The sequence below is a fragment of the Coregonus clupeaformis genome, chromosome 16, assembly GCF_020615455.1.
Source record: "Coregonus clupeaformis isolate EN_2021a chromosome 16, ASM2061545v1, whole genome shotgun sequence".
NCBI lineage: Eukaryota > Metazoa > Chordata > Actinopteri > Salmoniformes > Salmonidae > Coregonus > Coregonus clupeaformis.
Genome location: NC_059207.1, coordinates 43875833 through 43994854, shown reverse-complemented (window position 1 = coordinate 43994854; position 119022 = coordinate 43875833). Strand labels below are relative to the sequence as shown.

The 119022-nt window shown below is 43.8% G+C and overlaps 3 protein-coding genes, 2 long non-coding RNA genes and 1 pseudogene across 8 annotated transcripts; 5 read left to right on the top strand and 1 right to left on the bottom strand.

Annotated features, from left to right (window-relative positions):
* Positions 1 to 16213: 16213 nt before the first annotated feature.
* Positions 16214 to 18139, bottom strand: LOC121584197 (claudin-4-like). The gene has a single exon (XM_041900032.2). It carries the CDS (start codon positions 17787 to 17789, stop codon positions 17136 to 17138), a length of 654 nt encoding a protein of 217 aa, XP_041755966.1. The 5' UTR covers positions 17790 to 18139; the 3' UTR covers positions 16214 to 17135.
* An 803-nt stretch (positions 18140 to 18942) lies between these two features.
* Positions 18943 to 79428, top strand: LOC121584968 (septin-2). The gene is made up of 12 exons (XM_041901250.2): positions 18943 to 19215; positions 27972 to 28023; positions 28375 to 28474; positions 30322 to 30408; positions 31004 to 31127; positions 37284 to 37418; positions 37605 to 37722; positions 63685 to 63786; positions 70112 to 70257; positions 70557 to 70640; positions 70770 to 70827; positions 78960 to 79428. The coding sequence occupies exons 2-12, from the start codon at positions 27997 to 27999 to the stop codon at positions 79023 to 79025; spliced, it is 1047 nt and encodes a 348-aa protein (XP_041757184.1). The 5' UTR covers positions 18943 to 19215; positions 27972 to 27996; the 3' UTR covers positions 79026 to 79428.
* LOC123492727 lies at positions 64015 to 64344 on the top strand. Its single transcript, XR_006661861.1, has 2 exons — positions 64015 to 64047; positions 64146 to 64344. It is a non-coding gene; the product is annotated as an uncharacterized LOC123492727 (long non-coding RNA).
* Positions 68990 to 69320, top strand: LOC123492726. The gene is made up of 2 exons (XR_006661860.1): positions 68990 to 69030; positions 69129 to 69320. It is a non-coding gene; the product is annotated as an uncharacterized LOC123492726 (long non-coding RNA).
* Positions 79429 to 82014: 2586 nt separating the features above from the next.
* LOC121584967 (septin-5) lies at positions 82015 to 98891 on the top strand. Of its 4 annotated transcripts, none has more exons than XM_041901247.1 (12): positions 82015 to 82176; positions 82346 to 82359; positions 92503 to 92593; positions 94683 to 94769; positions 94852 to 95020; positions 95791 to 95925; positions 96189 to 96306; positions 96498 to 96599; positions 96713 to 96809; positions 97131 to 97266; positions 97454 to 97556; positions 97682 to 98891. In XM_041901247.1, the coding sequence occupies exons 1-12, from the start codon at positions 82131 to 82133 to the stop codon at positions 97742 to 97744; spliced, it is 1161 nt and encodes a 386-aa protein (XP_041757181.1). In that variant the 5' UTR covers positions 82015 to 82130; the 3' UTR covers positions 97745 to 98891. The 4 variants fall into 4 exon arrangements, with proteins under 4 accessions (XP_041757181.1, XP_041757183.1, XP_041757180.1 ...); XM_041901249.2 differs by having other exon boundaries at positions 82019 to 82176; positions 94897 to 95020; XM_041901246.1 differs by lacking the exons at positions 82015 to 82176; positions 82346 to 82359 and adding an exon at positions 90642 to 91006.
* A 664-nt stretch (positions 98892 to 99555) lies between these two features.
* LOC121583993 lies at positions 99556 to 115970 on the top strand (annotated as a pseudogene).
* Positions 115971 to 119022: the final 3052 nt, after the last annotated feature.

The window sequence follows — 119022 nt, the reverse complement described above, 5'->3', positions numbered from 1 at the left end:
GTTCTCCCACTTAAAAAGATGAGAGAGGCCTGTAATTTTCATCATAGGTACACGTCAACTATGACAGACAAATTGAGAAAAAAAATCCAGAAAATCACATTGTAGGATTTTTATTGAATTTATTTGCAAATTATGGTGGAAAATAAGTATTTGGTCACCTACAAACAAGCAAGATTTCTGGCTCTCACAGACCTGTAACTTCTTCTTTAAGAGGCTCCTCTGTCCTCCACTCGTTACCTGTATTAATGGCACCTGTTTGAACTTGTTATCAGTATAAAAGACACCTGTCCACAACCTCAAACAGTCACACTCCAAACTCCACTATGGCCAAGACCAAAGAGCTGTCAAAGGACACCAGAAACAAAATTGTAGACCTGCACCAGGCTGGGAAGACTGAATCTGCAATAGGTAAGCAGCTTGGTTTGAAGAAATCAACTGTGGGAGCAATTATTAGGAAATGGAAGACATACAAGACCACTGATAATCTCCCTCGATCTGGGGCTCCACGCAAGATCTCACCCCGTGGGGTCAAAATGATCACAAGAACGGTGAGCAAAAATCCCAGAACCACATGGGGGGACCTAGTGAATGACCTGCAGAGAGCTGGGACCAAAGTAACAAAGCCTACCATCAGTAACACACTACGCCGCCAGGGACTCAAATCCTGCAGTGCCAGACGTGTCCCCCTGCTTAAGCCAGTACATGTCCAGGCCCGTCTGAAGTTTGCTAAAGTGCATTTGGATGACCCAGAAGAAGATTGGGAGAATGTCATATGGTCAAATGAAACCAAAATATAACTTTTTGGTAAAAACTCAACTCGTCGTGTTTGGAGGACAAAGAATGCTGAGTTGCATCCAAAGAACACCATACCTACTGTGAAGCATGGGGGTGGAAACATCATGCTTTGGGGCTGTTTTTCTGCAAAGGGACCAGGACGACTGATCCGTGTAAAGGAAAGAATGAATGGGGCCATGTATCGTGAGATTTTGAGTGAAAACCTCCTTCCATCAGCAAGGGCATTGAAGATGAAACGTGGCTGGGTCTTTCAGCATGACAATGATCCCAAACACACCGCCCGGGCAACGAAGGAGTGGCTTCGTAAGAAGCATTTCAAGGTCCTGGAGTGGCCTAGCCAGTCTCCAGATCTCAACCCCATAGAAAATCTTTGGAGGGAGTTGAAAGTCTGTGTTGCCCAGCGACAGCCCCAAAACATCACTGCTCTAGAGGAGATCTGCATGGAGGAATGGGCCAAAATACCAGCAACAGTGTGTGAAAACCTTGTGAAGACTTACAGAAAACGTTTGACCTGTGTCATTGCCAACAAAGGGTATATAACAAAGTATTGAGAAACTTTTGTTATTGACCAAATACTTATTTTCCACCATAATTTGCAAATAAATTCATTAAAAATCCTACAATGTGATTTTCTGGATTTTTTTTTCTCATTTTGTCTGTCATAGTTGACATGTACCTATGATGAAAATTACAGGCTTCTCTGATCTTTTTAAGTGGGAGAACTTGCACAATTGGTGGCTGACTAAATACTTTTTTCCCCCACTGTATGTGGTGTGTGTACTGTGTAAGTCATGTTATTTTATTGCCTTGAGCAACAAGTGTGTGTGACAATCTGTCCTCCTGCTGATGGAATGTTTGGATGTACATGGTCATGTATGGTATTTTTATTTTATTTATTTCACCTTTATTTAACCAGGTAAGCCAGTTGAGAACAAGTTCTCATTTACAACTGCGACCTGGCCAAGATAAAGCAAAGCAGTGCGATTAAAAACAACAACACAGAGTTACATATGGGATAAACAAAATGTACAGTCAATAACACAATAGAAAATCTATATATAGTGTGCAAATGTAGTAAGTTATGGAGGTAAGGCAATAAATAGGCCATAGTGCAAAATAATTACAATTTAGTATTAACACTGGAGTGATAGATGTGCAAATAGAGATACTGGGGTGCAAATGAGCAAAAATAAATAATATGGGGATGAGTATGCTTTACTAACAGGAAAAAGGTCGGGGGGGGTTGCAACTCAATGTTAGAAAGGTGTTCCTTATTTTTGGTATACTCGGTGTATAGTTATGTTGTTTACCATTTAATTTCCTCTAAACACGTATACACACACAACACACCCCACCAATTACTGTGTTGAACCTGTTTATTTTCTAGTTATGTTATTACCTAAAGTGAGCTGACAGAGAGACAAATCATTGTTTACTTCTACGTAGGGAGGAGATCATCTCTTGAACTTGGCCACTGTGATTTGGAACTTTGCAGCCATGACATCCCTGGTCTGGTTATGCTATTCCACTATACCTTTACATCAGGGTTCTTCAATTCTGGTCCTGGAGGGCCGAAACACTTCTGTTTTTTATTTCTACCTGGTAGTTAATTGCACTCACCTGGTGTCCCAGGTCTGAATTAGCCCCTGATTAGAAGGAGAGGATGAAAAACAGAGGTGTCTCGGCCCTCCAGGACCGGAATTGAAGAACCCTGCTTTACATAGTGAACTTGATCCTTATCAAGGAATGTTTTGGCGGTTTTCCTGTCTGCCTTTTCACCAAATCACAGCATGTTTGTGCCCCATCTCAACACCCTATATCACCCTTTTACCCTCTCAAAGCCTCACCAAATCTATACAGAGGTCACATCTCTCAGATGCCAGTGAAACGTGGAGACGTGAATTCCATCCAGTCAATTATGGTATCCCCCCCCACTGGCCATTCTTCGGGGGAGACACGTCACTCATGGTCTCTGTTGCAAAAAGAAAGGAATGAACAGAATTCTGTGTGAAGACAAAGCTTCTACCCTGGTGAGCTTCCCCTGACATCTGACCAGGGACCAGTAGTGCACTTTATAGGGTGTCATGTGGGATGCAACCTCAATTGTACCTCTCCAGTCCTTACCCATCTTTACTTAATCTCCAAACAATCTCCATCTCTCCATCCATTTCACTCCACCTCTAAACCAAATCACCTCACTCCTCAAACCCCACCATATTTATTGATTCCACCCTTCCAACCCCCAGTGATGTGGGCCCACCGGTCTTTCCGCTGCTCTGCTCCAGAGGAATGTGACACTCTCCCCTGGTCGTGTCGCCACGACACACACGTGGCAAGAGAGGGGTAGTGTGTGGGACAGAGGGTATTAGAGGGCCTTACACAGTCTCACACACTCACGTTGCCTTTACTCCTTGGGGTTTAGCTACTCTGTTCACAGAAGGAGCCTAGTGACTACTTTATCCAAGAGCACTGTGTGTGAGTGTGTGTCACTGTGTCACTACCGGTACATCTCTTTACCTCTTTATTCATACAGTATTATATATTTGTTTCTTGGTTAGAAAGATTTAAATAGATGTTTGAAAGTTCTAGGGAAAACATTTTCAAACTTTTAAAATGTTCCTTAATGATTAACATCTTCTCAAACAAACCCACTTTCAGAGTGAAGGAAATCAGTTGTGATCTCTTCAGCAGGTCACTTTAATTTAAAAGTTTTACAGTGGCTGTGAAGCATTCGGGCACATACATACATGCATACAGCATGTCTCAATCACTTCTCACACATAACCCTCTTTCCATCTAAAGCCATTTCACTTGTTTTCTTCCTCTCTTTCTTTCTTAATTTATTTTTCGAACTAACAATCCCAGATTCCTGATGGGATTAGCCAGACTGGACGACCAGGGACAGAAGCCCACAGCTGACTCCCACTCCCTGTCGCCGGTCTCACCGGGTCACACTGCTGAGGAGGGTGAGTGGGTTACACACACATACACAAGTTGCCCTCCTCAGTCCTGGATTTACTGTGCCATCGTCACTAGCTCCCCAAAACATCAGCTGGGGTCTACAGCTGCCCTTTCCACTTTGACCCTTAATCCCAATGACCTTTAACCTCTGTGACCTCTCACAGTTATAGGTTCAGCCTCGGAAGCTGGCATCACTGCCCTCTTTCTAAACGCACTCTTGAAATAGAGATTTTCTGAGTATAAATGTTGATGTGCATTTTTTAAAATATTTTTTGGTAGTGTAGCAATAAACCTGACTACAGTGCATGCATTTGTTCTTTATTCTTTCCTTCTTAAAATTGAGATGCCATCGAACTACAGACCACGTTGGGAACAAAAGACCTACCACTGCCACTGCTTTCTGAACGTCTAACCACCTACCCACCGTCATGGATCTGTGACTATACCGAATGCTTAGGCACACACACACACAGCGTGGAGAGACCAGTGTCTCAGATGAGTGGGCAGCCTCACAGAAGGCCAGACCTGAGGCCAATTAAAGCCTTTCATGAGAAGGGACACTGCAGTTCCTGGAAACCTCACAGAGAGGGAAGGACATTCTTTACACTACTCTAGTCCTCTTGAACACCTGAGAGACAGTGTGCCCAGTCCTGAGGGTGTTCAGAAAAGAGTCCACTGGGCAAAAACTGGTTGAATCAAAAATTAAATGTGATGACGTTGAATAAATGTGGAAAACTGATTGGATTTTTTAAAAGTCACCCAATCTATAACCTAAATCCAATGACATGGTGAATTGTTTTGTAGATTTCACATTAGTTGACAACTCAGCCAAACGTAAATCAAAACTAGACATCTGTGCCCAGTGGGAGGGCTCAGAACCATACTGTTTCTGCTTTTAACATTTAAGTCATTTAGCAGACACTCTTATCCAGAGCGACTTACAGTTAGTGAGTGCATACATTTAATTTTTTTATTTTTTTTTTCATACTGGCCCCCCGTGGGAATCGAATCCACAACCCTGGCGTTGCAAACGCCATGCTCTACCAACTGAACTACATCCCTGCCGGCCATTCCCTCCCCTACCCTGGACAACGCTGGGCCAATTGTGCGCCGGCTACGACAGAGCCTGGATTCGAACCAGGATCTCTAGTGGCACAGCTAGCACTGCGATGCAGTGCCTTAGACCACTACGCCACTCGGGAGGTTATTTTAGTACCAAGATACATTTTGATAGGGGCTCACACTCATAGGAATTATCTAAACACTAATTTAATCCTAAACAAGTATTTTGATGTTTAGTTTTCCCAAGCTGTGCTGTCGTGAGCATCAGTCAACAGAGAAAATCCACAGCAGTGCCTCGAATAGCAATACTGAGTTTCCTGCAAGACGCAATTAGTGTCAAAACAATGCTCTCCTCTGGATCCTGTGTGTGTGTGTTGTAACTTGTTTGTTTATTTACCCTTGTACTGATTGCCATTTCCCATGTAAATCTGTGGGCCAACAGGCCCAGCTGATGCTAAAACCAGCCTCGTCCATTAATTACAAAGACCTTGAGTTGACTAGACAGAGTAGATAGAGGACCGCTGGCATGGCACGCACTCACACCTTAGGGGTTAGGAGCAGCTTTCCTTAGGTAATTCCTGGGTTATAGTTTGGTTAATTTGATTGGTCAATACAATTCCCCCCCAAAATGTGGGTTCTTAGCTGAAAAGGTTAAGACAGACATACAAGAAGAGAGATTGACGACACATTGTTTTCATTGAGCCATAATACTTATGATAAATCAGGAAATGTCTCCTGAGCCGTCTCTGACATTCCACAACCTGCAGGCCCTCTCCTTCATCTCAGCAGAGAGCTGTCAGGCCTTTGTCTGGCCCGGCCTGCGTGTTTTATACACGCTTTGGGGTTTCTTGGATGTGTTGTCTGTTCTGTGACATGTTTGTTTCAGTATTTAAGGGTGTTGCTTTTTGTGTTGTGGTCTGATGTTGTTGTATTGGTGTACTATACAGTAGGCAGACTGGTGTTGTATTGGTGTACTATACAGTAGGCAAAGTGGTGTTTTGAATCTGTTCATCTATTCTGGACGATTGGTGGGGTGGAAAATGGGAGAAAACTCCCATTCTCAAAATCTCTTCACTCTATGTTAATGTTTTGTAATGCAATTGATAGCCTCCTCACTGGAAACTCGATTCCTCATTCTAGTGTAAAGGAACAACATGTTGTTTCATCTAGATGACAAAAGCAGGAATGTCTTGGGTGGGATGTCAGAGTGAGTAGCCTCTGTTTTTTTTGCTGACAAGTAAAAAACATCTCCAACACAACTACTTTAGGACGGTGTGGTGCGGGGTAGATGAGATTAATTATTTGGAATGAGTGACTTTGTCAGGCCTTTGTCTGGCCCAGGTTTGTGTGTGTGAATGTGTGTGTGTTTGTGCTTGAGGGCTAGTGGTGTGAGTCAACAACTAGAGAGCCCATAACAAGGAGAGTTTCACATGTGTGATGGAGCAGTGTGTAAGCCCCCTCTCTCCCACACCCCACATGTTCATTCCTGTTCCGCTGTCCGACAGGAAGTCTGATCGTGCTACTGGGCTACTAGGCTGGCTTAAGCCTCAGGGGTCCACCACTATCTTGCCCTGAATTATGCCACTTACCACTTCTTCTAACAAATAGCTTATGTACTTGCTCATCAGTTAAGACGATAAACTCCCATTTGTCCTTTTACTGTAAGCATGGGAATGGAGTGACTGAAACTCTCTGTGTTTTTTTGGAGACTCTTTATCTGGGTGTACCTGCTTTGTCTGAGTCATCTATTACTATGTCTCTCTTCGTCTGAATCACCTTGTTAAAGTAAATCACCTAACCTTTTATTTATCAAAGATCTGACGAAGAGAGAAAGTATGCTCCTACCAGACTCCTGTTATAGGAACTTCCTAACTGGGATTTAGAGGCTTGATATGAAAAAAAGTACAGTATTTTGTTATTCAGAATGTGAGTGCTCTTTATCTTTCTTTCTCTCCCTCTCCCCCTGTATCTCTCGGTCTGTCTGTCTGGCTTTCTGTCTATTTTTCACTGTAAGGTGTGCAGTGACCATCTGACCGTAATGCTGTGAGTGCTCCAGCAGGTGTGAGGTGTCAGAGGGTTTGTGACCTTAGTGATGTGGGGGATTATAGAGAGATGAGCTCATGCGTGGTCAATAGGGAAGTGACTTATGACCATAGGCCAAGGTTAGAGGAGAAAGGTCAGGTCATGAGAAACAACAACCCAGCCAAACTGCTAACCACTGCACTGGGTTAATGTTACCTTTAAGCACAGATTTTGGATCAGCTTACCCTCCCCAAATCCTAACCTTAACCATTAGGGGGGAGAAAGCAAAAAGAACCAGAGGAATATTTAGCTCCCTGTGCTCACCCCTCCTCTTCATGTCCCAATCTCTCTCCCTCAACTAGGTCAAGTTTACTGGTCACCAAAATGGCTTCTCTATGTGTCAGAAACCATGGTGTTCCTAATGCTATTGAGATTATTATAGGTGTATTGTATCGTTGTATTACATTGGTCACCTGGTTGAGAATAATATAATATATATAATATATAATATAATAATAATAATATAAGGTTGAGAATGAAATGTTTTGAGATGGAGTAGAATATTGGTAAGGCATAAGTTAATAAACATTATTTATCCCTACTCCCTACTATGTTTTTATTGTCAACATTTTGGATCAGTTTGGGTTGTTTTTTCTGTGAAGACTCTCCGAAAACCTTTTCAGAGAGAAACCATTTGTGATAGTTCATAAACACAGAAAGAAACATTCTTACACTTGTACACATAGTTAATCATGCTTTGTTCATTGCTGAATCACTGGCTGTTCGTAAATCCCTTCTCCCTGTCCCAGACAGGGGAGTGATGAGTGTGTGTGTGTCTTGGAATGTCCACAGGCTGGGCCTTTATTAGGCTCATCCATACCACCACATTATAGATCCTGTAGCTAGGCAACTGCAGGTCCTAAACCGTTACATGGCAAGGGCCCATTGAGTGACATTGCTTGCCCTGTTTGCCTCTTTTCTCTCTGGAATGGGGGTATTTTTAAAGGTGCACCCCCATCTCTACACACACACACACACACACACACACACACCCTGGCTTCGTCGCCCTCTGTGAGGTGGCTGGAGGAGTGGAACCAACAGTCCCACAATAACAGCCCAGAGAGCCAGCCCATTTCCAACAGACCAGGGACTGCTTCTTTGTGCCCAAACACCAAATACAAACCACAGTCTGAATGCCAATAGAGGGGGTTAGAGGAAGGGATGCAATACCTAGCTTGTCGTCATAGCGAAACATGTAAGTTGTGGATGGTCATCTGAAAGTTTATCAATGCACACATTCACAATGGAGTTCTATCAAGTGGGCTCTTGGCCACATTTGGCTAAAATGTCAATGACATACATGCAGTTGTTGGACCTACTTTTTCTCTACTAATAGTTGTGTTTTTTCACCAAAAGATAATCAGCCCAACTCACACTGTTCTTGTGAATGGCTTTTACATTCCCTAGTTATAAGTGGGCATATGACCCAGTAAGGGCTCTATTTTAACAAACCTAACGCATTGGTAAATCTAAGCGCTGGCGGTATTGCTATAGGTCTGGGGTAGGGTTTAATATTTTCCCTGCATCCTGGTAACCCGGTATTTACTGCCAAAACCAGAAGTGTCATTCAAAAGCATTATAACGCATATAAATAGGCCTATGTCTGGATTTGATTCGAGCTTTAATTTTAAATAATTCAAGCCTGATGAGCCATACATTAAATAAATGTTATGAGCCCTACATTAAAGACATTTAATGAGCCCAAGACCAAAGAAGCCCAAATGATTGTGCCTTATCCAATACATACATGATATAGGCTGTACATTATGCACGACAGAAAAACATAAAAGCCCATAGATGTAGCTAGCTATATCCTCTCTTGGGTAAATAAATGAAACTAGCTCCAGTAGGCTAATATTTTTGAGTGTGGACTGTATTACATTATATGAGTGGAATTACGCACATTGTTCATACCATGATAAAGCAGGGAGAGAACATGTGATTCTGGTGCTGCACATGCAGCCTACATTTACATTTTAGTAATTTAGCAGACGCTCGTATCCAGAGCGACTTACAATTAGTGAGTGCATACATTTTCTTTTTCATACTGGCCCCCCGTGGGAATCGAACCCACAACCCTGGCGTTGCAAGCGCCATGATCTACCAACTGAGCTACATTGGACCACACGAAATTACAAGTATAGGCTAGTGAATTTGATTTTAATTTTGAAATATAATAGGGCCTGTTTGTATAATTAGTAGGCTGACGCATAATACCTTTCATAATATTTCCCCTAATGTTTTAAGCCTACCTCCTCTTTCTCCATTGTTGCTTCATTCCTTCCTCGCTTTCAACAGGTCAATTAATTAAGTTTCGTTGTCCTTATCTTCATCATGCTAATGACATCCTTGAATAATATAGGACTAGAATTAGATGCAGAAGGCTTTTCACTTCTATTCAGGAAGATTGAATGGTTATGGGTCTGAATAAACAACTTCTATAGCCTACCGCCATTGCGCGTTTGCTCTTCGTTCAAACTACCAGTGAGTTCAATTGGCTGCTATATTTAACATTCAGCAAACAAGAGCTTGCGTCCCTCTTCGAATAGTCTATTGGTATAAGAAATGTTTTAAAAAAGTATGTCCAGCAAGCTATTCTAGTATAGCTTTTCATGCATAGGACTCCAAGAGCTAAAGATAGTGTTTTTTAAGGAGAGAGGCCAGCGTAGCACAGGTGCGTGCATATTGCGCAACAGACAGCGGCTATAAGTTAGAAGCTTATCATGCATAACCCATTAATCATTAGAGGTCCTCTGTAGCTCTGTTGCTCATACGTAAAAATGTATGCACACGTGACTGTAAGTCGCTTTGGATAAAAGCGTCTGCTAAATGGCATATTATAATGAGCTAAATACAAGGCTAATACTGCATTTAATGTATTACCTGAAAGAGGTAGGCTAGGACATCTTCATAAACTCAGCAAAAAAAGAAACGTCCCTTTTTCAGGACCCTGTCTTTCAAAGATAATTTGTAAAAATCAAAATAACTTCACAGATCTTCATTGTAAAGTGTTTCCCATGCTTGTTCAATTAACCATAAACAATTAATGAACATGCACCTGTGGAATGGTCCTTAAGACACTAACAGCTTCGGTAGGCAATTAAGGTCACAGTTATGAAAACTTAGGACACTAAAGAGGCCTTTCTACTGACTCTGAAAAACACCAAAAGAAAGATGCCCAGGGTCCCTGCTCATCTGTGTGAACATGCCTTAGGCATGCTGCAAGGAGGCAAGAGGACTGCAAATGTGGCCAGGGCAATAAATTGCAATGTCCGTACTGTGAGACGCCTAAGACAGCACTACAGGGAGACAGGACGGACAGCTGATCGTCCTCGCAGTGGCAGACCACGTGTAACAACCCATGCACAGGATCGGTACATCTGAACATCACACCTGCGGGACAGGTACAGGATGGCAACAACAACTGCCCGAGTTACACCAGGAACGCACAATCCCTCCATCACTGCTCAGACTGTCCGCAATAGGCTGAGAGAGGCTGGACTGAGGGCTTGTAGGCCTGTTGTAAGGCAGGTCCTCACCCGACATCACCGGCAACAACGTCGCCTATGGGCACAAACCCACCGTCACTGGACCAGACAGGACTGGCAAAAAGTGCTCTTCACTGACGAGTCGCGGTTTTGTCTCACCAGGGGTGATGGTCGGATTCACGTTTATCGTCGAAGGAATGAGCGGGATCGATTTGGAGGTGGAGGGTCCGTCATGGTCTGGGGCAGTGTGTCACAGCATCATCGGACTGAGATTGTTGTCATTGCAGGCAATCTCAACGTTGTGCGTTACAGGGAAGACATCCTCCTCCCTCATGTGGTACCCTTCCTGCAGGCTCATCCTGACATGACCCTCCAGCATGACAATGCCACCAGCCATACTGCTTGTTCCGTGCGTGATTTCCTGCAAGACAGGAATGTCAGTGTTCTGCCATGGCCAGCGAAGAGCCCGGATCTCAATCCCATTGAGCGCGTCTGGGACCTGTTGGATCGTAGGGTGAGGGCTACGGCCATTCCCCCCAGAAATGTCCGGGAACTTGCAGGTGCCTTGGTGGAAGAGTGGGGTAACATCTCACAGCAAGAACTGGCAAATCTGGTGCAGTCCATGAGGAGGAGATGCACTGCAGTACTTAATGCAGCTGGTGGCCACACCAGATACTGACTGTTACTTTAGATTTTGACCCCCCCTTTGTTCAGGGCCACATTATTCAATTTCTGTTAGTCACATGTCTGTGGAACGGCATTCGGTCTCTAAATTACTTTTGCATAGGCTATGCTGCAGCAAATGCAGGCCTATCTGTCACAAGAAAAAAGTGACCATGATAAGGTGATAGATCTACATGCATTGTGATCTGCGCTCCAATCAGAGATGGGCTGTCTTGGTAGCTGGGTTCTCGCCATTCAACCCTATTGGAAACATATGTTTACATTGCCAAAGCAAGTGAAATAGATAATAAACAAAAGTGAAATAAACAATAAAAATGAACAGTAAACATTAGACTCACAAAAGTTTCCAAGGAATAGAGAAATGTAAAATGTCATATTATGGCTATGCTACAATGTTGTAACAATGTGCAAATAGTTAAAGTACAAAGGGAAAATAAATCAACATAAATATGGGTTGTATTTACAATGGTGTTTGTTCTTCACTGGTTGCCCTTTTCTTGTGGCTACAGGTCACACATATTGCTGCTGTGATTGCACACTGTGGTATTTCTCCTAATAGATATGGGAGTTTATGAAAATGTGATTTGTTTTCAAATTCTTTGTGGGTCTGTGTAATCTGGGAGAAATATGTGTCTCTATGGTCATACGTTTGGCAGGAGGTTAGGAAGTGCAGCTCAGTTTCCACCTCATTTTGTGGGCAGTGTGCACATAGCCTGTCTTCTCATGAGAGCCAGGTCTGCCTACAGCAGCCTCTCAATAGCAAGGCAATGCTCACTGAGTCTGTACATACTCAAAGCATTCCTTAATTTTGGGTCAGTCACATTGGTCAGGTATTCTGCCACTGTGTACTCTCTGTTTAGGGCCAAATAGCATTTCAGTTTTCTCTGTTTTTTTGTTAATTCTTTCCAATGTGTCAAGTAATTCTCTTTTTGTTTTCTCATGATTTGTTTGGGTCTAATTGTGTTGCTGTCCTGGGGCTCTGTGGGGTCTGTTTGTGTGTGAACAGAGCCCCAGGACCAGCTTGCTTAGGGGACTCTTCTCTAGGTTAATCTCTCTGTAGGTGATGGCTTTGTTATGGAAAGTTTGGGAACCGCTTCCTTTTAGGTGGTTGTAAAATGTAATGGCTCTTTTCTGGATTTTGGTAGTTAGCGGGTATCATCCTAATTCTGCTCTGCATGCATTATTTGGTGTTTTATATTGTACACAGAGGATCTTTTTGCAGACGTCTGCATGCAGAGTCTCAATTTGGTGTTTGTCCCATTTTGTGAATTATTGGCTGGTGAGCGGACCTCAGACCTCACAACCATAAAGGGCAATGGTTTCTATAACTGATTCAGGTTTTTTTGCCAGGTCCTAATTGGGATGTCGAACTTTTGATGGCGTAGAAGGCCCTTCTTGCCTTGTCTCTCAGATTGTTCACAGATTTGTGGAAGTTACCTGTGGTGCTGATGTTTAGGCCGAGGTATGTATCGTTTTTTTGTGTGCTCTAGGGCATTGGTGTCTAGATGGAATTTGTATTTGTGGTCCTGGCAACTGGACCTTTTTTGGAACACCATTATTTTGTCTTACTAAGATTTACTGTCAAGGCCAGGTCTGACAGAATATGTGCAGAAGATCTAGATGCTGCTGTATGTCCTCCTTGGTTGGGGACAGAAGCACCAGATCATCAGCAAACAGTAGACATTTGACTTCAGATTCTAGTAGGGTGAGGCCGGGTACCAGCGCCAATTCGTTGATATACAGTGAGGGAAAAAAGTATTTAGTCAGCCACCAATTGTGCAAGTTCTCCCACTTAAAAAGATGAGAGAGGCCTGTAATTTTCATCATAGGTACACGTCAACTATGACAGACAAATTGAGGAAAAAAAATCCAGAAAATCACATTGTAGGATTTTTAATGAATTTATTTGCAAATGATGGTGGAAAATAAGTATTTGGTCACCTACAAACAAGCAAGATTTCTGGCTCTCACCGACCTGTAACTTCTTCTTTAAGAGGCTCCTCTGTCCTCCACTCATTACCTGTATTAATGGCACCTGTTTGAACTTGTTATCAGTATAAAAGACACCTGTCCACAACCTCAAACAGTCACACTCCAAACTCCACTATGGCCAAGACCAAAGAGCTGTCAAAGGACACCAGAAACAAAATTGTAGACCTGCACCAGGCTGGGAAGACTGAATCTGCAATAGGTAAGCAGCTTGGTTTGAAGAAATCAACTGTGGGAGCAATTATTAGGAAATGGAAGACATACAAGACCACTGATAATCTCCCTCGATCTGGGGCTCCACACAAGATCTCACCCCGTGGGGTCAAAATGATCACAAGAACGGTGAGCAAAAATCCCAGAACCACACGGGGGGACCTAGTGAATGACCTGCAGAGAGCTGGGACCAAAGTAACAAAGCCTACCATCAGTAACACACTACGCCGCCAGGGACTCAAATCCTGCAGTGCCAGACGTGTCCCCCTGCTTAAGCCAGTACATGTCCAGGCCCGTCTGAAGTTTGCTAGAGTGCATTTGGATGATCCAGAAGAGGATTGGGAGAATGTCATATGGTCAGATGAAACCAAAATATAACCTTTTGGTAAAAACTCAACTCGTTGTGTTTGGAGGACAAAGAATGCTGAGTTGCATCCAAAGAACACCATACCTACTGTGAAGCATGGGGTTGGAAACATCATGCTTTGGGGCTGTTTTTCTGCAAAGGGACCAGGACGACTGATCCGTTTAAAGGAAAGAATGAATGGGGCCATGTATCGTGAGATTTTGAGTGAAAACCTCCTTCCATCAGCAAGGGAATTGAAGATGAAACGTGGCTGGGTCTTTCAGCATGACAATGATCCCAAACACACCGCCCGGGCAACGAAGGAGTGGCTTCGTAAGAAGCATTTCAAGGTCCTGGAGTGGCCTAGCCAGTCTCCAGATCTCAACCCCATAGAAAATCTTTGGAGGGAGTTGAAAGTCTGTGTTGCCCAGCGACAGCCCCAAAACATCACTGCTCTAGAGGAGATCTGCATGGAGGAATGGGCCAAAATACCAGCAACAGTGTGTGAAAACCTTGTGAAGACTTACAGAAAACGTTTGACCTGTGTCATTGCCAACAAAGCGTACATAAGAAAGTATTGAGAAACTTTTGTTATTGACCAAATACTTATTTTCCACCATCATTTGCAAATAAATTCATTAAAAATCCTACAATGTGATTTTCTGGATTTTCTTTCTCTCATTTTGTCTGTCATAGTTGACGTGTACCTATGATGAAAATTACAGGCCTCTCTCATCTTTTTAAGTGGGAGAACTTGCACAATCGGTGGCTGACTAAATACTTTTTTTCCCCACTGTATATGTTGAAGAGGGTGGGTCTCAATCTGCAACCCTGTCTCACCTCACGGCCCTGTGGAAAGAAATTTTAACCGCACACTTGTTTTTTGTGTACATGGATCTTATAATGTTGTATTTTTTTCCCTCAACACCGCTTTTTATCAATTTGTATAGTAGAACCTCATGCCAAATTGAGTCAAGCTTTTTTGAAATCAACAAAGCATGAGAAGACTTTGCCTTTGTTTTGGTTTGTTTAATTTTCAATTAGGGTGTGCAGGGTGAATATGTGGTCTGTTGTATGGTAATTTGTAAAAAGCCAATTTTACATTTGCTCAGTACATTGTTTTCACTGAGGAAATGTATGAGTCTGCTGTTAATGATAATGCAGAGGATTTTCCCAAGGTTGCTGTTGACACATATCCCACGGTAGTTATTGGGGTCAAATTTGTCTCCACTTTTGTGGATTGGGGTGATCAGTCCTTGGTTCCAAAAATTGGGAAAATGTCAGAGCTGAGGATGATGGTCTGAGGATGAAGTTTAAGTATAGCCAATTGGAATTTGTGGTCTGTATATTTTATAATTTCATTGAGGATACCATTAACACCACAGGCCTTTTTGGGTTGGGTTTGTATTTTGTCCTGTAGTTCATTCAATGTAATTGGAGAATCCAGTGGGTTCTGGTAGCCTTTAATAACTGATTCTAAGATTTGTAGTTGATCATGTATATGTTTTTGCTGTTTGTTCTTTGTTTAGAGCCAAAAAGATTGGAGAAGAACATCTCTGTTTTGGATAGATAACTCTTTGTGTTGTTTGTTTAGTGTGTTCCAATTTTCCCAGAAGTGGTTAGATTCTATGGATTCTTCAATTATATTGAGCTGATTTCTGACGTGCTGTTCCTTCTTTTTCCGTAGTGTATTTCTGTATTGTTTTAGTGATTCACCATAGTGAAGGCGCAGGCTCAGGTTTTCTGGGTCTCTATGTTTTTTGTTGGATAGGTTTCTCAATTTCTTCCTTAGGTTTTTGCATTCTTCATCAAACCATTTGTCATTGTTGTTAATTTTCTTCGGTTTTCTGTTTGACATTTTTTGATTTGATAGGGAAGCTGAAAGGTCAAATATACTGTTTAGGCTTAAGTTTACACCTTCACTATTACAGTGACATTTTTTGTCCAGGAAGTTGTCTAAAAGGGATTGAATTTGTCTGCTCTATACCGAATTAACATACCCCCTGAGTCTCTTCCCTGATTCACACCTGGTAGTTTAGTGGATTGGACTACCAGCTCTCTGTAACCTAGAGGGCAACCAGTGGGTCCATCTCCTCTATACCATGTTTCTTGTAGGATGGCAAGTTGTTTTGCCACCCCAATCAGCCACTCTTAAACCACGTAATCACAATAACACAAAGGCCTACATAACCAAACCCACCCATTGGCGGGAACGAGCGATAGTGGTGGAAAGACAGACATGCGGGAAGACGTTTCCAGCACTTTACACGCCTGCTAAACAGCGCGGTGGGGAGAGGGAGAGCTGGCGGAAAGGGGGATGGGGTCGGGGAGTATTGTGCGCTGAACAGCAGAGCCCCACTCTAGCTGAATAGGTATTGTCATCTGGATTTCTATAGTTCACCAAAATAATGTATCCTGCTGTGGCGGCCAGGCTGGGGTTTGGGGAACCACGGTGGGAACTCGACGCATTGCGTGCAGGCCCAACCAGAAATAATATTAAGGACTTACAAACTACATGTTCTGATGTTTTGGTACCTTAATGTATTAATTCAACTACATTTCGATTAGTTTAAATGAAACACTTTCAAACAAATAATTTAAACAATATCAGTTTAATGTCAGTGTAACAACAGAAAGAAAAATATTGCATCAAATACATAATGGATCTTTACATCAAACATCTACAAAACCATTCAATAAAACAGCAGTTTATCATCAAAACCAGTCAGTAAAACAGCAGTGTATTCCTAAAATTCCGTGACAAGAAACACATCCAGCACAATATGTACAGATATAAAACACAAGTTAGCAAATATTTTAACGTTTTATTTTAAAATAATTTAGATTCCAGAATAGGTGTTGTGGACATCCTATATTTGACATCTAAATCTATGGTCCTAATTTGTGTAAAATATATGATTTTCCGCTGTTATAGACAAATGTAAGGATGCCTGAGTTGTGTTTTGGCTTGAAAATAGGCCAACATGTTTTTGTCGATCTTCCCACATGCAGCAAAAATCCATTGTCCAAAAACCTTTTAAGTGGTTTGGAGTGCAACCACTCTGAAGTCACTGTAGCCTACACTGAAGTAAAAAGACAGTGGATATATTCAGTCCTAAAAACTTCCTTTAGAAAAACAATTTCATTTCTCAATGCAAAGGATTATGAACAATTATAGAAAATATAGCCTAGGACATTTAAAAAAATACTGTACCTAAAACAAAGACGCTCCTTTTTGTCATTGGCCATCACTTTAGGCTATATCCAGAAGGATACGCATAGTCTCCAAAAGTTTATTTTCTTCTGTTTGCAAAAAAGGATGAATGAATATGTTTTCCAATATTGTGTTTAGTTTGAAGTCAGTGTTACAAAAGGGAATGATGCTTTCATTGATTTCAAAGTTCAGAGTAAACTGCAGGTGCAAAAAAATACGTTTTTCAAAATAGTTTTTCAAAAAACCACAGACCACATTTAAGCACAGCCTAGCCACCCCATCCTGAGGGTGAGACGCACGGCTACACGTAATTCCTTTTGTCATAGTCCCCGGTCCCGTTCGGTGTGGCCCGTTTGGTCGGGGCATATTTGGCCGAATAACCAGAATTCCCGTCAGAAGGACAGGAGCAGCAGAGCAGCGCGCCCCCGATCAGCAGGAGCGCCGTGGCCGCCCAACCGATGTAGAGCGCCGCCCCGATCTCCCTCTTCTTGGACGGGGGCACCTGTGGGTTGTAGAAGTCCGAGATTATGTTGTTGGCCATCCAGCAGAGAGGGACTAAAACAAACAAGCCACTGATGATGTAGATAACCCCTCCGGCGTTCACCACCCGGGCTTTGACGTTCTCGTCACGGATGCAGTTGGTGCACTGCGCCCCTGCGATCACCACCATTAGCCCCAGCACGCCAAACACACATGAGATGACGGTGAGGGCTCGGGCCGCCTGCAGGTCGTGGCCGAGCGCAAGGACCGAGTCGTGCACCTTGCACTGCATCTGGCCCGTGCTCTGCACCACACATGACATCCAGAGCCCATCCCAGATGGTCTGAGCCACCACAATGTTGGCCTCGATGAACGCCGTCACCTTCCACATGGGCAGCCCGCAAACGACCATCACCAGGAGCGAGCCAATTACGCACAGTCCCAGCCCAATGATCTCCAGTCCAGCGGACACCATCTTCGCTCCTTTTTAACGGATTGTTGTTATAATATTTGTCCTCCTCTGTGCGTAAACAACGCGTATCAATCGGGATGCTGCGCTTTAGGATATATAATCTTGAGTTAAGAACAGCGTCGATTTGTTTGAGACTCTGCACATCACTCGCTACAAATAGTCTACAAAAGTATGTCGTTTTAGTCAGAATGTTACTGACTGGCTGTAAAAACAACTGGTAGCATAGAGCTGCTGGACCACGGATATATTTTGAGTGGGTGTGGGCGACTACAGAAGCGCTAAAGCCAGAGGAAAAACTTTCACCCAATCAGAAGACAACGCATCCTCTTAGCCCCAATGAGGAGGCAGGGAAGTTGGATGAGAATGAACAAAGCCAGAGGAGCGCTTTGTGTGTGTTTACAGTTATTCCGAAGATGGTTTAGTATGTTATTCGGTTAAATATAGGGTTGGGAACAAACGTAAAGGGCACTTGTAAGACCAATTGACCGTAGTCTATAATAAAACAGATGTTCTAACCAAATTGATTATTACTGGAATAGCCTTGTCTAGGCCTACACAATAATTAAATTGTATAATTTCGAACCAAACATATAATTGTTGGGCTCTTATCTCCAATTCAGTAGAATTTAAGCACATAAAATGAATTGGTTGTACCCAGAGGCGACTGTATATAGCTCTATCCAGACCTGCAACATTTATAGCCTATTAAAATGACATTCAATGTAATTTTCTATTTTGTAGAATATTGTAACATTGTAATTTATTGGCTACAGAGTTGTAAGCCGGAGTAACGTTAGTTACGTTACAAATGTGTTTTTCTTATGGTAGGTTAGGTTCAGTGCATAATAAAGTCTATAGGCTATACAATACATCTAGGCTATCATAGAACATTTCTTGAAATATATTTTCTTGAAAAAAATGCATCCACCCCATGCACTCTCTCCCCAACTCAATGTTTTATTTTTTACTAAGTTTGCAATGACATCAAAACAATGTTGCCATTTAGGCTACTTTGCGTACAGTAGACAAGGCTTGTTACATTGTTACTGTTGCGATGCATGCTAAATGGAGTAGGCTAGGAGAAGGAACGTGTCCTCCTCCCTAACGACCAAAGCGTGTCAAGACATCAATCTGACGTCATCATCCATCAACAACCATAACCGCCTTGTGTAGAAACTGAGAAGCATGGCTGCCATCTTGGACGTTAAACTACCTATAGGCTACCTATTGTTGCGCTTCCACCCTAGCTTGAGCCGCAATGGACCCAGTGGCACTGACTCCCACCCGTGAAAACAGACAAACGGGCATCATGGGGCGGAACAATTGAGCAGTTTCCGAAATCTCTTTCCTAGCCTGGGATAGAAAGAAGAGGGGAAAATACTTCAGTTTATTTACTTCAGTTTATTTCCATTTCATAAATTACACACAGGTAAGGTCTCAAACGCTCGTATATTAATGTTTGTCTACCGAATGAGTCTGATTAAAAGAGAAAAGGGATTGAGCGTCTTGAGCGAGATCACCGATAGTTGAAACTTGGCAACATGACACCACTCACTGGAGGATAAACTGTTGCATGCTAAAGTTTGACATGAAACAAATAGTTTCATAGTGCTTCGCAAGTTGAATTGATAGGCCTGTTTCCTATTTAAGATCAGATACAATGTTTCCATATACAGTATATGCAATTATGCCTAACATATTCCTATTCATTTGAGCGTTAAATTCTTCATAGAGTCTCGTGTGTTTGCAAAATGTCAATCTTTCCCAAACTGGGTGTGGACGTCAAAACTCAAGGCCAAAACATTTCCGCTACATTACAAATATCCTAACTTGTCATTCAAGGAAGGAACATTGAAAACACAAAATCATAATACAAAATGATAAACCACAAATTTTACTTATGACAATATTGACATTGACAATAACAGTGATTCTGAGAGTCAGATTTTTCACTTTAAAGGGTAGGTAACATAAATGTACCACATGTAACAAATGGATTTGCATTAGAATACACATCAAAAGTCCCAATGCAAAGTTACACCTCACTTTTCTATTTTTTGAGTTATTACATAAAACTGATCAGAATTCCGAAGAATGAAGAAGTCATGCAGGAAAAACATTTGCGGGGTTTGACATAATATGGAGGACCTGACGAGCCAGCCTATTTCCTATCATTCTAAACTCCAACATAAATAACTTAATGTAAAATGTGTATATCAAACCAAATCGTTTTCACCCATGACTACTGGTTTCAATTACATTTTCAGCAAACTTACAAGCAAATACTTTATGAAATTATTGTTACAAATCAGCTTGCAAGGTTGCTAGCTAACTAGCCTGCTAACGTTAGCCCTACCAGACTGCTAACGTTACGTTAGCGCTACATGAGTCAGCCAGTGCATTCAACACCTTGCTTACAGCTACATTAAAGTAAACCAAAGTTTGGAAATACATAACGCCATCTAACCAGTTATCAAATAATGTTACTGGTATATGCAGTTATCTTAGCCAGCAAGCCAGCCAGCTAAAGTTAATTATTTTTGGCATGCTAGCTAGCCTAGCCAGCTAACTACCCTAGCTAGCCAACTACCACGGTCGACATAGCTAAGCAGTAAGCCAGAGAATAACTTGGCTAGCACAGGCAGGAACCCACAGAATACAACAACAAAAAGCCAGCAGATATCCAGTGTAGAGAGCGGAGACTTGCCGATTGACGGCTGAGTTAGTTACCAAAGTCAAAGAAGAGCCAAGGAGAGGCCTTCAGAGAGAGAGGCTGTTTCACCAGCCGAGGGAGAGTCAGTTAATCCAATAGTGAGCTAAATCCACATTGAATTTATCCGGTTTATCTCCATCACTGCTGAAACTCGCAATGTAACGACCGGTAGGCCGGTAGGAAATGGAGGTTGCAGGCTTCACGTTCAAGCTTGGCACAGCACCTGGTTTCAGTCAGTCTCACTCCAAATCCTGGCTTCCACTAAGCCATCAAAGTCCTCCGGGGTGAAATGAGCACCGCATACAGTAGACGTGCGCACTGTTCCCATACTCCAATCCGCTTACTTCAACTGGACAAACCAGTCCCACTTCAAAGCTAGCTTCTTGTTTTTGGGCCACAAATGAGTCGTAACCCTGTCCTTGTGGGTATTACTGCACTAGCTACGAACGACAGAAAACTACTACAACCAAACGCACAGGAGAATAGGAGATGCAGTTTTTTGGATGAATTCATATGGTTTCTTCTTCGTGGATGTACATAGTAGCTCACAAGTGCCAATACTTGGTTTGGAATGTAATTACATGCTAGCATGGCTGGTAGCTAACGTTAGCCAGCTGGAACATAGCTAGGTAGCACCGGTTCTCCATATGACGTTGAGAAATAGTGCATTGTGGGTAGTTCAGAAGATATCTAGAAATAAGTTAATAAATATGTAAAAATGCTAAAACATAACTACATAATTTAACATAATAATCGTAACATAATAATCATAACATAATCGTGACTACAACTACAGTGCTATGAAAAAGTATTTGCCCCCTTTCTAATTTTCTCTACTTTTGCATATTTGTGATACTGAATGTTATCAGATCTTCAACCAAAACCTAATATTAGATAAAGGGAACATAAGTGAACAAATAACACAACAATTACATATTTATTTCATTTATTTCATAAACAAAGTTATGCAACACCCAATTCCCCTGTGTGAAAAAGTAATTGCCCCCTTACACTCAATAACTGGTTGTGCCACCTTTAGCTGCAATGACTCCAACCAAATGCTTCCTGTAGTTGTTGATCAGTCTCTCACGTCGCTGTGGAGGAATTTTGGCCCACTCTTCCATGCAGAACTGCTTTAACTCAGTGACATGTGGGTTTTCAAGCATGAACTGCTCGTTTCAAGTCCTGCCACAACATCTCAATTGGGATTAGGTCTGCACTTTGACTAGGCCATTCCAAAACTTCCAATTTGTTGCTTTTTAGCAATTTTCATGTAGACTTGATTGTGTGTTTTGGATCATTGTCTTGCTGCATGACCCAGCTGCGCTTCAGCTTCAGACGGATGGTCTGACATTCTCCTGTAGAATTCTCTGATACAGAGCAGAATTCATGGTTCCTTCTATTAAGGCAAGTCGTCCAGGTCCTGAGGCAGCAAAGCATCCCCAAACCATCACAACACCACCACCATGCTTGACCTTTGGTATGATGTTCTTACTGTGGAATGCAGAGTTTGGTTTTCGCCAGGCATTACTGGAACCATGTCGTCCAAAAAGTTATACTTTTGAATCATCTGTCCATAGAACGTTCTTCCAAGAGTCTTGATGATCATCCAGGTGCTTTTGGCAAACTTGAGTCAACTTTTTGGACGAGATGGGTCCCATTATGCCTGGCGAAAACCAAACACTGCATTCCACAGTAAGAACATGTAAGACCATCCGTCTGTGAGCTGATGCTGAAGCGCAGCTGGGTCATGCAGCAAGACAATGATCCAAAACACACAATCAAGTCTACATGAAAATTGCTAAAAAGCAACAAATTTGAAGTTTTGGAATGGCCTAGTCAAAGTCCAGACCTAATCCCAATTGAGATGTTGTTGCAGTTCATGCTTGAAAACTTGAAAACCCACACGTCACTGAGTTAAAGCAGTTCTGCATGGAAGAGTGGGCCAAAATTCCTCCACAGCGATGTGAGAGACTGATCAACAACTACAGGAAGCATTTGGTTGGAGTCATTGCAGCTAAAGGTGGCACAACCAGTTATTGAGTGTAAGGGGGCAATTACTTTTTCACACAGGGGAATTGGGTGTTGCAATGTGATTTTCTGGATTTTAGATTCCGTCTCTCACAGTTGAAGTGTACCTATGATAAAAATTAGAGACCTCTACATGCTTTGTAAGTAGGAAAACCTGCAAAATCGGCAGTGTATCAAATACTTGTTCTCCCCACTGTATGTAATTGTTGTGTTATTTGTTCACTTATGTTCCCTTTATCTAATATTAGGTTTTGGTTGAAGATCTGATAACATTCAGTATCACAAATATGCAAAAGTAGAGAAAATTAGAAAGGGGGCAAATACTTTTTCATAGCACTGTAAGTTACTAAGTCTTGACCACACTGTGTTGTTACTTTGGTGAGTAAAAACTCATGCATCCTACCCTTTCTTTAAAATATACAGTACCAGTCAAAAGTTTGGACACACCTACTCATTCAAGGGTTTTTCTTTATTTTTACTATTTTCTACATTGTAGAATAATAGTGAAGACATCAACTCTATGAAATAACACATGGAATCATGTAGTAACCAGAAAAGTGTTAAACAAATCAAAATATATTTTATATTTGAAATTCTTCAAATAGCCACCCTTTGCCTTGATGACAGCTTTGCACACACTTGGCATTCTCTCAACCAGCTTCACCTGGAATGCTTTTCCAACAGTCTTGAAGGAGTTCCCACATGCTTAGCACTTGTTGGCTGCTTTTCCTTCACTCTGCCGTCCGACTCATCTTAAACCATCTCAATTGGGTTGAGGTCAGGGGATTGTGGAGGCCAGGTCATCTGATGCAGCACTCCATCACTTGCCTTCTTGGTAAAATAGCCTTTACACAGCCTGGAGGTGTGCTGGGTCATTGTCCTGTTGAAAAACAAATGATAGTCCGACTAAGCCCAAACCAGATGGGATGGCGTATCGCTGCAGAATGCTGCGGTAGACATGCTGGTTAAGTGTGCCTTGAATTCTAAATAAATCATAGACGGTGTCACCAGAAAAACACCCCCACACACCATAACACCTCCATGCTTTACGGTGGGAACTACACATGCAGAGATCATTCGTTCACCAACACCGCGTCTCACAAAGACACGGCGGTTGGAACAAAAAATCTCCAATTTGGACTCCAGACCAAAGGACACATTTCCACCGGTCTAATGTCCATTGCTCGTGTTTCTTGGCCCAAGCAGGTCTCTTCTTCTTATTGGTGTTCTTTAGTAGTGGTTTATTTGCAGCAATTCGACCATGAAGGCCTGATTCACACAGTCCCCTCTGAACAGTTGATGTTGAGATGTGTCTGTGACTTGAACTCTGAAGCATTTATTTGGGCTGCAATTTCTGAGGCTGGTAACTCTAATGAACTTATCCTCTGCAGCAGAGCTAACTCTGGGTCTTTCATTCCTGTGGTGGTCCTCATGAGAGCCAGTTTCATCATAGCGCTTGATGGTTTTGCGACTGAAATTTTCCGTTTTGACTGACCTTCATGTCTTAAAGTAATGGTGGACTGTCATTTCTCTTTTCTTATTTGAGCTGTTCTTGCCATAATATGGTCTTGGTCTTTTAACAAATAGGGCTATCTTCTGTATACACCTTGTCACAACATAACTGATTGGCTCAAACGCATTAAGATGGAAAGAAATTCCACAAATTAACTTTTAAGAAGGCACACCTGTTAATTGACAATCATTCCAGGTGACTACCTCATGAAGCTGGTTGAGAGAATGCCAAGAGTGTGCAAAGCTGTCATCAAGGCAAAGGGTGGCTATTTGAAGAATCTCAAATATATTTAACACTTTTCTGGTTACTACATGATTCCATGTGTTATTTCATAGTGTTGATGTCTTCACTATTATTCTACAGTGTATAAAATAGTACAAATAAAGAAAAACCCTTGAATGAGTAGGTGTGTCCAAACTTTTGACTGGTAGTGTATGTCAAACAAAAACCAATGATTGCAAAAATAAACAAACCATACAACTACTTTGAACAATTTCCACAGGAAATTTGACAAAAACACATTTACTTGAAGAACAGTGCAGATGCAAAGTTTGGTAAGAGAATGGCGGCACAAACAGCACACATCGTCATTCTGTTACCAAACTTTGCATCTGCACTGTTTTTCAAATGTGTTTTTGTCAAAATTTCTGTGGAAATTGTTATAAGTAGTCCTTTTGCATAGAGTTGTATGGTTTGTTTAAATTTGCAATCATTGGTTTTTGTTTGACATACATGTGTATACATTGTAGGTGTGCATAGCTTTATGATGTCACAGCATGAAAAGATAGTAAAACGTGACATTGTATTGATAATGCTCTGCCATTTAACCATGTGATCATCCCATGCTAGTCATACAGTAGCTAGGCCTTTGTGAATAGTGAAGCGTAACGTTATGATAACGTTTTCTTGCCTTGCCGTTAGGGCTGGGAATTGCCAGGGACCTCACGATATTATATTATCACGATACCTAGATGCCAATACGATATGTATTGCGATTTGATACTGTGATTTTATTGCGATTCGATGTTCCAAACATATTGCTCACCATGTCTGCTGCAGAGGGACAAGAGATAGCCATGAGTTTTGATCAGTCATAGAAATAAGTGCTAAAAACAAATTGGCTCCCTATTTAAAAAGAAGATGGAGAACAAGCTATGAAGGAAAAATACTGGAGTTTTGGTGCAGGTACAGCCAACTAGCGCAAAAAATAATATAGTGATATTGTCAAAATGGTATGATACCATATATCGTCAAAAATAATATTCCAATAAGTAACTGTATCGATTTCTTCCCCCATCACTACCTGCCATCCAACATTTATGTTGCTTGGCTATTTCTCGTTCTGTCCCCATCATCATAAAAGGGCCATCCTGTGCTTTTTCTAAATGGTGTATTAGGAGTAGCTTTGCTGGTTTTTGTCTGCTTGAAAGGCCTTCTCATTCTGCCCATTTGTTGTGGTTTTTCTACTTATGGCTCAGACTGTAGAGAGCTCCTGAAACAGAGTATCAGCTTTATTATTGTTGCCCACCATCACCTCCCAACCCCCAAAGGACCACTTTATTACAGTTGAGCCTCAAACTCCCCTCTGTGTATGTGTATAGGTATTGGTATGTGTATACGTGTGTCTGCCAACTTTCTCTTTTATCATGGTATTTCAGTTTATCCGTTCACTACTGTCATAGAATAGCTCAGATCAGGGTGGACTTTAGCTGCCGTTTCTTGAAGAGGTTCTTAACCAAGAGACCCAGTTAAGCTTAATAGAATTCAAAATAATAATAACAAATATATATTTGCTTATAGGTCTAAATAATTCTGTATGGTGTAAATGCTTTGTTTTAAGTTTCTGTGTGGCAGAGGTGAAGTGAATAGCTTCACTCCCACCACAGCCTTTCATGGCTTTAATCCAGCTAATAAATCAAGTGTAGACCTCACATGCCAGGACTTTGGCTTAACTAAGGTGGCATTTTTCCTTCTTTTCCAAACCGTTTAATCTCCCTCAGATCGGGCCTTCTGATTGTGTGTGGGTGTATGTGTGTGTTCGTAACAGCTTACAGAAGCCGGTCAGGTAGCCTAGCGGTTAAGAGCGTTAGGCCATTAACCGAAAGGTCTGCCCTTGAGCAAGGCAGTTAACCCCCAGCAACAACTGCTCCCCGGGCGCCGATGACGTGGACATCGATTAAGGCAGCCCCCCGCACCTCTCTGATTCAGAGGGGTTGGGTTAAATGCGGAAGACACATTTAGGTTGAAAGCATTGTTGTGCAACTGACTACATATCCCCCCCTTTCCCTTTGCCTTATTAAGTGGGTATTATTGCTGCCTGCCTCCTGCCTGTATCCCCCGTAGTATTGCCTTTGTGTTATTACCAAAGTGATAATGGAACAGCTTAATTAATCTACTGCTGGTTCCCACAGAGACCGCCCAGGAATAACACATTTCTCGGTTTGTGTGTGTGTGTAGGGGAAACTTATTTAGTTGCGGATAAAATAGCTTGTTTAAATACAGACATAAAACATATCACAAAAATTGCTTTCGAATATTCAATAATTGTGTTGTAACATGTACAGTATGAAGGCCCCAGAATGTAGAGCTAGGTAACAGATTAATAATAATAATACTGCTGTGAATTAAATGTAGGATATCACTCGGATGCATAATTCCCACTCAGACTATCTCACCCCGCGCTAGCCTGCTTTGTCCTGCTTGCTAAGGTCCATATCGCAAGCTAACCACCTCTGTGCTTCAGCTCCTGATAGTGTGTGTGATTGCAGGCCAGCAGGACCGTGGTCGGGACCGCGGGCCGGCGCTTGTTTCCTCTCCTACTCCAGCGGAGTGGTGATCCAAAAGGCCTCGGGAATGTGGAAAGATGAAAGGCCTCAGGAACCTGGGTGCTAAACAGCCATTGTTCTCTTGAGAGCTCGATGAAACAGAGAGGGATATCTGGCCATGCCGCCTGCTGCGGAGATAGGTCCTGGCACCATGTAGAATAAATCAATCTTCATCACTCTTTAATGGTTGCCAGACAATATTAAAGTGGCAGATACGGGACACTCCTCAAAATTATTTTGTTAAGTTTCTTTTGTTTGTTTTTCTAATAAGGTTACATAACAGGGTTCAGTCGTCTCTGGCTGCGCTCACCATCTCTCCCCGATTCGCCTTATCACACACGACCTGTCAGTCAGTGCCCAGTGCATTAGTGATCAAATGGAGGGGTATTTTTACGCAGCGCAGGGCACCAGTTGGTGGCCATTATGTGAACATTTTTCATTCAGGCTCATTGCTCTGTCATTGAGTAGTACCATAGGGTAGGACAGCAGGAGTCTAACTAAACAAACCAGGCCCTTACTGTATCATGGACGTCTGGGAACCAACTTGATGCCCGCCCTGTTTCTGCTCCATCCACTGACTGTGATACAGAGTTAATGGGGATTGCAGTGAGTGAGTGACTGGATGTGAGTGCAGGCTTAGAGTGCCCTAGTGTGGATGCTGTCAGTGTCATTAGTCAGAAAGCTGTTGAGTGACTACTGCAAGTTAATGGTAGTACTGTAGTAAGAGTTTTGACTGTAGGCCTGGTGCTAAGTGTAGGCCTGGTGCTACGTGATTATATAGTTGTCCATCTATGAGATGGTGAGACAGCCTGGATGCCAGTCTACTGCTTACAACATTTTTACATTTTAGTCATTTAGCAGACGCTCTTATCCAGAGCGACTTACAGTTAGTGAGTGCATACATTTTCATATTGGCCCCCTGTGGGAAACGAACCCACAACCCTGGCGTTGCAAGTGCCATGCTCTACCAACTGAGCTACAGGGGACTTAATGCTACATTGTTGCCATTCCAACAAGACAACAAGTTGAGTAAAGCAGAAACAGACTAGCACCCAGGTTTATGTTACAGTGTGACTTATCTAATGTCTTGTTTCTGGTTGCAGGTTTAGGTGACCAGCAACAGTGACCATGTCTCAGTCTGGAGAGAAAGGGAAGGCGAGTGTGCCCTTACCACTTCAGTACACACACACACACACACACACACACACACACACACACACACACACACACACACATACACACAGAGCACACACCCTAGCCCAGACACTCAGAGAGGACATCCTGTATAAACGCTGCCGTTTCATCGGCAGCCTTATTGCTTTTGGGATTTTCTTCTCAATTTAATCTCAATTACCACAAGCCATTTGGCACACACATCTCCTAAACACTGGAGATGAAGAATGTCAGGGCGGAGAGAGGGAGGGAAAGAAACTATTCAAGACCCCTCTTCCAATGCTAATCCTATTGAGTACATTACCTCTATAACTATGTGTTTGTGTTTGTCAGTTCCCTGAGGCGGCGGGATATGTGGGTTTTGCCAACCTGCCCAACCAGGTACACAGGAAGTCTGTGAAGAAGGGATTTGAGTTCACCCTCATGGTCGTTGGTGAGTATGACTTATTATACAACTATTTTGATTCAATTCAAGAGAAGCTTACCTACACCTACACAGTAGTTATTTTGTGCCAGAATGCTGTCTAGTTGAGGGCTGAGTCCCAAATGGCACCCTATTCCCTACAGTGGGGAGAACAAGTATTTGATACACTGCCGATTTTACAGGTTTTCCTACTTACAAAGCATGTAGAGGTCTGTAATTTTTATCATAGGTACACTTCAACTGTGAGAGACGGAATCTAAAACAAAAATCCAGAAAATCACATTGTATGATTTTTAAGTAATTAATTTGCATTTTATTGCATGACATAAGTATTTGATACATCAGAAAAACAGAACTTAATATTTGGTACAGAAAACTTTGTTTGCAATTACAGAGATCATACATTTCCTGTAGGTCTTGACCAGGTTTGCACACACTGCAGCAGGTATTTTGGCCCACTCCTCCATACAGACCTTCTCCAGATCCTTCAGGTTTCGGGGCTGTCGCTGGGCAATACGGACTTTCAAGATTTTCTATTGGGTTCAGGTCTGGAGACTGGCTAGGCCACTCCAGGACCTTGAGATGCTTCTTACAGAGCCACTCCTTAGTTGCCCTGGCTGTGTGTTTCGGGTCGTTGTCATGCTGGAAGACCCAGCCACGACCCATCTTCAATGCTCTTACTGAGGGAAGGAGGTTGTTGGCCAAGATCTCGCGATACATGGCCCCATCCATCCTCCCCTCAATACGGTGCAGTCGTCCTGTCCCCTTTGCAGAAAAGCATCCCCAAAGAATGATGTTTCCACCTCCATGCTTCACGGTTGGGATGGTGTTCTTGGGGTTGTACTCATCCTTCTTCTTCCTCCAAACACGGCGAGTGGAGTTTAGACCAAAAAGCTATATTTTTGTCTCATCAGACCACATGACCTTCTCCCATTCCTCCTCTGGATCATCCAGATGGTCATTGGCAAACTTCAGACGGGCCTGGACATGCGCTGGCTTGAGCAGGGGGACCTTGCGTGCGCTGCAGGATTTTAATCCATGACGGCGTAGTGTGTTACTAATGGTTTTCTTTGAGACTGTGGTCCCAGCTCTCTTCAGGTCATTGACCAGGTCCTGCCGTGTAGTTCTGGACTGATCCCTCACCTTCCTCATGATCATTGATGCCCCACAAGGTGAGATCTTGCATGGAGCCCCAGACCGAGGGTGATTGACCGTCATCTTGAACTTCTTCCATTTTCTAATAATTGCGCCAACAGTTGTTGCCTTCTCACCAAGCTGCTTGCCTATTGTCCTGTAGCCCATCCCAGCCTTGTGCAGGTCTACAATTTTATCCCTGATGTCCTTACACAGCTCTCTGGTCTTGGCCATTGTGGAGAGGTTGGAGTCTGTTTGATTGAGTGTGTGGACAGATGTCTTTTATACAGGTAACGAGTTCAAACAGGTGCAGTTAATACAGGTAATGAGTGGAGAATAGTAGGGCCTCTTAAAGAAAAACGAACATATCTGTGAGAGACGGAATTCTTATTGGTTGGTAGGTGATCAAATACTTATGTCATGCAATAAAATGCAAATTAATTACTTAAAAATCATACAATGTGATTTTCTGGATTTTTGTTTTAGGTTCCGTCTCTCACAGTTGAAGTGTACCTATGATAAAAATTACAGACCTCTACATGCTTTGTAAGTAGGAAAACCTGCAAAATCGGCAGTGTATCAAATATTTGTTCTCCCCACTGTATATAGAGCTCTACTTTTGACCAAAGCCCTGGGCCCTGGCCAAAAGTAGTGCACTACAGTAACCTTGTAGATATGCATAGATCCTAGAGTACTAGGCCTTGTCTGTATTCCTCCTGCAGGAGAGTCTGGTTTGGGCAAGTCTACGCTGATCAACAGCCTGTTTCTGACAGACCTCTACCCAGAGAGATACATCCCTGGGGCCGCAGGTAAACACAAACGCACTCTCACACACACACAGACACACACCCACACACAGGAAATAAGCAAGGAAGAATGAGTTCTGCTCTCAGACCAGACAGTGCGCACACACACACACACACACACACACACACACTGTAATAATAGAGAAATGTCTGTTCCGCTGTCTCCAGCATAGTATTGCCTGGGGTGGAATGTTAAGAATGTTTATTTTGTATTAGTCTTTAAAAGGCCCATCCCCTCCTTATGACTTAGATTATTGGCCAGTCTGAAAAACAACCTCCAGCTCCTACCACTTTTGTGTTTGTAGTTCTGAAGGGATGGGATAGGTGTAAGCAATATGGGGATAACTTATAGTACCAACTTCTGCCATACTGCTTACACCTGTCCAGTGCCTGAAGATCTGCATAAGGATATTGTGTCCAGAGGCTTGGCTTAGGCAGACTTTGTTATTTAAGCTCTAGAGTCACAAGGAACAGAAACTTTGATGTGAAAAGTAATGAAACTACATATTAATAAACCGTGTCCCCGGGATCCCTCTAAGCTTAACCTGGTGTGTTACACACAATAAAAAAGTATTTCCTTTTGTCTCCTCCTCTGTAGAGAAGATTGAGCGGACGGTGCAGATAGAAGCCAGTACGGTGGAGATTGAAGAGAGAGGAGTGAAGCTCCGTCTTACTGTGGTCGACACCCCCGGATACGGAGATGCCATCAACAGCCAGGACTGGTGTGTGTGTGTGTGTGTGTGTGTATTTACAATGGTTGGTGATGGCAGGAGCAGTTATTCTTCCTGTGCCCTTGCCCCAATCAGCTGCTGTGTGGGCTCTCTCCCTCTCTCCATCCCCCTCCTCCCTCTCAGCTCTGTTTCCTTTTGATTTTCCTGACATATCTGTGTTGGGGCCTGCTGGTTTGACCTGCAACTCAGGGTTGGTGACAACAGGCAGTGGTCTAAGGGCTAGGCTGAGTGCAATAGAGCAGGTTAGAAGCTCAGTGGTGTTGGTGACAACGAAGGGGCAACAGTACATTTACAGTTGACATTTTAGCCATTTAGCAGACACTCTTATCCAGAGCAACTTACAGGAGCAATTAGGGTTACGTTTCTTGCTTAAGGGCACATCAACAGATTTTTTTACCTAGTCAGCTCGGGGATTCGAACCAGCGACCTTTCGGTTACACTGTTAACAGCTAGGCTACCTGCCGCCCCAGTAGCAGGTGTTAAGGATATGCTTACATCCAGAGTTGGGATCATTCCATTTCAATTCCATTCCTCTCAGAATTAGACAAGGCATTTTTTCACAGTAGTGGCCGGAGTTATCTGGAGTTGTTATGGAATGGACCCCAACACTACCTGGGTCCAATAGGGTTAGGTGAATTTATGTCAGAGGTAAACTGCATCCCAAATGGCACCCTATTTCCTATATACAGTTGAAGTCGGAAGTTTACATTTACATTTACATCATTTAGCAGACACTCTTATCCAGAGCGACTTACAAATTGGTGCATTCAACTTATGATAGCCAGTGGGACAACCACCTTTTTTTTATATGGGGGGTGGGGGAAGAAGGATTACTTTATACTATTCCAGGTATTCCTTAAAGAGGTAGGGTTTCAAGTGTCTCCGGAAGGTGGTCAGTGACTCCGCTGTCCTGGCGTCGTAGGGGAGCTTGTTCCACCATTGGGGTGCCAGAGCAGCGAATAGCTTTTACTTGGCTGAACGGGAACTGTGCTTCCGTAGAGGTAGGGGGGCTAGCAGGCCAGAGGTGGATGAACGTAGTGCCCTCGTTTGGGTGTAGGGTCTGATCAGAACCTGAAGGTAAGGAGGTGCCGTCCCACTCACAGCTCCGTAGGCAAGCACCATGGTCTTGTAGTAGATGTGAGCCTCAACTGGAAGCCAGTGGAGTGTGCGGAGGAGCGGGGTGACATGAGAGAACTTGGGAAGGTTGAACATCAGACGAGCTGCAGCGTTCTGGATAAGTTATAGGGGTTTAATGGCATGCCTACTCTCCGCCCTGACAATGGCAGGGAGCCCAGCCAACAGCGAGTTGCAGTAATCCAGACGGGAGATGACAAGTGCCTGGATTAGGACCTGTGCCGCTTTCTGTGTAAGGTAGGGTCGTACTCTGCGAATGTTGTAGAGCATGAACCTGCAGGATCGGGTCACCGGTTTGATGTTAGCGGAGAACGACAGGGTGTTGTCCAGGGTCACGCCAAGGTTCTTTGCACTCTGGGAGGAGGACACAATGGAGTTGTCAACCGTGATGGCGAGATCATGAAGCGGGCAGTCCTTCCCGGGAGGAAGAGCAGCTCCGTCTTGCCGAGGTTCAGCTTGAGGTGGTGATCCGACATCCACACTGATATGTCTGCCAGACATGCAGAGATGCGATTCGCCACCTGGTTATCAGAAGGGGGAAAGGAGAAAATTAATTGTGTGTCGTCTGCATAGCAATGATAGGAGAGACCATGTGAGGATATGACAGAGCCAAGTGACTTGGTGTATAGAGAGAATAGGAGAGGGCCTAGAACTGAGCCCTGGGGGACACCAGTGGTGAGAGCACGTGATGCGGAGACAGATTCTCGCCACGCCACCTGGTAGGAGCGACCTGTCAGGTAGGACGCAATCCAAGAGTGAGCAGCGCCGGAGATGCCCAACTCGGAGAGGGTGGAGAGGAGGATCTGATGGTTCACAGTATCAAAGGCAACGGATAGGTCTAGAAGGATAAGAGCAGAGGAGAGAGAGTTAGCTTTAGCAGTGTGGAGAGCCTCCGTGACACAGAGAAGAGCAGTCTCAGTTGAATGACCAGTCTTGAAACCTGACTGGTTTGGATCAAGAAGGTCATTCTGAGAGAGATAGCAGGAGAGTTGGCTAGAGACGGCACGCTCAAGAGTTTTGGAGAGAAAAGAAAGGGATACTGGTCTGTAGTTGTTGACATCGGCGGGATCGAGTGTAGGTTTTTTGAGGAGGGGTGCAACTCTCGCTCTCTTGAAGACGGAAGGGACATGGCCAGCGGTCAAGGATGAGTTGATGAGCGAGGTAAGGGAGAAGGTCTCCAGAAATGGTCTGGAGAAGAGAGGAGGGGATAGGGTCAAGCGGGCAGGTTGTTGGGCGGCCGGCCGTCGCAAGATTTCATCTGGAGAGAGAGGGGAGAAAGAAGTCAAAGCATAGGGTAGGGCAGTGTGAGCAGGACCAACGGTGTCATTTGACTTAATAAATGAGGATCGGATGTCGTCAACCTTCTTTTCAAAATGGTTGACGAAGTCATCCACAGAGAGGGAGGAGGGAGGGGAGGAGGAGGAGGATTCCGCAGGGAGGAGAAGGTGGCAAAGTGCTTCCTAGGGTTAGAGGCAGAGGCTTGAAATTTAGAGTGGTAGAATGTGGCTTTAGCAGCGGAAACAGAGGAAGATAATGTAGAGAGGAGGGAGTGAATAGATGACAGGTCCGCAGGGAGTCTAGTTTTCCTCCATTTCCGCTCGGCTGCCCGGAGCCCTCTTCTGTGAGCTCGCAATGAGTCGTCAAGCCACGGAGCAGGAGGGGAGGACCGAGCCGGCCGGGAGGATAGGGGACATAGAGAGTCAAAAGATGCAGAAAGGGAGGAGAGGAGGGTTGAGGAGGCAGAATCAGGAGATCGGAGGGAGAAGGATTTAGCAGAGGGAAGAGATGATAGGATGGAAGAGGAGAGAGTAGCGGGAGAGAGAGAGCGAAGGTTGCGACGGCACATTACCATCTGAGTAGGGGCAGAGTGAGTAGTGTTGGAGGAGAGCGAGAGAGAAAAGGATACAAAGTAGTGGTCGGAGACTTGGAGGGGAGTTGCAGTGAGATTAGTAGAAGAACAGCATCTAGTAAAGATGAGGTCAAGCGTATTGCCTGCCTTGTGAGTAGGGGGGACGGTGAGAGGGTGAGGTCAAAAGAGGAAAGGAGTGGAAAGAAGGAGGCAGAGAGAAATGAGTCAAAGGCAGATGTAGGGAGGTTAAAGTCACCCAGAACTGTGAGGGGTGAGCCGGGAACTTATCAAGGCGTCAAGCTCATTGATGAACTCTCCAAGGGAACCTGGAGGGCGATAAATGACAAGGATGTTAAGCTTGAATGGGCTAGTGACTGTGACAGCATGGAATTCCAATGAGGAGATAGACAGATGGGTCAGGGGAAAAAGAGAGAATGTCCACTTGGGAGAGATGAGGATTCCTGTGCCACCGCCGCGCTGACCAGATGCTCTCGGGGTATGCGAGAACACATGGTCAGACGAGGAAAGAGCAGTAGGAGTAGCAGTGTTTTCTGTGGTAATCCATGTTTCCGTCAGCGCCAAAAAGTCGAGGGACTGGAGGGTAACATAGGCTGAGATGAACTCTGCCTTGTTGGCCGCAGAACGGCAGTTCCAGAGGCTGCCGGAGACCTGGAACTCCACGTGGGTCGTGCAAGCAGGGACCACCAGATTAGAGTGGCAGCAGCCACGCGGTGTGAAGCGTTTGTATGGCCTGTGCAGAGTGGAGAGAACAGGGATAGACAGACACATAGTTGACAGGCTACAGAAAAAGTCTACAATAATGCAAAGGAGATCGGAATCAAATGAACTAAACATCTGGGAAAGCGAGAGAGCGGGGCCTCCCTCACTTAAGTTTCACTGAAACACTCAAATATAACTCTCCCAACTTTCACTTTAGAAATTATAATTGTTGTAAACTACAGCGGTTCAATGTTTTCTAGGAATAGACTCTAACTTAGTTTATTCAGCTAGCATACACTTAAAACTCGTTTTTCAACCACTCCACACATTTCTTGTTAACAAACTATAGTTTTGGGAAGTTGGTTAGGACATCTACTTTGTGCATGACACAAGTAATTTTTCCAACAATTGTTTATAGACAGATTATTTCACTTATAATTCACTGTATCACAATTCCAGTGGGTCAGACGTTTACATACACTAAGTTGACGGTGCCTTTAAACAGCTTGGACATAAATCGAGTCAATTGGAGGTGTACCTGTGGATGTATTTCAAGGCCTACCTTCAAACTCAGTGCCTCTTTGCTTGACATCATGGGAAAATCAAAAGAAATCAGCCAAGATCTCAGAAAAGAAATTGTAGACTTCCACAAGTCTGGTTCATCCTTGGGAGTAATTTCCAAACGCCTGAAGGTACCACGTTCATCTGTACAAACGATAGTACGCAAGTAGAAACACCATGGGACCACGCAGCCGTCATACCGCTCAGGAAGGAGACGCGTTCTGTCTCCTAGAGATGAACGTACTTTGGTGCGAAAAGTGTAAATCAATCCCAGAACAACAGCAAAGGACCTTGTGAAGATGCTGGAGGAAACAGGTACAAAAGTATCTATATCCACAGTTAAACGAGTCCTATATCGACATAACCTGAAAGGCCGCTCAGCAAGGAAGAAGCCACTGCTCCAAAACCGCCATAAAAAAGACAGATTACGGTTTGCATCTGCACATGGGGACAAAGATCGTACTTTTTGGAGAAATGTCCTCTGGTCTGACAAAACAAAATATAACTGTTTGGCCATAATGACCATCGTTATGTTTGGAGGAAAAAGGGGGATGCTTGCAAGCCAAAGAACACCATCCCAACCGTGAAGCACGGGGTGGCAGCATCATGCTGTGGGGGTGCTTTGCTGCAGGAGGGACTGGTGCACTTCACAAAATAGATGGCATCATGAGGAAGGAAAATTATGTGGATATATTGAAGAAACATCTCAAGACATCAGTCAGGAACTTACAGATTGGTCGCAAATGGATCTTCCAAATGGATAATGACCCGAAGCATACTTCCAAAGTTGTGGCAAAATGGCTTAAGGACAACAAAGTCAAGGTATTGGAGTGGCCATCACAAAGCCCTGACCTCAATCCTATAGAAAATGTGTGGGCAGAACTGAAAAAGTGTGTGCGAGCAAGGAGACCTACAAACATGACTCAGTTACACCAGCTCTGTCAGGAGGAATGGGCCAAAATTCAAGCTTGTGGAAGGCTACCCGAAATGTTTGACCCAAGCTAAACAATTTAAAGGCAATGCTACCAAATACTAATTGAGTGTATGTAAACTTCTGACCCACTGGGAATGTGATGAAAGAAATAAAAGCTGAAAGAAATAATTCTCTCTACTATTATTCTGACATTTCACATTCTTAAAATAAAGTGGTGAACCTAACTGACCTAAGACAGGGAATTTTTTACTAGGATTAAATGTCAAGAATTGTGAAAAACTGAGTTTAAATGTATTTGGCTAAGGTGTATGTAAACTTCTGACTTCAACTGTAGTGCACTAATATTGACCAGAATAGCGCACTAAACACGGAATAGGGTGCCATTTGGGATGCAGACTTTGTGTTAATGTTAGTTCTGGCTGGGAGGGAAGCTGTAGGCGCCCTGCTAATGACCATGTTACCATGCCTACTGGCCCTGCAGGAAGTCATCAGAGAAAGCAGGTCAGATGGCAGAGATGATAGGCTGCATCTCAATACTCTGATACGGCTTCCTTTTCTGGTCTCTTTTACGCCATGTTGGTCTCTCAGAGATGATAGGCTGCATCTCAATACTCTGTAACAGCTTCCTTTTCTGGTCTCCTTTTCTCCATGTTGGACTCTCAGAGATGATAGGCTGCATTTCAATACTCTGAAACGGCTTCCTTTTCTGGTCTTTTTGTTCTCTTATCCCTGGTTTTCAAATCAGTGCAGATGAGGTAGAAGATGTGAGGAGATATAGCCAGTTTATGCTTTTGAGATGCACCCCTTCGTGAAAATATATACAGTACATATACTCACAAGGCTCCAAAAACCCACAATCTATTTCTGGAGGTGGTCTTCTAGTGCAGACTATGTCTCTGGTTGTTTTTTGTTTGATATGTGTGTGTGTTTCTGTCCTGTGTGTCCTCAGCTTTAAGACCATCATCCAGTACATTGATAACCAGTTTGAGCGTTACCTTCATGACGAGAGTGGCCTGAACCGCAGACACATCGTAGACAACCGAGTCCACTGCTGCTTCTACTTTATCTCTCCCTTTGGACACGGGTAAGAACACACACACATGCGCAAGCACACACACACACACACACACACACACACACACACACACACACTCTCACTGCTACTTCTAGTTCATACCACCATTTAGGCTAGGTAGGGGGAACATAATCACTTTATATTTTTTATTTAGCTACTATTATTTATCTATCTATTGTATTTCTACCTGTCCAGTCTGAAGCCTCTGGATGTGGAGTTTATGAAGGCCATCCACAGCAAGGTCAACATTGTACCTGTCATCGCTAAAGCTGACACACTCACACTGAAAGAGAGAGATCGCCTTAAGAGGAGGGTGAGTGGGGCACGTGCATACACAAGCATGCGACAAGCATGTCAGACATTCAAGAGTTTTCCCTCATTCCCCTAGGTATTTATTTTTAAACACAGGTGTAAAAACATAGCATTGCCCCTTACTGAGATCAATGGAATTTGTGATGAGGTAGTTGCCAGAATGTTGAGGGCTGCATTATCATCAGTAGCTGTTCTGTGTTGTTTGTGTCCTGAGCCATATGGTACTGTCATTAGAAAGTAGATTATATAATAATAATAATAATAATAATAGAGAAATTGGATTCTTATCAGCACAGTGGCACGCTGGCTCAGAGGCAACTATGCAAGTCGAACATCCGTGATTGTGTGTGAATACGCACACGTTTGCCTATGTGTGGCTGTGTGTGTGTATGTGTGTACATTTTTAATGATGCTGGACAATAGCAGGCTTATTTAGAAGTGCAGAGAGAAAAAAGAGGGAGAGAGAGCATACACATATCTTGGTCAGTGTCCCCTCCTTCCAGATGCTTCCTATTGGAGCAGACCTGCATGCTCCTGGTTTCCTGATGTCTGGTCTGATGTCACACACACACACACCATGAGAGGTTTGTTAAGCTGAAATAGCCCACGCTAGGCAGAGGAGAATGAGGCTGTGTAAATAAGATTTCCTGCATCCCCCCTACTTATCTCCTCTACTCCCTCCCTCCACCCACCCAGCCCACCCAACAATGGCTCCACTGCCTGATAATATAGATGTTTTGGTTTCTGCTACTTTTGATTCTTGTGTTTGAGTCAGTTTGTTTCAATTGTTTCAACAGTGCCTTTTTCTCTGTGGTGAGAGGGATAGCAACCAGATCCGGACAGGGCTGGCGTGTGTGTGCGTGCACTTGTGTGTGTGTGTAACATCCATCCAGTATAATAATTTGTGAATATCTTATTGTCTAACTCCTGCCCACAACCCACTTCGCAAAGCATCCCCAAACCATCACACCACCACAACCATGCTTGACCTTTGGTATGATGTTCTTACTGTGGAATGCAGGCATAATGGGACCCATCTCGTCCAAAAAGTTGACTCAAGTTTGCCAAAAAGCACCTGGATGATCATCAAGACTCTTGGAAGAACGTTCTATGGACAGATTATTTAAAAGTATACATTTTTGGACGACATGGTTCCAGTAATGCCTCGTGAAAACCAAACTCTGCATTCCACAGTAAGAACATCATACCAAAGGTGGTGGTGGTGTGATGGTTTGGGGATGCTTTGCTGCCTCAGGATCTGGACGACTTGCCTTAATAGAAGGAACCATGAATTCTGCTCTGTATCAGAGAATTATACAGGAGAATGTCAGACCATCCGTCTGTGAGCTGAAGCTGAAGCGCAGCTGGGTCATGCAGCAAGACAATAATCCAAAACACACAATCAAGTCTACATGAAAATAGCTAAAAAGCAACAAATTGGAAGTTTTGGAATGGCCTAGTCAAAGTCCAGACCTAATCCCAATTGTGATGTTGTGGCAGGACTTGAAACGAGCAGTTCATGCTTGAAAACCCACACTTCACTGAGTTAAAGCAGTTCTGCATGGAAGAGTGGGCCAAAATTCCTCCACAGCGACGTGAGGGACTGATCAACAACTACAGGAAGCATTTGGTTGGAGTCATTGCAGCTAAAGGTGGCACAACCAGTTATTGAGTGTAAGGGGGCAATTACTTTTTCACACAGGGGAATTGGGTGTTGCATAACTTTGTTTTTGAAATAAATTAAATTAATATGTAATTGTTGTGTTATTTGTTCACTTATGTTCCCTTTATCTAATATTAGGTTTTGGTTGAAGATCTGATAACATTCAGTATCACAAATATGCAAAAGTAGAGAAAATTAGAAAGGGGGCAAATACTTTTTCATAGCACTGTATTCATCTACAGTATAAGAGAAAGTATACAATCTGATGATTTACTCATCTTGGGTTTACTTGTTGTCCTTTGCACTAGGTTTCTTTCCCAGTTTAATCAGATAAGTAATTAGATATACAGTACGTGCTTCCGTGGGCCCTGCCGAGCACCTTAGTTGAGTACCAGTCCCCTGCCAAACTAGGGTAGTTGGGTGCCCCTCCCCTGGTCAATTCCACAATAACTTTTAACAATTTCCACAAACATTTATACAAAAACACATTTACTTGAAGAACAGTGCAGATGCAAAGTTTGGTAACGTTATGCTGTTTATGGCGTCATTCTGTTACCAAACTTTCCATCTGCACTGTTCTTCAAGTACATTTATTTTTGTCACATTTTCTGTGGAAATTGTTAAAGTAGTCCTTGTGCAGAGATGTATGGTTTGTTGAACTTTGCAATCATTGGTTTTTGTTTGACATACATTTTAAAGTGAAAAATCGGAGTCTGTGTCACTCCGTGGAATTGCCCCCTGCCAGACTAGGGTAGTTGGGTGCCCCGCCCCTGTTAGACTAGGGTAGTAGGATACTCATCCCCTGTTAGACTGGGATAGTACAATACCCCTCCCCTGTTAGACTAGGGTAGTAGAATACCCCTCTCCTGCCATACTAGGGTAGTTGAGTACCAGTCTTTCTATTGAGGTCAGAGAGGCAGCAGCCAAGAAGCTACCAGAAAAAGACTTCGGCTGTAGAATGATTAATGACTAGTGTTTTCCCCCAGATATTTATTTGTTTATTTGTTTTTCACTGGCCACTTTCTCACCATTTTTACGTTGTTTGTCCATCAGCTAAATGTGTTGCCCTCCCTTCATCCCCAGTCCTACTCTCTCTGTATTATTAGGGGGAAACAGCTTGTAGAGAACAATATACGTTTCCTGCAATCTCAAGACTATTCCGCCGACAAGACGCAGCCTGCCACCCTGCGCAATATAACCTTATCAACCTTTGAACAAACCTCGCTCTCGCCCTCGCTCACCATCCCTCTCTTTTGTTCTCTCCTTCTCTCCCCTCAGACTTTGTTCCTTTGGTCTCCCCGCTTTCTCTCTCCCTATCCCCCTTCTCTCTCCACCCCCCTTCTTTATTCTTTGTAATGCCAGTTCTATTTATAATACTCTTTCGATGTGTCACTTATGGGATATGCCTTATGGAGGGTCACAAGCTCGAAGAATCCAATCACACAGTGTCTGTTGGAGACAGACAAGTCGGGTGGCGAATGAGGTGAGCCCCTCTCCTCAATAAAGGGAACCATCCGCCCGCCAACTGGTCATTCTCGCCTTTCTTCCTTGCGGTAGTAACTGTGCTCACTAAAAGCTCTCATCAGCACGAATAGATTCATGTCTTGCAACTGAACTGTTCTCAGGCGAACCGTGAGGTTAACACTGCCGAACATAGGACCTCAGCTCCTGTCGTTTACATTTCTATTTTAGTAATTTAGCAGACGCTCTTATCCAGAGCAACTTACAGTTAGTGCATTCATCTTAAGATACTGTAGCTAGGTGGGACAACCACATATCTGTCATAGTAAGTACATTTTTCCTCACTAAAGTAGCTATCAGCAAAGTCTGTTTAGCTAACGTCACATGGCTAGTTATCGAGACTTGGTTAGCCCTCGCCTCAAGGCTTTATCTAACTTGGCTAGCTAGCTACAAGGCTAGTTAACCACACAAAGGGCTAGCTGTCGCCGCAAGGCTTAGCTAACCCGTGTAACTCGCCGCAAGTCTAGCTACACTAAACTAGCTTTTCTACCAGGAAAGGGTAGAATTGCTGGCTTTCCTCTCACGTTTAGCACAACACACTCACGGACCGTGTTGACTGGACTGACCGCCCTAGCTTCACAGCTCGACGGTCGAGAGACACGCATGGTTCGCCGAAAGACAAAGATAGCATGCTCGTTCTCTGGCTAGCAGTGTGCTAACTAGCTAGGCTGTTAACCATGAGGTGAATGCTAGCTAGCTCACACTTTGCTTGAGGAATAGTATTTATTGCATCCATGGAGCCTACTACCCCTACACAGGGAGAACCTAGCAGGCCTCCTGCCCCAGCACCGGCACACCCATGCCCATGCGGCGCGATGATAGCAGGCAGGGATACACACCCCATACAGTGAGGGGAAAAAAGAATTTGACCCCCTGCTGATTTTGTACATTTTCCCACTGACAAATAAATGATCAGTCTATAATTTTAATGGTAGGTTTATTTGAACAATGAGAGACAGAATAACAACAAAAGAATCCAGAAAAACACATGTAAAAAATTTTATAAATTGATTTGCATTTTAATGAGGGAAATAAGTATTTGACCCCCTCTCAATCAGAAAGATTTCTGGCTCCCAGGTGTCTTTTATACAGGTAACAAGCTGAGATTAGGAGCACACTCAAAGGGAGTGCTCCTAATCTCAGCTTGTTACCTGTATAAAAGACACCTGGGAGCCAGAAATCTTTCTTTTTTGTTGTTGTTGTTGTTATTCTGTCTCTCACTGTTCAAATAAACCTACCATTAAAATGATAGACTGATCATTTCTTTGTCAGTGGGCAAATGTACAAAATCAGCAGGGGATCAAATACTTTTTTCCCTCACTGTATGTATCGCCTGCTTAGGTTTTGAGCACGCTACGGCATCACTCGCTAACCCTGAGTTCTGCTTGCATTGTAGGGCACTGCCTGCAAACTGCCTTCATCAGCAAGTGCGCAGAGCAACCTCCAAACAAGACTCGTCGCCCTCACAGCCTTCGGGCAATGAGGCTAACCCACAAACCCTTCCCTCCTTGGAGGAGGTTCATTAAATACGGGGCCCTCATATCACTGTATCAAAACGAAACAGCGGGCGAGGAGGATGAGAAACTCGATGTCGATGAAGAAGAAATACTCCAAATCGTTGAGGAGAAGAAAACTCAAGCCCACGGCTCTGCCCTCAGTGCAGCATCAGCACCCAATGAAAATGTTGGGCTTATCGACGTCTAAAGAGGCAGCGACCAGGCTCGGTATCGACTGGTCCACACCTGTGGGGGGTTGCTGCGCTGAAAGGGACTGGTTAGACGGGAGGAAACTCCCCTCTCGCACCATCCCGGGGAAACGACGACTCCTAACGGTTCCAGCATGCGTGGCGGAAGCCAAACTTAACTGGGACAAGCCCCTGTCCAGCAAGGCCCAAACCAAATCAAGCTTTATTTATACAGCACATTTCAGACATGGAATGCCATACAATGTACTTTACAGGAAAAAACAAATAAATAACAATGAAAATAAAAGCTGAAATATTTACTACACAACAAACATAAGATAAAAAACTAAAGAATGACACAAACTGAACTAAAAAGCACCCTAAGGAAAAGCAAAGCAGGTTATTCCAGAGGCTAGGGGCATAGTAACTAAAGGCTGCCTCTCCATTCCTCTTTGTCCTAGGCTTTGGGATAGTTAAAAGGCCAGTGCCAGAGGACCTGAGGAACCTACTGGGTACATAACTTAAAAGCATGTCTGACATGTATTGGGGTGCACGATCGTGGATTGATTTAAAAACCAATAGAATAATCTTAAAATGTATTCTAAAACTCACAGGCAGCCAGTACAGAGACCTTAAAACCGGTGGAATGTGTGCTTGCTCTCTGTCTGGTCTTGGTCAGTACCTGTGCTGCAGCATTCTATAAGTATGGCTTTCTTTGGTAGACCAGACAGGAGAGCATTACAGTAGTCAAGCCTGCTTGTAATAAAAGTATGGATGAGTCTCTCTGTATCAGCCTGAGAGAGAAACGGCCGCACCTTGGCAATGTTCCTCAGGTGGTAAAAAGCTATTTTGGTCACATTCCTAATGTGTGATTCGAAATTTTGTTCAGAATATATAAAATAACACCTAGGTTTTTTACCTGGTGTTTTATCTTTATTGCCCGTGATTCTCTCTGTGCTTTGGGTCCAACAATAAGTACCTCGGTCTTGTCTTGATTTAGCTGGAAGAAGTTGTGAGCCATCCAAGTATTTAAATCACTAATACAGTCTAATAATTTATCCATGGAGCTAAAATCCTCTGGTGACACAGAAATGTAAAGTTGTGTAACGTCTGCGTAGCAGTGAAAATCAATGCTGTGCTTTCTGATAACGCTGCCAAGGGGTAACATACAGTGGGGAGAACAAGTATTTGATACACTGCCGATTTTGCCAGGTTTTCCTACTTACAAAGCATGTAGAGGTCTGTAATTTTTATCATAGGTACACTTCAACTGTGAGAGACGGAATCTAAAACAAAAATCCAGAAAATCACATTGTATGATTTTTAAGTAATTAATTTGCATTTTATTGCAAGACATAAGTATTTGATCACCTACCAACCAATAAGAATTCCGGCTCTCACAGACCTGTTAGTTTTTCTTTAAGAAGCCCTCCTGTTCTCCACTCATTACCTGTATTAACTGCACCTGTTTGAACTCGTTACCTGTATAAAAGACACCTGTCCACACACTCAATCAAACAGACTCCAACCTCTCCACAATGGCCAAGACCAGAGAGCTGTGTAAGAACATCAGGGATAAAATTGTAGACCTGCACAAGGCTGGGATGGGCTACAGGACAATAGGCAAGCAGCTTGGTGAGAAGGCAACAACTGTTGGCGCAATTATTAGAAAATGGAAGAAGTTCAAGATGACGGTCAATCACCCTCGGTCTGGGGCTCCATGCAAGATCTCACCTCGTGGGGCATCAATGATCATGAGGAAGGTGAGGGATCAGCCCAGAACTCCCCCTGCTCAAGCCAGCGCATGTCCAGGCCCGTCTGAAGTTTGCCAAAGACCATCTGGATGATCCAGAGGAGGAATGGGAGAAGGTCATGTGGTCTGATGAGACAAAAATAGAGCTTTTTGGTCTAAACTCCACTCGCCGTGTTTGGAGGAAGAAGAAGGATGAGTACAACCCCAAGAACATCATCCCAACGTGAAGCATGGAGGTGGAATCATCATTCTTTGGGGATGCTTTTCTGCAAAGGGGACAGGACGACTGCACCGTATTGAGGGGAGGATGGATGGGGCCATGTATCGCGAGATCTTGGCCAACAACCTCCTTCCCTCAGTAAGAGCATTGAAGATGGGTCGTGGCTGAGTCTTCCAGCATGACAACGACCCGAAACACACAGCCAGGGCAACTAAGGAGTGGCTCCGTAAGAAGCATCTCAAGGTCCTGGAGTGGCCTAGCCAGTCTCCAGACCTGAACCCAATAGAAAATCTTTGGAGGGAGCTGAAGGTCCGTATTGCCCAGCGACAGCTCCGAAACCTGAAGGATCTGGAGAAGGTCTGTATGGAGGAGTGGGCCAAAATCCCTGCTGCAGTGTGTGCAAACCTGGTCAAGACCTACAGGAAACGCATTATCTCTGTAATTGCAAACAAAGGTTTCTGTACTAAATATTAAGTTCTGCTTTTCTGATGTATCAAATACTTATGTCATGCAATAAAATGCAAATTAATTACTTAAAAATCATACAATGTGATTTTCTGGATTTTTGTTTTAGATTCCGTCTCTCACAGTTGAAGTGTACCTATGATAAGAATTACAAACCTCTACATGCTTTGTAAGTAGGAAAACCTGCAAAATCGGCAGTGTATCAAATACTTGTTCTCCCCACTGTAAGTATTCAGATCCTTTACTCAGTACTTTCTTGAAGCAGCGATTACAGACTTGAGTCTTCTTGGGTATGACGCTACAAACTTGGCACACCTGTGTTTTGGGGAGTTTCTCCCATTTTTCTCTGCAGATCCTCTCAAGCTCTGTCAGGTTGGATGGGGAGCGTCGCTGCACAGCTATTTTCAGGTCTCTCCAGAGATGTTAGATCGGGTTCAAGTGGTATTGACCAGGTGATGAGCGGTGCCTGGTTTCTCTCCAGACGTGACGCTTGGCATTCAGGCCAAAGAGTTCAATCTTGGTTTCATCAGACCAGAGAATCTTGTTTTTCATGGTCTGAGAGTCCTTTAGGTGCCTTTTGGCAAACTGTCATGTGCCTTTTACTGAGGAGAGGCTTCCGTCTGGCCACTCTACCATAAAGGCCTGATTGGTGGAGTGCTGCAGAGATGGTTGTCCTTCTGGAAGGTTCTCCCATCTCCACAGAGGAACTCTAGAGCTCTGTCAGAGTGACCATCGGGTTCTAGGTCACCTCCCTGACCAAGGCCTTTCTCCCCCGATTGCTCAGTTTGGCTGGGCGGCCAGCTCTAGGAAGAGTCTTGGTGGTTCCAAACTTCTTCAATTTAATAACGATGGAGGCCACTGTGTTCTTGGGGACCTTCAATGCTGCAACACATTTTTTGGTACCCTTCCCAGATCTGTGCCTCGACACAATCCTGTCTTGGAGCTCTAAGGACAATTCCTTCGACCTCATGGCTTGGTTTTTGCTCTGACATGCACTGTCAACTGTAGGACCTTACATAGACAGGTGTGTGCCTTTCCAAATCATGTCCAATCAATTTAATTTATCACAGGTGGACTCCAGTCAAGTTGTAGAAACATCTCAAGGATGATCAATGGAAACAGGACGCACCTGAGCTCAATTTCGAGTCTCATAGCAAAGGGTTTGAATACTTATGTAAATAATTTCTGTTTATTTTATTTTATAAATTAGCAAAAATGTCTAAACCTGTTTTCGCTTTGTCATTATGGGGTATTGTGTGTAAATTGATGAGGAAAAATGTATTTAATTCATTTTAGAATAAGGCTGTAACGTAACAAAGTGGAAAAAGGGAAGGGGTCGGAATACTTTCCGAATGCACTGAATATGGGGTGGCAGGTAGCCTAGCGGAGCAGGGGTTTACAGCCCCCGGAGGGCCTGAAGGCTCATTCCACCAGTGGTATGGCTACCTCTTGGGCACTGTTCAAAGGCATCTCTTTACAAGAGATTTGCGAGGCGGCATGTTGGGCCATCCCTCATACATTTGAGGTTTTGACTGGATGTCACTGCACCTTTATTGGCGCATACTGTCCTCGGTATTGGAGCCTCTGAGGGGTGATGCTGTTGGAACTACCCTTGCTTCGGTAAACATGTCTGCGTTACGGGAGTTGGCCATATCCCATATATGACACATCAAAACGAGTATTAGAAATATAGGGTCTATGAGAATATGAGTGAGATGTGTCACTGCTTTTCCCTGCTCGCAAGAGCACAAAGAAGAGAGAGGCATGCTTGAGAATGACCAGTTGGCAGGCGAGTGGCTCCCTTTATTGAGGAAAGGAGCTCACCTCATTCGCAACTCGACCTGTCTGTCTCCAACAGACTCTGTGTGTTTGGATTCTTCAAGCTTGTGACCCGCCCTAAGGCGTATCCCATAAGTGACATATTTCACTCATATTCTCATAGAACCGGGGTTAAGCAAGTAACCCTACGTTTCCCTGGCTGAGGGCACAGTGGTCTGTAACTCCTAAGTAGCCCTGAGCAGGATATATTGGAGAGTTTATCCTTTGTGTCTTTGACACTGCAACTCAGTGGCCTTGTGGTTAGTGTCCGCCCTCAGATTGGAAGGTTGTGAGTTCAATCCCTGGCCGAGTCATACCAAAGGCTGTAAAAATGGGACGTGATGCGTCTCCTCTTGGCACTCAGCATTAGAGAGATCGATTGGGGGTAAGGCCCTGTGATAGACTAGCATCCTGTCCAGGGGGTGTACTTGTACATCAAGCTGCCTCACGCTACAGAAACAGGAGATAGGCTCCTGCCCTATGAGCCGTTCCGGCTCGCTCATGCAAGGCTACTTACTTACTGTGACCCTGCAGTCATATCCTGTGTGGGGCTTTACTCATAAACCACCTCACTACTGCTTCTCTATCTGATCAGACTTTATACAGGAACTGGTTTAGACTGGATCCTGTCAAGGACAATGGTACTGAAATAAGATGAGAAAACAGAATTCTGGCATATCCTGCATCAGCTATAATGGACATTTAGTATTTCTAGCATTTTATAGAGTATTGTATACAGGGTGTATACTGGTTGGGCTGCTGGTGGGGGCTGTGTCCTTATGTAAGATCAGTTTGGTTTTGTATAGGGTTGAACGGCGGGAACCCGGTTACCGAAATTTACTGGGATATACCACCCACAACCACTCCCTTTTCCCGGGATAAATAACTGCGAGAAACGGGTAAATTATTTATATGAACAGCATGGCGTGAATTGGTACTGTTAAATTTTTATTTAACCTTTATTTAACTAGGCAAGTCAGTTAAGAACACCAGCCAAACCCGGACGACGCTGGGCCAATTGTGCGCCGCCCGATGGGACTCCCAATCACGGCCGGTTGTGATACAGCCTGGAATCGAACCAGGGAGTCTGCAGTGACGCCTCAAACACTGAGATGCAGTGCCTTAGACTGCTGCGCCACTCGGGAGCCTGAGTTTATTCAACAATGGGTTTTAAATGATCTTGATGAGGGAGGGCATGTAGTGCTAGTACACTGTACTGTATGTACCCACTAACCTGCTCTATCGGTATAGTAGCACTTGAGTTGGGTATTTTACTGCAATTGCTACTAGTAGTTTAGTAATCTGAGACAGTACATGGCCACTGTAGTTTGAAGGGAGGCAGAGGTCAGAGAGGGCTAGAGAGCTCAGGAGGAGTTCTATTCTCGTGCCGAGCCGGGGGACAACCAATTGTTCAGCCCTCTCCCCTTCTCTCTCCCCCGTCCACTCCTGTTCTCACGGAAGGCAGTTTGGCCATGCAGCTGCCATATTTCACCCAGGCCACGGCCTGCGGTGCTGTCACAGCTTTCCCGTCATTGTCTCGCTCCTGTCGACTCCCCCAGGAATCCTCAGTCCTGCTGCTACTGTGTGAACTAGCTCGACTATAGCCCCACAGGGCCGCCGTTGTGTTGAAGCGCTGTCCCCATGGAAATGTTTAAGATTAACTTTTCTCAGCAGCATACATATTTGATGCAAAGAGGATAGGACTAAAGTGACTAAGGGGGCAGTTGAAATTGGCGAGGTGGCACAATTTTGGGTTGTTCTTCCATTGGAATCATGTTGAATTCTGCTTATCATGCTATACCACAATAAACAAAGTTCAAATTCCGAGACCATTGAGTGCTTTTGAAGTGACAGGTTGGCGCAAAATCTTTCATTCGAATGCGATCGAATGAATGTGAACAGAACAAAACAGCGGTAGGCTTACTAGGCTTATAAACAAAATATCAGATCAATAAAGGCATGACACAATCTAGGCTAATTACATAAACAGTAAACAAATGGTGAATGCAAATAACTCAAACATAGCCTACATTCTTTTTTTTTTTTACATTTTAGTCATTTAGCAGACGCTCTTATACAGAGCGACTTACAGTTAGTGCATACATTTTTTTTTTTTCATACTGGTCCCCCGTGGGAATCGAACCCACAACCCTGGCGTTGCAAACGCCATGCTCTACCAACTGAGCTACACGGGACTACAGCCTACAGCCTACTACATTGAGATGCAACAAGCTGTCTTGCCAAATAAACAGGCTTATAGGCCCGCTTCAAACATGGAAAATCATTCAGCTCATGAGTTCAGCAACACGTTGCGATATGGCACAATACACTTCTGTGGATCAAATTCGACTCGCCCAAATATTCAATTAAGTAATGCCGGCCTACCATAAACACTTTTCCAATACGTACAGTTCCATTTACAACCAAGAAAAGCAATAAGCTACCAAGAGCCTACATTCTATTTCTATGGTTATTTACTTCTACAGTGAGGGAAAAAAGTATTTGATCCCCTGCTGATTTTGTACGTTTGCCCACTGACAAAGAAATGATCAGTCTATAATTTTAATGGTAGGTTTATTTGAACAGTGAGAGACAGAATAACAACAAAAAAATCCAGAAAAACGCATGTAAAAAATGTTATAAATTGATTTGCGTTTTAATGAGGCAAATAAGTATTTGACCCCCTCTCAATCAGAAAGATTTCTGGCTCCCAGGTGTCTTTTATACAGGTAATGAGCTGAGATTAGGAGCACACTCTTAAAGGGAGTGCACCTAATCTCAGCTTGTTACCTGTATAAAAGACACCTGTCCACAGAAGCAATCAATCAATCAGATTCCAAACTCTCCACCATGGCCAAGACCAAAGAGCTCTCCAAGGATGTCAGGGACAAGATTGTAGACCTACACAAGGCTGGAATGGGCTACAAGACCATCGCCAAGCAGCTTGGTGAGAAGGTGACAACAGTTGGTGCGATTATTCGCAAATGGAAGAAACACAAAAGAACTGTCAATCTCCCTCGGCCTGGGGCTCCATGCAAGATCTCACCTCGTGGAGTTGCAATGATCATGAGAACGGTGAGGAATCAGCCTAGAACTATACGGGAGGATCTTGTCAATGATCTCAAGGCAGCTGGGACCATAGTCACCAAGAAAATAATTGGTAACACACTACGCCGTGAAGGACTGAAATCCTGCAGCGCCCGCAAGGTCCCCCTGCTCAAGAAAGCACATATACAGGGCCTTCTGAAGTTTGCCAATGAACATCTGAATGATTCAGAGGAGAACTGGGTGAAAGTGTTGTGGTCAGATGAGACCAAAATCGAGCTCTTTGGCATCAACTCAACTTGCCGTGTTTGGAGGAGGAGGAATGCTGCCTATGACCCCAAGAACACCATCCCCACTGTCAAACATGGATGTGGAAACATTATGCTTTGGGGGTGTTTTTCTGCTAAGGGGACAGGACAACTTCACCGCCTCAAAGGGATGATGGTCCTCTGTAGCTCAGCTGGTAGAGCACGGCGCTTGTAACGCCAAGGTAGTGGGTTCGATCCCCGGGACCACCCATACACAAAAATGTATGCACGCACGACTGTAAGTCGCTTTGGATAAAAGCGTCTGCTAAATGGCATATTATTATTATTATTATTATTATTATGATGGATGGGGCCATGTACCGTCAAATCTTGGGTGAGAACCTCCTTCCCTCAACCAGGGCATTGACAATGGGTAGTGGATGGGTATTCCAGCATGACAATGATCCAAAACACACGGCCAAGGCAACAAAGGAGTGGCTCAAGAAGAAGCATATTAAGGTCCTGGAGTGGCCTAGCCAGTCTCCAGACCTTAATCCCATAGAAAATCTGTGGAGGGAGCTGAAGGTTCGAGTTGCCAAACGTCAGCCTCGAAACCTTAATGACTTGGAGAAGATCTGCAAAGAGGAGTGGAACAAAATCCCTCCTGAGATGTGTGCAAACCTGGTGGCCAATTACAAGAAACGTCTGACCTCTGTGATTGCCAACAAGGGTTTTGCCACCAAGTACTAAGTCATGTTTTGCAGAGGGGTCAAATACTTATTTCCCTCATTAAAATCCAAATCAATTTAAAACATTTTTGACATGCGTTTCTCTGGATTTTGTTGTTGTTATTCTGTCTCTCACTGTTCAAATAAACCTACCATTAAAATGATAGACTGATCATGTCTTTGTCAGTGGGCAAACGTACAAAATCAGCAGGGGATCAAATACTTTTTCCCCTCACTGTATGATGATACATACTGAAATGTAGCTATACCCATTTGGGTTCTTGCATTGGAATTATGTGATGTGCAGGAAGGCATCTTGGAACGCACAACGTGTCGATCCTTGTCACGGATGGGCTATTGCAGCAGACGACCACACTGGGTTCCACTCCTATCAGCTAAAAACAAGAAGAAGCGGCTCCAGTTGGCACGCGATCACCAACACTGGACAATTGAGGAGTGGAAAAACATAGCTTGGAAAATGTTCAGTCCCCAGACCTCAACCCAATAGAGCATCTTTGGGATTAGATGGAAGAGGCTGTTCGCAGCATGAATGTACCGCTTTCCAATCTGCAGCAACTGTGTGATGCCATTGCGTCAGCATGGACCAACATCCCTGTGTAACCTTTCCGACACCTTGTAAAATGCCCCAAATAATTCAGGTAGTTGTGGAGGAAAAGGGGGGTCTGACCCGGTACTAGATGGGTGTACCTAATAAACTGTCCAGTGAGTTAATATTTTAATACAGAGTAGCTCAAAACATTCACAAATTACTCAATGGATCATGATAATTTTCTGGTAAAAAAGTGGGGTTGCAAAAACATATGTTTGCACCCCTATTTTGAAAGTGCGGGTGCAGCTTCTCCATTTGCTCCATTGGTCAGGCACCTATGCTGGTAGCTGTACCTCAATCTCCAGGCTCATACAGTTGTGGTGGAGTACAGTTAGCTAGTTAGCGAGCTGCTAAGGCATAGCTAGCCAGTCAGTCCTACATACACTGTAGTTGACTTAGCCTAGCATTAGCCTCAATGACCAGGATACTAGCATTCAGTGGTGGAGTTAGCCAAAGACCTTGTATTGCCTCCTCAAGTCCTGCACTGTTTCTCTTTCATCCTCTAAGCTTCTAATGGGTATTTTCCAACACAAACACTCGGTGAACAGTGATGATGACCTCATCCTTACTCATCCCTCTCTGCTGTGTGTGTGTGTGTCCGTGTCCTTGTCCGTGTCGGTGTGGTCGTTGCCCAGTCCCTTTCCTGCCTGGGACTCGAACACGCAGGTGTATTTATTATTCTTCCCTGTGGCAGTCATTGTGCCAGGGCATGCCTGCGCTTCTGCAGGATTTAAAACAATAAATACACATTTCTCTCCATGGAGAGAATTACTTTAACACATAAATACCTCTTCAGAGTGGATTAGGAACAGGCCTTTTACTGTGAGATAACAGCCAGTTTCCTTGCATTTGGAACATCTTACATTTACGTCATTTAGCAGACGCTCTTATCCAGAGCGACTTACAGGAGCAATTAGGGTTAAGTGCCTTGCTCAAGGGCACATCGACAGATTTTTCACCTAGTCGGCTCGGGGATTAGAACCAGCGACCTTTCGGTTACTGGCACAATGCTCTTAACCACTAAGCTACCGGTCACCCCCTGAAGTGACCTGCCCGACACCCCTTCTAAAGAAAGACATATAATCTATTTATTAGTTTAATAAACTAATAATATAAGTAATGATATTAGTTTAATAGACATATTAGTTCAGCTGTTCACAAAAATATTTGGTCCATGGAAATTCTCGCGACCCCAACCATGTGAAAAAAGTTATGTAATTAACAGCGGATTTGTTAACCTTTTTTATTTGGTGCAATGGCAGTCAATTGAAAACAAAAAAAATTTGGATTTGTTTTTAAAAATATGGGTACTACATGATTCCATATGTGTTATTTCATAGTTTTGATGTCTTAACTATTATTCTACAATGTAGAAAATAGTAAAAATAAAGAAAAACTCTTGAATGAGTAGGTGTGTCCAAACTTTTGGCTGCTACTGTATATATTGTTATTCTCAGGATTTTAGAAATTCTCCCGCGACCCCATTTTAATATCAGGCGACCACCCACATGGGGTCGCGACCCCCACATGTGGTTGCGACCCCTAGTTTGGGCACCTCTGTATTAGTTTCTTCTTTGATTGTAACACATTTATGTTCAGCCTCTTTTTAAACTGTGAAACTGCACTGTGACAACCAGAACCTAACAGAGGTATTTTCATCAACCCCTTTCAAACTCTTAAACTGACATGTTCCTTGGTTTTAATAGCTTATATACAGTACATTACTACATGGCTTAATTAGTACTGTGTGTATTGTACTCTCCTTCACTCTCTGTGATCATAGGTTGAGGTGGGTGGTCTGTGGATCAGTCGAGAAGGGGTGGGGGTGTACTTTCATTCCATTGCCTTTTTTATATTAAGTGTTAATCCCACCAGTTACCTTGGTAACTTTCAGCCCCCCACCCCTCCACTCCCATGCCCCCTGGCTGGGCAGACCCAGCAGGGCCAGTCCAGTCTGCCTGGTACAGTAATTACAGGAAGGACCTCTGCTCTAATCGTCCAGTGAATGGGTCTGGAATGTCGATTTGATGTCTTTGTGTAAGTGCTCTTTCAGAACGAGTCACTCGTTGCTTCACCCATTTCATTTCTAATCTGAAAGAAAGAAGAAAGCTACTTTGTTTTCCCATGCAGAGCTGTGAGGAGCTCTGTTAGCCTGGGCACCTGTACACCTGCATGCTACAGTACATTACTGTCTGGGAAGCTAGAGCATGGTGCAGGCATCAGGATGTCTGTATGAGGATGCATCCCAGATGGCACCCTATTCCCTATATAGTGCACTACTTCTGACTCCTACAGCATTACATGGAGCTTCCTAGGCCCAGGGGTAAGGGTCCATGGGGGCTATAGATGAAGCAGGAACAGGGAGTCAGAGAGGCTAGTTGTGTAATGCTGAAAGGGTGGTGCATCCTCTCCCTGGCCATCTCCCCTGGAGCTCCGAAGCTCCACCTCTCCTCTCCTCTCCACACACACACACACACACACACACACACACACTCTCCTGCTGTCCATTTGACGCCAGATTATTTCAGCCCAAGAACTGAGGCTGCAGAGAGAGAGACGTGTGTGTGTGTGTGTGTGTGTGGAGGGAGTGGTGTTGGGGTCTAATACCCTCAGTCTGCCCCCCTCAGAGTGAGTATTGTTGGGGCTCTGTCACCCCCGCTGACTCCATGGGGGCAGCAGGAGGGGTAGTCTCAAGACATTTCCTGGAAAGACAAAATCATTTTGGGCTTAAAGTTAACAAATTAAGTTTTGAATTAAAGTTGGTTTTGAGTGAGGGACCTAGAGGAATCTAACGAGGAGTCAGCGTTTTTTCCACCACTGACTTCCTCATTAGTTGTGTAATGTGTGTGAGCCCAGTCAGCAGGAGCATGTGTGTGAGCCCAGTCAGCAGGAGCATGTGTGTGAGCCCAGTCAGTGGTAAAGCAAAACAATAATCCATTTGTTGTTGTTATTATTAATATGTTATTATTATGTTGTCAACTTCATTGTTTATTGGATAGCTTTTTTTTACAGTGGCTCCAGAGGCTTTGGTCTGTAATGTTACATAAAGCTTACATCAAGGTTTTCCCAGCATAGACTTGGTGAGATCTCTGGGCTCCCATTGCCTTGCCCTCCTCACCCCGGGTCGATAAGAGTTTAGAGATGCCATTCGATTGTTTTTCTCATTGAGCTTTTTCGCTCTGCATTGTTGATTTCATAAGACTTTGCTTCAGTGCATATTTTCACTTCCAAGTATTGTTCCCTGGTGGACTAGTTGTTTAGTTGGGACAAACAGTACATGATGACAGACCTAAACATGCTGTTTCTGCTGAGTCAGGCCAGGAGCAGTACCAGGTGGACAGACAGGGCTGTGGTCTGTAACTGATTACACAGGATGTCTCCCAAATGGTATCCTATTCCCTTTATAGTGCACTACTTTTGACCAGAGCCCATAGGGAATATGGTGCCATTTGGGTAACAGCCACAGAGTGTGGGACTGTTTAGCTACAAATACCATTATGGTCTGTGGCCATTTGTACTCGTACTGTAGCTAAGTGTAATGTCTTGGAGTGGGACTTAACTCAGCTGTGTGTTTGTGGCTGTTTTTCTACTGGTTTGTGGCTATGATAGTCATACTCTATTGTGGATGTTTTCTTACTGGGTTTACGTTGTGGTGATGTTTATGAGTAAACCATATGAAAATATTATTGTATTGTGTTATTTGCTGGTGTAACCCCTTGTAATAAGGGGTTTGTAGTGAGAAACAGGTGTATTGCTTCTGTTAGTGTAGTTGGAGGCCTACATGACCTTAATGACTCAATGTTCCCCCCTATATTAAATATAGAAGATATGCTAAAGGAACTAAAGTATTTTGTATTGTATGGTTGCATATTGCATATAAGGCTCTGGTCAGAAGTTGTGCACTATATAGGGAATAGGGTGCCATTTGGGACACAACCATTGTTTTCAAACTTCTCATATCCACTGCCTCCATAATACCCCATAAAGTAAGAATGTCTCTCCCCACCCTTACCGTTTATTACCCCCAAGGGGAATTTTTCCACCTCCTCCGCCTTCACTAGCCTTCACTAACACACAGTCATATTAGATAACACGTATCAAAACAAATTAAGCCTTTAAATCAGAGGCGCTCACTTTTCTAATTAATACTGAGGAAGAGCCCTTTGTGCCATTGTTACCAGAGACCTGACCTGCCAACTCAAACACAGCAAGAGAGAGAGAGAGAGCGAGAGGGGGGGGGTCAGAGAGGGAGAGAGAGGCAGAGAAACAGAGACAGAAGGAGAGGCAGAGAGAGAAAGACAAAGAGCGCGAGGCGGAGGGTCAAAGAATGGCCCCCATATTCCCTTTCTCTTTTGCCAATTACAACACAGGACTGTAATCAGCAGGCTAGCTAGACAGTAAGGAGAGAGGATGGTGTAAGAGCATGGTCAAGATGTTGTCACTGGCCTACACACAATATCCCATAATGTCAAGGTGGAATTATGTTTTTAGGAAGTTTTACAAATTAATTAAAAATAAAAAGTTGAAATGTCTTGAGTCAAGAAGTATTCAATCCCGTTGTTATGGCAAGCCTTAATAAGTTCAGGAGTACAAATTTGCTAAACAAGTCACATAATAAGTTGCATGGACTGACTCTGTGCAATAATAGTTATTTTTTTTATCACTACCTCATCGCTGTACCCCACGCATACAATTATCTGTAAGGTCCCTCAGACAAGCACTGAATTTCAAACACAGATTCAACCACAAAAACCAGGTAGGTTTTCCAGTGCCTCGCAAAGAAGGCACCGATTGATAGATCGGTAAAAAAAAGCAGACATTGAATATCCCTTTGAGCATGGTAAAGTTATTAATTACACTTTGGATGGTGTATCAATACACCCAGTCACTACACAGATACAGGCGTCCTTCCTAACCCAGTTGACGGAGAGGAAGGAAACCGCTCAGTGATTTCACCATTAGGCCAATGGTGACCTTAAAACTATTAGAGTTTAATGGCTGTGATGGGAGAAAACTGAGGATGGATCAACAACATTGGAGTTACACCACAATACTAACCTAAATGGAAAGAAGGAAGCCTGTACAGAAGAACAATATTCCAAACATGCATCCTGTTTGCAATAAGGCATTAAAGTAAAACTGCAAAAAATGTGGCAAAGAAATGTACTTTATGTCCTGAATACAAAGCGTTAAGTTTGGGGCAAATCCAACACAACACATCATGCTATGGGTATGGTTGCATCATGTTATGGGTATGCTTGTCATTGACAAGGACTAGGGAGTTTTTTAGGATAAAAATAAATGGAAAACGTGGTTCAGTCTGCTTTCTAACAGGCACTGAGAGACAAATTCACCTTTCAGCAGGACAATAACCTAAAACACAAGGCCAGAAATACACTGGAGTTGCTTACCAAGACGACATTGATTGTTCCTGAGTGGCCTAATTACATTTTTTAATTACAGTACCAGTCAAAAGTTTGGACACACCTACTCATTCCAGGGTTTTTCTTTATTTTTACTATTTTCTACATTGTATAATAATAATGAAGACATCAACACTATGAAATAACACATATGGAATCATGTAGTAGCCAAAAAAGTGTTAAAGAAATCAAAATATATTTTATTTTTGATATTCTTCAAAGTAGCCACCCTTTGCCTTGATGACAGCGTTGCACACTTGGCATTCTCTCAACCAGCTTCACAAGGTAGTCACCTGGAATGCATTTAAATTAAAAGGTGTGCCTTGTTAAAAGTTAATTTGTGGAATGTCTTTCCTTCTTAATGCGTTTGAGCCATTTTGTTGTGTTTTGACAAGGTAGGGGTGGTATACAGAAGATAGCCCTATTTGGTAAAATACCAAGTCCATATGATGGCAAGAACAGCTCAAATAAGCAAAGCGAAACGACAGTCCATCATTACTTTAAGACATGAAGGTCAGTCAATCCGGAAAATGTCATCAAGTGCAGTTGCAAAAACCATCAAGCGCTATGATGAAACTTGCTTTCATGAGGACCGCCACAGGAAAGGAAGACCTAGAGTTACCTCTGCTACTAGTCACTTTAGTAATGTTTACATATTTTTGCTTTACTCTTCTCATATGTATATACTGTATTCTATTCTACTGTAATTTAGTCTATTCCACTCCGACATTGCTCGTCCTAATATTTATATATTTCTTAATTCCATTCTTTTACTTTTAGATTGTGTGTATTGTTGTGAATTGTTAGATATTACTGCACTGTTGGAGCTAGAAACACAAGCGTTTCGCTACACCCGCATGTGTATGTGACCAATACAATTTGATTTGATTTGCAGAGGATAAGTTCATTAGAGTTAACTGCACCTCAGATTGCAGCCCAAATAAATGCTTCACAGAGTTCAAGTAACCGACACATCTCAACATCAACTGTTCAGAGGAGACTGCGTGAATCAGGCCTTTCTGGTCGAATTGCTGCAAAGAAACCACTACTAAAGGACACCAATAAGAAGAAGAGACCTGCTTGGGCCAAGAAACACGATCAATGGACATTAGACCGGTGGAAATCTGTTCTTTGGTCTGATGAGTCCAAATTTGAGATTTTTTTGTTCCAACCGCCATGTCTTTGTGAGACGCCGAGTAGGTGAACGGATGATCTCCGCATGTGTGGTTCCCACCGTGAAGCATGGCTGTTACTTCTTTGACCGAGAAGGAGAGTGATGGAGTGGTGCATCAGATGACCTGGCCTCCACAATCACCCGACCTCAACCCAATTGAGATGGTTTGGGATGAGTTTGACCGCAGAGTGAAGGAAAAGCAGCCAACAAGTGCTCAGCATATGTGGGAACTCCTTCAAGGTTTGGAAAAGCATTCCAGGTGAAGCTGGTTGAGAGAATGCCAAGAGTGTGCAAAGTTGTTACCAAGGCAAAGGGTGGCTACTTTGAATTATCTCAAATCTAAACTATATTTTGATTTGTTTAACACTGTTTTGGTTACAACATGATTCCATATGTGTTATTTCATAGTTTTGATGTCTTCACTATTATTCTACAATGTAGAAAATACTAAAAATAAAGAAAAACCCTTGAATGAGTAGGTGTGTCCAAACCTTTGTCTGGTACTGTGAATCGGCTTGAAAGTCTATGGCAAGACTTGAAAATGGCTGTCTAGCAATGATCAACAACCAACTTGACAGAGCTTGAAGAATTGTAAAAATAATAATGTGCAAATATTGTACAATCCAGGTCTGCAAAGCTCTTAGAGACTTACCCAGAAAGACTCTTAGCTGTAATCGCTGCCAAATGTAATTCGAACATGTATTGACTCAGGGGTGTGAATACTAATGTAAATGAGATATTTTTGTATTTCATTTTCAATACATTTGCTAAAATTTCTAAAGACATGTTTTCACTTTGTCATTATGGGGTACTGTGTGTAGATGGATGAGAAAAAAATATATTTAATCCATTTTGAATTCAGGCTGTAACACAACAAAATGTGTAATACGTCAAGGGGTATGAATACTTTCTGAAGGCACTGTAAATATTTATTTGTATTTTTTATTGTTGGACATGAGACTGTGAAAACACCAGCAAATCAGCTCCAAGTGATTTTAATTTAGGAAATCTGTTCCAAAGTATTCCCACGCATAATAGAGCGATATACACTGAGTGTACAAAACATTAGGAACACCTTCCAAATATTGAGTTGCACCCCCTTTTGCCCTCAGAACAACCTCAATTTGTCGGGGCATGGACTAGAAAGCGTTCCACAGGGATGTTGGCCTATGTTGACTCCAATGCTTCCCACTGTTGTCAAGTTCGCTGGATGTCCTTTGGATGGTGGACCATTCTTGATACAGGCGGGAAACTGTTGAGCGTGAAAAACCCAGCAGCGGTGCAGTTCTGGACACACTCAAACCGGTGTGCCTGGCACATACTACCATACCCCGTTCAAAGGCACTTACATTTTATTTTCTTGCCCATTCATCCTCTGAATGACACACATACACAATCCATATCTCAATTATCTCAAGGCTTAAAATTCCTTCTTTAACCTGTCTCCTCCCTTTCATCTACACTGATTTAAAGTGGATGTAACAGGTGACATCAATAAGGGATCATAGCTTTCACCTGGTCAGTCTATGTCATGGAAAGAGCAGGTGTTCCTAATGTTTTGTACACTCAGTGTATGTGATCGTATACAAATGTAAGCAAGGTTTGAAATTGTTATGTTTTAGTCAAATATTATATCTGTTTGCAGTCAATTTGCAGTCTACAAATTACTTGTAATTATGTTCCGGCCCCCTGACAATCTGCTCAAGAAAAAATCGTCCCGCGGCTGAATCTAGTTGATGATCCTGCTTTAAAGTGTGAAGATTCAAGATTAATAAATAGGATAAAAACTAGAATTGACTTGGCATCGGTTGTGTGTGCTATATTTGTCTAATTTAGACGTATTTAGACCAGGCAGTGGTATAAACACCTCATCACCCCTGAAGCTGGTGATTACAGGTGTGGTTGGTTAAGTCAGGCTGCTGTAAATAGATGTGGTGAGTGTAAATTCCAGGTGAATCCAGGTAAATAGTTATTAGGTTTAGCAGGTTGGATTCCATGACTAAACATTCTGTTTTTAGGCCAGTTCCTAACTTGAGATGCGACTCCAGCCCTCTCGTAAATCTCCCACTGATATCACTCCCTGTGTTATGATAATTGGTTGTTGAGTGTATTGTTGGTCGCTGTGGCTTTGCAGGAGGCTACTTCTGTATCCCTTCCATCTCTTATACATTCAAAAACATGTTTTTCTGCATGTTTCTTCATTTTACTCATAACTGTGTATTTACATAACCAGTTTTGTTTGTTACTTTTTTCCTGCTGTTGTGTGTAATCTGTTTATTTTCCCCTCTGTGTCAAGTTCCCCAAAACTCCCAGTCTTACCCCAACAAACTGATGCTTGACCGTTCTGTGTGGGAACTTGCATGTGTGTGTTATTAATGTGTGTGCGATAGGGAGAGGGTCTGGTCTGGTCCTGTGCCACGTTCTCCTCCGAGTTCCGTAAGTCTGTTTGTTTTCAGATGTGGTCCTTAACAATACCCTCCACTCCCCACACAGACCCTATCACACACACACTCTGCTATGAGCGAGCTGAGAAAACAACCCACAGCCATAACAGGAGCTGGAACAGTGGCCTGCTCTATAGGAAAAAAGTGCTCTCACATCCTGGGCTCCTGCCTCTCTCCATACTGTCCTTTATAGATTACATGAAAGTCCCCAAAATGTCCGGAAAACAACACTTTATGCAACACTCATGCATTGTTAATTCAATTTTGCTCTTGAGAAAACAGAGAGAAATACACCTTTGATGTATAAAATAATAAATATTTCCATCTGTCCCCTAGATACTGGTGAAGAAAGGCCTTTGTGTTGTTGCTTCACTGCTGGGGGTTGAACAAAGGAGGGGGGAGAACTTTCCTTATGACTCTGTTAGACACTGAGGGGTGGCCAGTCCCCTTCTGGCTGTGCCGGGTGGAGATTATAACAGTACATTTTTCTCCAAGATCTTCAAACGTTCATAGATGACCAGCAGGGTCAAATAATAATCACAGTGGTTGTAGAGGTTGCAACAGGTCAGTACATCAGGAGTATATGTCACATGGCTTTTCATAGCCGGGCATTTAGAGGTTGAAATAGCGGTTGAAATAGCAGGTGCGGTAGAAAGAGAGAGTTGAAAACAGCAGGTCTGGGACAAGGTAGCACGTCCGGTGAACAGGTCAGGGTTCCATAGCCGCAGGCAGAAGAGTTGAAACCTGAGCAGCAGCACGACCAGGTGGACTGGGGACAGCAAGGAGTCATCAGACTAGGTAGTCCTGAGGCATGGTCCTAGGGCTCAGGTCCTCCGGGAGGGGAGGGAGGAAGAGCGAGAGAATTAGAGGGACCATACTTAAATTCACACAGGACACCAGATAAGACAGGAGAATAACACCAGATATAACAGACTGACCCTAGCCCCCCGGCACATAGACTATTGCAGCATAGATACTGGAGACTGAGACAGGGAGGGTCGGGAGACACTTTGGCCCCGTCCGACGATACCCCTGGACAGGGCCAACCAGGCAGGATATAACCCCACCCACTTTGCCAAAGCACAGCCCCCACACCACCATAGGGATATCAACAGACCACCAACCTACTACCCTGAGACAAGGCTGAGTATAGCCCACGAAGATCTCCTCCACTGCACGAGCCTGAGGGGGCGACAAACCGGACAGGAAGATCAGTGACTCAACCCACTAAAGTGACGCACCCCTCCTAGGGACGGCATGGAAAGCACCAGTAAGCCAGTGACTCAGCCCCCGTAATAGGGTCAGAGGCAGAGAATCCCAATGGAGAGACGGGAACCGGCCAGGCAGAGACAGCAAGGGCGGTTTGTCGCTCTAGTGCCTTTCCGTTCACCTTCGCACCCCTGGGCCAGACTACACTCAATCATAGGACCTACTGTAGAGATGAGTCTTCAGTAAATAATGAAAGGTTGAGACCATTCCATAAAAATGTAGCTCTATAGGAGAAAGCCCTGCCTCCAGCTGTTTGCTTAGAAATTCTAGGGACAATAAGGAGGCCTGCGTCTTGTGACCGTAGCGTACGTTTAGGTATGTACGGCAGGACCAAATCGGAGAGATAGGGAGGAGCAAGCCCATGTAATGCTTTGTAGGTTAGCCTTAACAGGTCAGTCTATTATATCTAGAGAGGCTAGCACTTGAGTAATATGATCCAATTTATGGGTTCTAGTCAAGATTCTAGCAGCCGTGTTTAGCACTAACTGAAGTTTATTTAGTGCTTTATCCGGGTAGCTGGAGAGTAGAGCATCGCAGTAGTCTCATCTAGAAGTGACAAAAGCATGGATTAGCTTTTCTGCGTCATTTTTGGACAAAATGTTTCTGATTTTTGCAATGTTACAAAGATGGAAAGAAGCTGTCCTTGAAATATTATTGATATGTTCGTCAAAAGAGAGATCAGGGTCCAGAGTAACGCCGAGGTCCTTCAGTTTCTTTTTTTTTTGACTACTGTACAACTATCAAGATTAATTGTCAGATCCAACAGAAGATCTCATTGTTTCTTGGGACACTAGAACTAGCATCTCTGTTTTGTTTAAAAGTTTATAAGTTAAAAAAATTCCGCCATCCACTTCCTTATGTCTGAAACACAGGCTTCCAGGGTAGGCAATTTTGGGGCTTCACCATGTTTCATCGACGTGTACAGCTGTGTGTCGTCCGCATAGCAATGAAAGTTAACATTGTGTTTCCGAATGACATCACCAAGAGGTAAAATATATAGTGAAAACAATAGTGATCCAAAAACGGAACCTTGAGGAACACCGAAACGTACAATTGATTTGTCAGAGGACAAACCGTCCACAGAGACAAACTGATATCTTTCCGACAGATAAGATCTAAACCAGGCAAGAACTTGTCCGCGTAGGCCAATTAAGGTTTCCAATCTCTCCAAAAGAATGTTGTTATCGATGGTTTCAAAAGCAGCATTAAGGTCTAGGAGCACGAGGACAGATGCAGTGCCTTGGTCTGACGTCATTAAAATATAATTTACCACCTTCACAAGTGCAGTCTCAGTGCTATGATGGGGTCTAAAAGCAGACTGAAGCGTTTCGTATACATAATTTGTCTTCAGGAAGACAGTGAGTTGCTGCACAACAGCTTTTTCCCAAAAAATTGAGAGGAATGGGAGATTCAATATAGGCCGATTAGTTTTTTTACATTTTCTTAATGTAAGAAGAGGGAGAGCGAAATGGTGTGTCCAGAATCCCACTCCTGTCATGGAGGCTGGGCCATGTCTGAAACAGTGACACAGAAGAGAGGAGAGCGAGAACAGAGGGAAGAGAGGCCTGACTAGCAGACAGACAGCAGTGACAGTCTCATTATGTTGCAGAGGGAGCATGTTAATGTCCTACTGTGGGATTGATTGGCTCTCAGCCCAACATGACAGCCATCCAAAATGGCAGACTGCCTGGTTCAGATGAGAGGGATTGCTGCTGGGTTGGGGCGGCTCCGGCCTCCGGGTACAGGTTGTCCTTGGGCACAGATTGCAAAACTGACCATAGATCAGCGCCTAGGGACAACTTCTTCCTTGGGGAAGCGGATGGGGATTGACCTGAGGAAGTGTGAGAGGTCAGAAGGTCACGTCGGGGTTGTGACTCTGTGTGTTTCTGTATTCGTAGATCCTGGATGAGATTGCAGAGCATGGCATCAGGATCTACCAACTGCCAGACGCTGACTCAGATGAGGATGAAGAGTTCAAGGAGCAGACACGAATACTCAAGGTACGACACACACTGTTACGGTTCGGCACTGTTGTTCTTGTTCCCTCTTGTTTTCTGTTTCCCTTTTTCCCTGTGTGTGTGTTGTTTGTGTCTGTCTCCCCCTGCTGTGCAGCCCAGTCAGAGGATCTAGGTCAGGGGGCGTGGCCATTCTCTCACAAGATCAGTTACATCCAGCTGCAGCTCATTGTCACCAATCAACAAGCAGTTATCTACCCGGGCTGGACACCTCTCCAGCGCCAGTTCGTTCCTTCACCACCTGTGGTAACTTGGCTCCGTACAGGAGTCTCAGTTTAGTTGTTACTCTCTTAGCTTTATAGTTGTCTCTGCCAAGTTTGTAACCTGTTTTCTCCTTCGACCAGATCCCGTCGATTCCTGCTGCCTGCCTGCCTGCCACTCCCACGCCGCAACCCGCTCACCAGTTGTCTGTTATCCTCGGCATCCAGCTCTCGGTGCTACTGGCTCTCCTCACCACGCAGCTCCTACCCCGGTCTGTAGCTGCTCCACCCTGCACTACTCCTCTCTGCCAAAACCCCCTGAATAAAACAACATCATATTCACCCTCGTTGTCCGTGTGTCCGTCTCTGCGCCTGAGTCCCCACCAAATCTAACAGAACGAACTGGCCATACATGGACTCAGCAGAGACGCCACATGAAACAACGGGTGATGGCGTACAACGCGCCTCCATTCACAGGGAATGTTATTGGGACAACACGACCAACTCATCGGGTCTCTATTGGATAACAACCAGCGGTTGTTGGATCAAGTATCTCAGCTCACCTCTCAGGTAGCTAACCTGGTAACACTCACTACTCTTCCTCCCTCTGCTTCTCCTCCGCCTGTTCCTCCTACAGTTGCTCCAGGCTCGGTTTTCGCTCCTGCCCTTCGGGAACCCCCCTACGACCTCACCCGAACCTTTCACCGGGGACCTGAACAAATGCCGTGGTTTCCTGCTTCAGTGCCGCTTGGTGTTCAAACAGAAGCCCCTGTCGTTCTCCACGGAATCCTCAAAGGTACATTACGCTCTGGGGTTACTAAGGGGCAAAGCTTTGATTTGGGCAGAAGCGGCTTGTTCTACTCAGCAGATTGCCAGCCTGTCGTTTGACGATTTTTCCTCTCAATTGGAGATTGTGTTTGATCACCCGGACCATGCCGGGACCGCCACAAAGAGACTATTGAAGCTACGACAGGGCATGGGTAGCGTGGCTGAATACGCCATTGATTTTTGGACCTTGGCAGCCGATTCCAAGTGGAATGACGACGCTCTTCAGGGAGCGTTTGTTAACGGTTTGAGTGACACAATTAAGGATGAACTAGCTGTTCGTGAGGAGCCTGCTAACCTTCATTCTCTCGTTTCTCTTGCTACCCGTATAGACAACAGGCTACGGGAGAGGAGACAGGAGAGGAGCGGTCGGGTCCGCACTGCAGGCGGGGGGCCCTCGCTTTCTGCAACCCGAGCAACACCACCACTCGGACACCGCCCATACACCTCAGCGGATCCCTCCACGGAACTAGACGAGCCCATGCAGCTGGGCCGTGCTCGTCTGTCCCCTGCCGAAAAGGAACGGCGCATGCGGGCTGGTGAGTGCGTGTACTGTGGGGACCGCACTCATTTTCTGGTTAACTGTCCGGTTCGCCCCAAAAGACAAAGCTTGCAGGTAAACGTGGGCGTACTTGCAAGTGTTACACCTGACTCCATGCCCACAGCACCCCGTCTAGTTATCCCAGCTACAGTCCAGTTCAGGAATCTGTCTCTCCCTTTAGCTGCTCTCATTGACTCTGGTGCTGAGGATAGTTTCCTGGACGTTAACCTGGTTACTCAGGCTGAGATCCCTGTTAAGCCCCTGCCTAAGCCTATTACAGTAACCGCTATTGACGGTCATCAGTTTGCCAACATCACCCACCAAACTGTCCCCGTTTCTCTCATACTGTCAGGCAATCACAAAGAAACCATCCAGTTTAAAGTAGTCTCCTCCTCTGCCTCCCCTCTTATCCTCGGTTTCCCTTGGCTTAGCCTTCACAACCCCCATATTGACTGGCAAAACCACAAGATACACAGTTGGAGCACTCACTGCCATTATGCTTGCCTTGGGTCGGCTATTCCGCCCTCTGTAGGTTCCCCTGCATCCCCTGTCAAACCCCCAGACCTCTCTTCAGTCCCTGACGAGTACCTGGACCTGGCCGAGGTATTCAGCAAGTCCAAAGCACTTTCACTACCACCTCATAGGCCATACGATTGCGCCATTGAGTTACTGCCTGGAGCCCCTTTGCCGTCCAGTCGGCTTTTCAATCTGTCCCGTACTGAGAGAGAAGCTATGGAAACCTACATAGGCGACTCTCTAGCCTCTGGCCTCATTCGTCCCTCATCTTCCGCTGTTGGGGCGGGGTTCTTTTTTGTTGAGAAGAAGGACAAAACATTACGCCCCCTGCATTGACTACAGAGGACTTAATAACATCACAGTCAGAAATACGTACCCCCTGCCTCTCATCAACTCAGCTTTTGAACCCCTTCATGGAGCTACCGTGTTTACCAAACTCGACCTGCGTAACGCTTACCACCTCGTTAGGATCAAGCAGGGAGACGAATGGAAAACTGCGTTCAATACCCCTCTCGGACACTTTGAATACCTAGTCATGCCATTCGGTCTCACTAACGCCCCAGCAGTGTTTCAGGCCATGGTTAACGATGTGTTGAGGGATTTTCTACACCGTTTTGTGTTTGTCTATTTGGATGACATTCTTATATTCTCTAAGTCACAGGATGAACACGTCTCCCACGTCCGTCTGGTTCTCCAACGCCTCATGGAAAATAAACTGTATGTGAAGGCAGAAAAGTGTGAGTTCCACCGGCAGTCCGTCCCCTTTTTGGGTTTTATTATCGAGCGGGGACAAGTGTCACCAGACCCTGACAAGATCAGAGCAGTTGCGGAGTGGCCCACACCCACGTCCCGGAAGCAGCTAACGCTTCCTGGGCTTCGCCAACTTCTACCGACGCTTCATCAGGGGTTTCAGCCAAGTGGTTGCCCCCCTGACCAAGCTCACCTCCCCTAAGGTGCCATTCCTGTGGACACCGGAGGCCGAGTCAGCCGTGAGTACACTGAAGGAACTGTTCACCACCTCACCTGTTCTTATTCATCCAGATGCTAGTTTGCAGTTTATTGTGGAAGTGGACGCCTCTGATTCGGGGGTGGGGGCTGTCCTGTCACAACGTTCCCCCACGGACCAGAAGATCCATCCTGTGGCCTTTTTCTCCAGGAGGTTGACCCCTGCGGAGAAGAACTACGACGTGGGTAACCGGGAGTTGCTTGCTGTTAAGTTGGCATTGGAGGAGTGGAGGCACTGGCTAGACGGAGCAGAGCAACCCTTCATAGTCTGGACAGACCACAAGAACCTGGCTTACATCCAGTCATCCAAGAGGCTAAACTCCCGTCAGGCCAGATGGGCCCTGTTTTTCAGCAGGTTCAAGTTTACTTTAACATACCGTCCTGGCACACGCAATGTCAAGCCTGATGCTCTCTCTCGCCAGTTTACAGACAATGAAGACTCCAGCAATCCTGAACCTATTCTGCCCGCTTCCTGTTTGGTGGCGGCTGTTCACTGGGAAATCGAGTCCCTCGTCCGATCGGCTCAAGAGTCGGAACCTGGACCGGCCGATGGTCCCTCCGACCTTCTCTATGTTCCCGCAGCCGTGCGGCCGCAAGTGCTCAACTGGATCCACACCTCGAGCTTCTCCTGCCACCCTGGTATGAACCGTACACTGTCGCTACTGAAGAGGCACTTTTGGTGGCCATCTGTTGAGGCTGACGTCCGGGAGTACGTGGCGGCCTGTTCCATCTGTGCCCAAAATAAGGCTTCCCACCGGGCTCCTTCGGGCCTGCTGCGGCCTCTCCCAGTCCCGAGTCGTCCTTGGTCTCACGTGGCCTTGGACTTCGTCACTGGACTTCCTATGTCGGAAGGTAATGACACCATACTCACCATCGTGGACAGATTCTCTAAATCTGCCCATTTTGTTGCATTACCAAAATTACCGTCTGCCAGTGAGACGGCCGACCTCTTTGTCCTACATGTATTCCGTCCCCATGGAATACCTGTGGACATAGTGTCCGATAGAGGTCCACAGTTCATTTCTCGGGTATGGAAGGAGTTTTGTTCTGCTCTGGGTGCCTCTGTCAGTCTCTCATCAGGTTTCCATCCCCAGTCCAATGGCCAGACTGAGAGGACCAATCAGGACCTGGAGGCTGCTCTACGCTGTGTGACATCCCAGAACCCGTCCACCTGGGCCAAACACCTCCCGTGGGTCGAATATGCCCACAATTCCCTCACCTCATCTGCCACTGGTCTCTCACCATTTGAGGCGGCTTTGGGATACCAACCGCCATTGTTCCCGTCTCAGGAAAAGGAGTTAGCCGTCCCATCAGTTCAGGATAACCTTCGTCGCTGCCGCAAGGTGTGGGTGGACACCCGTGAGGCCCTTCTACGGACAGCAGAGCGCAACAAGAGAGTGGCGGACAGACACCGGATAGTCGCTCCCCAGTTCCAGCCTGGTCAGCGAGTCTGGCTCTCCTCCAGCAACATCCCTCTACGCACTGACTCCCGTAAGCTGTCGCCCCGGTATTTGGGTCCTTTCGTGATCGACTCCATCATCAACCCTTCGGCTGTTCGGTTGAAGCTTCCCCAGGCCATGAGAGTCCATCCTACATTTCACGTGTCCCAGCTTAAACTGGTCTCCTCCAGCCCTTTGTGTCCGCCGGTGGATCCCCCTCCGCCACCGCGGATATTGACGACCATCCAGCCTACACGGTGCGGAGACTGCTGGACGTCCGGAGGCGTGGTAGAGGTTTTCAGTACCTGGTGGACTGGGAGGGATATGGTCCCGAGGAGAGGTCCTGGATTCCCCGGCGGTTTATACTGGACCCGCAGCTGGTGGCTGACTTCCATAGGGACCACCCTGACAAGCCGGGGGGGTCGCCGGGTGGCGCCCGTTGAGGGGGGGGGTACTGTTACGGTTCGGCACTGTTGTTCTTGTTCCCTCTTGTTTTCTGTTTCCCTTTTTCCCTGTGTGTGTGTTGTTTGTGTCTGTCTCCCCCTGCTGTGCAGCCCAGTCAGAGGATCTAGGTCAGGGGGCGTGTCCATTCTCTCACAAGATCAGTTACATCCAGCTGCAGCTCATTGTCACCAATCAACAAGCAGTTATCTACCCGGGCTGGACACCTCTCCAGCGCCAGTTCGTTCCTTCACCACCTGTGGTAACTTGGCTCCGTACAGGAGTCTCAGTTTAGTTGTTACTCTCTTAGCTTTATAGTTGTCTCTGCCAAGTTTGTAACCTGTTTTCTCCTTCGACCAGATCCCGTCGATTCCTGCCTGCCTGCCACTCCCACGCCGCAACCCGCTCACCAGTTGTCTGTTATCCTCGGCATCCAGCTCTCGGTGCTACTGGCTCTCCTCACCACGCAGCTCCTACCCCGGTCTGTAGCTGCTCCACCCTGCACTACTCCTCTCTGCCAAAACCCCCTGAATAAAACAACATCATATTCACCCTCGTTGTCCGTGTGTCCGTCTCTGCGCCTGAGTCCCCACCAAATCTAACACACACTGAAAGTCTACCTCCCAAATGGCACCCTACTCCCTATATAATCCACAACTTTTGACCAGAGTTCTAAGGGCCCTAGTCAAAACAAAGTAGTGCACTATAAAGGGAATTTGGGACGTAAGAATACTAACACCAACTAAGAGAAAGAAACTCAAGGAGAAACACCACTACTGAAAGGGACTGGGAGTGACATAGAACCACTCTTGTTATGTCATTTCTCTCTTAACCACTGGGTTTTAGCATGGGTGAGAGTCATACTATTGAAACTAACCCGTTGGTCTTTTGAATGGGCTAGCTTTATGTCAAACATGAAGATCCGGTCATTTTTCCTTACTCTAGTACACGTGTCAAACTCATTCCATGGTTGGCCGAGTGTCTGTGGCTTTTTGTTCCTCCCTTGTACTTGATTGATTAATTAAGGTCACTGATTAGTAAAGAACTCCCCTCACCTGGTTGTCGAGGTCTTAATTGAAAGGAAAAAAACTAAAAGCAGCAGACACTAGGCCCTCCATGGAATGAGTTTGACACCCCTGCTCTAGTAGATTCCACTCCTCATCTTCAATAACCATCAATATCCTGTTCTCTTCTCCACCTATCTCTCCTTCCCTGATCCCTATATCTCTACATCCCTCTGTTTTCACACTCCACCCACCTCTGTATCCTCTTTCTCTCCCCTTGTCTTCCTTACCCTTGCATCCATGTCTCTCTACTCCTCCCCCTCTGTCTCCCTCTATCAGGCGAGCATTCCGTTTGCTGTGATTGGTTCAAACCAGCTGATTGAGGTGAAAGGAAAGAAGATCAGAGGTCGTCTCTACCCCTGGGGGGTCGTAGAGGTGGAGAACCCCGATCACAACGACTTCCTCAAACTACGCACCATGCTTGTGTAAGTAACCATGACAACGCAATGCAACTTTTGTTAACAAACCAATTAATCAAATGTAAGAAAAGCTAGCCTTTAACAGCTCTACTACTACTTAGAGTAAATGTAATAGTAATCTATGCATGCTCTTATCCCATACTTCCCTTGGATATGTATTACTATACTGCCACCTAGTGGTTGAATAGAGAACTCCAAGTCTGTCCACCTGTTGCTTAGTCTAGTAGTCTAGTCTAGTGGCTGTTATGGGGATTTGCACAAGCCGAATAGTGATATTGAAATGTGTGATGGTTGTCTGTTTCCAGCACCCACATGCAGGACCTCCAGGAGGTCACTCAGGACCTGCACTATGAGAACTTCCGCTCAGAGAGACTGAAGAGAGCTGGCAGGTCAGTCTCCTGTCTGCAGTGTGTTTCTCACACACACACACACACAAACACACACACACACACTCTATCTGGGCTGAGACTACTCAGACATTTTACAGTAGTTAATGTTCCCTTATACGTTCCCTACAGAGCTGGGGAGGAGGATGTGATGGACAAAGACCAGATTCTCCTGCAGAAGGAGGCTGAGGTGAGTAGCTACTGCAGCACTGGATGCTCTCATAGTGTTAACTAGGTCCTAGGTAATAAATGAAGGGCAATGGCGTTAGTCTCTACCAGGGATGAAAGTAGATTTAATTTCTTCCTGGTAAGGGACCTCCTATGTGAAAACATTTTATGGGCCTAATCATAGAATTACATAGAATCCCTATTAATTCAATAGGATCTCTGTGGGCCTAGTCGTACAGATTTGTCATTTCACTTTTAAAATGTATGACCTTTTATTGTGGCATAAACACAACCAGTCTTGATGTTGTCATCTGATTGTCAAACAATCATTTCAAAGGGCTCCTTTAGGGGAGAGTGGGGTAAGTTGAGCGATTTAAAAAAAATATTCAGCATCAACTCCGTCAAGGGAATATAGTATTCTTTCTAACAAAGATATCTACATATATTTCAGGATGTTGTGAATCCCTGGAAATAATCAGAATTCATGTCAACATTACAGTTTAGAAAACATAGCTTGTACAAAAAAAGTGGTCTCTTGGCACAACTTACCCAGGTTAAGCCGCCTACAAATTTCTGTACGGAATGAAATATTACCACTACCTTTTTAAAACCATGTCTATCCTTATTTCCCAAACAATCACAATCGCTTTTTTGTCTTTTAACCATTTAAAGCATATTTTAAACAGGCTTAACACCTAACAAACACTTTGTACTTTTTTAAACACTCATAACATAGGCCAGGGCCTGTTTTTACTTCATATCCCAGCGATGATGCCTTGCAAGAAAACACTTCAATTTGCTCAACTTGCCATTGGCTCAATTTACCCCAAGGCAAACATTTTGACTAAATTAGCACACACAGCTACAAAGATGCACTTTCATGCTAGGTTTAGGACCTCATATTAAAGATTATAGAGACCCCAACTGATGTATAGAACAATCTTTAAATGATCTACTTAAATATTTGGTCAAATTATACATTTTGTGTATGGTTTCCTAGAAACAAGGGGGGCTCAACTTACTCCTTTGGCTTAACTTACCCCACTCTCCCATACTAGGCTACCTGAGCATGTTCATCCACTCGCAACATATTTCCAGCCTCCAAACTTGGAGAATGGAAAGAGAGATCCGTTATACAAAACAACAAAAAGTGTAATAACATTCAGCTATTGTCATTAGGCGTCCACTGCTGTCTGTGTCGGCCACTCATCTCTGCCTTGGCAAAATATCAGTGTTCGCGTCAAACCACATCGCATTTTGGAGCGTATACCACCCATTTTCAAGACAATTTGCACATTTTTCATGCCTCTGACATGGTAATGATAAATAATGGTGTAATAGCCTACAGTTTTCTTGGCATTTCATTTTAATTATTGTGATAATCTGATGTTTTACCGGTATGGCGTACCCCCACTATTTATTTTGCTGGGACCGTACTGGCTTACTTTCACCCCTGGCCTCTACCCTTTTTGGCCATCTTGGTTTACATTGTTTACATTCTAAACTGTGGAGCCAGTAATTTGTCAGAAAATAATAAATGACCCTCTTCTTCCTGATTGCCTCTGATTGGCCTGTTTGTATTCCCATGGTGATGTATAGAGAGATCAGGGTGGGGTGGGGTTGGGTGCAATTAGAGTTGTTAGTAAACATGTACAGTGCCTTCGGAAAGTATTCAGACCCCTTGACTTTTTCCACATTTTATGACGTTACAGCCTTATTCTAAAATGTATTAAATAAATCAAAATCCTCAGTAATCTACACACAATACCCCATAATGACAAAGCGAAAACAGGTTTTTAGATTTTTTAGCAAATGTATAACAAATAAAAAACATATACCTTATTTACGTAAGTATTTAGACCCTTTTCTATGAGACTCGAAATTGAGCTCAGGTGCATCCTGTTTCCATTGATCATCCTTGAGATGTTTATACAACTTGATTGGAGTACACCTGTGGTAAATTAAATTGATTGGACATGATTTGGAAAGGCACACACCTGTCTATGTAAGGTCCTACAGTTGACAGTGCATGTCAGAGAAAAAAACAAGCCATGAGGTCGAAGGAATTGTCCTTAGAGCTCCAAGACAGGATTGTGTTGAGGCACAGATCTGGGAAGGGTACCAAAAAATGTGTTGCAGCATTGAAGGTTCCCAAGAACACAGTGGCCTCCATCGTTCTTAAATTGAAGAAGTTTGGAACCACCAAGACTCTTCCTAGAGCTGGCCGCCCAGCCAAACTGAGCAATCGGGGGAGAAAGGCCTTGGTCAGGGAGGTGACCAAGAACCCGATGGTCACACTGACAGAGCTCTAGAGTTCCTCTGTGGAGATGGGAGAACCTTCCAGAAGGACAACCATCTCTGCAGCACTCCACCAATCAGGCCTTTATAGTAGAGTGGCCAGACGGAAGCCACTCCTCAGTAAAAGGCACATGACAGCCTGCTTGTAGTTTTCCAACAGGCACCTAAAGACTCTCAGACCATGAGAAACCAGATTCTCTGGTCTGATGAAACCAGATTCAACTCTTTGGCCTGAATGCAAAGCATCATGTCTGGAGGAAACCTGGCACCATCCTTACGGTGAAGCATGGTGGTGGCAGCATCATGCTGTGGGTATGTTTTTCAGCGACAAGGGACTGGGAGACTAGTCAGGATCGAGGGAAAGATGAACGGAGCAAAGTACAGAGAGATCCTTGATGAAAACCTGCTCCAGAGCGCTCAGGACCTCAGACTAGGGCGAAGGTTCACCTTCCAACAGGACAATGACCCTAAGCACACAGCCAAGACAAGGCAGGTGTGGCTTCGGAACAAGCCTCTGAATGTCCTTGAGTGGCCCAGCCAGAGCCCGGACTTGAACCCGATCGAACATCTCTGGAGAGACCTGAAAATAGCTGTGCAGCAACGCTCCCCTTCCAACCTGACAGAGCTTGAGAGGATCTGCAGAGAAGAATGGGAGAAACTCCACAAATACAGGTGTGCCAAGCTTCATACCCAAGAAGACTTGAGGCTGTAATCGCTGCCAAAGGTGCTTCAACAAAGTACTGAGTAAAGGGTCTGAATACTGATGTAAATGTGATATTTCAGTTTTTTATTTTTTAATAAATTAACAACAATTTCTAAAAACCTGTTTTTGCTTTGTCATTATGGGGTATTGTGTGTAGATTGATGAGGAACATAAAAAAAGGCTGTAACGTAACAAAATGTGGAAAAGGTCAAGGGGTCTGAATACTTTCCGAAGGCACTGTATGTCTGGACAGGATATTACATAATATCTGACTTCCTGTCCAGTTAAGTGGTGGGAATAAGCCAGGCCAGGCGACGTATAGAGTATTGTATACAGGGTGTATACTGGCTGGGCTGCTGGTGGGTGCTGTGTCCTTATGTAAGATCAGTTTGGTTTTGTATAGGGTTGAATGGCGGGAACCCGGTTACTGAAATTTACCGGGATTTACCACCCAAAACCACTCCCTTTTCCTGGGATAAATAAATGCGAGAAACTGGTAAATTATAATAAATTATTTATATGAACAGCATGGCGTGAAATGGTACTGTTAAATGTTTATTTATGTATTTTTTATTTAACCTTTATTTAACTAGGCAAGTCAGTTAAGAACAAATTCTTATTTACAATGGCGGCCTACACCGCCAAACCCGGACGACGCTGGGCCAATTGTGCGCCGCCCTATGGGACTCCCAATCACGGCCGGTTGTGATACAGCCTGGAATCGAACCAGGGGGTCTGTAGTGACGCCTCAAGCACTGAGATGAAGTGCCCTAGACCGCTGCGCCACTCGGGAGCCCGTACATGCAATGTCTAAATCTGGCTTCTCTACGGCCTTCTCTCTGCTCTCTGCATGATGAATCATCAAAGCTCAGGGTGGGGACAGAAAGCCCATCTCAGTATGGAGCGCAGTTCACAATGCATGTAGACCTACAGTGGGGGAAAAAAGTATTTAGTCAGCCACCAATTGTGCAAGTTCTCCCACTTAAAAAGATGAGAGAGGCCTGTCATTTTCATCATAGGTACACGTCAACTATGACAGACAAATTGAGAAGAAAAAAATCCAGAAAATCACATTGTAGGATTTTTATAGAATTTATTTGCAAATTATGGTGGAAAATAAGTATTTGGTCACCTACAAACAAGCAAGATTTCTGGCTCTCACAGACCTGTAACTTCTTCTTTAAGAGGCTCCTCTGTCCTCCACTCGTTACCTGTATTAATGGCACCTGTTTGAACTTGTTATCAGTATAAAAGACACCTGTCCACAACCTCAAACAGTCACACTCCAAACTCCACTATGGCCAATACCAAAGAGCTGTCAAAGGACACCAGAAACACAATTGTAGACCTGCACCAGGCTGGGAAGACTGAATCTGCAATAGGTAAGCAGCTTGGTTTGAAGAAATCAACTGTGGGAGCAATTATTAGGAAATGGAAGACATACAAGACCACTGATAATCTCCCTCGATCTGGGGCTCCACGCAAGATCTCACCCCGTGGGGTCAAAATGATCACAAGAACAGTGAGCAAAAATCCCAGAACCACACGGGGGGACCTAGTGAATGACCTGCAGAGAGCTGGGACCAAAGTAACAAAGCCTACCATCAGTAACACACTACGCCGCTAGGGACTCAAATCCTGCAGTGCCAGACGTGTCCCCCCTGCTTAAGCCAGTACATGTCCAGGCCCGTCTGAAGTTTGCTAGAGTGCATTTGGATGATCCAGAAGAGGATTGGGAGAATGTCATATGGTCAGATGAAACCAAAATATAACTTTTTGGTAAAAACTCAACTCGGTCGTGTTTGGAGGACAAAGAATGCTGAGTTGCATCCAAAGAACACCATACCTACTGTGAAGCATGGGGGTAGAAACATCATGCTTTGGGGCTGTTTTTCTGCAAAGTGACCAGGACGACTGATCCGTGTAAAGGAAAGAATGAATGGGGCCATGTATCGTGAGATTTTGAGTGAAAACCTCCTTCCATCAGCAAGGGCATTGAAGATGAAACGTGGCTGGGTCTTTCAGCATGACAATGATCCCAAACACACCGCCCAGGCAACGAAGGAGTGGCTTCGTAAGAAGCATTTCAAGGTCCTGGAGTGGCCTAGCCAGTCTCCAGATCTCAACCCCATAGAAAATCTTTAGAGGGAGTTGAAAGTCCGTGTTGCCCAGCGACAGCCCCAAAACATCACTGCTCTAGAGGAGATCTGCATGGAGGAATGGGCCAAAATACCAGCAACAGTGTGTGAAAACCTTGTGAAGACTTACAGAAAACGTTTGACCTGTGTCATTGCCAACAAAGGGTATATAACAAAGTATTGAGAAACTTTTGTTATCGACCAAATACTTATTTTCCACCATAATTTGCAAATAAATTCATAAAGAATCCTACAATGTGATTTTCTGGATTTTTTTTCTCATTTTGTCTGTCATAGTTGACGTGTGCCTATGATGAAAATTACAGGCCTCTCTCATCTTTTTAAGTGGGAGAACTTGCACAATTGGTGGCTGACTAAATACTTTTTTTCCCCACTGTATCATCTCATCATGGTAACTTTTTTTCTTGTGACAGGTAGGCCTGCATTTGCTGCAGCATAGTCTATGCTACAGCGTCTAATTTGCCCATCTCCATCTGGCTTTCGTGGGTCCCCTTATTTTTTAATTGTAAAGAAAAATATTTTTTTTTGCAGCTGCAGAGTTTTAAAACAGCCTGTCGCTCGAATATCGTTGCTTTAAATCTCTCTCTCCATCAGCTCCATGCAAATTGCATCCAAAATAGATAATCCTGTTCTAGATTGATATATAGCCCTAACCAACCTCTTTCAGGAAATAAATTCAATGCATAATTAGTTTGTATTTAGCTAATTAATGATGGGTTATGCATGATAAGCTTCTAACTTATAGCCTCTGTCTCTTGCGCAATACCCACGCACCTGTGCTCCGCTGGCTTCTCTCCTTAAAAAACACTCCTCAACTCTTGGAGTCCCATGCAGGAAAAGCTAGACTAGAGTAGGTTGCTGGACATGATTTTTTTAGGATTTGTTATACCAACAGACTATTCGAAGAGGGACGCAAGCTCTTGTTTGCTGAATGTTAAATACAGCAGCCAATAGAACTCACTGGTAGATTGAAAGAAGAGCGAATGCGCGATGGCGTTAGGCTATAGTAGTTATTTATTCAGACCCATAACCATTAAATCTTTGTGAATAGAAGTGAAAGCCTTCTGCATCTAATTCTAGTCCTATATTATTCAAGGATGTCATTAGAATGATGAAGATAAGGACAACAAAACTTATTTCATTTAACTGTTGAAAGCGAGGAAGGAATGAAGCAACAATAGAGAGAGAAAGAGGAGGTAGGCTAATAACATTAGGGGAAATATTATGAAAGGTATATATGCGTCAGCCTACTAATTATACAAATAGGCCCTATTATATTTCAAAATTCTAATCAAATTCACTAGCCTATACTTGTAACTATGTAGGCCGCATGTGCAGCACCAGAATCACATGTTCTCTCCGTGCTTTATCATGGTTTGAACGATGTGCGTAATTACAGTCCGTATAATACAATACAGTACAGTAATACAGTTCACACTAATAAAGATTAGCCTACTGGAGCTAGTTTCATTTATTTACCCAAGAGAGGATATATGTAGCCTGGCAAAAGTAAACCCAGCACAGTACACAAACTAATTTGGGGTTGTTTATTCTGTCAAAGCTTAAATTTAAAATAGGATAATGTAGGAGGGAAATACACTTTACCATAAAGTAAAGTTCAGTCTAAATCACAATCAAGTGAAATAAATCTGTTAGTAAAGTGCATAAAAACAATCTGAATACAATAAGTACAAAGTATAATGCATAAACGGTAGTGGCTCTGCTTTAAACACACTGTGCACGTGATACCCTAACCCCACATGGAACAGTAGATCCTCATCTCACCCATACAGCAGCTTCAAATAATGTTATCAACTTCAACGTGGTTCTGAGAGCACTGGTATTCAGCTAGCAAGAGGCTAACATCCTCATGTCAATCCATCTAAAGTAACGTTGGACCCACGATGGATTTCAACAGCTCTCCAGTGTAATTGCTTGCTCTCACTCTTACACACTGAGCATGCACAATCCCATAACTGCTTGCACACATTATTTATGGATATCTTAAAGGGACAGTGCCATCTAATGGATCAAATTAATACTGCTAGCTACATCTATGGGCTTTTATGTTTTTCTGTCGTGCATTATGTGCAGTAGCCTATATCATATACGTTTTGGATAACAGCACAATCATTTGGGCTTTTCTGGGCTTGGGCTCATTAAATGTATTTCATGTATGGCTCAGGTAGCATCAGGCTTGAATTTTCGATCAAAGCTCTAATCAAATCCAGGCCTATTTATATGCTTTATAATGCTTTTGAATGACACTTCCGGCTTTGCGGGAAATACCAGGTTACCCGGGAGGAAAGTGATTTATTCTCGGGATGGAACATTTGTAAAATACCACAAATATTCAACCCTAGTTTTGTACACTATGTGTATAACGTTTATGTTCAATAACTGATGTTATTTTTGGTATTTTTATCAAGAGGTTTTCAGTCAAACAGAAAAATATTATTTAGAGATTCGAACATTGTTTGCTGAATTCTGAAGACCCTTAAAGTGTTTGTACTTGTATATAGGGGTGTAGTTATTAACACTAATCCCAAATTGGGGATGTAACCCTTTAGGCAGAGTCACAGACCCACATTCCTATAGCAAAGCAGCTTGGGATACCAGATCAGTTTAGCAAAGTGTTACGTTTGATTGCATTCCTTCAGTTTGCAACACACAGAGTTCTATAGAGTACAATCCTGATTTAGTGTAGATTTAAATATGAATGTAAATCTATTATTCAGTCACACGCCACTACCCAAGTGTGAAAATGAGTAGGTGTCCATTTGACACCAATTGGGTGAAGTCAAACAATCCACTTGAAGTCCTATCCAGGACCACTAGATAGAGATAGAAAAAATTTGATTTGTGGCTCATTGTATTATCTTTTTACAATGGATACAATTTGTCATGTTTGGAAAGGCTGACAGCCTCTGGTATTTGTTTTACTCAACTATCTCTTTCCCTCTTTCTGTCTGTTTCCTTCACTTCTCTCTGTAGCTGAGGCGTATGCAGGAGATGATTTCCCAGATGCAGGCACAGATGAAGATGAAGGGAGACGAGTGAAAAGAGAGGGATTGAAAGAGGGAGTGGGCGAAGAGATGCATCTGCATCTCCATCATGGACGTACTGCTGGACACACACATCACCCCCTATCCCTCAGTGTGTCAGTCAAGCAATCAATCAACCAACCAATTGGAAGTTCTCCTCACTAACCTCATTTTAATGATAAAATCTTCAATATGGCCTCTATTTCACCATGGTACTGAGATCCACTGATCTGCGAGTCTGTGTTTTGGGAACTGTTACTCACGTTGTAACACGTTTCATACTGAGATATGTTTGTCCGGAGTGTTATCCTTTATTGTGTAATGTTATGATATGGGTTATGATATAATGTTAAGGCATACTGTAAAGACAATAATTCCATGTTCTCCCAATAGGTGACTAAAGATTATGTCTATTTGTTTTCATCAGTACTAGTATTCTGTCTCATGTACAATGTAGATCTTGCATTGATAACAGTACTAATACATCTCAGTGATTAGACAACAATAAGACTTCAGTGTTTATGAAATATTAGGGGAATGTTTTGAGTATCTTCAAGTGGCTATCAGAAGTTGAAACAATAGCAAAGCTTTCACCCCACCATTGTTACGGTAAAAAGCTAGGGGATAGGACTGGAGAAATGTAACCACTCAAATTCAAAGACAGAGCTATGGATGCAAGGACTGACCATCCATTATATAAAAATTATAGTTTTAACCATGTTTTTTGGCTATACAGTGTTTACATTTACTTTGTTTACAAACATTGGAGTAAAAAAAAGTAATATTTTGGTTTCTGATGGGGTATAACAGTTGAGCTTTGCTCATGAGGAATTTATAAGTCCAAAAATGGCAGTAGCAACTGCTGATTGCACCTTTAAGGGAAGGTTTGTTGAGGGCTGGATGTTGTGTTTGTGCCATTTGCAACCTGTCTTTGTCTTCACATTTGGAGCACAGCTGAGGACGTCAGTCCAAGCTGTAGGTGTAGTAATAAGAGTGACCCTCAGGTGGCGCTGTAGTCTATGTTCAACAGCACAACACTTGGAAAATAACTATAAGGGTAATATAGGCATGTGTGGAAGTATCCCACAGTCTCACTTTTTATATCACATTTGGTCTATATTATAAAATATGTATGTTTTTTTTGTGTCATTTAGCAGACTTATCCAGAGCAACTGAGTGCATACATTTTTTATTTTTCATACTGGACCCCCGTGGGAATCGAACCCACAACCCTGGCGTCGCAAACGCCATGCTCTACCAACTGAGCTACATCCCTGCCGGCCATTCCCTCCCCTACCCTGGGCCAATTGTGCGCTGCCCCATGGGTCTCCCGGTCGCAGTCGGCTACGACAGAGCCTGGATTCGAACCAGGATCTCTAGTGGCACAGCTACTCGGGAGAGTAACTTAACTTTGTCTGTAACTTAACTTTGTCTGTGCCTCTGTTGTATTGGATGGAGACCAGTGGAGGCTGGAGGGAGGAGCTATAGGAGGACGGGCTCATTGTAATGGCTGGAATGGAATTAATGGAACTGAGTCAAACATGGTTTCCATATGTTTGATGTGTTTGATATAGTTCCATTTATTCCATTCCAGCCATTACAATGAGCCCATCCTCCTATAGCTCCTCCCACCAGCCTCCACCGATGGAGACAGTTTGCCTTGGTCTCTCTGGGTCAGTCTCCTCAGACAAGGTTTTACTGAGCTGAATTCCTCACCATGTAATCTTATAACTCAAGTATCAACAGCAGAAGGCTGTTGGTGGTGTTATTATAGAGGGAATATTTGTCCTTGTGTTTGAGGAATGCTCTGAAATGACTTGATAGCTAAAATATATATGTGTCAAATGGGTGGACATACTGTATGGAATAGATGTTGGTGCATTCAAGATGCAACTGATGAAATGCTTGTTAAGTGATCATGTTAATTCAAGTGTTTTCAAACCATGCACAACCATGTGTTGGTTAATATGCTTTTTGTATCTCCTAAGACGTGCACTACAAAACCTTACATCACCTTTTGTCTTTATTAGTTACATTACACCATGAGCAGTCTTAGTGTAGATATCTGTGTGTTTTTGTTTATTTGGTCATGTTCTTTTGGGTTTTCCTAAAGGGGGTTTTCATTTTATCACAATGATTTACTGTATGCACAGGCGTTACACTTCTGATATTGGCTAGCTCCATGGAACTTACAGTATTGAACAGAATTCCATTCTCTGAATTCCTAACTATTCTGATTCACTATGTCTGCCAGCCCACTTTCTAGGCTACTGACTGTCATACAGTGAACACACTAACGCTTCTCTGTGTTCAGCAACAGATTTGTATATGTGAACCCTAGAGGCAATAACCAAGTCTTTCCCAAACTCGGTCCTGGGGACCCCAATGGGTGCATGTTTTGGTTTTTGCCCTAGCACTACACAGCTGATTTAAATAATCAACTCATCAAGCTTTAATTATTTGAATCAGCTTTGTAGTGCTAGGGAAAAAAACAAAACGTGCACTCCTTAGGACTTAATTTGGGAAACTGTATTAACCTAACTGTGCTTGAGACCTTTTTTTTGTAGTGTTTCAACTTTTCTACACTTTTCTAGTAGGAGTGCTTTGTTCACAGGTATGATGATGAGCATTTGAGGGGCCATGTAGAAAAACAAAGGCAATGGGATTGAGGTTTCAGTTGCCAGGCCTTCTAGACCTCTATCAAATTGAAAACACTAGATAAGAAGCTGCTGTGGAGGTTGGTGTAGCAATGTTGCTAAAAGGTGATAAGCTGATAATATCACACAATGATGCATGGATAGGAAGCATGACACAGTCTTATTCCCTTACACACGTCTAGATGTTGAACAATGAATGTTTCAAACATATGAGTGAGAAGTTTGAACAGCATTAATTATGGAAGCTGCATGCAATATTGATGATATGGACAAGATCCTAGGAAACCTCTCTACATCCACGATTGGGTACCAGATAGAGGAGGGCGGGGTTCTGCACGATATTGCAACAACCTCTCCCACAGCCTGTTTGGCTGCTGTGGTAGCGCGGAGAAGGAAGGGACGCGTGCGTTTACCGAGCAGTCTGTCGGTTCTCAAGCGACACCGAGGGGAGGAGAGTGGCGAAAATGACGACCAACATCCGATACAAGAGCCGTATCCCGATCAAATCGGGTAAGCATAAGGATAATAATGACGATTATGCATAAAGGCAATTATAACGCGGTCCATTTCAATGACTGTCTTTCTCTGTCGGTATCTCTCGCCTTCTAATTCTCTATGGGCGTCGTTCTGCATCCCTCCACCTGTGTTTCATCCCCCCATCCGCCACAATGACCAACAGACGAGACCATTGAGGTAAGGAACCCGTTAATTCCTATTTCTATAAGTATTTTTTTAAATACAAAATTGTTATCTGCTCTACGCTTTTGATGTAGGTCTAGGCTATGTTAGGCGATACATATAATCATATTTCATATCAAGCATGGTAGCTTAGAGACACAGTTTGTTCCCCAATTCGCTTAATATGGCCGCATATAGCCTAGATATATTTAGCCTAGATAGCCTATGTAGTAGGCCTTGGCCTAGTAAACGTGAGTGGCATCATCATTCCGATGCCCTAAAGATTACTGTTGTTGTTAGACCACCGCATTACAGGGTACAGTGAGCATCACACAGCCAGAAGGATTCGATGTCATTTATGTATACAGACAGACACAGGATGCACACGCAGCAAGTGGTACCCGAGGGCTCGCCTGTCATCCTCGGGCTTCCATCCATCCTTCCAGGCAAGCGCACTTGGCTGTGTGACAGTGAACTGCTCCTATAGTTATTGGAAAGCCTATTGGTATAGTCAGCGAAATAACCCAGCTGTTAATTATCACAGACTTTAGATCAGTCTCTGTCTGCATCCTCAGTACATCACAACTATATCCCCTCATTGGTTTCCCTCTGTAATCCCGGGGTTGCTTGCAACGCCAGGGTTGTGGGTTCGATTGTCACGGGGGACCAGCATTGGGGGAAAAAGTATGGAAATGTATGCACTCACTACTGTAGGTCTCTCTGGATAAGAGCGTCAGCTAAATGACTAAAATGTAAATCTATTGGTCAGATGAGCTCGATTTTATAGATTCCCTTGAGTGAACCCTGTGTGTGTCCATATGTAGCTCAGGTGGAGCTTGGTGGGAGACCAGCAGCAGACTGTGTCTCAGGTGTACCGATCTCCTCTCTCTCTTTGCTCTGGGGGTGATCACATGATGACAGAAGCTTTAGATGCTGTTCTGTTTGTAGGTTATTACTGGAACCTTGTGTAGCTACATTGTGAGTAAGCAGCATGCAGCAATGGTAACTAAAGGCATGATTTTAGCCGAAGCCTATCTCAGTCAAAGCTAATTGCAGAACATATTGTAAGGCTTCTATATCCAGGCCTTTTTGACAGTATAGTGTTACGGTCTTTCAGAGGCTATGGCTCACATAGGTCCACTGTTCCTTGCTAATTTGTGGTGTTCACACATCCTGCAAGCAAACTAGGCGCAATAATTATTATTGTTTGAGCTGTATGCTGGGTTTGCTGCAGATAGATTTTCAGTAAGCCTGTGAAATCACATGGGCAGCATTGCGGAATGAACCTTGCTTGAAGACCTTGACCTTGATTACTACAGTACAGTTAATACAGTAGCAATGTGTGTGGATTTGGAAATGTTCAGCGTGTGTGCATGTCCCCCAAGGAATTTCTTTGATTGTTTTTCCCTGTAAGGACTTTTCTATTTTTTTATATTGCTGAGATTCTATCATACTGTTTGTACTATGCAAAACTGAGTTGGAGATATTCAAGTAGCATGTCTGTTGCCACAGCACAGCACACCCACACGCTCTGCCTGACCTGGTTGGGTGCTTAGCGGGAGTGGTTTCATGGATAGTGAGTGGGACTAACCAGTAGTAAGTAAAGTGTGTGTGTGTGTCAAAAGGTCTAATAGGGGGTGCTTATATTTGTCCTGTTTCACACATGTACAAGTGTGTGTTGTGTGAAATGGAAATGTGTTTTTTGCATATCCCACTCCCCCTGAGACCCTCGTAGTGGAGTCACGGCCAGGGTGTGTGTGTGAGAGGGAGATGCAGAGGATAGTCTGGGTAAATCACATTCAAATCAAGCCCTTCATCCTCCTTTGCCCTCCTCTTTCTTCTCTCCTCCCGCTATGATAATTATTGTGGGTTGGGAGCATCTTTCTCTTATGCATCACCAAACTGGGCCTGCCAATCACAGTCTGGTGTGCTGGTATGTTGCCAGGCAACAGAGTTTTATCAATTTTCATCACTCTCAGATGCTGAGAGAGGAACCTATCCACAGTCCCTCATGGTGATTGATGTGTGTAGGCTTAGGTTTAACGACACCCAGTTATCACAGATCTACTATGCTGTGGAATCTATAGTTCTCCTTGGCACCCGTATACTCACATGGCATGATTTCCCAGGTCTAAATCAGGTGTGAGGAAATATGTACTCATTAAATTAGCTACCTATGAACACACACACATCAGAGGTTCTGATCGAAAAGAGAGTAGGAAAAATACATTGTGTGAATACTACCAGCCCAGGCCATCCATCTCCCATTCATGGTTGTCATGGGATTTCCTATTCCAAGCCTATTTTGATTCATTACCATGTTCCTACCAGCACTCTGTACAGCACTCCAAATGTATTTTCCTACCACACCCTCGACTAGATTCACATTTACTTGCTTATAGCTTTTAATAGAAAAGGTCTCTATCTGTTTATGGTTGTTTACAGTAAATTGCCTGACCAGGTAGCTCAACTTTCAACACTCACCTGCGTGTGCTCTGTGTGTTTTTTGTTCTTTATCTGAACTGAAATGTTTCGGTTCTCTGGCACCTGATGTCATTGTCATGCTGAAAATATGTATGCAATGCCAATGATCCAGTAGAGTGTGTGAGAGAGAGTGAGTAAGAGGGAGAGAGAGTTCACGACCACACACGTGAATAACAAGTTTATCTTTGATCTCTAACCACAGGTTTCCCTCTCTCCCTGTACAGCTTGCCATGTCTCAGCATTTGGGTAGGCATTTAAAAAGCTGTTGAAAATAACCCATGCCTGACCCAGATAGAAGGATTCCAAACCCATTTTCAAGAAGGAAGAGTTTGGGTGACCTCGATAACTTGGAGATTAGATTATGTTTGGGGGGGAGGAATCAGAGATTTGGGAGCTAAGATGAAAATGATAAGGAGAATTAGAGGACTACTTTACCTCCTCCTGTGGGAAGAAAAGCTCCCTTGGGGATTTTTAAAAGATGCTTAACTGAGAACTGTAAGATGAATGAAAGCCAAATAATGGACCATTAGAAAGTGGAACCTTCTTAGTATGGTGTTGCAAATTGAGCCGATAAACGCTAAACACAGATTCGACATTACCAAACATGATCTGATAATGAAATAATAAAACATGTTTTGTCATTATGGCACACCCAGTTAAACCTGCCCTTGGCAACCACAATAAACAGCATCAGTGTGTGAACACTTGTTTTCTTCCACTTGTCTGCAGGAATGTATTGTTCCCAGCACCTGTGATGCAATAGGACTTTACTTTCCACTGTATTGTACCCTAGGGGACTCCCTGGTGACCAGCCCCTTGCTGCTGAATGGGCAGATGCTAAATGCTAATGCTAGGATACGCTGGTCAAGTGTCCCTCTATTCCCCCAGTTTTAAACCCCAGTCCCATTCCCGCCTAGGCAATTCATGTAGATCTGAAAGGATCATACAGTGCATTCGGAAAGTATTCAGACCCCTTGACTTTATCCACATTTTGTTACGCTACAGCCTTATTCTAAAATTGATTAAATTATTTAAAAAATCCTCATCAATCTACACACAATACCCCATAATGACAAAGCGAAAACAGATTTTTAGATTTTTTTGCTAATTTATTACAAATAAAAAAACATAAATACCTTATTTACATAAAGACCCTTTGCTATGAGACTCGAAATTGAGCTCAGGTGCATCCTATTTCCATTGATCATCCTGGAGATGTTTCTACAACTTGATTGGAGTACAGCTATGGTCAATTCAATTGATTGGACATAAGTTCCCACGGTTGACAGTACATGTCAGAGCAAAAACCAAGCCATGAGGTCGAAGGAATTGTCCGTAGAGCTCCGAGACAGGATTGTGTCGAGGCACAGTTCTGGGGAAGTGTACCAAAAAAATGTCTGCAGCAGTGAAAATCCCCAAGAACACAGTGGCCTCCGTTATTCTTAAATGGAAGAAGTTTGGAACCACCAAGACTCTTCCTAGAGCTGGCCACCCGTCCAAACTGAGCAATCGGGAGAGAAGGGCCTTGGTCAGGGAGGTGACCAAGAACCTGATGGTCACTCTGACAGAGCTCCAGAGTTCCTCTGTGGAGATGGGAGAACCTTCCAGAAGGACAAACATCTCTGCAGCACTCCACCAATCAGGCCTGTATGGTAGAGTGGCCAGACGGAAGCCACTCTTCAGTAAAAGGCAAATGACAGCCCGCTTGGAGTTTGCCAAAATGCACCTAATGGACACTTAGACCATGAGAAACAAGATTCTCTGGTCTGATGAAACCAAGATTGAACTCTTTAGCCTGAATGCCAAGCGTCATGTCTGGAGGAAACCTGGCACCACCCCTACGGTGAAGCATGGTGGCGGCAGGGACTGGGAGACTAGTCGGTATCGAGGGAAAGATGAACGGAGCAAAGTACAGAGAGATCCTTGATGAAAACCTGCTCAGGACCTCAGACTGGGGGCGAAGGTTCACCTTCCAACAGGACAACGACCCTAAGCACACAGCCAAGACAAGGCAGGAGTGGCTTCGGGACAAGTCTCTTGTGTGGCCCAGCCAGAGCCCGGACTTGAACCCGATCTAACATCTCTGGAGAGACCTGAAAATAGCTGTGCAGTGACACTCCCCATCCAACCTGACAAGAGCTTGAGATCTGCAGAGAAGAATGGGAGAGACTCCGCAAATACATGTGTGCCAAGCTTGTAGCGTAATACCCAAGAAGACTTGAGGCTGTAATCGCTGCCAAAGGTTCTTCAACAAAGTACTGCGTAAAGGATCTGAATACTTATGTAAATGTGATATTTCAGTTTTTATTTTTAATACATTTGCAAAACTTTCTAAAAACCAGTTTTTGCTTTGTCATTATGGGGTATTGTGTGTAGATTGAGGGGGAATAAAAACAATTTAATCCATTTTAGAATAAGACTAACGTAACAATGTGGAAAAGGTAAAGGGATCTGAATACATTCCGAATGCACTGTATATTGGTATATGGTGGCTAACAGTTCAACCTTGTGCTCTGATAGGTTAGGAACTATTTATACGATACATAAGTTACACCTATCTAATCTTTACAGATCTACTCAAGTGCTTACAAGGATGGGCTATGGGCCAATTTGGAGCTTGGCTGTGGAAGAGCCTATTGTTTTGCGGAATGGGTAGACGCTAACGCTAGACTACGCTATGCTAGCCAAGTGTCCTTTAGAAGGCCTATTGTTGCCAGGCCAATTACACGCTGTTAGATTAGCATGCTGAAGAGCCTAGCACCCAGAGACTCACGTCTCCAAGGAGAACAAACACTACAGATGGGGGGGATGGGGCTCCAAAGAGCCTCTCTTTCTCATCTTCATTCTCTCCATCTTTCAAATTCCACCATCGTTCCCCCTCTTTTCCCACTTCACCCTCTCTCTTCCTCCTCTCTTTCTCTATCTCTCCATGTTTCCCGTCTACCTCCCTCCATTCCTCTATCTTTCCCCCTTTCTCTTTATCTCCTTCTCTTTCTCTGTACTCATCTTTGGTCTAACACCCTGCCACCATTTGTTGCTGCATTCAGACTTTAATTGTGTATAAAAGCATGGTTGGACAGGACTGTGATCACCTCTCTTTATATCTACATCACAGAATGTATCCTCTCCACATCTCCTGTCCCTGGAGCTGTGTGTGTGTGTGCACTTGTCCACTGTAATAGGTGTGTAGTTTACTGCTGTGGCCTTTTCAGAAGAGCTTCCTGAAAGACCACAACAGTCAACAAGAAGACCAGTGCATCTAACTGTTTGACTGACTGATCTCTGGCTCAATGTCTCTGGATCCAGCAGGAAGGCTGTGTGTGTGTATTTCTAAAGGGAAGGAAGTCACTGAGCATTCAGACAGTGTATATTTGACCTCTAGTTGTGGTCAGCTGGAGGGGAAAGTGTGTGTGTCTCTCTGTCATCAGTAGGACTGGGCTTGGCCTCGGATGACTCTCAACGTTTAATCCCCTGCACCTCACATTATGGAGCGTTTTGACTGGTTAGCAGCTAATAACCACACAGGCAGAGCCCAAGGTATCAGTAGTTGTGTCCCAATGGGCCATGGTCAAAAGTAGTGCTCTATAAATGAATAGGGTGCCATTTGGGAAGCATATAGTGTGATAGGTGCAGCAGACAGACAGCTTACTGGTCTCTCCTATCATGTTTCAGCCCCAGAGGTCAGACAGACAGACACACAGGAAGTAATGGATGAGATGGAGATGGTTATCACTGTCTTACTGTGTCCCTGAAAAGTGGCTTCCACATGGGCTCCCTTAAACACTGTCCATAGGATGTGCTTTATCAAACTGATGTCAGCTGTATCCATGTGTGTATGTTTACATGTGTGTGTGTGTGTCTGTGTGTGTCTGTGTGTGTCTGTGTGTGTCTGTGTGTGTCTGTGTGTGTGTGTGTGTGTGTGTGTGTGTGTGTGTGTCTGTGTGTGTGAAGGCGAGTGAGAGAGAGCTCAAGGTGCAGTGACCTACTAGAGGCCAGAGGGACAGCTGGCCAGTGAGAGGGAGGGGCCTGAAGAGGGCTATTGTGATGTCACTCTAGGACATCTGTTCCATTCAGACAGCCCCCCCCCTCACCTAAACACACACACAGCGCTCACCACTCTCTGGCCCTGTCCCTGCTATCTGGATCCTCCATCCCCTACCCCACTACGCCAGCCCCCTTCCACTCTTCCTCATTTTCACCATTCACTGGCCTTGATTACTAGGTTTGAGAGAGAATTGGTTCACCTCAAGCACCACCATTAACCTCTGTACCCCAACTCCTCCTCAGCACCGTACTCTAACCCCCGTCCTTCGTACCCTGCCCTCTACTGCCTCCTTTACAGCGTCTGTACTCCCCCACCCCTCCCTCACTCCTACCACTCTACTGGCTCACCACTTGAGACAGAATGGATGGATACTCTCCTATTTCTGCCCCCTCTTACCCGTGTCAACCTGTATTGGCAGCAGTTGGATCCCAACCCAGCACAAGCCTCCGCCGTCGTCCCCCTGCACTCCTCCGTTCATTTTCTCATCACCCCCCACCACACACACACACACACACACACACACACACACCAGAGCAGCAGCTTCCATTAAGTCACACAAATCTGCTGCTCATTTTGTCACTTTATTTGATTCACTCTTGAGTGAGTCAAGTTTTCCTTCAATTGCTGGTATCTGAGGTGTGTTCCTATCTCTTCCTAAAAACATTAGCCTGGCTACATAGCATAGAACATTTCTGCTGCTAATGCCTTCATAATCCACCAATTTGTAAGTCGCTCTGGATAAGAGCGTCTGCTAAATGACGTAAATGTAAATGTAAATAATGTACTGTACCTTTGTTCTGTTTAGCTCTGTCTCCCTCATGTGAAGGAGCTTGGTATTACAGCTTCTGGAGATATCCCATGAAGAAAGGTCCTTGGGATCCACAGTGTGTTAAGGCTTTTGGTCCAACCTAGCACTAATACATCTGATACAGCTATTCAAGGGCTTGATTAGTAGTTACACAAACATACCATAGATAGAATGTCCTCTGTAGATGCTGCCCATTCTGCCTGGGGTGTCATAGCTTTCTGAGCTCCAGTTGTCCTGAAACCTGTGTCCCGTCCTGAACCCACCACTGAACCCCCCCCACACACACACACCATAGGCCAACATCTGGCAACAATTGTCCACCACGCCCTGTCTTGTTTCACAGTGTGTGGAGAAGTGGGGCCTCTGGTACCACTACATACATTTCTAATGAGAGAACGGCTCCTTTGATTCTTTTAGTGTCATTTCCACAGCCATGACTTGTTTTTGTATGGCTAATGTGCAGTCTAGACGTGGGCTAGGCTCTTCATTTGACCACATCTCTGGCTATTGTCATCCCAGGGGTGGGTTGAGAGTCCCTACTAGCTTCACAAAGCTCTGTGTGACAGGTTACTGACTTGTACAAGTCCACACTTGAACCACACAGAGGGTTTGTGTCTCTGTTATAGGACACTGTTGTTCTTTGACAAATGATCACTATTATGGTCAGATATGGGCTAGATTGTTTAGCCCTCTCCTGTCTGTCTTTCTGTCTCTCTCTCTCTCTTGCTCTGGGCTGCTATAGGTCGTAACTGTAGCAGTCAGTGCTTTATTTTTCTAAAGGTTGAAAAGGGGGAGGGACTACAGGGTGAATGAGTGTCTTTTATTCCTTCACTTTCCTCCCCCGTCCCTCGCTTCCTCCCCCATCCCTCGCTTCCTCCCCTAAATTGCTACCTCTTACTACCTCTTTCTCTCCTCCCATTTTATTTCCCCCCCCCACCTTATTAGCTCTCTCCTCTCTCTGTCAGTATTCCTCCCTACCTGTCTGAACAGGGAGCAGTGGAGCGCTGTGGGGCAGAGGAGAAAGAGAAAGAGTGGAAATAAAGGGAGATGAGGCGAGAAGGAGTAGGAACAAAGACAAATTGAAGGACAAAACAGGAAAGACGTGTATTGAGATGAGTGTGGACGAACGGAGGGTTAGAGAGGTGTAGAGAGAAGAGAAGCGTTGGCGTGTGAAGAGGTTGCTCTGTTTTTGTCCTCCGTTGGAAAACATTTCCCCTGTTGGTGTGGTGTTGGTGTGGTGTTGGCTTGGTATGGATGCTATCATGCTGCAGGAGAAACTGGTGGAACGCTTGCTTTGCCATCGAGTCAAAACCTCCAGACAGAAGGTAAAAAAACTGGAACATGACAGTCGAGAGAGGGAGAGAGAGGATAGAGGGAGACCTGGGAGAGAGAAAGAGAAGGGAGAGGGGTCAATGTCACACACACACTCGGAAATTTCTCATAAACACACCTTTCTCTCTCTAACATGTCATGTTAGTATGAAGGTGGATAGAACATACTATTGTCTTAAGTCATGTCCTGATGGGTTCATGACAGATTTATGGATAGTTTGATTGTTCTGTCTGTGGGATTTGTGTTCCCAAACACACCCTAGAAGTAAATCAGACGTTTGTATGATTACTCATTGATTATGAAACCAGCGCTGTAGATTTCCGTATTCTGGGTGTGTGACTTCAGCCCTGGCTCTATTCCATGTCATGTGACTGTGTTTGTTTGTGTGTGTGCATGTGTTGGAAGTTAAGCCGTGCCCCAGGGGCTGTCGGAAATGCATATGACAGGTTATGACAACTTATAATAGACCCTGACTGAGTATTTCTTTGGCATGTGTGTTTGTTTGTTTTAGGTTTAAAAAGGGCCATTCAGGCCTGGTCAATACAGCCTCTGTCAGCCTCTGTTGGCTGCCAGACTCTGCGTTGGTAGACTGGCAAAGCTGTGTGTGTGTGTGTGGTGGGGGGGGGGGTGGGTGTATGGAGTCTTCAGTTCTGTAGGGTCTGTGTAAGGAGCAGCTTTGGATTTTACATTTACATTTTAGTCATTTAGCAGACGCTCTTATCCAGAGCGACTTACAGTTAGTGAGTGCATACATTTTCATACTGGCCCCCCGTGGGAAACGAACCCACAACCCTGGCGTTGCAAGCGCCATGCTCTACCAACTGAGCTACAGGGGACCTGGATGATGTGTGAATGGTGTCAGAAGGGGATGGGGTGGTGGTGTGTATGGAGTCTTCAGTTCTGTAGGGTCTGTGTAAGGAGCAGCTTTGGATGATGTGTGAATGGTGTCAGAAGGGGATGGGGAGAGCTGCCAGTAAGACAGCTGTGCGCGCCATTGTGTAGTGGAAAAGTCATAGATCGGTCATACTTTTCTCTGTCTGTCTGTGTGTGTGGAAAAAGCGCAGCGCCAGGTCTTAGAGATTCTAAATGGAATGTCATGAATGCATTTTCCCCCTTTCCTCCCTCCTATTGTCAACGTATTTGTCCATACTGTAATTGTAGCATGGTGGGTTGAGTTGAGTTTGAATTTCAGCTGTAGTCCCCTGTAGCTCAGTTGGTAGAGCATGGCGCTTGGCGCTTGCAATGCCAGGGTTGTGGGTTCGTTTCCACGGGGGGCCAGTATGAAAATGTATGCACTCACTAACTAAGTTACTAAGTCTAAGAACTAAGTCGCTCTGGATAAGAGCCTCTGCTAAATTACTAAAATGTAAATGTATTTTAATTTCAATGGTAGTTTTGCGCACATTCATTCAGCTCTTGGGAATGTTGCTTTGACTTGATCTCTGACTGTCTCTCTCTCTCTCTCTCTCTCTCTCTCTCTCTCTCTCAGGAGAAGCAGTATGTGGGTTTTGCCACCCTCCCTAACCAGGTGCACAGGAAGTCAGTGAAAAAGGGATTTGACTTCACCCTCATGGTCGCCGGTCAGTGAAAGTATTTATTGTAGCCTTCTTAAAGAAGTAAAACGACACAGTGCTATTAAGTACTTAATGTGTGTTCATGAATGTTCACTCTGTGTTAGTGTTGATGGCCATGTGTGTCTGTGTGTGTATGTATGTACACTACCATTCAAAAGTTTGGGGTCACTTAGAAATGTCCTTGTTTTCGAAAGAAAAGCAACTTTTTTTCCATTAAAATAACATCAAATTGATCAGAAATACAGCGTAGACATTGTTAATGTTGTAAATGGCTATTGCGTCTCACAGGTCCTCAACTGGTAGCTTCATTAAATAGTACCCGCAAAACACCAGTCTCAACGTGAGGACCTGTGAGACGCAATAGCCATTTACAACATTAACAATGTCTACACTGTATTTCTGATCAATTTGATGTTATTTTAATGGACAAAAAAAATGCTTTTCTTTAGAAAACAAGGAATTTCTAAGTGACCCCAAACTTTTGAACGGCAGTGTATGTATGTACAGTTGAAGTTGGAAATGTACATACACCTTAGCCAAATACATTTAAACTCCGTTTTTCACAATTCCTGACATTTAATCCTAGTAAAAAAATCCCTGTCTTAGGTCAGTTAGGATCACCACTTTATTTTAAGAATGTGAAATGTCAGAATAATAGTAGAGAGAATGATTTATTTCAGCTTTTATTTCTTTCATCACATTCCCAGTGGGTCAGAAGTTTACATGCACTCCATTAGTATTTGGTAGCATTGCCTTTAAATTGTTTAACTTGGGTCAAACATTTCGGGTAGCCTTCCACAAGCTTCCCACAATAAGTTGGGTGAATTTTGGCCCATTCCTCCTGACAGAGCTGGTGTAACTGAGTCAGGTTTGTAGGCCTCCTTGCTCACACACACTTTTTCAGTTCTGCCCATACATTTTCTATAGGATTGAGGTCAGGGCTTTGTGATGGCCACTCCAATACCTTGACTTTGTTGTCCTTAAGCCATTTTGCCACAGCTTTGGAAGTATGCTTGGGGTCATTGTCCATTTGGAAGACCCATTTGCGACCAAGTTTTAACTTCCTGACTGATGTCTTGAGATGTTGCTTCAATATATCCACATAATTTTCCTTCCTCATGATGCCATCTATTTTGTGAAGTGCACCAGTCCCTCCTGCAGCAAAGCAGCCCCACAGCATGATGCTGCCACCCCTGTGCTTCACGGTTGGGATGGTGTTCTTCGGCTTGCAAGCAACCCCCTTTTCCTCTAAATGTAACAATGGTCATTATGGCCAAACAGTTCTATTTTTGTTTCATCAGACCAGAGGACATTTCTCCAAAAAGTTTTGGAGCAGTGGCTTCTTCCTTGCTGAGCGGCCTTTCAGGTTATGTCGATATAGGACTTGTTTTACTGTGGATATAGATACTTTTGTACCTGTTTCCTCCAGCATCTTCACAAGGTCCTTTGCTGTTGTTCTGAGATTGATTTACACTTTTCACCACGTTCATCTCTAGGAGACCGAACGCGTCTCCTTCCTGAGCGGTATGACGGCTGCGTGGTCCCATGGTGTTTATACTTGCGAACTATTGTTTGTACAGCTGAACGTGGTACCTTCAGGCGTTTGGAAATTGCTCCCAAGGATGAACCAGACTTGTGGAGGTCTACACATTTTTTTCTGAGGTCTTGGCTGATTTCTTTTGATTTTCCCATGATGTCAAGTAAAGAGGCACTGAGTTTGAAGGTAGGCCTTGAAATGCATCCACAGGTACACCTCCAATTGACTCAAATGATGTCAATTAGCCTATCAGAAGCTTCTAAAGCCATGACATCCTTTTCTGGAATTTTCCAAGCTGTTTAAAGGCACAGTCAACTTAGTGTATGTAAACTTCAGACCCACTGGAATTGTGATACAGTGAATTATAAGTGAAATAATTTGTCTGTAAACAATTGTTGGAAAAATTACTTGTGTCATGCACAAAGTAGATGTCCTAACCAACTTGCCAAAACTATAGTTTGTTAACAAAAAATGTGTGGAGTGGTTGAAAAACGTGTTTTAATGACTCCAACCTATGTGTATGTAAACTGCCGACTTCAACTGTATATCATGTTACAGGGGAGTCTGGTATGGGTAAATCTACTCTGGTCAACAGCCTGTTCCTCACAGACCTGTACAAGGACAGGAAACTACTCAATGCTGAGGGTGAGTAACACACACGCATTCGTGCGCACACACACACACCTCCAAATGTCAACAACAGCAAAAAAAAATGCCATCTCATCAGAGGTTCTCTTCCCTCCATCCCTACCTCTCGCCTTCCCTTTCTCAGAGCGTATCAACCAGACAGTTGAGATCATTAAGCACACGGTGGACATTGAGGAGAAAGGAGTGAAGCTGAAGCTGACCATTGTAGACACACCAGGCTTTGGAGACGCTGTCAACAACAATGAATGGTGAGATAACTCTAGTCCTCAACTAATCCTGTCCTAGCCCTGCCATGATCCTACAAACTCTTTAACATTTTACTGCAGTGGGCTAAATCAGGGTCATACAGTGATTCTTGGTAGTCTTAAACAAATCTACTTTGAAACAAAAGTATACACCTCACACACATGGTTATGGGCTTTAAAAAAAGAAGACACCTGTACCATGTCAGATATAGAGTTGAAATGTATTCAATTTTGAGTTTGCATCCCAATATTACACTTTATAAACTGGGTGGTTCGAGCCCTGAATGCTGATTGGTATACCACGGGTATGACCAAAGAAAAATGTTTTACTGTTCTAATTACGTTGGTTACCAGTTTATAAAAGCAAAAAGGCACCTCAGGGGTTTGTGGTATATGGCCAGTATACCACAGCTAGGCACTCTGCGTTGCATCGTGCATAAGAACAGCCCTTAGACGTGATATTTTAGCCATATACCACACCTCCTCTGGCCTTATTGCTTAACTATATACATTACAGAAGACTGAACTGTAACAAAACCATTTGACATAGAAACACCGGATTTTCGGCGGGTTTTTTGAAATTATGTTTGTTAATAACATTCCAGCATGAGGCCACTAGAGGGCGATTTGGTAATTTGACTGCAGGAAAGGGGTACGGCTTCTGTATGGGTTAGTAGATTGACCTAAAATAGGAATGATGGCGGCAATGATCTTGTATGTTGTTCCTGTAAGCCTTGACTGATTGTGACGTGTGTGTTTGTGTGTGAGTGTAGCTGGAAGCCCATCACAGACTACATTGACCAGCAGTTTGAGCAGTACTTCAGAGATGAGAGTGGACTGAACAGGAAGAACATCCAGGACAACAGAGTCCACTGCTGCCTCTACTTCATACCTCCTTTTGGACATGGGTAACACACACACACACACACACACACAGAGAGGAATGTGATGGGGTAGTGACAGGTATAGCTGTGATGACTAGATCGTAATAAAACGTCCTGAGTGTGATGACAGGAGGAGCATATACCTGTAAGATACTATGTAAACAGCACCAGTACAACTCAACCAGCAAACCCTGTTATTATTCTCCACCTTACTCATAGTCAGAGTGCGCTTTCCTCCATGGAATGCACACACACTGACCAGGTCCGTCTCCTTCTATCCCTTGTAGACTGCGTCCAGTAGATGTTGAGTTTATGAAGGCTCTCCATGAGAAGGTGAATGTAGTTCCTCTCATAGCCAAGGCTGACTGTCTCACTCCCAACGAGATCAAGAAACTCAAAGACAGGGTGAGTCCATCAGAGCAGACAGACTGCAACTACTGAAGCAGGTGTCACATTATGATGGTAAGGTTGGCTGCAGGAACGTTGGGAAGTTAGTCATTTTCATTTGTTTAGGTAAGCGCAACTCCCTCAGAACCTCGGCGCTCCCCTCCAAACAATGTCTCACCCAGTGCAATGTGGCGTGTGTGTGTGTGTAGGTCCGTGAGGAGATCGAGAGGTTTGGCATTAAGGTATACCAGTTCCCAGAGTGTGACTCTGATGAGGACGAGGAGTTTAAACAACTGGACAAAGAGCTGAAGGTGAGACACACAGCTGGAGCCTGAACATCAATAAGAAATGTACAAGTGGAACGAGACCACTAAACTCAACCATCCCTTGTCAATCTATCATGCCAAATCGTGTGTGTGTGTAGGAGTGCTGTCCGTTTGCGGTGATTGGCAGTAACACTGTGGTTGAGGCCAGGGGCCAGAGAGTGAGAGGGAGACTTTACCCATGGGGCATTGTGGAAGGTGGGTGACAACAATGGAGGACGCAACAATATTACTCAGGGCTTTGACTCTTAAGTTGCGTGGTAGAACATGCTTTTCCTCACATATGACAATTTTGAAGGAAATATTACTACAACTCAAACTATGAAAAACAATTTTAAAATACCCAACCAATGCATTATGATTAGGCTCAGGAGTTTTCTTGCTCAGATCACTTGGTCAAGCAGAAATCCACGTCCCTAATAGGACTCAGTGCTGGTGGATACAACAGAAGGAATGTTTTATCTCAGCAAATCATCTCATTGTAATATGATCCAGTCTGTCTGTTTGTTTGTGTTTCAGTGGAGAACCAGTCTCACTGTGACTTTGTGAAGCTGAGGAACATATTGATCCGCTCCCACATGCACGACCTCAAAGACGTGACCTGTGATGTGCACTATGAGAACTACAGAGCGCAGTGTATACAGGACATGACCAGGTGTGTGTGTGCGTGTGTGCACGGCTGTGTGTGTGTTTATACTGTAGAGGTCAGAGAGAATGCAAGAGAAAGTATGAGTTGCTTGGTTTATTGCTGATGTTGATTTTTATCTTTAGTTTTGTTTATTAATATTGCATGCCCTTGTGTATGAGTCTGTATTCATGTTACCTGTTTGTTTTCCCCTCAGTAAACTGACGCAAGACAACCGAATGGAGAGCCCGATCCCCATCTTGCCCCTGCCCACCCCCGATGTGGAGACCGATAGACTCATCAAGATGAAAGATGAAGAGGTAAACTGATGTGTAATTATGGGTAACATCACCCATACAGGCTAGTCTCCAGTTTATAGAAAGATGTCATTACCACTCAATCTTTCTATCTCTATCTCTCGCTCTCTATCTCACTCTCGCTCCAGTTGGCGAGGATGCAGGAGATGCTGAATAAGATGCAGCAGCATATCCATGATGGGAAGGACTAGTGAGCCTCCTCTGCGGCAGACCCGGGCTACAGCCCCATCTGCTGGCCAGCCACTGAACTACATCCACAACTTCAGACGAACAAATGCAAACAATACCATACATACCAACATGTTACTTACTGATATAATCAGCATTGTGTTTGGGGGGGGAAACAGTAGCTGTATATTCATTGGTCATTTTTTTTTTTTTGTGCTTTTATTTATTTGGTCTGTCCTGCAAGGATACATGTGGTGTGGATTTAGTTTTTTACTGTACCTGGTGTCCATTTGAACCCCATTAATATAATTAACGGTCCTGATAGCATATGACATAATATAAACAAGTTATTTAAATGACCTGTTAAAATATATCTAATTTATAAATATGCTGAATACTTTGGGGATATTCTGTCAGGTTATGAGTACGCATAATAAGATGTTTTGTAAAACAGCAATATTACTGATGTTAAGGTTTGAATCTTTGTTGATGTTGAGCGTGTGTGTCTGTGTGATTCCATATGTATGACCCTCTATTACGAGAACCTTATTCTGCTTTGATACTGTGAGAATCCGTTTTCCCTTTGTGGCATTTCTTGTACTTTTGCTGTTGGTACAAACTTAATAATAGGCTACCTAAGAATCTAAACATAAATGTAACTTATTACCTTTTTACTGCTGGTCTCTACATGGTACTTGTTGGGAAGACCTTTCTTTTGTTTTCTTTTTTATAATGATGTTTTGGTGCTTGCAAGTCAGATTGAAAATGTATTCAGCGCCATTTGTTTACCTTAGTGAATTGAGATCCTTTGACATACATAGCTAATGAAAGGGTAGGTACAATAAGTGGTGCATGTGCAAGCAAGCATGCAGAAGTTACTCATAACTGCTTACAGCTGCATTTCCACTCTCCTACGATGCAATGTGTTTGTTCTTAAATGCATTTTGAACTACGCCTCAGTACCACTATGTGACGGTAAAAATAGGCCAAATATTAAGAGCAGCTACTGTATATGCTTTTGTCCAAAATGGCATATAGTGTGTGTGGTGTATGCTGCCCTCTGGCTGTGATGTTCAGGATGGTGATTGTGGCTTTTTATAGTGCTAGTGCTCAGAAAACATGGTGGAACTAGTAACCTGGTTATGATGACGAATAAACAGTCTGGATTCATGTGTTTCTTCGTTATTTCTTTAGCTGAATTGTTTCCTAAATATACTATATGGTTTCTAGTACGATCTTACGGTCACTAATAATTATGCAAGCAAGGTCTTGCCTGCATCCCAAATGGCACCCTATATAGTGCACTCCTTTTGACCGGAGCCGTAGAGCACTATACAGGTAATTTACATTCTGTAGGCCCCATGCAGGCAGGCCTGGGTGGGGGAAGTCTGGCTACTGTAGCTGAATAAAGCCCTGAGTCACAATTTATCTCCTTGGACCTCACTACACCTCTGGCCCACAGTGTCAGATCTATCACTAACTCATCTGACTGTATGGAGCTGAATGATGAGAAGGGCCTTGCTGCAGCCATAGTATAGTAACTGTGGGAGATTGTGAACTTACGAGCCGTTGTAGGGACAGTTTACCCTGGATTGTACCCAGAGAGAAGGAAGTATTAACTGTATCCATAAAACCCCCTGAAACTTACATCTGGCCTCCCAGACAGGAGGCTCTATGGGCAGTGATAAGGAATCAAATGCTGCTGGCGTGAAATTAATACGTGCTTCCTGTGTCCAATCAGAAGTGTGTGTGTGCATGTGTGAGAGTCAGGGTGCGTTATCAGTGCAAGCCAGCTGTGACTTCATACACTTTCATGCCTCTGAGTGACTAGTAGCACAGTCTCGCCAACCACTCCTGCTATGAACACACACAACAGGGAAGGTAAGGCACCCTCTCCTGACCATAACAAGACCATAACACCTTTCAGTATGACCATAACTTTACTGTTTTATTAGGCAGCCTCAGTGTATGATTAGAGAATGGTCTCAGATGTCTGAATAACCTGTCAAAGATACGTTTTTCTTCCAGCGGTAGTTGTAGAGAACAACTACTGTGGTGTATAATTGAATTTTGTAACACTTCTTATGTTTGATGCTTATTTACAAAAGGCCTCACTCCACCCTATCTGAGATACCTACCGCAGCCCTCATCCTCCACATACAACAACCGTTCTGCCAGTCACATTCTGTTAAAGGTCCCCAAAGCATACACATCCCTGGGTCGCTGCTCTTTCCAGTTCGCTGCAGCTAGCGACTGGAACGAGCTGCAAAAAACACTCAAACTGGACAGTTTTATCTCCATCTCTTCATTCAAAGACTCAATCATGGACACTCTTACTGACAGTTGTGGCTGCTTCATGCGATGTGTTGTCTCTACCTTCTTGCCCTTTGTGCTGTTGTCTGTGCCCAATAATGTTTGTACCATGTATTGTGCTGCTGCCATGTTGTGTTGCTACCATGTTGTTTTCATGTTGGGTTCCTACCTTGCTGTGTTGTCGTGTGTTGATGCCATGCTATGTTGTTGTCTTAGGTCTCTCTTTATGTAGTGTTGTCTCTCTTGCTGTGATGAGTGTTTGGTCCCATATTTATATATTTTTTAATCCCAGCCCCCGTCCCTGCAGGAGGCCTTTTGCCTTTTGGTAGGCTGTCATGGTAAATAAGAATGTATTCTTAACTGACTTGTCTAGTTAAATAAAGGTTAAATCAAAAATAAATAAAATAAAAATGTTAAGGGGTCCTTATTACAGTGTAATTACAACAAGTATTGTAATTAATTGTAATAATTCATATTTACACTTTAATAACAACATGTAAACTGGTGGTAATCGCTGTCTGTAATTACAGATGGAATGCTTCTTACCATGCTTGTTACAAATGTGAACGTTTCTGATAGCATCCCAACGCACCATATTTCACCCTGCACAAACCACATGATAAGTGTTAGCCAATTGAAAACCATTGACACAAGATCTGGAGTCTGATTGACACAACTCTGCAATAAAGATCTGGAGTCTGATGCCCAGGCCCAATGGCACAAACGGTTCACGTCAAAAAATACTTTAAATTGTTAAATCCTTTAATGGTGAATTTGACAATGGGTCAATTACTTTAACCACCAATTAAACATTTTTAGACACATTCATTTAACAGTTATGGTTAAAATTGTGACAATCATTCCTGCTTGCCAAATATTAAGCCTATTAAGCTTGGTTTAATAATGGTTTATAAATGCACTTAAAATGGTCATAAGACCATCATGTAACCTTGCAAGGGTTTCACTGTTGAGGAACATTCTCAATTTTGGATGGGATGCATTGGTGCAATCATTTATTTATCCCAGAATTAAGGCATAATGTCGAAATCTGCACATCTGCGCAACACGCTCGAAATAAAGAAGATATCGAATGTGCCTACACGTGTTGACGCTGACATCATGTACCAGTGTGCAAAGAACGGGCGGAAAAGGTCAGTGTGCAAAATCCAGACATTATCGATTGCTGCGAAAGTGTTGTAGGTCAAAAACGTCATCACAGGAATGAGAAAGTAAGTTTTCCATGCAATTTGTTTAGTCTTTTTGCATAATTGAATTCTGCTGGACGTTTTAGCATACCGGTAGGTAGTTAGCTAGCTAAGCTAACTGTAGCTAGCTAACTTTAGCTATTTAGCTAGCAAACGTTAACTGGCGTTTTTGTTGGGCTAGTTACCATCTACAGCAGGGTTCTTCAATTCCGGTCCTGGAGGGCCGAAACGCCTCTGTTTTTCATCCTCTCCTTCTAATCAGGGGCTAATTCAGACCTGGGACACCAGGTGAGTGCAATTAACTACCAGGTAGAAATAAAAAACAGAAGTGTTTCGGCCCTCCAGGACCGGAATTGAAGAACCCTGATCTACAGAATATACTTTCCATGTAATCTGTTGATTTTTTCTGGATTAGCTAGCATGCTAGCTAGCTAGTTTTCTAACATTGGCTGTACCTAAAGCTGTCAAATATGATATAGTCGCTGGCAAATATGCTATAGTCGGTACTCGCAAGCTAACTAGCTAGCTAACGTTAGCTGGGATCGATGGTCTTATCGTCCCTAAACCACCTTCTCAGGGTATCTGTACCCCCAAGGGTATTACCTGAGCTACTTGTGTCAACACAAACACTATTACTGCTTGCTGGATAACAGAACAACTATCTAGGTAGCAGCTAGGTCTAGCTAGCTGTTTGCCTAAACTATAGAAATCATGATGATGATAACTAGGGGTAATGTATAGTGTCTATGCTAAATTGTCATACATTCATTTTCTCTACCACAGGTCTCAGACTCCAGGATGGGAAAATGCTTACAAAAAGAAACTGATGAAGACAGTCAGATACATCGGTGGTCCTCTGTTGTCCTCTGTAGCTCAGCTGGTAGAGCACGGCGCTTGTAACGCCATGGTAGTGGGTTCGATCACCGGGACCACCCATACACAAGAAAATGTATGCACGCATGACTGTAAGTCGCTTTGGATAAAAGCGTCTGCTAAATGGCATATTATTATTTATATTATATACAGAGTTGTCGATTTCCATTGTTACTTGTAATGTTAAAAAGGAAGAAAAAGACAATCCCATTTTTCTAAATTAGCTAGTTATCTAGGCTATTCGCCATACTAGAGGCTACAGATTTGAGTCACCACTAGAATAGTTATTTTTATGTTATTGAGTTATTGAGTGTTTAATCTAATTAATCAATTGATTCATCTAACAATACAAATCAATTTCTTATTTTGTAAGAAATGTAAGGTATTTTACATGTTGCAATAAAGTTGACCAAAGTAGAAGCTCATCTTTTGTTTGTAGGCATTTTCACTTGGTAATGAGTAATAAGTCATTATATAGAAATTGCTCATAGGTAACTATAAAGTTACACTTAACTTTAAATAGCAAAGTCCTGTGTAACAACTAGCGACAACCGTGTACTTATGCAGATATTACAGATATGTACTCTGTGGTGTATTACTGTGTTGATTTTCTGACTTGGATGGCGCTTTCAGAAGATGATGATTAGTTTGTCAGAATGGGTAACGTACTTTGTAGGTACACAATAATTACAAGTAAGTACACCTCAATATATACTTAATTTTAACTAGCTAAATCCGGTGATACACCTAGTAATTACATTGTATTTATGCAGATATTACATGTACTCTCTGGTGTACTTGTGGGTTTAACCTCTCACTTGGATGGCAAGGAGGTTCAGGTTGTCATAATGGGTAACGAATACATTCATTGTAAGTATTTTTTAACATTATAATCTGGGATGACACCCATATGGTAGACCCCAGTCAGTGAGGTTGACCTATATCTGATCTGTTTTTGTAAACTCAACCAAGTTAACACAGATGGTACACTTTTTTTTGGGAAAGTGCTAGCAACAATATTGAGTGGAGATTTTGAAGAGTAGGTAATTCTAGCCTATTGAGCCTCCAACCTTTAATCTCGGACACCCAGCACATCTGTCCACAAGGGGTTACAACCTTGTGATAATTATTACTGAATCAGATGCAGTGGAGAAGAAATAAAACACTAAATTGGTGAATTTAGTGGAAACTTGCCCATTTGTAACAAGCATGGTAACAAGCATTTGTTGTAACACCTCTGTAATTACCGACTGCAATTACCACCAGTTACATGTTGTTATTACAGTGTAACTATGAGTTAGTACAATTAACTACAATACTTGTTACAGTGTAATTACACTGTAATAAGGACCCATTAAAATGTTGTGTTACCCTGAATTGTTATTAAGATCAAAGGTTAGATGTCATTTTCAAATCCTCAAAATAGACATTACACAGTAGTAACTCATTCTTCTGTGCATGGTTAGATGTTAGTTATGTTTATAATATTAGGTAAACACAAACTCCAACTTTAACTGTTACATGGAGAGAGGCAAGGTGATCTGCCTGACCCTGCAACACTGTCCCAAGTTGTGAAACCTCACTGTCCCTATTTTCTCACTAGTTATTTTACTTAACAAGGGCACTATTCCAGTGTTGTTAATCATCACTTTATTTCAAGAATTCAAACTAGCGCCTCTGGCACCCGCTCTCCGGAAATATGTATTCCTTTGCGTTGTTATCTCCCTTGCTTGGAATGACACGTTCTCTTTTAATGACTCATTTCTCACACTAAAATGATATCTGCATCCCTCACATGGCAAAGACATCCACAGACATGAGTTGGAATTGTTTTCCCTCCACCATTTCAATATGACATGTCCCTCCCTCTCTCTCTCCAGAGTTGGCAGTAATGATGAGGGGGTTCATGCCATGTGTGACCCCACTCCTGGGTCTTCTTCTCCTCTTGTTGACCCCAGGGAGGGTTCAAGGGTCATCAGGCTGTCCCCTGTACTGCTCCTGTCATGGTGCTCAGGTAGACTGCAGTGGCCATGCCCTCACCACCTCCTCCTTACCCTCCCGCTTCCCTCCTGCCACCACCGAGCTCCGTCTCCACGACAACCAGCTGACCACGCTCCCCAACGGCCTTCTGGACTTCCTCTCTTCCCTCCACTCTTTGTCTCTCCATGGAAACCCCTGGGCATGTGACTGCGGCGTGCTCTACCTGCGTGCCTGGCTGCTCCGACAACCTACCAACTACACTGGCCACAGCAACATCACCTGCAATTCCCCTCCCCGCCTGCGAGGGAGGCTGGTGGTCTACCTGGCTGAGGAGGAGGTGCTGGAGTCCTGTCACTACTGGTACTGTGACTTGGCACTGGCCTCCCAGGTGTGTCTGTTTGTGTTTGTGGTGGTGCAGGCGGGGCTGCTGGCTGCTGTGGTCGTGTTCCTGAAGAGGTTTGAGAGGCTGTCCCGTGAGGCCCGGAGGACCACAGAGGAGAGCTTTACTGGGGGGGAGGGGCTTATGTGTAATGAGTATAGTGAGTATGAGCCCATGAAGGACAGTATCATCTGATGAGGGGAGGGGAGGTACGGGCCAGGTAGGCAAGGAGGGAGAAGATGGAGAGGAGACACTTGAAGGGGGCAAGCTGGTGAGCAATAAAATGATGGAGGCCTTTCAGGTCTGTGGTAACAAAATAATGAGAATGAGGACAAAAGGACTTGTTAGGTTCACTGGAGACTGAGATTCCAGAGAGACTCACAGGACAACAAATGAGGCTAAATCAAAGTGGTTTTGCATCTATTTTCTGAGACTTAGAATGTGTTTATTGGTTTCATTAGTCAGTAACGCTGTTAGAATAATATATCATGCTATGACTCAATTGTACATAGAATTTAACATTTAATTTACATTTAATAATGCTGTATTGTATAATTGTTTTAAAACTGCTACAGTGGGGAAAAAAAGTATTTAGTCAGCCACCAATTGTGCAAGTTCTCCCACTTAAAAAGATGAGAGAGGCCTGTAATTTTCATCATAGATACACGTCAACTATGACAGACAAATTGAGAAAAAAAAATCCAGAAAATCCCATTGTAGGATTTTAAATGAATTTATTTGCAAATTATGGTGGAAAATAAGTATTTGGTCACCTACAAACAAGCAAGATTTCTGGCTCTCACAGACCTGTAACTTCTTCTTTAAGAGGCTCCTCTTTCCTCCACTCGTTACCTGTATTAATGGCACCTGTTTGAACTTGTTATCAGTATAAAAGACACCTGTCCACAACCTCAAACAGTCACACTCCAAACTCCACAATGGCCAAGACCAAAGAGCTGTCAAAGGACACCAAAAACAAAATTGTAGACCTGCACCAGGCTGGGAAGACTGAATCTGCAATAGGTAAGCAGCTTGGTTTGAAGAAATCAACTGTGGGAGCAATTATTAGGAAATGGAAGACATACAAGACCACTGATAATCTCCCTCGATCTGGGGCTCCACGCAAGATCTCACCCCGTGGGGTCAAAATGATCACAAGAACGGTGAGCAAAAATCCCAGAACCACATGGGGGGACCTAGTGAATGACCTGCAGAGAGCTGGGACCAAAGTAACAAAGCCTACCATCAGTAACACACTACGCCGCCAGGGACTCAAATCCTGCAGTGCGAGACGTGTCCCCCTGCTTAAGCCAGTACATGTCCAGGCCCGTCTGAAGTGCATTTGGATGATCCAGAAGAGGATTGGGAGAATGTCATATGGTCAGATGAAACTAAAATATAACTTTTTGGTAAAAACTCAACTCGTCATGTTTGGAGGACAAAGAATGCTGAGTTGCATCCAAAGAACACCATACCTACTGTGAAGCATGGGGTTGGAAACATCATGCTTTGGGGCTGTTTTTCTGCAAAGGGACCAGGACGACTGATCCGTGTAAAGGAAAGAATGAATGGAGCCATGTATCGTGAGATTTTGAGTGAAACCCTCCTTCCATCAGCAAGGGCATTGAAGATGAAACGTGGCTGGGTCTTTCAGCATGACAATGATCCCAAACACACCGCCCGGGCAACGAAGGAGTGGCTTCGTAAGAAGCATTTCAAGGTCCTGGAGTGGCCTAGCCAGTCTCCAGATCTCAACCCCATAGAAAATCTTTGGAGGGAGTTGAAAGTCTGTGTTGCCCAGCGACAGCCCCAAAACATCACTGCTCTAGAGGAGATCTGCATGGAGGAATGGGCCAAAATACCAGCAACAGTGTGTGAAAACCTTGTGAAGACTTACAGAAAACGTTTGACCTGTGTCATTGCCAACAAAGGGTATATAACAAAGTATTGAGAAACTTTTGTTATTGACCAAATACTTATTTTCCACCATCATATGCCAATAAATTCATTAAAAATCCTACAATGTGATTTTCTGGATTTTTTTTCCTCATTTTGTCTGTCATAGTTGACGTGTACCTATGATGAAAATTACAGGCCTCTCTCATCTTTTTAAGTGGGAGAACTTGCACAATTGGTGGCTGACTAAATACTTTTTTTCCCCACTGTATTTGTAATTTATTTAGATAGCAATAATAAAACAAACAACTGTAAATGGGTGCATTTTTAAAGGTTTTGGATGTATATATACTGAACAAAAATATAAACGCAACATGCAACAATTTCAAAGATTTTACTGAGTTACAGTTCATATAAGGAAATCAGTCAATTGAAATAAATTAATTAGGCCGTAATCTATGGATTTCACATGACTGGGAATACAGATATGCATCTGTTGGTCACAGATACCTTAAAAAAAAAGATCAGAAAACCAGTCAGTATCTGGCGTGACCACCATTTGCAGAGTTGATCAGGCTGTTGATTGTGGCCTGTTGAATGTTGTCCCACTCCTCTTCAATGGCTGTGCGAACTTCCTGGATATTGGCGGGAACTGGAACATGCTGTCGTACACATCGATCCAGAGCATCCCAAACATGCTCAACGGTGCAATGGGTGACATGTCTGGTGAGCATGCAGGCCATGGAAGAACTGGGACATTTTCAGCTTCCAGGAATTGTGTACAAATCCTTGCGATATGGGGCTGTGCATTATCATGCTGAAGCATGAGGTGATGGCAGCGGATGAATGGCACGACAATGGGCCTCAGGATCTCGTCACGGTATCTGCATTCAAATTGGCATCGATAAAATGCAATTATGTTCGTTGTCCATAGTTTATGCCTGCCCATACCATAACCCCACCGCCACCATGGGGCGCTCTGTCTACAACGTTGACATCAGCAAACCGCTCGCCCACACAACACCATACGTGGTCTGCGGTAGTGAGGCCGGTTGGACGTACTGCCAAATTCTCTAAAACGACGTTGGAGGCAGCTTATGGTAGAGAAATTAACATTATATTCTCTGGCAACAGCTCTGGTGGACATTCCTGCAGTCAGCATGACAACTGCATGCTCACTCAAAACTTGAGATTGTGTTGTGTAACAAAACTGCACATTTTAGAGTGGCCTTTTATTGTCCCCAGCACAAGGTGCACCTGTGTAATGATCATGTTGTTTAATCAGCTTCTTGATATGCCACACCTGTCAGGTGGATGGATTATCTTGGCAAATGAGAAATGCTCACTAACAAGGATGTAAACTAATTGGTGCCCAAAATTTGAGAGAAATAAGCTTTTTGTGCGTATGGAAAATTTCGGGGATCTTTTATTTCAGCTCATGAAACATGGGACCAACACTTTACATGTTGCGTTTATATTTTTGTTCAGTATAAATCAAATGTGATGGTGAATCAGCAGAATTTATATTTCTTTGTAAAACATGTTTGTGTTTATGTATTTTGATACAGCACATTAGCTATTGGCTATTTTCTATATTTTATTTAGAGGTTTTCATTATATAACATTCCTAATCCAGCCAATTAAAAATTATATTGGAAATATGTTTGTGCATTTTCATTCCAGTCGATATAGAAGCTTGTCTAATTGCCTGCAATGACATTCGTTTTTTAGACCTAATAACTACAGCCAGAACCATGTATTTCTACTGTATACATGGTTTTGACTACAGTAGGCTATTCCATATACTTCCACACAGTGCAGTTTAGTACACCATCATACACATACACAGTTTAGCTTTGTCATAATAGCTATTGTTTATCAGTTCCATCACATAAAACTGAAACATTCACTGGATCATTCAAAGACATTGTAATCCATAAAGAAATAGCTTGCGGAATAAAGTTTTAAGGAAGGAACTTTCATACTCTGCCTGTGTCGGTGTCGGAACACAATGATTCATGTTGTTTACACGTGAGATCCAGTGGAAAATTAAGCCTAACAGGGTGGACATGTATGAGTGGGACATACACACTAGCTACATGAAACATGGACGAATAGATTAAAAGGAGTGTTTATATTTATTTAGCTTTGCAACATAGTTTTCCCACCCAAAACATGACACTTCCTAAATGTGTGGTCATCGTAGGAAGGGGTTGTTTTCTTAAATGGATAATTACAACAAAACTAACAGGGTGGAAGGTGATAACAGGGATAGCAAAAACGCCTACATCCACAGGCAAAAAGTGTATAAAATGCATAAAATTCCCTTTCGGGATCCACATTTTGGTATTTTTAAGGTAAAGGACACATGGCCTTATATTTATAGCCTTTTGGAATCCACATTTTACACTTAATAAGAACTGATATTTCCTGGGGACAGAAAAGGCACCACATTGTAGGAATGACCCAGCTAGCTGTTTAGGCTCTTCCTACCAGTTGTATATGTTGAAAACCAGTTAGCAACGCATTAGTACCAAGTACCAACATACAGTATTTAAATGAGAACTTGTAGCAATCACTGCTCTGTCAATGCTATGCTCTTTTGTGCGATACATAGAGTTCCTGTCTGTTGAGTGCTGTGAGATGGGGCGACTGAGGAAAAGGCACAACTGGAAGGGACAGAACCAGGATGTTTCCAAAGAAACAGACCCTGACCAAGAAACAAAGGAAACAGCTGCATAAAGTCCTGGAGGTCAAAGAGAAGAAAGCCAAGGTAACATGCTACATCTGCCTTCTCCGAGCCAGACCAGCCCAGTTTCAGTTGAAGTATAATTATGAGCTGTGTCATTGGAAATAGTTCTGCCCATAAAACACAAACTCCTCTATTCATCATCATCTCCCTCCTTTGATCCCCAGAGAGCAGACATCCTGACCAAGCTGGCCGAGGTGCAGCTGCCTGACTGAACTAAAGCTGCTTTACACCACCTCAAAACTGGGCATAGGAGACAAGCAGTACCAGACCTAACAGTAAGGCAATGGGACTGTGCCATGCCATTGTAGCAGCAGCATTTGGTTTAGTGATGCTTTCCGTATGCTCAGGTGGGCAGATGAACAGTGAGTAGATTAGTTGGACTGATGATCTACTGTAGGCTTGTTTATGATCCTCTGTGGTGTTGTTTCTCTCTCAGGACTGCTGATGAGCTAGATGACGGAGCCTCAGGGCCCAGGATCATCAGCCTGCGTGGAGCCAACAGGAAACGAAGAGCATGGGAAGAGGAGGAAAAGGAGAAGAGTAGTGGTTTGGACTCATCATCTGATGAAGAGGTGGATGATGGAGAATGGAGGGTTGGAGGCCACTGATGTCTCTGAATCTAAAGAGCTGGCCTCCTCCTGTCAGGAGATTGAGGTCGAGGAGGTGAAAAAGGAAAAGAAAGAAGAGAAAAGGGAGGAGAGGAGAGAGGAGTCAGGCCCAGGCCCCCAGTAAAAAGGAGGAGAGGAGAGAGGAGTCAGGCCCAGGCCCCCAGTAAAAAGGAGGAGAGGAGAGAGGAGTCAGGCCTAGGCCCCCAGTAAAAAGGAGGAGAGGAGAGAGGAGTCAGGCCCAGGCCCCCAGTAAAAAGGAGGAGAGGAGAGAGGAGTCAGGCCCAGGCCCCCAGTAAAAAGGAGGAGAGGAGAGAGGAGTCAGGCCCCCCAGTAAAAAGGAGGAGAGGAGAGAGGAGTCAGGCCCCCCAGTAAACTTTCTAGCTGCAACCGATCTACGTTTTTGTTTTCCATTTATTTTGTCTGTATTGTACACACCTGGTTCCCATCACGTTAATTTGTTTCCCTATTTAACCCTCTGGTTCCCTCATGGTGTTGTGCGTGATTGTTCTTTGTTTGGTGTTTATACTGCTGTGAGCTGTTGTATTTCCCTGTGTGGAAATTAGATTTGTTGTTTTTTCGAGTAAAGTTTGTCTATTACTCAGTTCTGTGTCCTGCGCCTGACTCCGTTCTACCGCTGCACACTGACACCTGACACGTCTGAAGCTGCCATTGCTGGCCGAGGAGCAGGTGATCATGGAGGCAGTAAGAAAAAACAGCTATGTAGTTCTGTGTGGAGAGACAGGAAGTGGTAAAACCACCCAGGTACCCCAGTTCCTATATGAGGCTTGATACTCCAGGTAACACACACAAACTCCTTCGTCTTTTTGTACATTTATTACACTGTCTTTTTGTACATTTATTTGGAAGCCTCCTTTCACTCCACTAATATCATCATAATATCATCACTCTCCTTACCCCTCTCCCTCCTGTTTCTCTCCAGTGGAGTCATTGGTGTGACAGAGCCTAGGAGAGTTGCAGCTGTCAGTGGCCAAAGAGATGAACCTGTCCACATGGTACACACACAACAAAATGGTTAGTGTGTGGATTTCGTCTCCATTTGTGTTTGGTTCGGGTCTGTTGTTAGGGTGGTGTCGTACCAGATCCGTTATGAAGGGATCGTGACCAGTGACACCAAGATCAAATTGTTGAAGGAGATTCAGAAGGTAATCCCTCTATCTCTCTCCTTACTTTCCATCCTTCCCTTCACTTGTTCTGTTCGTCCCTCTCCCTACCTATTTGCACCCCTATCCTTCTCCGTCTTTATTGTATGACCCCATTCTATCAGTCTATTTGCCTCAGTTACTAAGGCTACGTCCTAAATGGCAGTCTTTATACTGCACTACTTTTGACCAGAGCCCTAAGTAGTTTACAACTATTCCCTATTCCCTATATAGTGCACTACTTTTGACCAGGGCCCGTGGTGCACTACGTGGTATATAGGGTACCATTTGAGACACAGCCTCCGAGATGAGGAAGTTTAAGAAAGCCAAACAGAAGAAGAATGTGGTACATACTACATCCCCTCCCTTTGCTGAGGCGCTGGTGGCAGCAGAACAGTTACTGGTTTCACTGGGAGCACTGGAGGAGCCGCCACGCACCGGACGGTAAGAGGTTAAACCTGACTCACCCTACCTCACCCCCCCCACCTCACCCTTCAGATCCCCTACCACATCCTCCACTCAACCTACCTCACGTATCTCTGTAATCCCCCATCCTCCCCTCCTGCAACCAACCAACCCACACACCAATCCATCTCTCTCTCTCTGCTGTTTTTTTTTTATTTATTTTTTTATTTCACCTTTATTTAACCAGGTAAACCAGTTGAGAACAAGTTCTCATTTACAACTGCGACCTGGCCAAGATAAAGCATAGCAGTGCGATAAAAACAACAACACAGAGTTACATATGGGGTAAAACAAAACAAAAATCAAAAAAATACAACAGAAATACAATTAATATACAGTGTGCAAATTTAGCAAGTTATGGAGGTAAGGCAATAAAATAGGCTATAGTGCAAAATAATTACAATTTAGTATTAACACTGGAATGATGTGCAAGAGATGATGTGCAAATAGAGATACTGGGGTACAGATGAGCAAAATAAATAACAATATAGGGATGAGGTAGTTGGGCGGGCTAATTTCAGATGGGCTGTGTACAGGTGCAGTGATCGGTAAGGTGCTCTGTAGGGTCAAGGAGATGGAGCAAGTGCGTTTGAAGTGTCCCATCTGCCCCCTGGGCAGGGCAATGGCGTCGTTCCCCATGGCGCCGCGCTACGCTAAGATGCTAGCGCTAGGGAAGAAGCAGGAATGTCTGCCTTACGTCATCACTGTGGTGGCTGCCATGACAGTCCGGGAGATCTTTGAGTATCTGGACAGGTGGGGGCCAGGGCAGACATATAGGAAATGTGTGGTTATGGGATTATTCTGAAAAAATGTGTGGTTATGGGATTATTCTGAAATACATAAACAGATTAGAAAAACATGTATTGCCAATCAAACACAGGATTTTGGTTTCATGGCTTCCAGTGGTGGTCGGTGCCGTTTAAGATGAGGAAGAAAACATTTTTTTTATGAGCATGGCTTTATTTCTATTACAGCATATTAGTCCCCTGTAGCTCAGTTGGTAGAACATGGCGCTTGCAACGCCAGGGTTGTGGGTTCGTTTCCCACAGGGGGCCAGTATGAAAATGTATGCACTCACTAACTGTAAGTCGCTCTGGATAAGAGCATCTGCTAAATGACTAAAATGTAAAATGATGACTGTCATTCATATTCCATTCACCCAGCTCAATGTAACATCGATAGGTTTAGGCTACTACATGATACTCACATTTTCCTTATACCCTTCATGAGGTCGAGAGAAAAATGTGAGTTATCCAGACAGTGACACATTCAATACCGCCTTGCACACTCTTGCCTGCATCTAGCTGATCTAGGGTGTAATCATTAGTCGAACAATTGCAAACGAGAGTTTCTATTGGACAAATTTACATTTACATTTTAGTCATTTAGCAGACGCTGTTATCCAGAGCGACAGGTATGTTGATCACTGTTTAGTTCTGTTTGCTTCCGTTTAAGAAAAAGAAAATTATACAGAATCGGCAGAATGAATACACCCATGATCACTGTAAATACAGTTCCCTTTCATAGCAGCCACATACAAACAGCATAATCATTTGCTCGTTATATAATTCCTTCTCGCATCTATGCACTCTCCTCCTCTCACCTTTTCACTTCGCTTGTGGACTTCAGTGCACAATACAACAGCTGTCTGTGACCAGGCAAAAAAAACTTCCCAAGCCAAACCTTCATACCATAACCGCTAACTGCTACACACAGCCTACATCGTTGTCACCTAACATCATAGTCAACATAGCTAGCTACTAGAACTAACGTGTTAATAAACCCCCTACAATCATGCTGTAGAGTGTACAGCAAGCAGTTTAGCAGTTACACCGGCAGGCCCCGGTGGCAATAAATTAATAAAACCAAAAGCTTACCTTAATAATAATATGCCATTTAGCAGACGTTTTTATCCAAAGCGACTTACAGTCATGTGCGCATACATTTTTACGTATGGGTGGTCCCGGGGATCAAACCCACTACCCTGGCGTTACAAGCGCCATGCTCTACCAATTGAGCTACAGAGGACCACCACCTTGACTTGGAAGAGTTCGTGTTGGATAGCCATATACAGCTAGCTAACATAGCATCCCTCTCTGTTTGAGCTGGGTGTTTCAGTAGGCTACACTGGCTAGCTGCATTCGCTAGCTAGGTAAGTGAAAGTAAAAATAAATACTACAAAATCTCTCTCTCTCGCTTCTCCTTCATTTTTGAAGAAATTAATTTGTTCAAAACTGTTCAACTATTGTCTTTCTCTCTTTGAGTCAACTACTCACCACATTGTATGTACTGCAGTGCTAGCTAGCTGTAGCTTATGCTTTCAGTACTAGATTCATTCTTTGATCCTTTGATTGGGTCGACAACATGTCAGTTCATACTACAAGTGCTCTGATAGGTTGGAAGTTGTCATAATTACTGTTTGAGTCTGTGGAAGGGGCTGAGAACCATGAGCCTCCTAGGTTTTGTATTGAAGTCAATGTATCCAGAGGAGTACAGAAGCTAGCTGTCCTCCGGCTACACCATGGTGCTACCCTACATAGTGCTGCGGAGGCTACTGTAGACCTTCATTGCAAAACAGTGTGTTTTAATCAATTATTTGGTGACGTGAATGTATTTAGTATAGTTTTATCTAAAAAGGATAACTTTTATATTGTTTCAGTATTTTTATAAAATTCAGTGAGGAGGATGGTCCTCCCCTTCCTTCGGAGGAGGAGCCTCCACTGATGGCTTCAATTTGAAATGCATATTTAAATAAGATCCTTTGCATCTCTCTCTCTCCACCATCTCTATTGGTCTCCTCTCTCTCTCCACTATTGTCCCCTGGCCCAGACCTGCTGGAAGTGAGGATGAAAGCTCCAGGATGGCCCAGCATCGAGCCCGGCTGGTCCAGATGAGGAGGCTGTCAGCTGGGCAGGGAGCCTCTCTAGTGCTGGGGGACCTTGTGGTCCTGCTGGGTAAGGCTGGAGTGTGTGTGCATGATTGTGTAGTGTTGTTTCCCTTTGTGTGTGCACTGTACTGCTTGTGTATGTATGCCTGTGTTATGGTTTACCTCAGGTGCTGTGGGTGTGTGTGAGTTTGCCGGCTTCACTCCTAAGTACTGAGGTACAAAGCCATGCTGGAGACCAGATTACTTAGAGGACAGCTCACCAACGCAGGTACACACACACACACACACAGACTCACACTGTCCTCTCCGCAGTGAACTAAGTGTGTCCAGAGGTAGGTGTGTTTGTGGACTGTAAGATGGCTCTGCCCACTGAGAGGCAGGTGGTGTGTTTACGTCAGATAGTGCTGGCGGGACTGGGAAACCACCTGGCCAGACGGGTACAGCAAGAGGAACTACTAGACCCAAAATGGAGGAATGGATACAAGGTGAGTTCACCTATTAAATTAGATTATCCTCAGTGATCAGAGAGGAGTGGAAAGGTTTATGTTTATGGTTGTGTGTTACTTAGTCCCATTTCTGATCCTGCTTGTTGATAGTGTTGTTTTTGAGTTGTGTTAACCCTTTAGATGTCTCTCACTCTCTCTTTCTCTGTTTCAGACCCCACTCCTGGATGAGCCTGTCTACATCCACCCCTCCTCAGCCCTGTTTAAAACCCTGCCTCAGTTTGTGGCCTATCAGGAGGTCTTGGAGACCACCAAGATGTACATGAGAGGTAGGTGAAACTCTACCACTGATATGGTACAGTTTAATGTAATCAGTATTCCATTATGCCAACAGCTGTTAACTGGAGACTGGTCTCTCTCAGGTGTGTCAGCGGTAGAACCAGAGTGGGTTCCCCAGCTCCTCACCCAGTACTGCCATTTTGGCAATTCGGGCCTTCCTCTGACACAGCCTGATATAAAGGTCCTAGATGGCAGGGTGCTAGGCCCTAGTGATGTACTGGGCCGTCCACACCACCCTCTTTAGCGCTTTGCAGTCTAGGGCGGTGCAGTTGCCATACCAAGCGGTGATGCAGCCAGTCAAGATGCTCTCAATGGTGCAGCTGTAGAACTTCTTCAGGATCTGAAGGCCCATGCCAAATCCTTTCAGCCTCCAAGGGAGAAGAGGCACTGTCGTGCCCTCTGCACGACTGTGCGGGTGTGTGTGGACCATGTTAGGTCCTTAGCAGTGGAGGCTGCTGAGGGGAGAAAAGCTCATAATAATGGCCGGAACGGAGCAAATGGAATGGCATCAAACACCTGGAAACCATGTGTTTGATGTACTTGATACCATTCCACTGATTCCGCTCCAGTCATTACCACAAGCCCATACTCCCCAATTAAGGTGCCACCAACCTCCTGTGGTACTTAGTGATGTGGACACTGAGGAACTTGAAGCTCTCGACCCACTCCACGACAGCCCTTGTTTGCTGTAGTCCAGCTCCTTTGTCTACTCCCTCACACTACACAATACACCACATAGGAGGGTCTGTGTTGATGCTAAATGTTGTTGTTCCTCTGTCTGTCAGGCTCCAGCCCAGGACTGAGGCTCTGCTGGGAGCTCTGGTGTCAAAGAGAGTGGACTACAGAGACACACTGCTCTCAGCCTGGAAGAACAATGACAAATGTACTTGTGTCTGAGAGACTGTCATGTCTATGAGAGAGACTATGTCAGATACAGAGGTACATAATGATTGGCACCCTTGATAAAGATGAGCAAAAAAGACTGTATAAAATAAATAATACCGATACTGAGCTATATTGTATGCAAAAAAATTGGGAAATTATATTATTTTATTTTATAGTAATACAATTGCTCAGAGAAATAGATTGGGTTATTGTCTTCATGGAAGATCCACTTGCGGCCAAGTGTCAGCCTCATGGCAGAGGCAACCAGGTTTTTGGCTAAAATGTCCTGGTACTGGGTAAAGTTTATGATGCCGTTGACCTTAACAAGGGCCACAGGACCAGTGGAAGCAAAATAGCCCCTTAACATCAAAGATCCACCACCATATTTTTGACCGTAGGTATGAGGTACTTTTCTGCATATGCTTCTGTTTTTCAACACCAAACCCACCACTGGTGTGCTTGGCCAAAGAGCTCTGTTTTCATGTCATCTGACAATAGCACTGGTTCCAATCCAAGTGGCAATGCCGTTTATTAAACTCCAGCCGGTGCTATGGTACCAAGTACCAGGACATTTTAGCCATAAACCTGGTTGCCTCTGCCAGGAGGCTGACACTTGGCCGCAAGTGGATCTTCCAGCTAGACAACAACCCTAAGCACTAATCAAAATCCACAAAGAAATGGTTAATCGACAACAAAATCTAAATGTTGCCATCAGTCTCTGGACATGAACCCCATTGAAAACCTGTGGTTTGAATTGAAGAGGACAGTCCATAAGAGCAGGCGAAAGATATCAAGGATCTAGAAAGATTCTGTATGGAGGAATGGTCTAAGATCCCTCCCAATGTGTTCTCCAATCTCATAAAACATTTTAGAAAAAGTCTCCATGTCGTTATCCTTCGCAAGGGAAGGATGAAAGAGTATTGAAAACGGGTGCTAATATTTTTTTTTATCACTTGTTAAACAAAAGCTCTTTCTCTGAGATTGTATTAGAATAAAATAATATAATTTCCCTTTTTTTTGCATACAATTTAGCTCAGTATTTGTATTATTTGTTTTATACAGTCTTTTTTACTCATCTTTATCAAGGGTGCCAATAATTATGGACCTGACTGTATGTGTGTGAAATTGATTAACATGATTGTGTTTAGGGACAGATCGAAATTTACAAGGGTGTGTTATTTTCTCAACGTGTCATTAAAAATTATGCACCCCCCTCCCCAACATAAAAAATATTTTCACATGGCACTCCCCTTGTACTGTAAAATAAATTGAACACCCTCCCCCCTCATAGAATTAACTCAAAATAATGTTTATGACCACAAATAACAATAACTGTAGCGACCCTGTGTTTATAAATGTGGATATCTACTTCGCTGCCTGTTTCATTACTTCACGATCAGAACTGGTTGCAGACAATTATCAGCTGGTGGGAAATCTGTTTTTCTGCATTTTGATGCCATATTTATAATGATATAAAATATATGCAATGAATTACCCATGAATGATCCACCTGGTTTCTGTGCCAATGCACCACACAACCAATAAACAAAACCAACTTCGGGCACTTCAATATCATGGTTTGCGTTTTCAACACCATAATAAATAGACTATGTCAATCTCGACAAACAGAAAAGACACCCCTCCCTACCATGTATGTAAAAATGTAAATGAAGGCTTAGCTTGACAATCTCTGAATGTAATTAAACATTTTTGTAATAGATGTCTCTTTCCATTCATCAAAATACCACTGCACAGTTTGGATTGATTGATTGATTTGATTTGTCAGTCAAAAAAATACATATATACACAAATAATTTTTTAAGTGACCGGGATTGCACAATACAGTTGGGGACTTATTTCCATTGTAGTCCCCACATTTGCTGCAGCATATGCTACAGTAATATAAGGACTGAATGTGTGTCTAATTTACACATCTCCATCTGGCTTTTGGGGGTCACCTTCTTTTTTAAAATAGCTACATCTATGGGCTTTAATGTTTTTCTATATGATGGATAACGCCACAATAATTTGGTTTTTTTGGGCTTAGGCTCATAAAATGTATTTAATGTATGGCTCATCAAGCTCAGGTAGCATCAGACTTTAGTTTTCATGTCAATCAAAGCTCTAATCAAATCTAGACATATTAATATGTTTTTATATGCTTTAGAATAATGACACTTCCGGTTAGGGGTGGGAAATGCATCAGGACATTGTATGCATAGGCCTATAGGCTTAGGTGTCCACTGTATGATATTACACTGAACAAAAATATAAATGCGACATGTAAAGTGTTGGTCCCATGTTTCAAATATATTTTCTCTCAAATTTTGTGCACAAATTTGTTTACATCCCTGTTAGTGAGCATTTCTCTTTTGCCAAGATAATCCATCCACCTGACAGGTGTGGCATATCAAGAAGCTGATTAAGCAACATGATCATTACACAGGTGCACCTTGTGCTGGGGACAATAAAAGGCCACTCTAAAATGTGCAGTTGTCACACAACACAATTCCACAGATGTCTCAAGTTTTGAGGGAGCGTGCAATTGGCATGCTGATTGCACGAATGTCCACCAGAGTTGTTGCCAGAGAATTTAATGTTCATTTCTCTACCACAAGCCGACCTCCAACGTCATTTTAGAGAATTTGGCAGTACGTCTAACCAGCCTCACAACCGCAGACCATGTGTATGACGTCATGTGGGCGAGCGGTTTGCTGATGTCAACGTTGTGAACAGAGTACCCCATGCTGGGGTTATGGTATGGGCAGGCAGGCATAAGCTATGGACAATGAACACAATTGCAGATACCGTGACGAGATCCTGAGGCCCTTTGTGATGCCATTCATCCCCCGTCACCACCTCATGTTTCAGCATGATAATGTACGGCCCCAGTTCTTCCATGGCCTGCATACTCACCAGACATGTCACCCATTGAGCATGTTTGGCATGCTCTGGATCGACGTGTAGGACAGCGTGTTCCAGTTCCTGCCAATATCCAGCAACTTCGCACAGCCATTGAAGAGGAGTGGGACAACATTCCACAGCCACAATCAACAGCCTGATCAACTCTATGCGAAGGAGATGTGTCGTGCTGCATGAGGCAAATGGTGGTCACA

Excerpts from the sequence above, each read along its gene's own strand:
- LOC121584968 (XM_041901250.2), top strand. The coding sequence starts at position 27,997 with ATGTCTCAGTCTGGAGAGAAAGGGAAG. Across the intron at positions 28,475-30,321 it reads GTTCACCCTCATGGTCGTTG|GAGAGTCTGGTTTGGGCAAG; the intron begins GTGAGTATGACT and ends TTCCTCCTGCAG. Across the intron at positions 70,641-70,769 it reads AGACTGAAGAGAGCTGGCAG|AGCTGGGGAGGAGGATGTGA; the intron begins GTCAGTCTCCTG and ends CGTTCCCTACAG.
- LOC121584967 (XM_041901246.1), top strand. The coding sequence starts at position 90,932 with ATGGATGCTATCATGCTGCAGGAGAAACTGGTGGAACGCTTGCTTTGC. Across the intron at positions 92,594-94,682 it reads CTTCACCCTCATGGTCGCCG|GGGAGTCTGGTATGGGTAAA; the intron begins GTCAGTGAAAGT and ends ATCATGTTACAG. Across the intron at positions 96,600-96,712 it reads AACTGGACAAAGAGCTGAAG|GAGTGCTGTCCGTTTGCGGT; the intron begins GTGAGACACACA and ends GTGTGTGTGTAG.
- LOC121584197 (XM_041900032.2), bottom strand. The coding sequence starts at position 17,789 with ATGGTGTCCGCTGGACTGGAGATCATTGGGCTGGGACTGTGCGTAATT.